We start from the raw sequence: 142,164 nt of genomic DNA, 5'->3' as shown, positions 1-142,164 counted from the left end.
ACCAGCAATAGCTAAGATTATAAAACACCTGAAGCAAAATATTCTAAAGTAACTTCTAACATAAGTAGAAGACCCCTGTAGCATTGTGTCAGATGTTTCATCAACCTTGTTTGCAAGAACCAGGTGAGCGGTTAGAGAAATGAGTGTATGAATAAAGATGAAAGCAATTCCGTGCACTTTATAGCTGCTTTTCTGATTAATTAGCACGTAAGTAAAAATACAGAAAGGAACCTTACTTTTATGAAGGTTACTCTTCATAAAATCCCATATTCTGCACCAAAACTATAGCAATTAGCTTCTTCAAGATGCTCTATCAGTGTCACTTGTGAACAAATGAGCAATATCAGTGGGAATAACTTGAGTGTGCTCAGAGAAGAAACATGTACTTGTCTATAAGGACATAAAACATATGGCTAGACAAAATTTCAAAGGAAAATTGTGCAATGCTCTCTCCCAGCTTTTGTCTAGGAAACCAGTTAAAACCATGTTATTTCAATACTCATTCTGTCCATGTTTACTGTGCCCAGTGCCTCTTGTATATTTAATTTTTGTATTTGGTGGACCTTGTTTTATGTTGTATGTCAGTTGTGTCATTTACAAATATAAAGCCATCATAAAAGATGGTTATTTTGCATATTAAACATTAAACTAAAATTTAAAAGTGTTGAGAATATAAATGAGAGACAGTTTAGTCTAGTGGTTAATGTGGTGGGCTAAAAACCAGGAGACTGTGTTCTAATTTCACTTAGGTGTGAAAGCCAGCTGGGTCACTTTGGGCCAGTCCCTCTCTCTCAGCCCAACTCACATCACAGAGTTGTTGTTGTGGGGAAAATGGGAGGAGGAAAAAAATATTAGTTTGGTTGCTTTGAGTTATTAATAAAAATAATAAGGCATAAAAAAATAAAATAGAAAAAATGGATCAATTATACAGAAAGTTATTTGTTTATTCTAAACAGTAAAATTTCTCTACATATTTATTGTTTTTTTGTTTTTCTATGCATTCAAAATAGTTTTGGCTTTTAAAAGGTTAATTTTCTTCGGAATTTTTAAATCTTTGAGATATTGACAGGTTCAACTACCTGATTATGTGCTGTGGAAGGAAAACAAAGCTTTTCTCCAACACACACACATACACACAGAGAGAGACAGACAGACATACAGACAGATAGACAAAGACAGAGAGAGAGAGAGAGAGAGAGAGAGAGAGAGAGAGAGAGAGAGAGAGAGAGAGAGAGAGAGAGAGAGAGAGAGAGAGAGAGAATATATTCCAGGCACTTCTGAAGACAAACAAAAGAATTTACTGCAATTTTCAAATAAGATACAGAGAAAGAAGTATAAAATTGAATTTAGGTTCTGTTGGGTTTTTTAAAATTGCCTTTCTCTGAGGTTGTAGAGCAGCGGATTTAAATGGCTATCGGAGCATTTAATCTAATCCATCTAATCTTGTATGGCACATCTGTAAACAAGTACAATTACTGTTATATAGAATAAGACTGAAGCCATTTCCTTCCAGAGGAAGCAGAATAAAACACCTCTAGATTTCTGTCCTAAAGCTTAGCAAAGTGTTATAACATTGCTATTGAAAAATGGCATGAAAACAACATAATGCTATTGACACTAATGTGGAACATTGGAGCAATAAATATAGTTAATATTATTATTAATATATACTTTTATTATTACACACAAAGAGAAATACAAGTCATTCTGTATCCTTGGTGTGATTCTTTCAAGAGTGGACAGAGCTAGTGTTCATTGTTGTGGATAACCTTGTCTGGATAACCTTGAAAACTAAAATAGGAGGTTATCAGTAAACATCATGACTAAAATAGGAGGTCATGAAGGGTTTTAGCAAGTGGAATTGTTGTGGTTATGAAATTTTCCATCCTTTCCCTGCAGCGAAGTGGTCCATCCCCATCATGAGTCTGAAAGTTCAAAAGAATAAATCTCTGGTCCCAGTGAGTGTAGTATTCAGATTGAATACTATAGAATTCTTTCAGACTGAACCACAAAGGAGGTATTTTCTCCACCTTATTGAATTATACAAAACTAAATGCATGAATTAAATGTAGCTCAATGTATAAATGTAGCTGCGATAAGGGAGGCGAGGTCTAACCACTTCGCTACCCTTATCGCGTCCGCAGATAATCGCCCGGCCGCCCTATTTAGGGTGACTCGCTCCCTCCTGAATCAAGAGGTGAGGGAAGAACCCTTGCAGGGTCGTGCCGAGGAGTTTAACCAACATCTGTCGGACAAAATCGCTCAGATTCGGACCGGTCTGGACTCTGACTGGGCAGAGTCTGACGATCAGGACACGAGCGGTCTTGTCGATATTACCTGGGAGGAGTTTGATTCTGTGACTCCGGAGGAAGTGGACAGGATTATGGGGAGGCTGAGCTCCACCACATGTTTATTGGACCCGTGCCCTTCCTGGCTGGTTTATGCAGCCCGGGAGAGGACGCGCAGCTGGTTCCAGGCAGTTATATCGGCTTCTTTGAGTGAGGGTATCTTCCCTGCCGTCTTGAAAGAGGCGGTGGTGAGGCCTCTCCTCAAGAAGCCTGCCTTGGACCCAGCTGTATTGAACAACTTTCGTCCGGTCTCCAACCTTCGCTTCCTTGCGAAGGTTGTTGAGAGTGTGGTGGCGCATCAGCTCCCTCTGGTCCTGGATGAAGCGGATTATCTAGACCCGTACCAATCGGGTTTCAGGCCCGGGTACAGCACGGAGACGGCATTGGTCGCGCTGGTGAATGATCTCTGGAGGGCTCGGGACAGGGGACATTCCTCTGTTCTAGTCCTATTAGACCTCTCAGCGGCTTTCGATACCATCGACCATGGTATCTTGCTGCGGCGTCTCAGGGGATTGGGAGTGGGAGGCACGGTTTTACAGTGGTTCTCCTCCTATCTCCAGGGACGTTCGCAGTCGGTGTTGACAGGAGGGCAGAGGTCGACCGCGAGGTCTCTCATTTGTGGAGTTCCTCAGGGGTCGGTCCTCTCGCCTTTCCTGTTCAACATCTATATGAAACCGCTGGGTGAGATCATTCGTGGTTTTGGAGTTGGGTATCATCAGTATGCTGATGATACCCAGCTTTTTCTTTCTACCCCAAACCACCCCAGTGATGCCCTCAACGTGATGGCCCATTGCCTGGAGGCGGTTCGGGTCTGGATGGGGAGGAACAGACTTCAACTCAACCCTGACAAGACTGAGTGGCTTTGCATACCATCATCCCGGGTCTATTTGGATATTCCATCTCTTTCTATGGGGGGTGAATTATTACCCCCTGTAGATAGGGCTCGCAACTTGGGAGTCCTCCTAGATTCACGGCTCACCTTGGAAGACCACATAGTGGCTGTGACTAGGGGGGCTTTCGCCCAGGTTTGCCTGGTGCACCAGTTGCGGCCCTATCTAAGCCGGGATGATTTATGCACGGTCACTCATGCGCTCGTGACCTCTCGTCTAGATTACTGCAACACTCTCTACATGGGGCTGCCCTTGAGGACCACCTGGAGGCTCCAACTGGTACAGAATGCAGCCGCGAGAGTTGTGCTGGGAGTCTCCCGATACTCCCATGTTACACCTCTGCTCTGTGAGCTGCATTGGTTACCAGTTGTCTTCCGGGTGAGATTCAAGGTACTAGTAATGGTGTTTAAAGCCCTACATGGCAGGGGTCCGGAGTACCTCAGGGAACACCTGCTGCCGGCATCAATCTCCCTGCACCCTGTGCGTTCCCACAGAGAGGGTCTCCTCAGGGTGCCACCGATCAGAGAATGTCGATTGGTGGCCCCCAGGGGGAGATCCTTCTCTGTGGGAGCTCCGGAACTATGGAATCAGTTACCGGTAGAGCTCCGGATGGCGCCCGATCTTCGCTCCTTTCGCCGCGATCTGAAGACGTTTTTGTTCGAACAAGCCGGCCTGGCCTGATGGGGGATTGGTGGGGGTTTTATTTTTGTATTTTTATTGTTGTATTTTGGGGTTTTTTATAAATGTAGTGTATTAATTGTTTTAATGGGCAACTATTTAATCTTCTTTTAATATTTGTAACTTTGTATTTTATTCTTGCCCTGTGCACCGCCCTGAGTCCTTCGGGAGAAGGGCGGTATAGAAATATTAATAAAATAAATAAAAAATAAGAAAAAATGCCCTAAGACAAGTTAAAAACATTTGAATAGAATAGAGCTGGAAGGGGCCTTGGAGGCCTTCTAGTCCATCCCCCTGCTCAATCAGGAGAACCTATACCATTTCAGACAAGTGACTGTCTAGTCTCTTCTTAAAAATCTCCAGTGATGGAACGCCCACAATTTCTGGACGCAAGCTGTTCCACTGGTTAATTCCAGATTGCTTTTTTCTTTGATTAGTTTCCAACCATTGTTTCTTGTCCTGCCCTCTGCTGCTTTGGTGAATAACATGATCCCCTCTTCTAGGAGGCAGCCCCTCAAATACTGGAACACTGCTATCATGTCTCCCCTATTTCTTCTTTTCTTTAGACTAGCCATTCTTTGTATGTTTTAGTCTCCAGGCTTTGGATCATCTTAGTTGCTCTTCTCTGAATTTTTTCCAAACTCTCAACATCTTTTTTGTGTGGACTTACTAGGGTTTAATAATTTATTTCTGAAAACATAGTATGGAAAAACTCTACTGCAACTTGGGAGGAAGGAAGGGAAGGAAGGAAGGAAGGAAGGAAGGAAGGAAGGAAGGAAGGAAGGAAGGAAGGAAGGAAGGAAGGAGATAAAACTCATTTTACTATGAAAAATCCGAGTTACAGTTCATAAGATTTTTAATCCTATCTGTCACATTTTATCACAGTAAATGTATGAATCAGTTTATCAGTGCAGGTATCTCTCTGTGTTACACTGAATATCTGTTTTGGCGGGGAAAGGACAAATGTTTATAGGTAATTTTCACTGTCTGATTGACAGTTCCTATAATAATCTTCCCAATCCACAACTGTCTATTCTGTCCCTAGATATGTAGGATGATGAAGCTTATGAGCATACTGACATCCTGAAATTGGCACAGATTTGAAATTCTCACTCTTAGATCCCAATTCCAAACATCTGCTGAAATGGATTCTAGTCCATAAAAGCTGTACTTTAATAAATGTTGGATCTTAAGTTACCTCCATTCTCTTACTGCATATGAAAAGGTTTTCTTCTAAAAAAATATTGCATTAATATTCAGGATAGAAAGCAAAATTATTCCTAGAAATGTATGCTAGCAAAAATTAAACAGAAAAAAATGATTGAGAACTTTGTGAATGCCTCTTTTTTGTTCCTGTTGCCAATTATAACAGATTTCTACAAAAACATTGTACACTGCCAGCAATGTAAAGGCTCTAATCCAGACATGTCAAACACAAGGCCCGGGGGCCGAATCCGGCCCGCGAAGTGGTTTCATGTGGCCCGCGAAGCCATCCTGGAAACAGTGAGGGAACGGCCCCCACTGCCTTGGCCCTGGCCCAGAGACCCTCCTTCTGCCAGAGACCCTCAGATCTGTCCCACTCCTGCCCAGGCCCCCATAGGCACCCTTGATGCAAAGATGTAGAGCTGGCCACGCCCACCCAGTAGGCCATACGCACTCTAGCCACACCCACCCAGTAGGCCACGCCCACCCAGGTCACACCCACCCGGCCCCCTGAGGGCAACCGCAATGCTGATGCGGCCCTCAATGAAATTGAGTTTGACACCCCTGCTCTAATCCATGCACATCTTTTCTACCACACTGTGAAAAGTATTTGAAAAATGTTAATGTCAAGTCTCAGTTTTTTATTTGACCTTAAGCAGGATATACCAAGCTCATTTTTATTTAAGCAGATAGTTTAAAAAATAAAACCAAAAGAAGATAAATATTTAGCAGGTTTTTTTTAAAAAAAAGAAAGATAGAAGACAGTATTTCTCCCTCTTCAATGTCACTTCTAAGGCTTCCATTTATTTTTAGAATTGTTCAAGCATTTTAATTAGTAGTATTTTAAACACTGATATTTTTTTATTTATCCACATTATTATTATTTGCATTTTGTAATTAATTTAAACACTTTTCTTATTGTTTTGCTTTTAATTTGCACCAGGTTTTTGAAGGGCAGAGTAAACTGCTTTACATAAATTTAAAAAAATTGGCCAATGCTAATTCTAGTAAAACAAAACTGTAAAAATGCTACTGTAAAATAAAACTATTTCATTGTTGTAGAAAAACTGAGAGTGACTTATAACAAGGATACTCAGTGAGTTTCCATGGCTGAAGGTGGACATAGACATTGAGTCCCTCTGATTGAAGTCCAGCATATTAACTACTATGCTCTCCTTCATTTGTTTCATGGTAAAAATGTCACCTATGTTAGCATTTAATCAGTGCTTGGCATGAGTATATCTGAAGTCTTAAGTTACTATAACAGTGGTTTCCTTTGGAACTGCATCTATTTATTCTTTAATATCAGAATACAGATAGTCCTCAACTTACAATCATAATTGTGATTGGTATTTCAGTCATTGAGTAAAGCAATCATTAAATGAGATGCCACCTGACTGCATCATTCAATGTCCTCAGTCTCAACACTCCACATGGAATTGAAATCTTCCTAGCCCTTTTACTATCAAACATTCCTGGAATCCACCAAGGATTTCAGTTCACTTGCATGCATGGAAGGAAAATCCTTTATGAGACTGCAGGAATTTAGCTGAATTTTTTAGGTTTTTAACTTCATTCCTGCAATCAATCAAAAGTTTCCCTTCCTCTTATTACATGGGGGTAAAATCGTGGAGTTGCAGGTTAGGGTTTCATCTTGTTCCTAAATGATTTCTGTTCCACTCCATCCCTACTGCTTGCCCCACCCCTGCCAGCTATTCTGCTGAACTTTCGATGGAAACTGACAGAGAAATTTGCAAATGATAATCCCATAATCACTTGGCTCTTGGCAACTCATCAGGATGTTATCTGGTTTTTAACATAATATTAAAGCAGAGTTTAGCTTTGACTGTAATTTCTCAAGATACATAGACCAGAAACTTATAAACAAGGAAGCCAGCTTTAAACCCCAATTCAAATCCTGATTTGCAAAGATTTAATCATCCTTGATAGTTTTGACTTCACTTACCAAGATACTTGGGGAACACACACAAACATTTTGAAGCTGATGTGGCTGATCACAGAGTCACTGTACTGGCTTTGGGAACTGGTTGTATCCTAAGTGCTTGTTACTTTTTACACCCTTTCAGAGAATCCCTATGTTTCTTAATCCAACCATTGCGATGCTGTTCCTAATTAGAAAAGTCAAAGCCAATTTCGCTCATACATACAAAGACTGTTTCAGTAAAAGAAGGAAACAGCTGCATTTCTCCTCTTTCTCCACCCAACTTCTAACGGAACACACAGCGTCTAGGGGGAGGAGGGTGACATGAGGAATTAGCCAGCAGAGTTCACAGGGCTGAATTCCAAATGGCATTCAAGCACCACAAAAAGGAATGGGAGAAGGCAGCTCCTTTGCTTACATTTACTGTGACCCAAACTTCCTCTTTGACCTTAACGTTGAAAAGAAGGGCAGCAGCTGTGGTATGTCAGTTTGCTTTCAGATGGTATACTTTCCAGACCCAAGCAGGCCCACCTTCTAAGAAGGTGTACATTTTGTATGAAAATTCAGTATATCACCAGTGTAAAATGGTTGTGTATGCCTGCAGCAGTATGAAGCCGAAATGTGGGTAAGGTCCTTGCAAAATGATCTGGCTTCCTTGCAAAAAAAACACAAACAGCTGTGAATTAAAAGGATCTTTAACTGCTTTGAAGTCCACATGTAACGTGGATAGACAGGATCACATTTTTGCATGAATGCTGTGAATTCTGTTTTCAAGAGAACTGATGAGTGAGTGGCAATTTGTCACTTCAGGAGCACATATATATGGAAATATCTTGGTGACTAAAAAGAGGGCTTGTTTCAAAAAGATATGCATTGAAGAACTGTTACTAACCACTTGAATTAGCGGTCTCATATGTATTCTTTCATTAAAAAGGTAGAAGAAGTGGGAAATTATAAATATAATTCTTTTTTTCTCTGGGTTAGATGGGAGAAATAAAAATTGGTAAGAGAGTAAAAAATTGTGTAAGGGGTTTAATAAGTAGGAATAGAAATTACCCTGTCTTGTTTATCACATGATGACAGAAATGAAACTTTTCTATGACAAATCTAGTATTTGGTTTTACTGTCTTTACATAAATAATTCTTTAAGTTTTGTGCCAGGATAGTTCTTTTGCACATATATACAATGAAATCAGCAAACAGAATGTGCAAAACAGAGATTCACAACCAAAACTATGGAAAGAAAAAAAAATCATACCAAAACTTTATTTTTAAGATCAATGGCATTTAGCACAGCTAATGAGTGACTAGTTTAACCATTCTGAAGCTTGTGGGAGTATTTTGGAAAGACATACCGAACAACCTGTAGATTATTCTTTTGGAGTGATTTCCTCATTTGACTATGGTGCTCATCTCTGTTTCAAAGCCGAAGAGCCAGCGCTTGTCCAAAGACGTCTCCATGGTCATGTGGCCGGCATGACTAGACACCAAAGGTGCACAGAACACTGTTACCTTCCCACCGTAGTGGTCCCTATTTTTCTACTTGCATTTTTATGTGCTTTCGAACTGCTAGGTTGGCAGAAGCTGGGACAAGTAACAGGTGCTCACTCTGTTACGCGGCACTCGGGATTCAACCTGCCAAACTGCCGACCTTCTGATCAACAAGCTCAGCATCCTAACCCACTGAGCCACCGCATCCCTACATATATATATATATATATATATATATATATATATATATATATATATATATATATATATATATATATATATATATATATATATATATATATATATATATATATATATATATATATATATATATATATATATATATATATATATATATATATATATATATATATATATATATATATATATATATATATATATATATATATATATATATATATATATATATATATATATATATATATATATATATATATATATATATATATATATATATAATATGGGAATTAAAAGCAGACATTTTTGACTATTTTATATTTGCAAGATAAAACTCTGAACTCAGACATTGATGAACAAAGCAGAAGAATGATATAAGATGCTGGCTTCAAGCAATACAGGAAGTTTCAGAAATTGGAATTTGGGGAGAAAAGATACAAGGGGTTTGGTCAGGATACAGGCAAATTCAAAAGTATGTCAAGGTAATTTGGAACAGATTGGCATGCACCTAAAGCAGAGGAAAAGCTCTAATTCACCCGTTTTCAATTCAAAACTATTTGCAAATGTTCAGAGCTCTGACAAGCTGAAAAACAAAATGCCATTATGACTGAACTGTGATACAGGGAAGAGGAATAGATTAACTGACAGGCCTTTTCTCTTCTGATCGGATCAGTCATCTCAACCAGAATTATCATTGCAATACAACATTTTGAATGGGTGGTGATATCAAAGTGAAAATGTCCCTTAGACACTGATTGGGCAAAACTGTACTAACCAGAAAGATTGAGGAAGCCCAAGAAAAGAGTGAGACTATCCCAAATTGAAAGTGCAATTTCTGTGGTTTGGGAAATGCATTAGAAGTGGTCTGAAATACACCCCTCTCCTCCTCCAAATGAGACGTCTATTGTTTCAGTTGAAGTCAGTAAATACAATTCAAGGCATCACTGTGCAAAAGTCATCTTTCTTAGAGAGAGGAAGTATAACAAAATTATTTGAATTTTTTTATCATTGAATTATCATTTTGCTCTAATCTAAGAGCTACATTAAGGTAAAGGCCCTGAGATAGTATGATTGTAATTGAAATCTATTACAAATCTGTCTAAATCATGCCACATAGCTTCAAATAATCATAGACATTCAAAGGCTTGATACATCAGCTTTCTAAAGTTTTCAGTTTATTACTTAACCCAATCTATGCATTTCACAGAGAATGGAGAATATCCATTTGAAATTTCCAAACTAAACATATAATACATGTTTTTACAAAATTCCAACTGGTGTCGTTCAAGTTTAAAGTATGAAGGAAATAATTTATTTTTATCTCTGACAAAATTTTTAACAAAGTCAAGACTTCTCTTATTGGGAACTATGGAAGTTGCCTTTAGCAATAATTTTCCCAACTCTGTATAAAAAATGTCTTTCTTCTCTAGAACATATTTGCTTATATTTGTTTAGTAATATCCCTAAAGTATTCTAAAGAATCTTGTTATGGAAAAACACTCAGCTGAATGAATTTAAGACTTCCTAAAAGAAAGTGAAACTTAAATCCTCCCCCTGTAACTAAAATGCAACAATGCTCTTAAAAAAAAGGCATTGTTGCTAAAGTACATTTAATATGTTCTTTAATGTAGGAAAATTACAGCAAGTTCAACATTACCTTTCTTCTAACAAAAAAGACTACTCATTAAAACTTTGACTAGAAAATGAAATGTCTATATATTTAAATTTCATATAGACTATGAAGCAGTCTATACACATATATTTCTTATAAGAAATTAACTATAAAAATGCATAAATAATGTTCTTTTATCTGAAATAAATTGTTACTTTAGGACACGGGTGTCAAACTCACCACATCATGTGACGTATCACGATGTATCACAACTTTTTTTGCATTGCCGGAGCTCGGGTGGGCGTGGCATCCGTATGATGCAACCGGCCTGCGGGCTGGCAGTTTGACACCCTATTTAGGATTTCAATTAAAAGCTTCAAATTATCATTTTTATTGCTAATTATCAGGGATGATAAAAGGAAATATGATCATTATTCTAGCAAGGTTAGTTATTTCAGGCTTTAAATTTTTATACTACCGTACTTTCTGATAGTTTTTTTATTTAAAAAGTCTGGATTATAAATTCTGATTGACATTTATTCTTTTAATTGTACTGCAGTCCCCCCACATATATAGTGCTGAGTCTCTGAGCTAATAATCTGCAGCATGAGAAAACAAGAGTTTCAGTTTACTTTAATTTGACATTTATTATGCTTGACTGTTACTTGTCCCAGCTTCTGCCAACCTAGCAGTTCGAAAGCACGTAAAAATGCAAGTAGGAAAATAGGGACCACTCCGGTGGGAAGGTAACAGCGTTCCGTGCGCCTTTGGCGTCTAATCATGCCGGCCACATGACCACGGAGATGTCCTCGGACAAGCGCTGGCTCTTCGGCTTTGAAACGGAGATGAGCACCGGCCCCTAGAGTCGGAAACGACTAGCACGCATGTGCGGGGGAACCTTTACCTTTACCTTTATGCTTGACTACAGTGACATTGCAAATAAGATTTCTTGATTAACTTGAAACAAAACTATTGCATCTTTTAAAATTAAATATTCATGTAGAGCTCTCAGGGGAAAAAGCCTTTGGAAGCTGGATGTTCACTACAAATTACTTTAATATCTGCATTTTAAAATGCTCTTAAATTAGGAAGAGGCAAATTATTGAAAAATTATACAACTCTTTTATCTCTTAGAAACACATAAAACTCATCAGAAAAAGACCTAGTGGTCCATTGGATCTGCCCTTTCCTTCTTTCCTTTCTTCCTTTCTTCCTTCGTTCCTTTCTTCTTTCTTTTCTGTTTTCTTATTCTAAATTATTTTTATTTTATTTTACTTTTTTCTCAAATGATGGACATGAGTTTATTCAAAGCATGTTTAAACTCAATTACTGAGTTACTCAGGTATCAACATTTGGCCTTTTTTTAAACCTCAAAATGAAAAGCTTGAAATACTATGGCTATATTTGCAAAGTCTGTTCTTTTCATTAAATGTATTCTCAAATTTGTATTGATGGAAACTTTTCTTTCAGTGGATCCTGGCAAAATCGTAAGTGTTAAATGGAACCAAAGAATTCTTTCTCAAAGGAAAACATATTGTATGAATTGAACAAAGACGTTGGTTTGTTTCTGTTTAGAGATGGAATCCCTGACTGGTGCTCTAGGTGTAAGTTATTCATTGTGATATCACAACACATATTCCATTCCTGAAAAGCACAGGAGTCCAAGTCCTCATGAAATTCTCTCCCTTCTCTGTGTCTGAAGCAAAGAGACTAATCAAGGTCCATCTGAAATGGAGAAGCCATTGGAAAATTCCTGGATACTCGATCCTTTCTTTGGGGAACATTCTTCACAAGTGAATCTTTTACTCCTATGGTGGACTTTCTATGCAGTACATACTTGTATAGTTTGTACAGAGCCAGAAAGCAGCAGGACTCGTGTTCTATATATGTATATTGTAAGTAAACAATGCAATGCAAAATCAGGACCAGCTAAAAAGTTACAATATGGATGTGCCAATATCCCTTAGGACCTCACTAATATAAGATAGTATGCAAGTGATTCTAGTGCTCTCCATTAGTTGGGGTAACATGTCTCAGAGATTATGGGAAAGGTCCTTGCATCTGTTCTGTACCAGCCTGCTACCGGCCCTGCAAAAAAGTCAGGGACAACCCCTTTACAAACGGCAAGAGGCTGGAATTAAGCCTGCCAAATTTATTAAGATAAAACAGAGCAAAACAAGACACCATGAAACAGGAGCTATGAAACAGGAACTATTAAAGCGGTTGCCTTCAGCAAACCAGCCCTCCCACGCATTCCCCCTTAAATACAGTTCAGGGCGTGGCTTCTCTCTGCCTCCTTCCGAGGAGCCCCATTGCCTTCCTCTGTTTACTCCTGATTGACTGCCTCCTGCGTTGGGTGTCCTTGAACAGGGCCAGCTGTGGGTCATCTTCATCCACGCTGTCAGGCTCACACAGCTGGGTCTGCGTGGTGACCAGATGAGAGGGGCCAGGCTGAGGGCTCTCATCAAGCTGTCCAACCCCCTCAGCAAGCTCTTCAACACCCCCCTCCTCCTCCTCCTCTGAGTCGTCCAACCCAACTGCCGAACCCACAGGCTGACCCTGAATCACAACAGCATCTGAAGTCCAAACTTTGCCAACTTACATTTTTCTCTCCTCAGCCAGGTGTTTCAGCATTAAGTACGTGGAGTTTCACTTTCTCTCTGTATCTCAATTCAGCAATCAAAGGGCTACTTCTTCCAGATCTGATTACCCTTGATATGTAATAAAAAATATAAAGGGAAATATAAATGTGCTTGTCACCCTTCTCATGGATTTCTCTGTCTTTGCTCTTGGTACAGTACAGCCTAGGGATGCTTCTTCAAATATTGTTAGTGCAACCGATACATTTCTGTGTTCAGCTTCTACTGAAGTGTACTGGATATACTGAGAGAAGTATATGGGTGAATAATTTAGACAATATTTATAATGGTGGAAAACCAATTTAAACTCAAGTATTTTTGTACAGTAAAGGAAATTAAGAGTTACCATATCAGGAAGTGTTTTTAGGATTACTACTATGTGGTTATGGTTAATTCTATGCAATTGGACAATTTAGTCAAAAACTGTGCATTAGGAATTCCATTAACTAATGCACCAAATGGAACTGCAAATTCATAATAAAATGTTTTATTAAAATCTGCAAAATGTTCTGCAATATTTAATAACCAAACTAGCATGCATGTTTTATATTAATCAGGGTGTTATAGCAGACAGGGCTTAAGCCAAAATAGAATGATTTGCATTGCTACAACTTACAGATGTTTCCTATGAACTACTAAATTTTGTTACTAAAAAAATCTTGTTGAGTTAAAAAAAGCTTTTCTGAAAGACTCACCCAAACTAGTTCAAAAAAATAATTGCATTGTTTATACAAAGGAGCTATGCCTCACAAACCTTGATTCTCCATAGACTTTGCAAAATTTTCTGCAGCTGTTTCATTCTACAGTATGGCAATAATTACAATTATCAGTATGAGTAGACATACTCACATTACAACTTTATCTGATGCATTAACTATTCTTACTTTTGCAGGCCTAAAAGTATCATGTATACAAAGCTGTTTAATATTAGTTTTATATTCTGAAACAGTCAGTATATTACAGGCCTGCAAACCATGCTAAATGTAAATTTCCTCAGAGAGTTGGGGAGGGGAAAGAAGGGAAAATATGTGTGCATATCAAAAACAGACCAGACAGGAGTTTTAGTAAAATGACATTTGCTAAACTTCAAAACTTTAATAGTGCGTCCATTATTGATTTATTAGAAAATGTATTTTGTTAAAAAGACCAGCAACATAGGCTCTAATTTGCCACCTTAAACCTTTTGAAAAACCTCTAAAACATTTTGATAGCTAGATATAATTGTTTTTAATCCTAGAAAAAAGTTTATAATAATTTTTGAGACCTTGTATAAGAATAACGTCTCTGCTTTTTATAGTGCAAGCTCAAAACAGGTGTGGCTATTCTAAGAAGTCACTTCATTGAAGTTAATGCACTATGAAAGCAGCTGGAACATATATACACACACACATACAAACACATATACATACATACTCTTTCACATATCCAGGAATACACAAAACATGAAAAAGAGAAGAACAGTCTATTCAGGTGTATCTGCTTACACATAGGTGAGACATTAAATTTTGATTTACACAATTTATTAAAGTCAGCTGTTTTTAGGCACAAAATATCTCATCATTCCATCATTCTAGTTTGTCACTACAGAAATATATTTTTATTTGGAGTGCACTTAATGTAGTAGGATATGGACTTACTTTTCTGCCAAACAACAACCCTGATCCTAATTCAGTACATTAATTAAGCCACAATGGCTTTCATTTTGAAACACACATCTAATGAAAATCACACATATTTTATGAATGTGGCCAGTCAGGCTTTAATAAACAATAGCAAAATTAAGAAAAATTGAGCCTGACGTTTTTTGTACAGTGAGGACACAGCAGATTACCATAACTTGGACAATAGTGAAATAAAACTCAAATGTAACAAAACTGTTATAGTGGATATACCTAAATAAGTCAATCTCTATTATTATTATTATTACTGAATTCTTGATCTTTATTTTAAGGAGCAGCAGTACAAGTACTCTTCAACTTAATGACCAAAGTGAGACCAGAATTTCTAAGCAAGATGATTATTGACCTTTACTGACCAATTTTATGACCTATTTTGCTATGGTTGTTAAGCAAATCACTGTATTGTTAAGTGAATTGTGTGGTTGTTAAATGAATCATGTGATCATTAATTGAATCTGGCTTCCGCCATTGATTTTGTTTGTAGGAAATCAGTTGAGAAGTTTGCAAATAGTGATCATGTGACTCCCATATTGTAACTGTTGTAAATGCTTGGATTTTTATCATGTGACCAAAATAATGTGTGATGCTGCGAGAATTATAAATGTGAGAAGCAGTTGTGACTCATTTTTTCCCAGTGCCATTTATTACTGTCATTAAACAAATGAAGGTAATTTGAGGACTATCTCTTATGTGTTGCAAAACAAACTATTTTTCATACCCTCTATTATGATCGGTAGGGATGCAGTGGCTCAGTGGGTTAGACGCTGAGCTTGTCGATCGGCAGTTTGGCAGGTCGAATCCCAAGTGCTGCGTAGCAGAGTGAGCACCTGTTACTCGTCCCAGCTTCTGCCAACCTAGCAGTTCGAAAGCACGTAAAAATGCAAGTAGAAAAATAAGGACCACTACGGTGGGAAGGTAACAGCATTCCGTGCGCCTTTGGCATCTAGTCATGCCGGCCACATGACTACGGAGACATCCTCGGACAAGCGCTGGCTCTTCGGCTTTGAAACAGAGATGAGCACCGGCCCCTAGAGTCAGAAACGACTAGCACGCATGTGTGAGGGAACCTTTACCTTTACCTTTTATTATGATCGGTGAGATAATGTGATAGGTAGATTAGGGCTCACAAGGAGGCACTTCACACTTTTGTGAGGGTATATTTAGAGCTAGTCACTTCGTTGGTGAAATGGAGGCATATAAATTTAAAGTGATCACCCTTTGTGACTTGTTGACAAGCAGTCAATGGGGAAGTCAGATTGAGTTAACTTGAGTGATTTGACAACTGTGATTCACTTAACAACTGTGGCAAGAAAGTTCATAAATGGGAAAAACTCACTTAACAATTATCTTGCTTAGAACAGAAATTTAGGGTTGTAAGTCTTAATTGAGATTGTTGGTCAAGAACTACCTGTAGATCACCACAACTGCAAAAAAATATCTTACTATGTAAAAAGTTATTAAAACTGAATGAAAAAGTGGATTGAGATAATCCAACAGCTGCAAATTGACAAGAATCTGATAATCACAGAACTAAGTATGTAAAAGTAAATTTTCCTGAAAAAATGGGATGTTTTCAAGGGATTTTTACATTCTTTAGAATCTATTCAATTTATCAGTAGAATTAACAGGAAGATATCAGTCAAGAAGACAAAAGGACTTCTGATTTTTATAGATGTTTTAAAGAATATCTGGAAACATGAAACAAATGAGGAAGCTAATTGCTTTCCACTCTATATTTCCCTACTGCTTATTCAAACTATTTTTAACCTACATTGTCATTAAAAGGTAGCCAATAAGGTTAACTTCAGACAAACTTCAAACACATATAAAATCATCCAAACAAATACCAGGAAATATTGAAAATACAAGATTGCAAATGGACCATTCTCATTCTAATATACCATTAAAACATTAAAAAGAGTTCATTTACTATTTTATTTATTTAATTTATAACCCACCTTCATTATTTTTACAAATAACTCAAGGCAGCGAACATATGCAACCCACCTTCCTCCTTCTATTTTCCCTTCTAATTTCCTGTGAAGAAGTTGGGCAAAGAGATAGTGACCGACCCAGCCAGCTTTCAAGATTAAGGTGGGACTTGAGCTCACAGTCTCCCATTTTGTATCCTTGTACCTTAACCCCTACACCAAACTGGTTTTGGTGAATAAAATCAAAAGCCCAGTTAGTCCAGCATTGTGTATCACACAATTGCCAACCAAAGCTATTCAGAAAGCTGATAAACATGAACAGAAGGACAACTGCCACCTATTCAGCAGCTGCTTTTTAAGGTATGCATTCTGGAGACAGCAAACTGATCTCAAGCTTGGTCTCCATCAATAGCTATTGGAAAGGTCTTATTCGATCTCACTATTTGTGCCACTAATAACCACTTCAATATAAGGTCATTGTGATGATGTGAATATTGTACGGTCACCAAGCAGTGTAGCTGGAATTTGGGCCCACCAAACTTTAAAGTTGGAAGATAGTGCAAAACATGACTTAAATTCTGAGACCATTCTGGGCTGTTCCTCCTTGTTTTAAAGATTTGAGCCTTGAACACATGCAGGACCTGCTGAAATAGAGCCAATAAATAAAAAGTTACCAAATGTAAAGAGAATGGGCAACAGACATAAAAAAAAGTAGGCTGAATTTCCATCACACCCTTGAAGTCGCCATCTGGACTTATTTTACCATACCCTGCAGACACTCCTGGATCTGATCTATCTTGATTAGTTCTTTTCCTTTCAAGCAGCTGATTATATAACAGCTACCCTCAGCTCTGTGGCTTTAACTCCTAGGAGCAGATGTTTTTCTAGAACAGTAATGAATATCATTTTGCCCATCACTGATGTAAGACACTTAAAAGCACAAGAATAGTTTTTCCTTATTTCAGGAAGAAAGAAAGAAAGAAAGAAAGAAAGAAAGAGAGAGAGAGAGAGAGAGAGAGAGAGAGAGGGGGGGGAGAGAGAGAGAGAGAGAGAGAGAGAGAGAGAGAGAGAGAGAGAGAGAGAGAGAGAGAGAGGGAGGGAGGGAGGGAGGGAGGGAGGGAGGGAGGGAGGAGAGAGAGAGAGAGAGAGAGAGAGAGAGAGAGAGAGAGAAAAGAAGGAAGGAAGGAAGGAAGGAAGGAAGGAAGGAAGGAAGGAAGGAAGGAAAAAAAGAAAGAAAGAAAGAAAGAAAGAAAGAAAGAAAGAAAGAAAGAAAGAAAGAAAGAAAGAAAGAAAGAAAGAAAGAAAGAAAGAAAGAAAGAAAGAAAGAAAGAAAGAGGAAAAATCAATTTATATATAGAGAGAGTGTTTATATTTGTATACACAATTGGGCACTGTTCAATTGCCATTTCATTTTTAACTTTGAAATTATGAAATTTAATAGGCTCAAATTGAAGAAAACTTGGTAATTGATCAGCACTAAAACAAAGTTTCTTAGGTTGCAATAATACAGCCCTCTTCACTATTCATTGCAAGCATCTCTGTACAGCCTACGTCTCTCATGTTTTTCTTCTCACATATCCTAACTGAACACCAATTTTCTCAAATTTAGCAACTTGATGCGTGGATTTCAACTCCCAGAATTCTAAGACATGAAACCCACACATCTTAAAGTTTCCAAGTTTAAAAACCAATCTGTGCACTAACACTTGCACTCAGTACTACAATTTAGACGAGGAGCAGAAATGGATTGTGTTATGTTGAAACAGTCACTTTTCTTGATGTTTCTAAATATCTGATCAATTAGGAATTTGCATCTAGTAGTAGACATTTTTATTATTTTCTGCTTTTAAAGACAAATATAATTTGTCTAGTATGATTTAGTTGTAATTTTTACAATTGCAATATTTATCTATTTAGATGCACAGCATTTTCAGCTCTGAAAACACCTAATCCTCAACAAATGATATTTAAATTGTATGACATATGCAAATTAACCCTTAGAGACTTTTTATACAATTATGTTGGGGATAAATCAATCTGCAAATGGCTGCATGGAATAAAGAAATTGAGGTACCTATTTTGCTTAGACAATAGAAAGATGTCCTAGCATTATTGCCAAAACTTAACTTGAATAGATCTTAGATTAAAAGCAAAAAAAAAGAGGGGGGGGGAGAACCTGTGCAAAAAAACTAATTCACAACTCATGGATAGATTCAAATATAGTTTCAACTGGGAAACTGTGAGCATCCTAGACCAAGCTTAATCCAGAAATTCTAGTGAATTCTTAGAAACCTTGACTTATCAGCCATCACTGGACACATAGAGATAAACCACATTTACACACCATTCAACAGAAACAATAAAAAAGCAAAAAAGGAAACAAAAAGACCAGGGCACATGCTCTCCAGCGTTCTATACCAAGATAAGTAAAGGCTAAACAAGCAGACAACAATACCCTATTCAAGAGATAATTAGGATATAATGAATCAAGCAGACAATATTCTAATCAAGAAACTTGTTGTTGTTAGTTGCGAAGTCGTGTCCGACCCATCGCGACCCTATGGACAATGTTCCTCCAGGCCTTCCTGTCCTCTACCAAATCAAGAAACTACTTAGGAGAAAACCACCACTCCCATTAATACTGGCAGGGCAAGCAGAATCAAATCTCTTGCCCACCAGCATTGATATTATCTACTCAGATAATAAAATGTCTGCAACCAAAATCATTAAGCATCAAAGACTCCCACTATAGTAATAGAATATTTGTAGCTCAGGGTTGAACTGTGGGATTCTTGGTGCTTTCTGAGTTTGTTTTCTTGCAGATGTTTCATTACCATACTAAGTAACATCATCAGTGTTAATAAGGAGCTTATTATAAACTTGCTCTCATTTTATATACTATTTCATTATATGTATGATTCAGAGACCAGTCAACGCAGGGTGTCCCAAATATGTCTGTCTGCCTATGCAGAGTTTATTGCATTTATACAGTTTAACAAGCAGGAAACCATGCACAGCAAAAGCATTGTTTATTGGTGTACTCCCTAGTCAATCTTAGAGAACATCCGAATCATCCAAGCCAGGGCAGAGTCTCTCTTATCTAGCTGGTTCTTGGCAGTGCTTGGCAAGGCTAATTGGAATGAGCTCATGACATGTGAATAACAAGATACTAAAGCAGGCAGTTTTCTGCGCACGGTCCCTTCATATCCTTGACCTCCATATCAACAATTATATACTACTTTATATACTAGTACAAGGGCCAAATCCCTTCTCCATGTGCAAAACTGAGACTGTTATGGAGAGCCAAATCAATAGGGCCTTGTGGCGCCAGCTGTAGCTCCTGCCCCATGGCAGGCCCTGCTCTAATCTGTAGAGCTTGTTGATCTGTCTGTTTATGGCCAATTTGTCTGAATGCCAGACTTCCAGGAATTCTGTAGTATTATTGGACTTGGCTTGATCTAGGATACTCACAATTTCTAGTTGAAACTATGTTATGTCTATCCATGTTGTGTTGTAAAATTTCATCATCTCTTCTGACTGCTAGATGATGTTCATGGATGTGCTCTACAGACACCAAGCTGGCAGGAATAGCCAACACTACAGCCAACAAAACGAAATTCAGTGGCAAAAAAATAAGGTTCTGCATTTAGGCAAGAAAACCCAAATGCACAGGTACAGTATAGGTGGTACCTTGCTCAATAGTAGTAAATGTGAGAGGGATCTCGGAGTTCTAGTGCACAATCACTTAAATATGAGCCAACAGTGTGCTGCAGCTACCGAAAAAGCCAACACAGTACTAGGCTGCATTAACAGAGGGATAGAATCAAGATCACGTGAAGTGTTAATACCACTTTTTAAAACCTTGGCAAGACCACACTTGGAATACTGCATCCAATTTTGGTCACCATTATGTAAAAAAAAGATGTTGAGACTCTAGAAAGAGTACAGAGAAGGACAACAAAGATGATTAGGGGACTGGAAGCTAAAACATATAAGGAACGGTTGCTGGAATTGGGTATGTTAGTTTAATGAAGAAAAGGACTAGGGGAAACATGACAGCAGTGTTCCAATATCTCAGGGGCTGCCACAAAGAGAAAGTCAAGCTATTCTCCAAAGCAAGACAAGAAATAATGGATGGAAACTAATCAAAGAGAAAAGCAACCTAGAACTAAGGAGAAACTTCCTGACAGTTAGAACAATTAATCAGTGGAACAACCTGCCTCCAGAAACTGTGAATGCTCCAACATTGAAAGTTTTTAAGAAGAGACTGGACAATCATTTGTCTGAAATGATATACAGTAGGGTTTCATGGTTGTTGTATACATTGTTAGATGGCTCCTATTTTTTCTTCTGAGGCTGCTAGGTCTTTTGGTTTACTTAAAATATTTTGATTTTGACGGGCTTCAGTTGGTTTATGTGCTACAGTGAATACCATGTGATTGTCTTTTTGAAATGTTTTGATCTATGGCAGTGTTATCCTCTTCACCATTTGTGTTGGTTGTGCTTTATTAGGTTGAGTCATTAAGTAGTTTTTTGGAAGTTGCGTGGATATCTGTTTTGTTAAAGGATGTTGTAAGGATGGTCTGTTTCCCTTTTCTGATGTCCAAAGTTGCTGCAGTGTTTGTGCTCATCTAAATACTGTTTTTTCACAAACTCTTGTGAGAGGTTGAATTATTAGTTTGGTAGTGGAGTACCAAATGCGGCGGCTCAGGGACGCGGTGGCTCAGTGGGTTAGGACGCTGAGCTTGTCGATCGGAATGTCGGCAGTTTGGCGGGTCAAATCCCGAGTGCCGCGTAACAGAGTGAGCGCCTGTTACTTGTCCCAGCTTCTGCCAACCTAGCAGTTCAAAAGCACGTAAAAAATGCAAGTAGAAAAATAGAAAAATAGAAAAATACGGTGGGAAGGTAACAGAGTTCCGTGCACCTTTGGCGTCTAGTCATGTTGGCCTCATGACTACGGAGACGTCCTCGGACAAGCACTGGCTCTTCAGCTTTGAAACGGAGATGAGCACCAGCCCCTAGAGTCAGAAATGACTAGCACGCATGTGCGGGGGAACCTTTACCTTTACCTTTAGTGGAGTACTTGGTTAGTGTGGGTAAAACTACTATTTTTACAATAGACATGTTTCTAATTTGCCATCACTACCTCTGCTAATGAGGATATTCAAGAGGGGTACTGTGTTGCTTTCTTCTTCCTTAGTGATTTTATTCCTTTGAACATGTTGATGGTTTTATATATATTCTGTAGTTGGTGTGTGTTGGTGATATGTCTTCTCTAGTTCTCCAACTACATAAAATATACAAAACCTTCAACAGCATCTTCAAAGAAATAAAATTCACTACGGAAGTAGAAAACAACATGATTTAATATTTTCAAATGTTCATATTCATTTGAAGAGGAATTTGGTAACACTTTCTAACAAATTATATATGTCTAATGAAGTAAACTGACAGCTCACAAAACTGATGCCATTTTAATAAAATAGGTTGGTAGAAAAATGTATTATGAGATTCCTCTTGAGTTTTTGCAAGCATAGATTATTGCGGGTCTCCTACAGTGTCCAGATTTTATCCATATTTAAACCATGATGGTCCAGAAATTAATACTGTGGAAAAATAGAGCAACAAGTTTCAGATAATAGATCAAATGAAGTATGAAAAGCACAAATACATACAGTAAATATAGTAAGATATTTCAGTCAGCAGAGCTAACATTTACCCCTAGCAGATTACAGGGTTATTGGTTTCTACATGTACAAGGCATAAGTGAAATGAGTGTTCCTTCACCAAATGTTTTTCCAAGTAATTCTAAAGGATTTTTTTTTTTGGGGGGGGGTCTTGACAGAGAAATAAAGATGGAATCTACAAAGAACAACCAGTGATAAAAGCAGCTATAACGTCTCTTGAATTACAATATATGAACATGTGTTAGCAGTCAATATCAAAGCATATTTTGCTTGAGAAGTTCTAAGAAACTGTTAGCAACTGGATTTTATTTAAAATAGCCATTTCTTTAAATAAACATCGTTAGTAGGAAATTATGGACAACACTTTCTGCCAAATTAAGTGCTAAGAGTATCAATCAGAAAATGGACTTTGGACTGAGAAATAAGGAAAGAAAAACTGTCAGGGAATGCGAGCACCCCCTGATGGAAGTTTAATGTATTTAATTATACATTCTTTTAAGGTAAACATTATTAAAGAGAATCTAAGGTTTTTATAATAGCAGTTGCTTCTAACTTGAGCAGGGTCTGATAAGGGTAACTGAAAACCTTTTTAAAGCCTGTTTGCTTAAGGATTACAAAAGAAATATTTATTAAGTGTATTCAGTCAACAAAACCCACTGTCCTTTGGGTGAATTTTTATTTTTATCTTTGCACTAAATTTGCTGCATCCAAATTATGAAGGTCAGTATGTGTCCCAGAGTCACTGGGAGTCAGGAAGTATATAAATTTTATATATATATATATATATATATATATATATATATATATATATATATATATATATATATATATATATATATATATATATATATATATATATATATATATATATATATATATATATATATATATATATATATATATATATATATATATATATATATATATAGGGACGCGGTGGCTCAGTGGGTTAGGACGCTGAGCTTGTCGATCGGAAGGTCGGCAGTTTGGCGGGTCGAATCCCGAGTGCCGCGTAACAGAGTGAGTGCCTGTTACTCGTCCCAGCTTCTGCCAACCTAGCAGTTCGAAAGCACGTAAAAAATGCAAGTAGAAAAATAGGGACCACTCCGGTGGGAAGGTAACAGCGTTCCGTGCGCCTTTGGTGTCTAGTCATGCCGGCCACATGACCACGGAGACGTCCTCGGACAAGCGCTGGCTCTTCGGCTTTGAAACGGAGATGAGCACCGGCCCCTAAAGCCAGATATTTAGACTGGGTTTGGCATTTTGATCCACCTATCCTGTCCTAGGACTTGGAATAGGCAGATGTTGTTTGATGGTGTTAAAGATATTGCTGTAAGCTGTTCCAAGTAAAACTGCCTTTTGCAGTTGATTAGTGGTGATTTTCTCAATGCCTGTAGAGCAGGTGTCCCCAACCTCCGGTCTGTGGACCAGTACCGGGCCGTGACATGTCAGCAACCAATCCACACAAACAAGAAAAGCCCCATCTATGGGATGCAGGCAGCACACAAAACCACACACCCTACAGTCTGCGGAAAAACCTCTCTCCATGGAAGCAGTCCTTGGTGCCCAAAAGGTTGGGGACCTCTGCTGTAAAGTTTATGTGGTTCACCAGATGTTTTGGGATTGCATACAAGGACCATATTACTATTGGTATTATCTTTGTTTTGTTTTGCCTCAGTCGTTCTATTTTCTGTGTTTTTTTCCAGTTTTTTTCCTATTCTATTCTGCCATCTTCAGATACTACTACATCTACTATTGTTTTGTCTTAAGTAAAGGTAAAGGTTCCCCCGCACATGTGTGCTAGTCATTTCCAACTCTAGGGGCCGGTGCTCATCTCCGTTTCAGAGCCGAAGAGCCAGCGCTTGTCCGAGGACGTCTCCGTGGTCATGTGGCCGGCATGACTAGACGCCAAAGGCGCACGGAATGCTGTTACCTTCCCACTGTAGTGGTCCCTATTTTTCTACTTGCATTTTTACGTGCTTTCGAACTGCTAGGTTGGCAGAAGCTGGGACGAGTAACAGGCGCTCACTCTGCTACCCGGCACTCGGGATTTGACCCTCCAAACTGCCGATCTTCTGATCGACAAGCTCAGGGTCCTAACCCACTGAGCCACCATGTCCCTTTTTTTGTCTTAAGTATTGACAATTGTTAGGTCTGGGGTGTTATGTGGTAGTTGCTTATCTGTTTGAGTTCTAACCCAGAGCAGTTTATTAATTTTCTATTACTTTGTCTACTTGGGTCCCATCTGTTATTACTTGCACTCAATCGTGCAACAGCTAACTTAGTAGTCCACTATTTCTTCAGTTTCTGTGCAAATACAGCATTTCTTAAGAGTTGATCTTGTACAGCCAGAATTAGGCCCTTTCTTTTTTCAACTTTCTTGTTTTTAACTATTACCAAGTCTTCTTATTATTTACTTTGCACATTTTTTAAAGTGTCCTGGCCATGTAATACTTTGCCTTGCCGTATCTCTTTTCTATTTTCTATTTGGTCTTTCCAGCAGGGCAGTTTGGTGTCTCCAGCCCTCAGTAACCCTTCCTGGTATGATAACTTCAGTGCATCTTCTTCATTGTTCTTCAGATATCCTTCCAATGGTATTTCCCCCTTCAACTGTCTGGCATATTTGCAACCTTCCATGCCCATCTGTTTTCTCTGTTAAGTAGATGAAGTGGGGGGAAATGCTATTGGACTCGTGACAATATTAAAAATGGACATGTATATCAAAGAAGAATAAACCTTTACAGTATATCAGCTAGGGGGAAACCCTTCTTCAGATTATGGGGCGAGGGGAGTACAGAATCAAAAAATCAAATCAAATCAAACATAATTAACATAAGGTTGACTCATCCTTCCATCCTTCCGAGGTAGGTAAAATGAGGACCCAGATTGTTGGGGGCAATAAGCTGACTTTGTAATAATGCCGCTTGTGGGGGGGCGAAAGCCCTAATAAGCAGGCATATACATAGAATGAAGGCTATTGCTAAGCACATTTGATTTGTGCTTAGATTGTAAGCCGCCCTGAGTCTTCGGAGAAGGGCGGGATATAAATGGGATTAAAATAAAATAAATAAAATAAATAATTATTTGCCTTGTGTCCAATAATTTCCACCTTCAGTCATTAACAATTCCTGTTGCAACTAAATGCAGTTGGCTATTCTGCTGATAAATCTACCAGACGAGGAATTACCATGTATCTCATGGTAAAAAGAAAAATGTTGCACAGAAATGTGAAATATATTAAGGTGTTTCTTAAAGTGTAAGTTGGACCCAGGATTCAAAAAAGTTGATGGCAGTCACAACTATGCAAACAATGCTATGCCCTTTTACATGGGCACCTCACACAGAAACGATATAAAAAGGAGAAACTACCAACTTAATATTTTGCCACACTGATATGGATCTTATTTGAAGGAGATGGGTAATTCAGAAATACAAAGAATAAACAAAAAAATCAATAAACCACAAATGCTGAAGAAAGGCCAACATTTTGAGTGAGACATCATGTAAAAGTAAAGCTAAAGGTTCCCCCGCACATGCGTGCTAGTCGTTTCCAACTCTAGGGGCCAGTGCCCATCTCCATTTCAAAGCCGAAGAGCCAGCGCTTGTCCGAGGACGTCTCCGTGGTCATGTGGCCGGCATGACTAGACGCCAAAGGCGCACGGAACACTGTTACCTTCCCACCGTAGTGGTCGCTATTTTTCTACTTGCATTTTTACGTGCTTTCAAACTGCTAGGTTGGCAGAAGCTGGGACGAGTAACAGGCACTCACTCTGTTACGCGGCACTTGAGATTTGACCCGCCAAAGTGCCGACATCATGACACATGTACAAAAGGGACAGATCTTGTGTCACAACGACTTTTCATTACTTGCACTGCCTTGACATTGACACACACACACACTAGATGCCTCAGATTGGTAGGTAAGAGTTTGGTGGTTCAGTTTGAAAATTATTAAACAACATAATTCCAGACAAGTTTTATAATATAATTGGAATTGACCTGCCTCCCTCACAGAATTTGTTTCCCCTTGCAATAAGTCTGTTCCTTTGTATCAATCCTTTTTATCTTTTTCTATCCTTTCAAAGGATTCTATTAAGAAAAGAAAAGGTTCATGTAGAAAGTCTGGATTATGAGGGCTAAATTACTCTCCTAGCTGAATTTGTTAAATCTGAATGTGAATTGGTGTTCGGTATAAAGACTGTATCTGCCCAATTCAGTCAAAGATATGCCTTACTAAAATTGTCCATCTTTATTGTAGCATTCAAATTTTAAATGAAAAGAAGAAATTGCAAAATTACTTTGCTGGAAGATATGTAAATAAGCACGAAGATGGATCATCGGATCACATAGTTACTACCTTTCTTTTATTGCTAGATTTATAGTCAACCTTCCATGAGTTCATTCGGTATTTCATTCAGTTCAGACAGAACACATATAACAGTTCTTGTTCATGTAGAAGTATGCCTTCTACAGTTTAGTAAGAAATACTTCCCAGGAAGTTTACATAATTGCTCTAGCAATTCATTAATTGGAAGAAAAATCCACTGGTTTTGGTGCTATTCAATTGCTGATAAATTCTTTTTAAAAAGTTATTTGTTCTTTTGTCCCATCTTCATAAAATTGAATTAAAATTATATTATGTATTTATAGACTTTTAACTTTACATTAGCACCAAATGTTTGAATAAAATAACAGCTCAACAATCTCAATGTGAAAGCAGTGTTTCTTGTTTCAGCTTGTGCTGGAAATCAATTCTAAAGGTTCTGTTGTATGTCTCCAAGGCAGAATATAATTTTTTACCTTTTTCTGTCATTCCCTTAAGAGTCACATGCAGATAAAAGGCTCACATTTGAAGCAAAATACAACAATAAAAAAATCCATGGTGACACAACTGCACCACTTTGACCCACCACACCCTCCATGGTTGCTACTTGTTATCATGCCCATTATTTCACTAAACAAAAAAGTTGGAAATGGCTATAAGGATTATCTACTTTGGGTTACTGATATTCAGGACAAAAAAACAGAGCAACAGAGACAGAGATGTGTGACATTTATTTTGAGAACAAAACATTCAAGTTAGATGAATAGCTTAATTACAGATTAAAACAGATTTTCCAAAGGGGGAAAAAAGCCCCAATAATATTTCATCAGTTCCTCTGATCAATACTGATCAATCAATCTCTTGAGAACTTTCCAAAAGATTTCAACTATCAGGTTTTATTTTCCGTATCCGCTTTGTTTCCATCCTTTTCCCATGATAAATCTATACATCATATCCAAAGCCCTTTCTGGTTGGTCATAAGGCAAGATGTGTCCTCCTCCTCGAACAATGACCTATGAAATCACATATAAAAAACAAATTAGAGATATCCCAAAGGAATGGGTGGAAAAATGCACCTGGACACGTTAAATAGCATTATCAATTGGAACTCTGTTCTAAAATCTTAGTCACTACTTATTATCTGATCCTTAAATAATAACTTGTTCATACAAAGCAGATACACAAACAACCACCTACAAATCTCACCATTTATGTTAGAAACATACCCATAATAAGCTTCAAGGGCTGCCCTTGAAGAGCTCTGGAAACTTCAGATGATACAGAATACAGTTGAACAGGCTGTCAATAGTGTGACTATTCGGCACATGTAACACTGTTGCTTCATGAGCTGCATGGGTTGCCAGTGTATTTTTAAATTAAATTCAAGGTACTAGTTGTCACTTTTAAAGCTCTCTGTGACTTTGGAAAGGGTTAACCGAGGGACCATAGAATCCCAGTTGATTCTACCTGTCCAATTGGGTCTAACATGATAGGCAGGCTATGGGTCCCATCAGCCAAGGAATGTCAACTTAAGGAGAGATGTGTCCTTTCTGCCATATTTCTTGTCCTGTGGAATGTTTTCCTGAGATTACAATAGCCATACTACTTTTGAAAGGCCTTGAAAACTTAGATATGTGCCTGGCTTGTATGTAAAGAACTCTTCTTTCCTGGCTGCATCGACACCAAAAGATTATATGGCTATTTTTTGCATTGGATTTTAACTGTTTTATTTTCATGATCATTGTCCGAAGTTACTGGTTTGCAGTGGGCAACTATACAAATTAAACAAATGCAGGGAAGATGGGCAGCATAAAAATTTAATGAATGAATGAATGAATAAATGAGCTACAAAGCTATTCTTAGTTGCATTAGTAATTGCCTGGTTCAATATATAATATAAAGCCATAAACCACAGTTTAATAAATTTAATAAATAATAATAATAATAAATATTAATACAGGATCAGTGTTTTGTTACACACACTGTTCCATAACCAGACAAATTAAGATATGGCCTATTCTAATGTGTGATTCCAGTGATACTTCAAGTTTATTTCCTCTTTTCAATTAACATTGCATAACCATACATAACCATATCAAATTAAAATGAAATTAGCCTAAGGGAAAATGAAGACAATGAAAATGAACATTTCACAAGGAAGAAAACCTCAGGCCTCACACACAATCATTCATTCACTCATTCAGTAAGACAACACGTATCTACTCTACACAAGTTCAAATCACCAGGACCAGATGAACTACATCCCAGGGTTATGAAGGAACTGGCAGACGTAATCTCAAAACCATCATATCACTGATCCTGCAGCACTGGGGAAGTACTGGAGAACAGAAAAAAAAGAGTTGACACAGTTCCTATCTTCAAAAAAGGTAAAAACATGGATCCAGGAAATTACCAATCAGCCTGACGTGGAAAGATTCTAGGAAGGATAATCAAGCAACAAATCTGCAAACACTAGAGGCAAGAAAAGTTATAACCAGAAGCTAACATGGGTTTGTCAAAAACAAATCATGCCAGACAAATCTTATTTCATTCTTTGACAATGTGACTAAATTAGTGGACCAGAGAAATGCTAGGGACATAATTTATTTGGGCTTCAGTAAATCAGTAGACAAAATAGACCACAACCTACTTCATGGTAAGCTAAAAAAATGTAGGATGGACAGCATCACCATCAGATGGAATTATAATTGGCTGACCAACCGCACTCAACGTATAGTCCTTAATGGAAAGAAATATGCAGTGGGTTCCCCAAGATTCTGTCTTAGGCCCAGGACTCTTCAACATCTTTGTAATTGATTTAGATGAGGGGATAGAAGGGTAAACCTATCAAATTCGCCAATGACACCAACCTGGTAGAGACGGCCAACACTTTAGAAGATAGGTTTAAGATCCAGAAGGATCTTGACAGACACTGGGCTGTAAACAACGAAATGAAATTCAATGATAATAAAAGCAAAGTTTTATACTTGGACAAGAAAAACTAAATGCACAAGTATAGAATAGGTAGTACCTGGCTCAATAGCAGTAACTGTGAGAGGGATCTGGGATTCCTAGTGGAGAATCACTTAAATATGTGTCAGCAGTATGCTGCAGCCATCAAAAAAGCCAATGCAGTTCTAGGCTACATTAACAGAGAATAGAATCAAAATCATGTGAAGTATTAATACCACTTTTATTCTGCTTTGGTAAGACCTGGCTTGCTCAGGAATTCTGAGAGTTGAAGTCCACGAGTCATAAAAGAGCCATGGTTGCCTACCCCTGGTCTAGTGTAACAAAGAGCATGATAACAGTATTCCAAGATCTCAGGGGCTGCCTCAAAAAAGAGGAAGCCAATCTATTCTCCAAAGCACTGAAGTCAAGAAGCTATGAATGAAAACTTATGAAGGAGAGATGCAACTTAGAAATAAGGAGAAATTTCCTGACATATAATAATAATAATAATAATAATAATAATAATAATAATAATAATAATAATAATAAGAACAACAACAACAACAACAACAATAATAATAATAAGAAGAGAAGTAGTAGTAGTAGTAGTAGTAGTAGTAGTAGTAGTAGCAGTAGTAGTTTGAAGAGACCTTGAAGGTTATCTAGCCCAACCCCCTGCTCAGGCAGGAAACCCTATACCATTTCGGACAAATGGCTGTCCAATCTTTTCTTAAAAACTTCCAGTGTTGGAGCATTCACCGCTTCTGGAGGCAGGTTGCTCCACTGGTTAATTGTTCTAACTGTCAGGACGTTTCTCCTTAGTTCTAGGTTGCTTCTCTCCTTGACTAGTTTCCATCCATTGCTTCTTGTCCTGCTTTAAGGTGCTTTGGAGAATAGCTTGACTTCCTCTTCTTTGTGGCAGCCCCTGAGATATTGGAACACTGCTATCATGTCTCCACCCCCTTGTCGTTCTCTTCATTAAACTAGACATACCCAATTCCAGCAGCCATTCCTAATATGTTTTAGCCTCCAGTCTCATAATCATCTTTGTTGCTCTTCTCTGTACTCTTTCTAGAGTTTCGACATCTTTTTTACATCATGGTGACCAAAACTGGATGCAGTATTCCAAGTGTGGCCTTACCAAGGCATTGTAAAGTGGTATTAATACTTCATGTGATCTTGATTCTATCCCTCTGTTAATGCAGCCTAGCACTGTGTTGGCTTTTTTGGCACCTGCAGCACACTGCTGGCTCCTACTTAAGTGATTGACACTGCTTCCAGAAGTTGTGGATGCTTCATTGCAGGAGGTTTTTAATAAGAAATTAGACAACCATTTGTTTGAAATGGTATAGGGTCTCTTGCTTGAGCTGGGACTTGAACTAGAAGACCACCAAGGTTATTCTATTATTCTGCCTTTCTGTGTACTGCCAAATCAATGTATCCTCACTATCTTTACAACAATCCATTCAAAACTCACATAAATAGGTGAAGCTGTCCCTTCACTTGAACCAGATTTTGAAACATATACTTAGTTATTTAAAATTGCAGTGATCAAACTCACTTGAAATCATTTTGACCACTATTCTAATGCTTCAAGACTTTCCTAGAAGAATGGGTGTTTAAAGTTTCGAATCTTGCAGAAATGTCTAAGATTTCTGCTTATCTGAAGGATCATTCACAGGAAAGATATATTTCAGTTTGGAGGAGATGGATAAATTATATTCAAAACAAATATGGGACTAAAAAGTACCATTTAGCTTATGAGTAGGTTATTGGTACGTTGTTTGTAGTTATGTTAAAAGAGAGTTAAAGCGCATTATGAATTTGGTTAATTGTATATTATGCATAATTTTTATTTAGAATATGATTATTGTAACTATAATCCTGTATTTAGCTCTGGGAAGTGGGGGGGGGAAGTGGGGGGGTTTGGGGTGGGAGGGATTTGGGGATATATTGTAAAATTTTGTTTTTGTAAAACTCTTTAATAAAAAAAAAGACTTTCCTTCTATTCTGCAATCCATGGACAACTATGAGGAGATAATGCTAAACATCTTTAAAAATGCCAGCAATGTCATTCAGGCTTGATAGTATATGTACATATACTTTCTTGGAGAAAAAAAAGAAAGACTGACAGTCTCTCTCTATCCAGAATTGGAAGAAAGAGTAGAAAAAGAAAAAAACTAACAGGATTCAATTCCAAATGATATTCATACGCAAACAGAAAGTAACACTAGAACTTAGAGCCTTTGCTTATATTTACCCAATTCCTCTCTGACCCTTGTGTTTAAAGAAAAAGAAGGCAACAGCTGTAACATTTCAGGATGCTTCCAAAAAACAAAGGTCTTTGAATGTCAGTGTTTTAAGAGCCTGAATCTTTTTGTCATATGTCCCTATATCCTGAACCTAACCCTACTTACCGATTTGGATAAAAGGCAGATCATAAGCAAACTCCTTTCCAGACTTGTCCTAGAAAAACTATCTCCCCCCTCCATATATTTTCATTAAAAGTGTGGGAAGTCAGCCCCCCCCCCCGAGAAAGAAATACGTTTGGAAATATTTAAAAGGCAGAATATATTTCCCTTGTTGTTGTTGTTGTTGTTAGTTGCGAAGTCGTGTCCAACCCATCGCAACCCTATGGACAATGTTCCTCCAGGCCTTCCTGTCCTCTACCATATTTCCCTAAAGGATTTTAAAAGCAGAAATCAACCCCACCCCCAAGTCTCTCTGTCCCAAACAGAAACCAAGTCTGCAGAATTGCAGATGTGATAATCTGCAATAGTCTCCAGAAAGACTGGAGTCAGGAAACTGGGATTAGGAAGAAAGATCCCTAAAATCAACAGCCCCTCACACCAAAAATCTAAGAGTCATCAGCCACAGCCACAGGGAAGCAGGATTGACTTTTGGGAGATAATAGGATTAACCCACCACCATCAGAATACCAGAAAGGCACACTCAGACTCAGGTAAAAGTTCATGCCACAGGAACAACTTCAAACAAAAGGCTCAAGAAGGTATAAAAACCCGCTCCCTTCATGTGCTCGCTCTCTTTTCTTCCAGAGACATCTTTCTGTCTTCTGTCTGGCTCTCCTCTTCAATAAACTGCAACCTTCTTTCTAAAGCAATCACTATGTTGTTTATTCCCAGCTTGGACTGAACCATGATGAAGACTTTTCCTTCAACAAAAGATTGTATTGAGCATATACCATTTTTATTCTCTCTCTCACACACACACACACACACACACGCAGCACCACCATCATCATCGTCATCCTAACTGTGAAATTATTAAATGAAACAGCAATGTATGTTGTAAGGACCTGAATTTCTATGAGAGTTCTCATACAAACAGAAAAATATCATGAGACTGCTGAACTTGACAACTGGAAGAAGGAAGGAAAAACTAAGAGGCACATAAGAAGAGAGAAAACATGCTGAACAGGCACTTTTACTTTACTAAATTCACAACTATACTTTTATCAATGAATCAGGAATTATTTTAAAGCAAACTCCAATTGGATTTGGATTGTTCACTTGGCTTGCTTAACGAAGTAAGTTATTTGAAATCATGACCTAGTTACGAATTGTCTGAAACAGAATGGTATCGTGGATTATTCCTTTTTCCAAATGCACAGAAGGAGAAACTAAAAAGCATATAAAAAGCCTCTCCATCCCAAAGTTACTTCTTCTTGGATCAAAATGCTATTTTCTTCTACCATTCCACTATTTAATTTTTTTTAAAAAAATAACACTTTACTGTTCAATATAATTTTGCATAGACTCCATGCAAAAGGCTTGGTCACATATGTGCATTTAAATTAAATAGTGGAAAGGTAGGAGAAAATAGCATTTTAATCCAAGAAGAAGTAACTTTGAGATGGAGAGGTTTTTTATATGCTTTTTAGTTATCATAGGTGTATTTTATTAACTACCAGCCTCAGGCTAACATTAACTTCTATTTTGTGATCTTTTATAATATTAAATAAATTTGATTTTAAGTAGAGTTTTGACTGCTGCTTTAATGCATTCACTTTGGCTAACTCAATAAACTAAATTATTTCATTGTACTATAATTGAACACATCCTTATTTATTTTATATAGAACCAAAGTAAACTAGCACATTTTTTATATTAAGGTCATGTGGCAGGAATTTTTTTTCAAAGCTTAAGATCCTTAGTATAAATTAATAGTAAATGTTTCCTTATGAAACAGCAAAGACTTGTCTTAAGTTGATTAGAATCTTCTGCAGTTGTTTTGATATTAAGAGTGCATTAGCCATACTTAAGTGTCTGAAGAATACCAGTCAGAATCCCAAAACAGCAAAATGTATTTATGAGAATTTGTGTTGCTGATTGAGAATGTAATTTTTTGTGACAAGCCAATGCAGAATAATAGCCTGTCAAAGGCATATCATTTTTTTTTGTCTAGAGTTAACAGTAGTAATTCTGATCAATTGTCCACCCTGAGGGAATAAAAATAGAAAGAAGATTTGGTAAAATAAATTCTTGCTACTTCTCACATCATTAACCAGAATGGGACAGAGAAGACTGAATATATGAGTCAGTTTGGTCTAGTGTTTAAGGAATCAGAAGAGAAAGCTAGAGACCATGAGTTCAAGTCTTGCCTTAGCCATGAAAGCAAGTTGAATGGCTTTGGGCCAGTCACTTTCTCTCAGCCCAACCCACCTCACAGAGTTTTTGTGGGGAAAATAAGAGATGTGTGTCGGATATGTTTAGATGTGCTGCTTTGAGTTATCTGTAAAAATAATGAAGGCAGCCTACAAACAAATAAATAAAATAAACTATCTACTCTAAAATTCTTTTCTCAGTGCTTGTAATTTTAATAAATGCATGGTCCAGGGAGTGGAGGAAATTAAATTAGATTCTAATTAGATTAGAGTCAATCACATGCAATGAAAGAATTGGCACAGTACTTCACTTTGGCACGCTTACAAGTAGTCCTCATTTAGTAACTATTCACAGTTATGACTAATGAAAATAACTTGGCAAACAGGTCTGCAAAGCAAAGGAAAGCTGAAGTAACAGCATAAGCACAATTGCAGTGATTTACTTAGTGATTGCTTTGTTTAGTGACCAAGTTGCCAGTCCCATTTGAAGTTGCTAAACAAGGACCTTTTCTTCACTTCATTTTAGAGAAATTCCTGGGACTAGAATAACTTGTTGATATGTCTATGACAGGATAAATAACCAAGAGGTAAATTATCTTCAGGAACACCTACTGAGGTCATATGCTGATTATAGACTGAAGAAGCTATCTTTTATTTTTCTTATTCTCTTCTGATATTTTGATATTTTTATTCTTGACATGTATTTTTATATCAACATGGAACAAACTTCCGACTCACTAGCACTGATAATGTTATCTAGTTGAGTAATGAAACATCTGCAAGCAAACAACCAAACTCAAGAGAACACCAAGGACTTGACAGTTTAACCATGACTTCCTTCCTTCCTTCCTTCCTTCCTTCCTTCCTTCCTTCCTTCCTTCCTTCCTTCCTTCCTTCCATCCTTCCCTTTCCCACAAGTTGTCAGATAAATGGGCATACAATCAGAAAATCTTATGCCTTTTAGTTTAAAAAGATTCTACCAGACTTCTGAACTTTTGCTACCATAGACTAAAATGGCTCTCCTTCTGCTGTGTCATATTTAACCTATGTTTTATTTTTCTTAGAAAAATCTCACCTGATAGAATTCACCCACTTGGCGTACATAGCCAGCAACTTCAGGATCTTTATCGTGTATTCGCCATACAATTCTCTCAGCATTTTTGTATTCTTTCACTTTGCCCCATGGCACGGTAGGCAGAAATCGTTCTGTAAGTGGAGCTGCCACAATGATATCAAGTTGCCCATTGTATAAGAGAACCTGGAAGTCAAATGTAAATACAAAAACAAGCAAAGCTCAAAACAATATTTTCAATTTGTTTTATTGATTTTTATCAACCCCAAGCATTATTTTAATTATGATTGTTGTTCTTACTCTTGATTTTATGCTGTTATGTTTTTATTACTTTATTTTGATTTCTATGTATTTTTAGTCATTTGTATAGTAAAAAAGAATATTTCGACGGTCAATAACTGATAAATATAAATCATTTATATCATAAATTTGATATTAAAGGAGCAAAAACTGTTGCAGAATGAGATCAGCCTAAAAAGGGGCATCTTGAGATCTAGCACAGAGAGTTCAGAGACACAAAACAAAAAAGCAGAAGCCTACAAAATACGGTGGTTTCTGAGATGCATCTTTTCTGATTCTGAATTTGACAAAACACTAGCAGTTCCTGACAAGTTACAGAAAAGGCTCACTTTGCAGGAATCAGGTCCTTAGGTAAAGGTAAAGGTTCCGCCGCACATGCGTGCTAGTCGTTTCCGACTCTAGGGGCCGGTGCTCATCTCTGTTTCAAAGCCGAAGAGCCAGCGCTTGTCCGAGGACGTCTCCATGGTCATGTGGCCAGCATGACTAGACGCCAAAGGCGCACGGAACGCTGTTACTTTCCCACTGTAGTGGTCCCTATTTTTCTACTTGCATTTTTACGTGCTTTCGAACTGCTAGGTTGGCAGAAGCTGGGACGAGTAACAGGCGCTCACTCTGTTACGCGGCACTCGGGATTCGACCCGCCAAACTGCTGACCATCTGATCGACAAGCTCAGCGTCCTAACCCACTGAGCCACCGCGTCCCTTTTAATCAGGTCCTTAAGTGGGGGAAAAACCTGCCCTCACTAGGTATTGGCAGCAGCTCACATTCTTTTAACCATAATATGCATTTCAAGCCCTTGTCACCTTATTAATTCTAGAATACTATTATTTTTAAAATGTTTTACCCATAGAGATCACAATGGCAAATCTTGTCATATACTATTATATTTACAGAGGCTGGAATCAACAGCCTTAACTGCATTAAAAATGACAAAATATTGTTCAGGAAATGAATAAGGATCTAAAAGTCTAATGTTTCTATTGCCTACAAGGGATTAAGCAAACTTTGTTTTAAATTTAAAATACAGAGATGGTATTCGAACATTTGGGAAGAAGTTTAAAACGCATAGATGGAAAGTTCAAAACGTTTAGCTTTATTTCTTAGTAGAGCAGGACAGAAATGCAAAAAATGTCACCAACATTATTACATGATCAGAAAGTATCTTTCCAGTACAAGCAAGATTAATGTATGCACAAAGATGGAAACATTCGGCAGTACCCACAATGAAAGAATGGTTGGTGAAGATGATGGAACTTGCTGAAATAACAAAATTGAGTTTTTTAGTCAGAGAAAGGACAGTATCTACATGTATTGCTGACTGGAAATCCCTTATGGACTTTTTGCATAAAACAGAATAAAAGCTTATGATTTATGGTTTAGATCAGACATGTCAAACACAAGGCCCGCGGGCCGGATCCGGCCCGCGAAGTGGTTTCATGTGGCCCGCAAAGCCATCCTGGAAACAGTGAGGGAACGGCCCCCACTGCCTTGGCCCTGGCCCAGAGACCCTCCTTCTGCCAGAGACCCTCAGATCTGTCCCACTCCTGCCCAGGCCCCCGTAGGCACCCTTGATGCGAACGATGTAGAGCTGGCCATGCCCACCCAGTAGGCCATACGCACTCTAGCCACGCCCACCCAGTAGGCCACGCCCACCCAGGTCACACCCACCCGGCCCCCTGAGGGCAACCGCAATGCTGATGCGGCCCTCAATGAAATTGAGTTTGACACCCCTGGTTTAGATTATTAGACAAGATAAAATATAGAAAGAGTGTTAAGCTGCACCTATAAATTGGGAAATTTATAATTATACCTATAATTGCTGTAATGAATGTATCCTTTCCCTTTTCTACCTTTTACTTTTTCCCTCTTTCTTGCATTTTTAGTTTTATTTCTTTTTCTTACTTTGTATTAGTTTCTTCCTTCTTGAAAATCTTTCATAAAAATATGTGTATGTGTATTTATACATAAATATACTCTCTTTTCTCTCTCTCTACTTATCTAGATATAGTATCACAGCTGAAATCTATTCACTGCAGTTTATACACTTTATACAGAATTAAGCAGGAGAAGCAAAACATTAAGGCCATTAGCTATCTAAATGGAAAGAAAGATTGAGAACAGATGTGATCAGTTCAGGAACATATGCAGAGGAGGAATCAAAACCTCAAGATGGCAGTTGTGACTGAAGCCCTGTCCTTCCCACTTCCTTTTTTAAACAAATAAAAAAGAGATAAGCCTTCAGTCACATGGTTAGCTGCCATCTTGCCTTTTTTCTTTCCTCATTCCTAGGGAACCAGGTTTGGCCTAAAAATTCAGAATCATAGGCATTTCCCTTAAATCCTTGGATGCTGCCCCACTGAACATTATTCAGTATCCAGAGACTAACGTTAATTTAATTTAATTTTTTTTTAATTTTAATCCCATTTATATCCCGCCCTTCTCCAAAGACTCAGGACGGCTTACAATCTAAGCACAAATCAATGTGCTTAGCAATAGCCTTCATTCTATGTATATGCCTGCTTATTAGGGCTTTCGGGGGGCCCCAAGCGGCATTATTACAAAGTCAGCTTATTGCCCCCAACAATCTGGGTCCTCATTTTGAAATGATACTCATTTCAAAAAATATTAGTTTAAATATTGTTTTTACTATGTTATTATTTTGGCTCATCTTTTTTCACATGCAACATTTTTCATGCCACCTCAAAGTGCAAATGCAGCACTTGATTGGAAAATACTGCGAATTTTCAATTCAGAATTAAGATATTCGAGTGTACATCATTTCAAAAAGGAGGAGATTTTATTAATACCAGAACATACTTCGTTCTACAAAGGTATCTTAACTTTCCCTTTACATCTTATTAGACACTTCTGTGACACATTGGCCCATTCTTTGACAGAAAAGTAGCGTAATTTAATGTGACAAAATTTAGCATGATCATATTTTTTAGCCAAATGTTGCATGTTTCTATGCCCATTTTAAAAAGTATATATCATATTTATAAAGAGAACTGTAGTGGCACATGTATTTCAGTAACAAGTCTTGATCTTCCATGACCTCAGTAAAAACATTACGCTTAATAATATGTTATTATAATTATCCTTATAAGGGTAGAAATAGCTTTACTAGCCTATATGCCATACAGTCCGCATTGTTTAATAATACTCTGTGAAGAATGTAGGAGCAGAAGTGAGGGATATTTATTTTTTCTATTTACATTTCAACTGAGAAATTGAGATGATTTGTAGAGCCCCCCTAATTGTATCTGTCTCAAAAAAGTCTTAGTAGATAGATGAGATTAAGAGAGAATGATTGATCCAAATTTAGTCAGTGAGCTGTATGGCCAATGAGATTAGGTCTCCTCCAACCTAATTGCAATGTACTAACAGTAGCTTGGGGGTAAATAGATTCTATTAATATATTTTATGTTTTAATTTTTTATTTAATATTTCATTTCTCCCCCCATCCTTGACAAGGTGACTATCATGTGTAAACTTACAAATGAGCATGGCTGCAGTCATTTTCCTTCTCATTCTAGGTTGCCACATAGAACAGAGGGAGGGTGGTTGCCCAAGTGCTTTGTTAGTCAAAATAACCTTGGGAACCAAGGTCATTGGCTGCTCCCAAGACTAGGAACAGGGCGTTGCATAAAAAGTCCGCCAAATAATCATATTGGGGAACGTAGTTGTTTGCATAGTTTTATGGGTAGGACATTTGAATTTGTATTGGGAAATTGTTATTTGTGTATCCAGACTTGGTTTCACTCTTGACCATGCCGATACTTTGTAACTAATAAACATGTTCTTTGAGGAATTTGCAATTAATTGTCTTTGCAAAACACACAACACACACACTCTTTCTCTCTTTTAAAATAGTACACTTGTCTTCCATAAAAATACAATATCAGTCATGATAATGTTAAACATTCAGGTTCTAAAACTGATAAGTAAGAAACTCAACCTGGCATCTTACTTACTCTGTAATGATCCATTAAAACAGCCAACCAAGGTTTTATTGTCTTCATTATATCTTCAATCAAATACTCCTCAACCACAGAACCATCATGGAAGGTCAAATTTCCAACATGAATAGATTTTCTTATGTTTGGCAGTGATAATAGCTTTCCAAAATATTTCTGATCTTCAGGGTCCTGTTATTAAAATAATAAAGAGAAAGAACACATATAAAATTATTTTATCAAAGCAAGAAAGCAAATTCATTCAACTACATTTTAGATGATTCTGCTTTTCTTCTTATAGCAGCCAAGTGTACTTATCACTGTATTTGTGAGAACTGAAACAATTGACCTTGCAGGTTCATGTTCAAGTTTGAAATGATGAAACAATTTAGTATTCATCACTATTGCAAACAATTTAGTATGCTCATATCAATTAACTTTATAAGAAGAAAAAAGCCACCAGTTTGTAAAAAGATATGGTATTGAGTAATAAAAATGCAAGTTGTTTTTAATTGATTAATATAAATACACTAAATCAATTCTGATGCTGAAATAATACTTCACTAGTTGCTCTTTTATAAGAGAGGAAAAAAGTCTGCTGGACCAGATCCAAAAGCCCAACTCATTTGCATGCTGGCAATAGGATTTTATACCATTTGCCCTCATTATCTTGTACAAAGGTTTACAATATGAAAAAAATCTATGTAGGCAACCTAGCCAATAGTTTTAGACCAAAAGTCTGGAAGAAAATAAATTCTTTCTTCCTTAAGAAGAATGCACTTCTGCAGATCAAAACAGAATGAATTACAGGGAGTGCAGAATTATTAGGCAAGTTGTATTTTTGAGGATTAATTTTATTATTGAACAACAACCATGTTCTCAATGAACCCAAAAAACTCATTAATATCAAAGCTGAATATTTTTGGAAGTAGTTTTTAGTTTGTTTTTAGTTATAGCTATTTTAGGGGGATATCTGTGTGTGCAGGTGACTATTACTGTGCATAATTATTAGGCAACTTAACAAAAAACAAATATATACCCATTTCAATTATTTATTTTTACCAGTGAAACCAATATAACATCTCAACATTCACAAATATACATTTCTGACATTCAAAAACATAACAAAAACAAATCAGTGACCAATATAGCCACCTTTCTTTGCAAGGACACTCAAAAGCCTGCCATCCATGGATTCTGTCAGTGTTTTGATCTGTTCACCATCAACATTGCGTGCAGCAGCAACCACAGCCTCCCAGACACTGTTCAGAGAGGTGTACTGTTTTCCCTCCTTGTAAATCTCACATTTGATGATGGACCACAGGTTCTCAATGGGGTTCAGATCAGGTGAACAAGGAGGCCATGTCATTAGATTTCCTTCTTTTATACCCTTTCTTGCCAGCCACGCTGTGGAGTACTTGGACGCATGTGATGGAGCATTGTCCTGCATGAAAATCATGTTTTTCTTGAAGGATGCAGACTTCTTCCTGTACCACTGCTTGAAGAAGGTGTCTTCCAGAAACTGGCAGTAGGACTGGGAGTTGAGCTTGACTCCATCCTCAACCCGAAAAGGCCCCACAAGCTCATCTTTGATGATACCAGCCCAAACCAGTACTCCACCTCCATCTTGCTGGCGTCTGAGTCGGACTGGAGCTCTCTGCCCTTTACCAATCCAGCCACGGGCCCATCCATCTGGCCCATCAAGACTCACTCTCATTTCATCAGTCCATAAAACCTTAGAAAAATCAGTCTTGAGATATTTCTTGGCCCAGTCTTGATGTTTCAGCTTGTGTGTCTTGTTCAGTGGTGGTCGTCTTTCAGCCTTTCTTACCTTGGCCATGTCTCTGAGTATTGCACACCTTGTGCTTTTGGGCACTCCAGTGATGTTGCAGCTCTGAAATATGGCCAAACTGGTGGCAAGTGGCATCTTGGCAGCTGCACGCTTGACTTTTCTCAGTTCATGGGCAGTTATTTTGCGCCTTGGTTTCTCCACACGCTTCTTGCGACCCTGTTGACTATTTTGAATGAAACGCTTGATTGTTCGATGATCACGCTTCAGAAGCTTTGCAATTTTAAGAGTGCTGCATCCCTCTGCAAGATATCTCACTATTTTTGACTTTTCTGAGCCTGTCAAGTCCTTCTTTTGACCCATTTTGCCAAAGGAAAGGAAGTTGCCTAATAATTATGCACACCTGATACAGGGTGTTGATGTCATTAGACCACACCCCTTCTCATTACAGAGATGCACATCACCTAATATGCTTAATTGGTAGTAGGCTTTCGAGCCTATACAGCTTGGAGTAAGACAACATGCATAAAGAGGATGATGTGGTCAAAATACTCATTTGCCTAATAATTCTGCACTCCCTGTAGGATGCTGATGAAGAGAAAGATACCTATGTTACTGTAGCTATAACATTGTCTTCACTGACTTCTTGACCTAGTAAAACACATATCTGGCTGTGAGGTCTTATTTATTTATTTATTTAATACTATTTCTATACCGCCCTTCTCCCGAAGGACTCAGGGCGGTGAACAGGGCAAGAATAAAAATACAGATTACAAAAGTTAAAACAAGATTAAATAAATGCCCACATACTAAAATACATCTTTAAAACCCAATAAAATAACCATAACAAACCCCCCCCAATCCCTTCATCCGGCCAGGCCAGCTTGTTCAAAAAAGTATGTTTTTAGCTCGCGGCGAAAGGAGCGAAGGTCGGGCGCCGTCCGGAGCTCAACCGGTAGCTGATTCCATAGCTCCGGGGCGCCCACAGAGAAGGATCTCCCCCTGGGGGCCACCAGTCGACATTCTCTGACCGGTGGCACCCTGAGGAGGCCCTCTCTGTGGGAACGTACAGGGCGGAGGGAAGTCGATGCCGGCAGCAGGTGTTCCCTCAGGTACTCCGGACCCCTGCCATGTAGGGCTTTGAATACCATTACTAGTACCTTGAATCTCACCCGGAAGGCAACCGGTAACCAATGCAGCTCGCGGAGCAGAGGTGTAACGTGGGAGTATCGGGAGACTCCCAACACAACTCTCGCGGCTGCATTCTGTACCAGTTGGAGCTTCCGGGTGGTCCTCAAGGGCAGCCCCATGTAGAGAGCGTTGCAGTAGTCTAGTCGAGAGGTCACGAGCGCATGAGTGACCGTGCATAGATCATCCCGGCTTAGATAGGGCCGCAACTGGCGCACCAGGCGAACCTGGGCAAAAGCCCCCCTAGTCACAGCTCCTATGTGGTCTTCCAGGGTGAGCCGTGAATCTAGGAGGACTCCCAAGTTGCGAGCCCTATCTACGGGGGGTAATAGTTCGCCCCCCATAGCGAGAGGTGGAATGTCCGAATAAACCCGGGATGAAGGTATGCAAAGCCACTCGGTCTTGTCGGGGTTGAGTTGAAGTCTGTTCCTCCCCATCCAGACCCGCACCGCCTCCAGGCAACGGGACATCACGTTGAGGGCATCACTGGGGTGGTTTGGGGTCGAAAGAAAAAGCTGGGTATCATCAGCATACTGATGATACCCAACTCCAAAACCACGAATGATCTCACCCAGCGGTTTCATAACCACCAAGCTCTTCACAATTCAACCCTGAGTTACAAATATTCTATTGGTACTACAATTCTGGCCTTAAGAAAAAGAAGGGATCTTTCCTGCAAGCCTTCAAAGACAAAGTAAATCTGTCTTATTCATCTGATCTAATTTTTGCAGAATGTCATTATATCACTATCATTCTTTTGGGTCTATAGACCAATTGTGTATATATAAAGTGCATTCAGAAAGTATTCAGACCCCCTTCACTTTTGTCAATTTTGATATGCGGCAGACCGATTCTATAGTTGTTGAAATTCATTTTTTTATCATTAATCTACATACAGAACCCATAATGACAAAGAGAAAACAGAACCATGCTTCACTATTGGGATGATACTGGGCAGGTGATAAGTGGTGCCTGGTTTCCTCCAGACACTTCAATTTAGAATTGAGGCCAAACCATTCAATCTTGGTTTAATCAGACCAGAGAAATTTGTTCCTCAGTCCTTCAGGGGCTTTTTTTTTTTTTTTTTGCAAAATCCAAGTAAACTTTCATGTATTTTGCACTGAGGAGAGGCTTCTGTATAGCCACTCTGCCATAAAACCCAGATCGGTGGAGGGCTGCAGAGGTTGTCCCTCTGCAACTCTGTCCCATGTCCACACAGGATCTCTGGAGCTCAGTCAGAGTGACCATCAGATTCTTGGTCACCTCTTTTACTAAAGCTCTTCTCCCTCGATTGCTCAGTTTGACCAGGTAACCAGATCTTGGAAGAGTCCTGTTTGTGCCAAACCTCTTCCATTTGAGAGTTATGGAGGCCACTGTGCTCTTAGGAACCTTCAGTGTAGCAGAAATTTTACTGTAGCCTTCCCCAGATCTGTGCCTTGTAATAATCCTGTCTCTGAGCTCTGCAGGCAGTTCCTTTGACCTCATGGCTTTTGCTCTGCTACCATATGCATTGTCAGATGAGGCCTCCTGTAGAGAGGTTTGTGCCTTTCCAAATCATTTCCAATTAATTTATCACAGGTGGACTCAAGTCAAGGTCTAGAACAGGGGTAGGCAACCTCGGCTCTTTTATGACTCATGGACTTCAACTCCCAGAAATCCTGAGCCAGCTGGCTCAGGAATTCTGGGAGTTGAAGTCCATGAGTCATAAAAGAGCCGAGGTTGCCTACCCCTGTTCTAGAAACATATCAGCAACACTCAAGAGAAACAGGAGGCACCTGAGCTAAATTTCAAGTGTTGCAAAGGGTCTGAATACTTATACCAATGTGATATTTGAATTTTTATTTTTAATAAATTTAAAGACATTTCTAAAATTCTCTTTTCACTTTGTCACTATGGAGTACTGAGTGTAAATTAATGAGAAAAAAATGAATTTCAGTAATTATAGAATCAGGCTGCAGCATAACAAAATTAACAGAAGTGAAGGGGGTCTGAATAAATTCTGAATGCACTGTACATTTTCAATATGTCTGCATTTTCTCATGAGTACTAACCTGGCACTGCAAGAAATTGAAATAGTTGCTACATCCTGAAACAGTCTCAATATAAGGAGGACTTCCAGTTTTATCACCATTCAACAGAATGTCAAATACCTGAGGAAGAAAATCATGTAAGTTTAACATGTTCATTTTCATTCTTGAGTACGTCAATTGTTTACTTTTCTACAGTTCCCACAGCTAGTAAAAAAAAAGTTGGTAAAATATATTTGCACTAAGAAATACTAAAAGGAAAAGCCCTCCTTGCATCAAGATCCATCTGAATACCACATCTCAAATCATAAAAGAAAAATGTCCCAATCAAATGTCGCCAAAATAAGTTGAGAGGAAATGTCATTTTGTTCCTTGGAAAAAGTACGGGCTGCATGAGCTGGGCCACTTAGTCTGACCCAGCAAACATTTTTCCTGTCCTTATTTAAGGTACTGCAGTTAACATTCCAGAGATTAAACTAGCTTGGCATGATATCAACTAAAATTATTGTAACAGAAATTTTTAAGTTTTTTTTTTGTTCTCTTCTATTTAAAAATGATTTTGTAAAATGTGGAAGATTCATTAGATCAGGGGTGTCAAACTCAATTTCATTGAGGGCCGCATCAGCATTGCGGTTGCCCTCAAGGGGCCAGGTGGGTGTGGCCAGGGTGGGCGTGGCCTACTGGGTGGGTGTGGCTAGAGTGCGTATGGCCTACTGGGTGGGCGTGGCCAGCTCTACATCGTTCGCCTCAAGGGTGCCTATGGGGGCCTGGGCAGGAGTGGGACAGATCTGAGGGTCTCTGGCAGAAGGAGGGTCTCTGGGCCAGGGCCAAGGCAGTGGGGGCCGTTCCCTCACTGTTTCCAGGATGGCTTCACGGGCCGCATGAAACCACTTCGCGGGCCACATCTGGCCCCCGGGCCTTGTGTTTGACATGTCTGCATTAGATTGCTGGACACTAAAAAGTGTCTCGTATCAGTTAATGGTGTATGGTAACCACTTCATTTTTTTTTAAATTGACTGAAAAAAAATAGAATACTTATTTGTGGATATAAAAGGTATGATAAATATGTCCAAGCATCCTCACAACTTCCAAGATTACTTTTCTTTCAGTTTCTATAGGTAAGTAAAAGCTTTAGGACATTCGGGAATTAACATTAAGAAATTAAAGCAATTCACAAAAGAGATGCCTATGTAAATGCCCACTCAAGTGCTCAAGTTTGAAGGGAGTCCAATGTAAACTTTAGGAGAACATTGGAGAATGACTTCTCTCCCTTTTAGGCTGATATTTTATTTTATTTTTTTGCTGCTGCTGCTGCTGCAATCAAGTTTGTGACCTCCATTTGATTTCCTTCTGACCCCTTACTGTGATCAGATGCTTTTAATTGCGGAAGGTCATCATGTGGGCCTCTATGACTTACTTCAAAGGCTTCTTTCCATTTCTTCTGCTGGATATATTGTTGTCCCAGATCAGACTGATTCTGGACATATATCCTCTGCTTCTCATCTACCAAGCCAATTTGATATAAGAAATCTGCATAGCCTCCCAGCATCTGATCAGGAAAATGAACTATATTAACCACAAATGTTTTCATTTTAAAAAGTCATTAAAAAGATGGAAAAGAACATAACAAAATCAATACACTAGAACAAGCTAATGCTATACACTGACACTGTAATAAAATTTCAATGGCTTTTAAGCAGCCATCTTGCTAGGGTTGCATCTAATTTGCAATCATATATTTAAGGTTAAAAGCATTTGCACTGGCTGGATATCAATCAGGATAATGTTCTTTTGGGGCCTGCAATTTCAGAATATAAAAAATATAGAAATCATACCACTTCAGGGTCACAAAGACCGTCCCCAATGGCAACACCTTTGAAGTTGATCTTTATCTTTGCTGTAGGATTATTGCTATGAATATAATATCCAATGGCTGGCACATATTTTCCTGCATAAGACTAAAGATAATACATTGGTTGACATTAATATAGAGGGGGTACTTATACATTTTCCAACTTTGATTAGAGTTTCTTATATTGTGTCTAAAGGCTGATACCCTTAGTTAACCCCAATCAAGAGCTTCAGATGTGTGCTAATTTCAATATCCAGACAATATCTGAGCAGCATCAAATTAGGGAAGACTGTTACATTTGCTTACCACAGTGTCTTAAGGGTTCACATGTTTTTTTGGAAATAAAAACAGAAAATGATAATGTTCTGAGTTAAGTAATCAGTTTATGTCTTCTTAGTTAATTGGCATCAACAGAAAATTATATATTTGCTTAAATAAAAAACAGAAACAGAAATTCTATTTATTTAATTTGATTTGATTCACACCAAGCCATTATTTGCTCAAAGGAGCATAGAGAATGCTTCCTCCTCCTATTCTCCCTATTTGGAAGAAAGCAAATGATTTGAGCCAGATTATCAGAGCAGTTTGATACATAAAGGAGGATTAGAATTCATAGTTTCCCAGTTTCTAGCCCAGCATCTTAATAATTAACCCGACTAGACTTCCGGTGGCTGCGCGGCGCCGGAGACAGCCTTCCCGGGCTGCCCGCGGCTCAGCTGAGTGATTTTCGCCCGAAAAAGCGCCGATCAGCTGTTCGGGCGAATTTGAAGCCCCCTCCTCGGGAGAAGAGGAGGGGGTGAGGCCCCAGGTAGGGGTTGAGTTCTCCGGGGCCGCCTGAGCTTGTAGCTTGGGCGGCTGAAGGATTGAACTCCCCCGTAGCCTGGGTGGCTCCCAGCTGGTCAGCGTCTCTGCTCCGGACTTCATGGAGCAGAGCCAGGCGTCTGCGACCACCCCTGCCTGAAGGAAGGACTATGGAATAAAAGGAGCAGGCAGAGCGGTACAAGAGGAAAAGGTGAAGAGGATTATTATATTCTACTCTCTAGCTTGATGGACTTTTTAAACTTAAAGTGAAAGTGCGTCACAAGTGAAAAAGATGGCGGCTAAACCTCCCTCAAAAACTCTTCGGAGTGCTGGAACTTCTCCGGTACAACAATCATCATTGCAGGCGTTGCACCTTCCTGATGTATTGACATCGAAGGATTTACAAGATGCTCTTGAAAAACATGCCCAGGTAATTTTGGAATCAATGGGTGATAAATTTGCACAGATGGAGGCGAAATTGGAGAAATTGGAGGAGAGAATGGAAGAGAGGATGGAACAGAAGTTCAAGGTGATGAAGGTAGACATTTTGTCCTCAGTGTATAAAGTGGCTGAATGTGTGGAAGAATTGGAGGAAAAAGTGGAAGATTTGACTCAAAAGAATGCCATATTAGAAGCAAAAGTACTGGAGAATGAAGATTTAAGAGACAAAATGGACAGAGAATTGAGTCTTGCTCAATATTACCAGATGCAGTTTGCTGTTAGAATTAGAGGTTTAAAAGAGAATATTAAGGAAGATCTAAAGCAGCTGATTTCTGAGGCTCTGGAAGTGGTATTGAATCAGCCAGCATCTGAAATAAAGGGAGGCATGGATAAAGTGTTTCGTGTGAATTCATGGATTGCAAGACAGAGAAAGCTGCCTAGAGATGTGGTGGTTTATTTTACTAAGAGGGAAATTAGAGATGAAGTTATACAAGTTGCCTATGATTCTAAAGTGGTGATTGCTGATCAAGAAGTTTTGGTTTTAAAAGAAATTCCTCCAAAGATTTTAAGGAGAAGGAAGGATTTCATATTCCTCGTGCAAGAGCTCAAGCAACGAGATATAAGGTTCAGATGGGAGATTCCAGTTGGGTTGATGGTGATGTATGAAGGTAAAAGGTACCGTCTGATTACTGTGATGCAGGCGCGAGATTTTTATAATAACGTTTTAAAAGCAACCTCATTATCACTTTTGGAAGCTGCAAAGGGATCTGGAGAAGGAGAACATCAAGAGACTGAGGATGGACAGATAGAGGAGAATGGTGCTGGAGGAGATCAAGCTGCAATTTCTTTGGATGATCCTGGAGAGCGGAGGGTGACGCGTGCTGCTTTAAAACGATCAAAAAGAAAATAATAAAAGAGCAAGACCAGCAGAAGTCTATGGAACTTCCACAACGAACATCTAGGAAGTTATCGCAATGGACACGTGGGAAAAGATTTGGGTTAGGAACATAAAGAGAGAACTTTTATAAAATGCTTTATAGATGGCATTTAGATCCTAAAAAGTTTGCAAGTATGTATCTGGACTATCAGCCAAAATGTTGGAGATGTGGAGATCAAGGCTTTTTGGATAAAAATTTGGTGGAATATGTAGAAGATTTTTAAGCAAAGGATAAAGTTTTCTTCGCAAATTTTTTGTTTTTGTTTTTTTTTTCTTTGTTGGGGATAATTGCGGACGTTACGGTTGTGGACGCTAATTATGTGAAATTTAATTACGGCAGCAAGATGTCAAGCCCTTCGGGCTCGACATCACAGAGGGGATCGGGGGAGCACAAACGGCAGTTCCCGCCCTGCCCAGCCGCGCCCGAATTCACCAGCTGTCCGGCGGGCGAACGCTGAACCGGTAGCCGCGCCAGCAGCTGAGAGGCGGCTAGAACTCAATAGAAACAGCCGAGAGAAGCCCGCGCCGGCAAGACCAGCTGGGAGGCGGCCGGAATACACTGAGCAAAGCCGCGAGGAGGCTGCGCCGACAAAATCAGCTGAGGGGCGGCCGGCATTGACTACGGGTAGCCGCAGGGAGCCCGTGCCGGCGCAAACAGCTGAGAGGTTTTCACAGCGGTCAGCTGTGTGGCGGCTGAGATCGAACGTCGTTAGCCGCGCGGGGATTACGGAGCTTCAGCTGCCTCCACCGGCGATGGCGCAGGGTGTTCCACGGTTACGCTCAGACGGCGGGGCTTGCCAAGGGGCTGCAGGAACAGCACGGGACGCTGGGATGGTGGAGGGGGGCACACCGGGGATTTTCGGTTATGGGGGAGGGGGGTGCTGGGATTGTACCGTCCTTCGAGTTGTGTGGTCTACAGCAGCAGGGGAAGAGGCAGGGCGTGGGGCGACGGGATAGGGGCGGGGTATTTACGCAGCTCAGGCGGATGATGGCCTGCGCGGGGAGTGGGAGGGGGTAATGGGTGGAGCTGTTGGCCAATTATCGGCAAAGTATAAAAGGCGCGTTGGGGGTGAGTAACTCCCAACGCTGACTTTGTTAATGCTTGGAGTTCCTGACATTAAAGGTGCTCTCTGCAGTCATCCGTACTTCGTCGTGGTTTTTCCTGAGTGCTTGTTTTTCCCGGCGGAGACGAGGGTTTGACAGTAAGTCAGCGTTCAAACAGCACAGCGCTCTTATTGCTGGGCTCTGGTTTTTGCCTGCCACCATGGCTGAGGGGACCCAGGGTGGTGTGCCCGTGGCAGGAGGGGAGGAACCAGCTGGGGTTGCTGTGCCCCTTGAGGTGGGGGAATTGGCAGAGGCCCCACCAGTGGTTCGGCCTAAGGTCCGGGACCTTGGACCATCACCAAAGGGAGCTGAGGCTTCAGAACCGACTGTTCAGGAGAAGCCTGGAGAATGGTGGCTCAGTCCTGTTTTGAGCCAGCCAGTGGCTGGACAAAACCAACCATCTAGAGGGAAGGGGTCCCTCTGGGAGTGGAGAGAGCGTCGTGCCACCGATGAGGGCGGAGAGGAGTGGAGCTACACCACGGCTCCTGGAAGTTATACCATGGACGTCCTGAGGGACCATTTTGGAGAACCCCGGCCGTGGACCCCTACTGATGCCGACCTGGAGACTGGTAGATGGACACGACCCAGGACCGACCCGGAGTGTAGGAGTCAAACCCGGTTCCGTTTGGCAAGTCCCCGTTTCCGGGCCCCGCAGGCCCCTGGTACCCCGCAGGTCCCAGGCCTTCCATCGGCGGGACCGGCGGCTGCTCCCGACTTGGGCCTCGCAGGACCTGGTGGAACAAGGCCGGGGGGTGCTGTGCCAGCCGGGGGGCTGGGGTGGCAACAACCAGGGGTTGCACAGAGGCCGGGAGGCCCGGCGGGTCCTTGGGGAGGGCCTGCGGTTTGGGGCCCACCACCGCTGCCTGTGACCTTTGACGGCAACCCCGATCGTTTGGCCCTGTTCCTCGGACAAGCCATCCACCATCTGGACCAGTACGGTCCTTTGTATACTTCCCAGTGGGGAATGGTGATGGCTGTCACAACGGCTTTACAAGGGGAGGTAGCGGCCTGGGTGGCGAACCTTTACGGTGACCGTGCCCGTGAACTGGGGGATGTGGGCCTTCTCCTTGAAGCGCTGCGTACACGATTCGAGGATGTGACGCGCACGCACCGAGCGGAGGCTGAGATCGTTGGCTTGCGGCAGAACGGGCGTCCAGTTACAGCCTATGTGCAGGACTTTCGTGAAGTGGCCGGCAGGCTCAGTTCCTGGCCAGAGAGAATGCTGGTTCACCATTTCCGGGCCGGACTGGACGATTCTCTCCTACGAGCTTGTATCGTCCGGGGGATCCCTCCTAGGCTCCAAGAGTGGCTGCGGGTCGCGGTCGAGCTGGATGTGGCCTTACGGGTTTGTCAACGGCGTGTGCGGCCTGTAGGAGACTCCCGTCAGGTCCTGCCAAGATCGCAGGGCCAAGTGCAGAAGCCGCTACCATCGACGCTGGGCCCTGCCATCCAGCCACCACGGTCCGTTCTGCGTTGCTTCAGGTGCGATCAGCCAGGGCACCGCGTGGCCGCCTGCCCTATACCTGCATCCCGGGTGGTTGCGGCAGCAACTCCAGCAAGGAGCACAACCCCCGGGCGCTTTGCAGAGCGTTCCCGGGCTTCTTGGCAAGCTGTGGAGTCAACACCAGGGGGAAGCGGCCAGACGGAGGGGGACAGCGCCACCGATGTAAACGTGGAGTATTACGAGCATGGTGATAGGCCAGAGGAGGACCCCATGGTAAGTGCTCCGGTTAGCCCATTTTCAGTTCCGGTTACGTTAACCAACCCTGCCACGGGGAAGGTGATGGGGTTTAGGGCTTTAATTGATTCGGGTAGCACGAGGTGTCTCATTAGCCGGAAGGTGGTGGCCACACTGGGTGTTGGGGTGGTACGGCTGGGGAGTCCAATACGTTTCCAGCAGGTGGATGGGTCTCTTTTGGGGGGGCGCCTATCACCCATGTCACAGAACTTGTGCGGCTGGATATGGGGGAGCACTGGGAGCGGTTGCGGTTCATCGTGGTGCCCTCCATGACGGAGGAGGTGATCTTGGGGCTAACGTGGCTGGACAGGTGGGGGCCGACCATTTGGTGGGAGGGGGGTTGTCGTCACCTGCGCCTAGGGATTGGGCCACAGCCCCCTGATCATGAGCGGCCAAGCACATCTGGCCCGCCGGGGAAGCCGGAGGAGAGTTGCAGGGCTGGGGCAGAGGTACACGTGCCACCAGAATATACCGAATTCCTCGAGGTGTTTAGTGAGCAGGAATGCGATCTCCTGCCACCCCATCGACCGACGGACTGCGCGATTGAGTTAGAGCCGGGGGTCAAGCTTCCTAAGCCTCGGATGTATGCCATGGCCCCACGGGAGATGACAGAACTCCGAAATTATATTGATAAGAATCTTGCACGGGGGTTCATACAACCAGCTCGCTCGCGGATGGCAGCACCAGTTCTTTTTAGGGAAAAGAAAGATGGGGGCCTGCGTCTTTGTGTAGACTACCGGGGGGTCAATGCAGTGTGTGTTGAACATTTGTATCCACTGCCTTTGATGAAAGACATGTTGGCCCACCTGGCTAAGGGGAGGGTGTTTACCTGCTTGGACTTACGCGAGGCCTATTACCGGGTGCGCATCAAGAAAGGAGATGAATGGAAGACGGCGTTTAACTGCCCATTAGGCAGCTATCAATTTCGTGTAATGCCATTTGGACTCCAGGGGGCCCCCGCCGTGTTCATGCAACTAATAAATCAGGTTTTGCATGAACATTTATATAGGGGGGTGCTCGTGTATCTTGACGACATCCTTATATATACGGAGACAATGGACCAGCACATTGCCCTTGTACGCCAGGTTTTGCGAAAACTCCTTGACGCACGGTTGTACGTGAAATTATCAAAATGTGAATTTCACGCGTCTCGACTGGACTACTTGGGCTATCGGGTCTCAGCAGCCGGGATTGCAATGGATCCCAAGAAAGTGGAGGCTATATTGCAGTGGCAAGCCCCGGGGACCAGACGACAGCTACAGAGCTTCCTGGGGTTTGCCAATTTTTACCGCCAATTCATACCATCGTTTGCTGCAGTAGCTCTTCCATTAACAGACTTGCTCAAAACTAAGAAGCTAGCGGTGAAACCACGGCCAGGGTTGCGTGTAACGTGGACCATAGAGTGTCAACGGGCCTTCGAGACCTTGAAAGCTTTATTCACCCAAGAGCCCATACTGTTGCATCCCAATCCAGCAGCACCATACGTTGTGCAAGCAGATGCTAGCGACGTGGCAGTCGGAGCTGTTCTATTACAACACAACAATAAAGGCGCATTGCAACCTTGTGCTTATGCGTCCAAAAAACTGTCGACCACCGAACGCGCCTGGGCTATCTGGGAAAAGGAGGCCTACGCCGTTCGGTGGGCGTTGGAGACTTGGCGGCATCTCCTAGAGGGGGCAGAGAAGCCCTTCGAAGTGTGGACGGACCACAGGAATTTAGAAGCCCTACAGTCCCCACGTAAGTTGGCCCCTAAGCATGTGCGGTGGGCCCTGTATTTCAGGCGGTTCAGGTTTACCCTGAAATACATTCCGGGGGGGAAGAATTTCCTGGCGGATGCCCTCTCGCGGCTTCCGCAGTATGACAGCCAGCGGGAGGAGGTGGTGCAGGCTCTTATCCCTCCTCTCGCCCCAGAGATGGTACGGGCTGTACAGAACAAGGTTGTGGAGGACCTTGTACAGCAGCTGAAAAAAGCTCTGGTGGGAGATGACTGGCTACAGCAACACCCGCGACTCCTAACCCGACGGGATGACCTGGCCTGCTATGGGAGTAAGGTGTACATACCGCAAACCTTGCGAGAGACTGTGCTTTATAGGTGCCATGACGCCAAGCAGGCCGGACACCTTGGATTCCTGAAAACCCTGCACCTTGCTAGACGTCAGTTCTGGTGGCCAGGAATGAGGCGGCAGGTCAAAGATTATGTCCAGCGTTGCCACACGTGTGCTATGGCCAAACCCCAGCCCGGGAAGCCAGCGGGGCTTTTACAGAGGGTGGCAGACCCTAGCCGGCCATGGCAGGACATCGGGATGGATTTCATCGTGGACCTACCAGAGAGCCGGGGGTTCACTGTTATCTGGACCGTGGTTGACCTGTTTTCTAAACAGGCCCATTTTATCCCGTTGAGGGGTTTGCCCTCGGCCCGGCGTTTGGCCTGGCTTTTCATAGCCCATGTGTACCGCTTACACGGGGCGCCTAGACGCATTATATCGGACCGGGGAGTGCAGTTTACCGCCAGGTTTTGGCGTGAATTCCTCCAGTTCATCGGGTCATCTCAGGGACTAAGCTCGGGGTACCATCCCTGCACGAACGGTGCTGCTGAACGGGCCAACGCAGCAGTGGAGCAATACCTGCGCAGCTATGTCCCGTATCAACAGGCAGATTGGGCTGATCTACTGGCGTTTGCAGAAATCGCGCACAACAACGCTGTGCACAGTAGCACTGGTCTCCCACCGTACACGGTGGTGTCTGGCTACGATTTCCCTCCCGTACCCGAGTGCGACCAAGGTTCGACCTCCCCCTGTCAACCCCAGGAGTGGATGCTGCAAATCAGAAAGGCCTGGGCAGCAACCAAGGAGGCCTTGACCAAACAAGCCAGTATCGTAAAGGCCCAAGCAGACAAGAAGCGTCAACCGTTCTACACCCCAGGGGTTGGGGATTGGGTGTACTTATCTACAAAATACTTGAGGTTGCAAATACCTAGTAAGAAGCTGGGCCCTAAGTACATAGGCCCTTTCCAGGTCACCCACGTCATCAATCCGGTCACGGTGCGCCTCCGGTTGCCTAAGTTCCTGGGCAAGGTGCATCCCGTGTTCCACGGCAGCTTGCTAAAACCAGCTCCCGTTCCTGTCCGGGGGAAGTCAGTGGGCCCGGGGCCCGTGGGTGATAATCGATATGAGATACAGGAGATTCTAGATTCTAGAATACGGAGAGGGCGACTGCAATACCTGGTGCATTGGAAGGGATACCCGGTTACTGAAGCATCCTGGGTGGCGGAACAGAATGTCCAGGCCCCTAGGTTAGTTAAGGGGAGCACAAACGGCAGTTCCCGCCCTGCCCAGCCGCGCCCGAACTCACCAGCTGTCCGGCGGGCGAACGCTGAACCGGTAGCCGCGCCAGCAGCTGAGAGGCGGCTAGAACTCAATAGAAACAGCCGAGAGAAGCCCGCGCCGGCAAGACCAGCTGGGAGGCGGCCGGAATACACTGAGCAAAGCCGCGAGGAGGCTGCGCCGACAAAATCAGCTGAGGGGCGGCCGGCATTGACTACGGGTAGCCGCAGGGAGCCCGTGCCGGCGCAAACAGCTGAGAGGTTTTCACAGCGGTCAGCTGTGTGGCGGCTGAGATCGAACGTCGTTAGCCGCGCGGGGATTACGGAGCTTCAGCTGCCTCCACCGGCGATGGCGCAGGGTGTTCCACGGTTACGCTCAGATGGCAGGGCTTGCCAAGGGGCTGCAGGAACAGCACGGGACGCTGGGATGGTGGAGGGGGGCACACCGGGGATTTTCGGTTATGGGGGAGGGGGGTGCTGGGATTGTACCATCCTTCGAGTTGTGTGGTCTACAGCAGCAGGGGAAGAGGCAGGGCGTGGGGCGACGGGATAGGGGCGGGGTATTTACGCAGCTCAGGCGGATGATGGCCTGCGCGGGGAGTGGGAGGGGGTAATGGGTGGAGCTGTTGGCCAATTATCGGCAAAGTATAAAAGGCGCGTTGGGGGTGAGTAACTCCCAACGCTGACTTTGTTAATGCTTGGAGTTCCTGACATTAAAGGTGCTCTCTGCAGTCATCCGTACTTCGTCGTGGTTTTTCCTGAGTGCTTGTTTTTCCCGGCGGAGACGAGGGTTTGACACAAGACTTTTGATAGCTCAGTAATGGAAGAAAGAGGAACTGCCGATTATAGGAGAGTGACTTCAAAGATTTTTGACCTGGCAGAGATGGTGTAGATTTTGGCCTAAGATTTTTCGCAAGAATGTTATATTATGGAATGGAGAAAATGGATTTATAGGGTTAAGAAGTTTCATGTAGCATTTGAATAAGTCTTCTTTCTTTTCTTCTTCTTTTTTCCTATTTTTGTTTTTCTATATATATTTAATATATATATATATATTATCCTATATAAGCTAGAGAGTGATGGATTTTAGAGTTTATGGATGTTAGTATATGGTTGTTTATGATTGTTTTTTTTTATATACCTTGTACTTAGCTCTGGGAAGTCGGGGGGGGGAGGGGGGGAGGGGGGAGAGGTAGGGGGGGAGGGAGAAGGGAGGGGGAGGGGGGATTTTTAAAGGAAAAATTGTATGTTAAAACTTTTTAATAAAAAAAAAAATTAACCCGACTAGTATTTTGTTTCACAAACACTATTCTGTTTATAACAAGTCTGCAAAATGGGTGAGAAAACATGTATATAACTGAACTATTTAGTAGTCATTTGAAACAACTTTTTAATTTTTTAGAAATGAAAACAACAGGATTTTTGGTCACTAAAGGCAAAAGGCATAAAGGAAATTCATGTTATTTACATGTCCATCCTCTGTAAGTGTTGCTGTTGGCAAAATTTAATTTAAAAAAAAACCCTTCCAAGACAAAATCTGTATAGTCAGAGAAACAAATACCCAGTGAAAACAGTATCTCTTGACTATAAAACATCACTTGTGTTAGCAATCACTAGCAACATTAAACTGCTGAAAAAAATGTATTGTTAGACCTATTATATCCAATATATATTGGGTACAATATGTTGCTCCAAATGTTATCTCAGATGTGGGAAAGTTTTCTTAAAAAGATAAATATTAGTAGAGCTATCTACAATACCAAAAAAAATTATATTTCTCTGGTGAATAGATAATCAAATGCAAAAACTACTGGAGAAAGCTGGTAAAACAACATAGTTGCAAAACTGAATTTAAATTCTTTATGTTGAGACCAATGCTACAAGTTAAATTCAGAGGTCAAAATTAACCTCGCTGAAAGATCTGGGGGAAAAAAGAAAGAAAATAACTTTGTTTTCAGCCCTTGGTTTGTAAAACAAGAAACAGGACAACTTACAATTCACTTGCTTGATGTTTTTTATGGAGTTACCTGTATTATTTTACAAAGTTTAAATGTGACTTCGTGTGTTCACATGCATATAATCTCCACAACTTGCATTGTTAACAATAAGAGTAACTGGAAAAATTACTGCCTTTCTTCTATTTGTTCTGAGCGTGGTGGTGCAGTGGTTAGAATGTAATATTGCAGGCTAATTCTGCTGACTGCCAACTGCCAGAAATTCGGCAGTTCGAATCTCATCAACTCAAGGTTCACTCAGCTTTCCATCCTTCCAAGATCAGTAAAATGAGGACCCAGATTGTTGGCAGCAAATATGCTGACTCTGTAAATCGCTTAAAGAGGGCTGTAAAGCATTGTGAAGCGGTATATAAGTCTAGGTGCTATTTACCTTTCTTGCAACAGAATTGATTATCCACCCAAAAAATATTCTTAGGTTTCAATGAAACTTCCAATATTAAAGCAACTTAGATCAGAGCTGATAAATCAGTGCCATTCAATAAAAGAGTTTAATTATTTTGCTATGCAAGTACAATTGATTATATACCCTTTATCAATTCTGCTTGCCTGATTACATAATAATATAACATTTTCAATTAGAACCAAAGACTTTGAAAATTTTGCTAAGTGATCAAATTACCTGTCTAGAACTCTTGCTGGTAACTGCCTATCAACAATTCTATTCATTAATAGAAGTTTTATTTCTTCTTTAATATTTATACAGACATTTAACATACAATAGAACAGGGGTGTTAAACTCGCAATGTCACATGATATGTCACGACATATCGTGACTTTTTTTCCATTGCTGGCAATGGGGTGGACACGGTTTCAGCATGACACATCTGGCCCGTGGGCCAGCAGTTTAACACCCCTGCAATAGAATATGGTTTGTAAGTAAAATAGAAATTTACACTCTCAAATTGACAAATGTTTAAGCAAACTTACTTCTCCTGTTGCATAGAAGTCATTTTTCTGATACTGAGGAAAAAGCTGGAAAAACTGAACAATCGCACTGAAATGCAGATATAGTATCAGTTAATATACACACTGAGAAACTGTAGTAGAAACTCAGAGCTCACTTTAATGTGAAATCTCATTTATTTAATCAATGGCTGCACTTTTAAAGACACAGTCTGACATCTATCTTTACAGCACTGAAAAAAGTGACTTGGGATTATTCCAGGCATTCATGATCACTGCAATCTCCCCATGGTCATGTCAAAATTTTGGCATTTGGCATCCATCACATATTTACAATGGTTACAGCATCCTCAGGCATGTAATCATCATCTGTGACCTTCCCAGCCAACTTTAGACAGTAAAGTCAATGGAGGAAGCCAGATTTGCTTAATAACTACATGGTTCACTTAACATCTGCACTGGTTCACTTTATAGCTATGATGAAAAGTTGGACATGACTCACTTAACAACCACCCATGTTAGTAATCAATATTCTGGTCCTGATTTTTGTCATAAGTGAGGACTACCTATAAATATTAGAGTTATGCAACTCATTTAAAGAGATCCTTCACAATGTGTTAGCATAAGCAAAGCACCATTTCCTGAAGTATTAAAGCCAGCCCTAATCCTATGGAAGTGTTGAATGACTGCTTTGAAAGCTGTCCTTGGTTATCTGTGTATTTAACAGTGAGATAATCCATGCATAGATGCTCCATCAGATGCACACATGCATACATGGACAAGCAGGGATACACGGATGCCTGGAAGCTGCTTTAATACTATGCTTTGCACAGCTCTAGTAAATTTTCTAAATCTCTACAGAAGGACTTACTTTTATGAAAAAAGAAAACATTCAGCTTTAACTTACCTATACAAATCTCTTCCTACATCATCTTCATTCTTTGCATATCCTTTCGGATCATCTGTAAAACTGAAGCCAGTTCCAACCTGATAGTTAAGGAGAACCAGGACATTGAGGAACAAAGAATTTTAGTTTGTTGCTGATGTTTTTCACATCAAATAAAATTTAATTAACTATATAGTTTCATCTACAGCTATATCGAATTTTAATCTGGTTTTGCACTTAGTCTATATTCATGTCTATTTAGACGTCAATTTCATCAATTTCATTAATTTCATCAATGGGCAAATTTCTAAGCTAGTAAATTGGACATTTATATATTTTTACTATATTGTAAACTGCTCAGTTGCCTTGAAGTGTGAGATAGACAGCAAATAAATTTAAGGATAAGAGTAGGAGTGGGAGGAAGGAGGAAGAAGGAGGAGGAGGAGGTAGTGGAGGAGGTAATTTCAGGTTAGAAAATCTGGATTCCCATTTTTCTTGTTTTTCAGGCATAACTTATGTCTTTTTTCTTATGTGGTAGTAATAAACTTTAGTTGTTGATTGGAGTGTTGATGGCTGGCTATTAAGTTGTTGGCTGTTGTTTCCTTGTGCTGCCAAGTCTTCAGCTCCTAAGTACCTGATAAGCTGTTGGTAAATCAGCACTACTGTTGCTGATAGAAACACTGGCCTAAGGGTACTATAATTTGGGGATGCTTACCACTACCATGAGGCTATTCCTACTATAAAGAACTGATGTTCAAGTTTATATTTTAAATAGAACATTATTCGTTCTTAACTTACTGGATTGTCAATATACAGCATGGAGAACTTAGAGGTCCAAGGAAACTTTCGTTCAGTCACTGTTAAAGCAAGCAAACCAAAATAAGGTTTCAACTATCATTAATGTACCAAACTGTGGAAATCTGAGGTGAATTCGACATAGTAAAGGTAAAGGTTCCCCCGCACATGCGTGCTAGTCGTTTCCAACTCTAGGGGCCGGTGCTCATCTCCGTTTCAAAGCCGAAGACACAGCGCTTGTCCAAGGACGTCTCCGTGGTCATGTGGTCGGCATGACTAGACGCCAAAGGTGCACGGAACGCTGTTACCTTCCCACCGTAGTGGTCCCTATTTTTCTACTTGCATTTTTACATGCTTTCAAATTGCTAGGTTGGCAGAAGCTGGGACGAGTAACAGGCACTCACTCTGTTACGCGGCACTCGGGATTTGACCCGCCAAACTGCCAACCTTCTGATTGACAAGCTCAGCGTCCTAACCCACTGAGCCACCGCGTCCCTTGAATTCGGCATACCAAAATACATTTTGGATATGTCACCCCCACTCACAAAATAAAACTTCAATGTGTGAATAATAATAATTCTGAGTGTTATAGGATCTGGGCTCTGGATCCCGGTCCAATGCTTTTATCAATGATGCTAATATAAAATAACATATGATCAATTGTTTGATATGTTAGCCTAAATTAACATTTCTAATCTAATCTATAGTATTGTTGCAGTTAAGGATATATGGAAAATGCACTGCAGGTAGTCCTCAAATAACTGGCCTGGGGACCAATGTGAATATGGCATTCTGGAGGTGGATGATGGATTAGAAAACACCCCACCTCCTCCCTATGTGCACATTGCTCCCTTCTTCCCCATCTTAGCTAATTTGACTTTATCTTAATTTTAAAGATCTCTATTATGGTTTCAACGTTTTACATGCCATTTTTACTGAATGATATGGGCAGCATATAAGTTTAATAAATAAATGAATTAAAGTTATGACCATAATTGAGCCTGCAATTTTGGTTACAAGTCAGGACGGTTGTAAAATGGGTTACCGTGTGGTGGGGCCTGATTATACAACCATTTTTTGGAGCAGTCATTAAGCAACACAGTGGTTATATAAACCAAACAAATTGTTCGCTTTGGGGTATGATTTGCTGGAAACTGGAAGGAAACACAGGCTTCTGACAAAAAAACATGTCATCAATCATGGTCACATGGCTGCAGAATTCTGCAAATGGCCATAAATCTGGGCTGTTTGCCAAGCATCCAAAATGTGGTCATGTGACTATATGGTGAGGTTTGGATGTTGGAACTGTGAAACAAACTAAAGACTGTCACATTGGATCAGTTTTCACTACTAATTCTATTTTAGTCCATGATAGTAGATTAACTAACTTTCAAGTTATTTTTATTTCAGAATAATGTAACATGTTAAGAATAACATTTAATTTCAATTAGTCTGTATGTATACAATATCTTCAACTATGTATTAATACCATAGTCCATGCATCTAGGATTTTAAATATAATTTTGCTGTATTTTATAACATTTTACTTCATGGGGCTCTTTATTTCTTGCCACTAAAAAACAGAGACCTAGTAACATCTAGCAAATAAATAGGAAGCATGACACTGTCATTTGTGCTTATAAATTTAAAAGATATTATTTTCACACTGACAGACTCCGAGTTTTGTAAAGTGAGTTTTAGCCATATTTCATCTCAAACATAAGTACTAACTTTGCATTAGCAAGTATCCACTTCCTTACTTACACTTGTTCAGAATAGGAAATCTATATTTTGCTATTAAATACATTTCACTCAAAAATAGAATTACAATTAAAATTTGGCAAAAAATGAATATTCAAAAGTAAAAAAATGTGCTTATATTCCCATATACTACACTAGAAACAAAACAAATACTTGCAAGAAAGATTCTTCTGAACAACATATGGTCCATGTTCAACGAAGAGGCCAAACATAGATGTTCCTCCAGGTCCCCCTTGGAGCCAAAGTAGGACAGGAGTCTTTTCTGGCTGAACCTGAAACCATAAGAACAAAAAAAACCTGGAACTATTCTTGAAATACTGTATTTATTTTAACAGATTGTAAAAAACTGTCTCAGTTTTATTTTGCTTTATCTGGTTTTCCATATGGTTGTTATCAAACTGAATATGAGGGTTTTGGGCTACCATTCTGAAATAAATATCGACCTTGCTGTCAAGCAAAATCAAGCTTTTAATAATGAGTAGATCACTTGTTAAGAAGATAATCAAGTGCACTAATCAAGTAGGTAGGGGAACTCAGGTACTACACAGGTTATGTAGAAAATAAACACAGGGTCAGTCATAAAGGACTCAAAGTTTATAAACTAATGCACAGAGTACGAGTAATAAACAGAGCAAATTAGAAATTCAGGTAAATGTGGGCAGATATAACACTATTGCCATTCCAGAAAAGCATAAATGGAACATACAGCTAGAGGGATTTAAATTATTTATCTATCTAACAAAATTAAATTCAGTGGTGAAAAAAGTAAAGTTCTACATATAGGCAAGAAAAACCAAATGCACAGGTACAGTATAGGGGGTACCTTGCTCAATAGTAGTAACCGTGAGAGGGATCTTGGAGTCCTAGTGGACAATCACTTAAATATGAGCCAGCAGTGTGCTGCAGCTGCCAAAAAAGCCAACACAGTGCTAGGCTGCATTAACAGAGGGATAGAATCAAGATCATGTAAGTGTTAATACCACTTTATAATGCCTTGGTAAGGCCACATTTGGTATACTGCATCCAGTTTTGGTTACTACAATGTAAAAATGATGTTGTGACTCTAGAAAGAGTACAGAGTAGAGCAACAAAGATAATTAGGGGACTGGAGGCTAAAACATATAAGAAACGGTTGCTGGAATTGGTTATGTCTAGTTTAATGAAGAGAAGGACTAGGTGTGACATGATAGTAGCACCTGAAGTCAGGATAAAAAACAACGGATGGAAACTGATGAAAACAACCTAGGACTGAGGAGAAATTTCCAGACAGTTAGAACAATTAATCAGTGGAACAACCTGCCGCCTAAAGTTGTGAATGCTCAAACACTAGTTTTTAAGTTTTTAAGAAGAGACTGGACAACTATTTGTCTGAAATGGGTTTCCTGCCTGAGCAGGGGGTTAAATTAGAAGATCTCCAAGGACCTTTCCAACATCATCATCATCACCATCACCATGTTTAGTGTGATGAATATCAATCTATTTTTATTATGGTCATAAACAGCATTCAAATAAAATCCATTAAAACAATATAATAGTAAAAAATAAAAATAAAAGACAAAATAATATATTACAATTGGTGTTGGATTATCAGTAAGCAATCAGAATCTGTTTAATTTAAGATACAACATAACATAACAACACATTCAAAGAAACTACTTTATACTGATCTGATAACAGTAGTTGTATGTAAAACATCAGTATTTCCTGGATATTTTATTAGGTGAGATGTTATAAATTGAGTCCATGAGTCCTTATAGAAAATGCAGTATAGGAGGATACGTATAAGCTGCAGTTTCAATGGCCCCTTGTCCACAGGGGTAGAGTCTCAGCAAGTATGCTTTTTTTTATCAGCTGCCGAGTGCTGTGGAAATTGCATTGCAGCATGCTAAAGTTAATGTCCTTCAGATTTTTGGGACAGTTATTTGATATAAACATCTCACTACTTTAAAAGGAGAAGTCTGACTGCTCACTAAAACATTTCTAGGAAGAGTAATGTCCTGAATATTTTCCCAATAATAGATACAATAATGTCTGAACCAGGAACTCCTATTATCTATTAAGTGATACAGATCTCCAAATGAAGCTATGTTGCCTGGCATATTCTTTTAAACTAAGGTTCTTATAATTCTACATTAGCTAAGTAATATCACTTACCTTTCAAAAATCCTCTAAAAAAAGCAACTGTTACCAAAAAAAGGACTTTGCAAAAGTTCTATTTCCTTGAATGAGTATAAAGAAAAATCCTTGTTATCTTCTTAAAAAGTGATCTAGTCACTAATTATGACAAACAAACCAACTTCTTATCAAATGTTTGTGTATGCTTATGCCCAGAGGCAGAAATACCTCAATACAATGCTCTGTCTGTGTTAATTGTTCTTTCATATAATTCTCAATGGAAACAGTTGGTCTGTATTTATCTACTTTTAAGTAGGCTGTAAATCCTGCTTTGTTTAGGCTAGTCTTTGATGGGTTTTGAGGTAGTATCCTACTCTCTAAATGTTTCAACATGAATTGCCCTGTTCTTAATTTGATTGTTTTGATAAGGGAATGTTTTTACAGCTGCACAAAGCCAGGAGGAACCTTTTGGGCAGAAGGGAGATTTATAAATATTTAAACAAATCAAACACCTGCACAGTCTTTAACTGTTTATATTCAGAGAAAACAAAGTTGCAGATTTTATAGTGAGAGAAAAGAAACAGAAAACTATAAATTGATGTTCTTAAATAACATGATCAGGTGGAACAGAACTTGATTATCTGCACCAAATTGTAGACTAGCAAAATCTGCTCACAGGTAAATTAGCATAATAGAATGCAGTGTAATTCCAAAACAATGTGTCCTCCAGAATTTCTATGCACTGCAGTCTGAAGATAAAAATAATAAAACCCTAAGCAATTTCAGGGATACTAATTTCATTATTCTTTTTTCACGGGCATGTGAGTAAGCCCTGTGGAAAAGCATTCAGATTCTCCTCTAAATAAAACATTATTATTGCCAATCCTTTTTTTCCCCTTTCTCATATCCATTATATCAAATGGGCTATAAATGGAATAAACTCAGGAATATTGCCACCATCATCATACCACCTGAGATTACAACTGCATTGTTAACAGAACAATGCATGTTTTAACTTTAACTTGTACTGGTATTCTTGTTCAAAATTATATTTTTACATATCCTGAGGAGCCTTAAAATTTGCAGCATGCTAATATGCCTTTAAGAAATGTAAATCAAAGGACTTACTAGCGTAAGCTCACAGTAATTCATGCCCTTTTGAAAATAGTCCTCAATAGCTGGGTTCACACATGGTATCAAAGTATATGATGGCTTATTTGATTATGTCTTAGCAATCTATGTGAACCTCAGCTACCATGGTTTTTTAAACATAGCTTATAAATTAGCACAATAATCAGATATTTGCAGTATTTATTATTTGTATCTTTGAATATATACATATCTCTCACTACCATTTTTTGTTTCAAACATCCATAATTAAACAACAGATTGTCATTAAGCAGGCATATACATAGAATGAAGGCTACTGCTAAGCTTGTAAGCCGCCCTGAGTCTTCGGAGAAGGGCGGGATATAAATGTAATAAAAATAAAAAAAATAAATAAATAAATAAAATTTAATCATAAACAATTTCAAGATATTTTATAATCGCATCTTTCCAATATACACGGGGGTGGGGAGGGGAGCTCAATAACATCACCCTTTCAGTTAAAAAATTATAAAAGTATATCTGAGGCTGTCTTTTAAATTATCCCAATGTTACATTCAAGTTTTATTTTGTCTGCATCATGAGTGCATGTATGTATCAAAATAATTGAATGTGCTTTATTTTCCCAGTCTTTTAACATATTAACATATTATATAATATAGGATGTTATTGACTGTAGTAGCCCAGGACTTACTTTCTGATATAAATCTATTCATAGCAACATAGAGCTACAGTAATACAGAGATAATCATTTATCCAAAAAATGATAACAAGAGAATCATTGATCTAAAAATGATAAATGATGATATAGTATTCCTTTTTAGCACTTCTATGGGCTTAAGGTTCCTTTAAATATCAGAGGTACCTCACGTTATATACAGCAATTGCCTTTTTAATGAATACTTTTCTAATCCTATCTTCTAGTTTCAAAAGTTGAAAAATATACTGTACTCACCTGAGCAGGAAAGAACCAGAAGAAAAGGTTGCTATTGTGAGTTTTGTTGACTGTCAGATAGCCTGAATAACTCTTCACATAGGGTCCTGGGAGATGTTCCACTAGGCTTAATTGCCTTCCTTTGAAAGAATGATAAATCACTGTCATTGTCTAAATGAAAGATTGGACAAGAATGCAAGAATCTGGATATATACAATATATCTGACTTGTATTTACAAAGTTTAACATTTTTACCCATCCAATCATTCTAATGCACGGTTGTTTGGCTTGTCTAGATCACACTGAGTGAAGAAGAATCGTCTTGGGCCATGTATAAAACATATAATGTAGTTAATGTATATAAATAACAAGCTTCCTTTATCTTTTTACATTTTTTTATTATCTTGTGGAGCCACATTACCAGCTGTCCAGGGCCACATAAGGCTTGCAGGATGTGGGTTGGACATGACTACTTAATGTTTTCACAACTATCCAGAAAAAAATAATTTAAAATAAATAAATAAATATTTTATTTTTTATTATTACTTAATGTTTGTACCACTTTTTTAAATTAAGGAGCAACAGTGAAAAACTGGGATAAACATATTGAGGTAGTCTGCTTCATTTAAGTATTACGATCTGAGTTGTTTATAAATATACTTTCTCTTGTTGTAATGGTGAATTTCAAAAAAAATGCTTTAGGTCCCAAGAAAGACAAAATGAATGAAAAAGCCCACTCTTGGTAATTTGCCGATAAGTAGAGTGGCTTAGATTGATATGACAACAATAAGAAAGTTTACATCCTCCTTCCCATGGGAAGTCACAATTACACCTATCACACAAAGCTGGCTTTGCATTCTTAATTTAAAGCTTTAAAATGAGAAAATTTCACTTAAAAGTTGGAACAATAGTAAGTTTGCACCAGTCCCCTCCACTAAAGAGAAGTGAGAAAGGATTCCAATTCTTCTGATTTCCTATAAAACAGTAGCATAGCTTGGAACACAATACATTCAAAAGTTTTTGTTTTCTTCAACTTGTACCCAGATATCCAGACTGTAACATGACCTGTGGCAAATGTTAAAAAAAACAACTGGAAATCTGTCTGCATTTTTACTCTATGGACCTGACAGAATGATGATAGAAAGAGAATAAAGGTAAGATAAAGGTAAAGGTAAATGTAAAGGTTCCCCTGCACATGCGTGCTAGTCGTTTCCGACTCTAGGGGCCGGTGCTCATCTCCGTTTCAAAGCCGAAGAGCCAGCATTTGTCCGAGGACATCTCCGTGGTCATGTGGCCGGCATGACTAGACGCCAAAGGCGCACGGAACGCTGTTACCTTCCCACCGTAGTGGTCCCTATTTTTCTACTTGCATTTTGACGTGCTTTCGAACTGCTAGGTTGGCAGAAGCTGGGACGAGTAACAGGTGCTCACTCTGTTACGCGGCACTCGGGATTCGACCCGCCAAACTGCCGACCTCCTGATCGACAAGCTCAGCGTCCTAACCCACTGAGCCACCGCGTCCCAAATGTAAGATACATTCCTCCAATTCAACTGCATTTATATAAAATTCCAGTAAAACATAATGCAAAGTTTAAAATATCTTCTAAACTCTTACTATTGTAATCACTGGATTTTAACAGGGATAAGTATAAACAATAGAAAAGATATAGTGATTATACATATACTTTTATGCAGGCACAACTGGGAACAGCTCCTACAAAAGGATGGAACTTGCAAAAGACACAGCTGCTTGAACAATCCAGTAAAAAGTGTATTCTACAAAACCTCTCTTGGGAATCATTTGCAGAGTCTTATTATGTGCAGACACTGCAGAAAAGCTGGAGACACTGGAAATATTATTTTTCTGCATGATTTAAGTTTAAAAAATGTCATGTTTATAAACCAATTTTACCTTCTTCAATTTTACCACTTTCAATGTAAGGTGTTAGAAACAGTGGTTGTCCAGGATCTCCTTGTGATGGCAAAGCACACTTTAGTCTTCTAAAAATACTTCCCATGGCACCCCGTCGTACATGGCAGCTGCTTAGTTCTAAGAAGAAACTCAGGCTTAGCAAACCCAGTAAAGCCGTTGTTATCTTGCACATCTTTTCAACTTGGTTACCTTAAAAGAAATCATATAAATCACTAATTAAAAATGAAAATTGGCTACAGTAGTTTTGTCAAAACAATCCAGATCCCAATCATGCCAAAAATATTCCAACAAGTTGGTATCAAGGTTCCGACTAATGAAACCAAATAAAGCAGAACTCCAAGGTTTGAAACACGTTTATTGGATACATAATATTGGCATGGTCAAAAGTGAAACCAACTCGAATTTTTCCCCTAAAGATTCAATGTAACTAAATGTAACACTACCCTCCCCTCTGTTATGCTATAAATCATGCTACCCAATGAAAGTAATTGGTGGGGACTTCTGATTTTGCGCCGTAGCGCATGGCCGATGAATTGCACAGCTCCACACCCCACAGCTAGTTTCACCGTGGGTCTAAAGTCACCCCGGAAAGGCAACGAAAAAAAAGGAGCACCCCGATGATTGCAGAATGACAGTGGTCGCCCCATTTGATCCGGGGGAAGCTCTCTAATCCGACAGGAGAAGTCCAAGGACACCAACCAGAACAACGGTGAACAGCATGCTTGAAACCGGGTGAGGAATTCAATCTTCTCTCTCTGATTTCCTGGAAAAGATCCCCAAGAAGCAAAATTCTCCCAAAGTGAGAAAGGAGAGAACTACACCCCTACCCTCCTATAGACAGAAGCTGTGAATTAAATTCTTATGGGAAACAAAAATATATTGAAATGAGGCTAAAATACTAGTCTGGACAAATTTGAAAACTAAGAAAACTGTTCAAATTCCATACCTGAAAAAGTATTGATGAAATTATAAAAATAATAATAACTCTTTGTTTTAAAAGTTGGAAAATGAACAGCTATTGACACCTAGTGGAGGACTAGAGAAAACTACAGCTGCCTTGGGATATCTAATACAGAGTAAAATTATATAAGTTTAGAAACTGTTGATCTTCTGGGATTATAAACACACTGAGCTGCATTTTTAAGTTTAAGAACTGTTTGCAGAAAAAGAAAAACCTTGGCCTTTGGCTAATCCTAAAGGGGAAGTCACTGGAAAGATTTCAGGTGGTTAAACACTTTGGACTGAAATCTTGGCTGGCTGATAATTGTAAGATCCCTGGGGGAAAAAAGAACTGTTACAAAACACTGTTTTTAGTGGTGCTTTGATAATTGGAACATATTGGATTACAAAAACTATATATAAAGATAAGAACTACACATGATTTGGTTGTTTGGATTTTAAGATGGGCTGGTTTCATAAAGCTAAGTAAAGAGACTATGGCACCGGTGAAAGACTACCTTGTGGAGGGAGACAAAATGGATGTGGTATATTTACCTAAAAGCAACAGAAAACTACACCTAACACCTCCTCCTGAAGACCCCAGCATGGAACATCAGAGGAACAATGACTCAAGACAAAGCAATACATTCCAGGAGAAAATATATGCAATGATGTGACAGATTCAAATGACAATTGTCTTAAACCATGAGATTAAAAACATCTTTGATAACATAAATGAACATATCTCTAACCTAAACTCACAATTAAACAAGGCTCAAAAAATGACAATAAAGAATGAACAAATAAATTATAATCAAATAGATAATATGTGTAACCAGAATATCAGACTTTGGTATGAAAAGGGAAAATGGGAGAAGTTGAGATAAGGAAAACTTTTGCTTGCCTAAACATAAAATACTTGAAAATCATAAATAATAGTGTTACTTTGAATATTGATGGGAAATTAAAGCCTGGGAGGGGAAAAAGCAATAACAGGACATTGATTGTATACAAGGATTAAGTACAAATGCAATTAAGATATGTATAAGCTAAAAATTATTCATAATGGTAACAAAGATGTTTTTACTTAGTTGATAACAATAAGATTGTATTAGTCCAACATGAGATAACAGATATTAATGGAAAAGGAGAGGAAATATTTGATCTTGTAACATGAGATTTATCAAAATATTTATGTACATTATTGAACTATTAACCCAGTCATCACATTGCTTTTTAAATATTCAATTGTAAAATGAGAAAATCAATAAAATATTATTTAAAAAATGAACAAATAAATCAGATAAAAGAACACAAATCAGAAGAAAATGACTTAAATATGAAAGCTACAAATGAAGAGAACTACAACTTAATACAAAAAAAGAAAATCTGCAAAATTTTGCTACAACAAAGGAAATAAAAAAGATATTTTATCTTCCAGGACTTCAAAACAAACATGAGGACAAAAAAGACTTAATAAAATGGATTAAAGAGCTTTCAGAAGAATCATTAAAGCCTGGGAGACAAAAAATGAATATTCTACTCAATTTGTCTTTTTTATCCCCAACAGTATCTACAAAAATACAACCTGGCAAGGTAAATCTACTGATTTGGAAAGCAACCTGGCAAAAGAAGATGATTAGAACTAGATCTGTGATTCAACATCCCAGATGGAATACTATATGACTGAACACGTTTGAATATGGTTAAAAATATAACATTTGGATATAAAGAGGCCCTATAGTAAGATTGCTAGATGGTGTGTTATATGATTAAATATGTGTTTGAACACAGTCAAAAGAATAGATAAAGCTTGGACAAAAAGGGATCCAACAGTAAGAGGGAGATGTATAAGTATTATAATATTTTTATAATATATGAAATGTAACAATATTGAGACAGCGTATTTCAATGAAAAGTTTGGATATTCAAAGGTAACGAATTCTGAGAAAATTATGACTGATAAGAGTGGTTTCAATACTAAGGGGAAATAAAGCTTAAATAAGAATCTTGAAAACAGAACATATAATAACTTAATAAGATGACTTCTATAAATACAATTGAAACATAAGCTGATTAGGAAAGATGTTAATCATAATCATAATAGTAAAGTTGAAAGGTACCTTGGAGGTCATCTAGTCCAACCCCCTGCTCAGACAGGAAACCCTATACCATTTCAGACAAATGGCTGTCCAGTCTCTTCTTAAAAACTTCCAGTGTTGGAGCATTCACAGCTTCTGGAGGCAGGTTGTTCCACTGGTTAATTGTTCAAACTGTCAGGAAGTTTCTCCTTAGTTCTAGGTTGCTTCTCTCCTTGATTAGTTTCCATCAGTTGCTTCTTGTCCTGCTTTCAGGTGCTTTGGAGAATAGCTTGACTCCCTCTTCTTTGGGGCAGCCCCTGAGATATTGGAACGCTATCATGTACCCCTAGTCCTTCTCTTCATTAAACTAGACACACCCAATTCCAGCACCCGTTCCTTATATGTTTTAGCCTCCAGTTCCCTAATCATCTTTGTTGCTCTTCTCTGTACTCTTTCCAAAGTCTCAACATCTTTTTTACATCGTGATGATGTAAAACTGGATGCAGTATTCCAAGTGTGGCCTTACCAAGGCATTGTAAAGAGGTATTAATACTTTACGTGATCTTTATTCTATCCCTCTGTTAATGCAGCCTAGCACTGTGTTGGCTTTTTTGGCAGCTGCAGCACACTGGCTCATATTTAAGTGATTGTCCACTAGGACTCCGAGATCCCTCTCACAGTTACTACTATTGAGCAACGTACCCCCTATACTATACCTGTAGATTTGGCTTTTCTTGCCTAAATGTAGAACCTTACTTTTTTCACCATTGAATTTCATTTTGTTAGATAGCGCCCAGTGTTCAAGTATGTCCAGATCCTCCTTTATCTTAAGCCTGTCATCTGGAGTGTTGGCTATTCCTGCCAGCTTGGTGTCATCTGCAAATTTGATGAATTCCCCATCTATCTCTTCGTCCAAATTGTTGATGAAGATGTTGAAGAGCACTGGGACCAGAACAGAGCCCTGGGGCACCCCACTACACACTTCCTTCCATGTAGATATGGTTCCATTGAGGACCACACGCTGAGTACGGCCTGTCAGCCAGCTACGAATCCATCTGGTGGTGATGCTATCTAACCCACATTTTTCTATCTTATCAAGTAGTAGGTTGTGATCTACTTTATCAAATGCCTTACTGAGGTCCAAGTAAATTATATCCACAGCATTCCTTTGGTTCACTAATTTTGTCACTTGGTCAAAGAATGCAATAAGATTTATCTGGCATGATCTGTTTTTGACAAACCCATGTTGGCTTTTAGCAATGATTTTGTTTGTCTCTAGATGCTCACTGATTCATTGTTTGATTATCTTTTCCAGAGTCTTCCCAGGTATTGAGGTCAGGCTGATAGGTCTGTAATTTCCTGGATCCATTTTTCCCCCTTTTTTGAAGATGGGAACTACATCAGCTCTTTTCCAGTCCTCTGGTAGGTCCCCAGTACTCCAGGATCTTTGAAAAATATAGTTCAGTGGTTCTAAGATCACATCCGCCAGTTTCTTGAGAACCTTGGGGTGTAATCCATCTGGGCCTGGTGATTTGAACTCATCTAGGCTGGACAGGTGCTCACTTATCATTTTCTTGCCTATCTTAACTTGTGTTTTTATTCTGTTTTTTATGGCACTATTTTTGATAGGTTGGTCTGTTTTTTCCCTTTGTGTAAAGAAATGCAAAAAACGAGTTAGAGTTCTGCTTTCTCTCTGTTGCTTGTCACCTTCTTGCCACTTTCACCCACTAATGGACCAATCATTTCCTTCACTTTTTTCTTGTTTTTTACATGTTGAAAGAAGCTTTTTTGTTATTTTTGACTTTGGTCACAAGCGTTAGTTCATTTTGAGCTTTAGCTTTCCTCACTTCATCTTTGCAGACTCGGGCTATTTGCTGATATTCTGACTTAGTTATGTGCCCCTCTTTCCACTTTCTATATTTGCCCTTTTTATCTTTCAATTTATCAGAGTTCTCTATGCAGCCATGCTGATTTCTTTTGAGAGCTGTTATTTTTCCTCTTTGTTGGTATTGTGCTAGACTGGGCTTTTATTATCTCACTTTTCAAAATTTCCCAAGCTTCTTGAGTTGTTTTCCCCTTGAGGATTCTCATCCATGGAATCCTTCCCAAGCTCTCTCTAAGTTTATTGAAATTAGCTCTCTTAAAGTCCAAGACTCTAGTTTGACTGTATTCTATTGCTTGTGCTTCCATAATGTTGAATTCCAATATTGCATGATCACTTCCTCCCAAGGTTCCTGTGGCTTCAACACCTTCTATCACTTCATCTCTGTTAGTGAGAATTAGATCCAAAATGGCTAATCCCCTAGTTCCCTTTACTTTTTGGGTGACAAAGTTGTCTGCTAGATTTGTCAGGAATCTGTTTGATCTTCTACTTGGTACAGTTTGTCTCCCAGTTGATGTCAGGGTAGTTAAAATCCCCTATTTACTATTGAGATGTGCTTCCTACATACCATAGTTAGCTGTTGATGTTATATGTTGATGTTATTGTTATATGTATAAAAACTAGAAAAATATTTAGATCCAACTCTGTATGTATTGAAAGTATTAAGAACTGTATTCCTTTAATGTAGACAAAAGAAGAATATTGCTGGAAGAAGAGAGGATCAAGGAAATATATTATTAACTAACATATTGATCAACTATAGAAATTAATTATTATTATTTAAATATATGAACCCAAACAACACATTGTTCACTAAGCACTAAAGATTGTTATTGTAAAAAATTAATTATATTTTTTTTAAAAAAAGAAGTAATTTGTGGGCTCTGCAACTTGTCTTTGCTCCTCCTTCCAGCACCTGTGGGAATGACCTTGGTTCCCCATGGGACTGCTTCGTGTTTAGTCTAACATATTTTCATTTTCTTTGCCCTTTCTCCTCCCAAACCCATGTAGCAACTTAGAACAACAAAGATAGCTTCAGCCAGACTTGTTTCAGAAGTTGACAGTTGGAATGTGATATTTACCACAGACTTACTTCCCTTTCTTCTACAAATACTCACTTAACAATGGTAATTGGGACTGACAACTTTGTTGCTAAGCAACATGATCATAATGGGCAATTCGACAATACAGCACTGACTTATGATGGCAATCTCAGTTAACAATTGTTAGACTATTCCCACACAATTAGAGTATCTTGTGATCATCATTTGCGACCTGCTGAATTTCGCATTGACATTGGTTATAGAAATCAGCAGTGAATGTTGCCAAATATTGATAAAGCAATCACAGGATATTGCAACATCATAATTGTGAGTCAGTTGCTAAGCATCTGAATGGCAGTCACATGAATAATAACAACAACAATAAAAATAATAATTGGAAGGTACCTTGGAGGTCATCTAGTCCAACCCCCTGCTCAGGCAGGAAACCTTATACCATTTCAGACAAATGGCTGTCCAGTCTCTTAAAAACTTCCAGTGTTGGAGCATTCACAGCTTCTGGAGGCAGGTTGTTCCACTGATTAATTGTTCTAACTGTCTGGAAATTTCTCCTTAATCCTAGGTTGCTTCTATCTTTGATTAGTTTCCATCCGTTGCTTCTTGTCCTGCCTTCAAGTGCTTTGGAGAATAGCCCCTGAGACTGTGGGACAACTATGAGAAGCTGTCATAAGTCCCCCTCATTCAATGCCATTATAACTTTGAATGGTTGCTGAATGAGGGGTCATTTACTGTATCAGTAACACTCAAGGTGCCTATAGTATTGACATAATCCGGCACTTAAGTTATGGTTACTATATTAGTACAGCCACCATGAAAATTATCAAACATTATCTAGTCAAAAATAGTTCAAGGAACTATTGCAATTATATTATGACTGTCATTTGTCTCCCTATCCATTTCTGTGCCAAATTTAAATATAATGGTAGTACTGTGAAGCCTAAACAGTTCAGCTTTTCTGTTCTCACTCCACATGCACAAGCATCTGCCCCATTCTGTAGATCAGGGGTCCGCAGCATGCCACACAAACAAGCACAGCTCCATCCTCGGTATACAGGCAGTATTCAAAACCGCACCCCCTCTAGTCTGTGGAAAAACCCAAAAGGTTGGGGACCTCTGCTGTAGATAATTTTCAAGGCCTTGTTAGTGATTCCACAAAATCAGAAAAGACAGAGAGCTTTCCTATGGTCTTGAAAACTACTACTTTAAGATTCGATATTATATTTCAGCCCCTGCTGTCTGGTTTCAATTATGGATGCATTACTCAGAGGTATTGTTAAGGATGGTACAAAAGTGCTCTTCAGTAAATGCAGTAAGACAGCATGTTCTCTTGCTTTTGTATGAAACTCTTCAGAACTATTGTACTGACAGGAATTTTTTTGGCTCCCAATATAGATCATCAGCATATCTCAAACAAAACAAATCTCCCCAAAAGAAAACATGACAAACAACCTACTTCCAAGGAAATTACATAGCCATGTCTACAAACTCTCTAGCAGTCCAACTCTAAGGAGACTTTATAGTTTAAATTATTTCACGTTTTGAGTCCAGAGGTACTCATTGGAATATTCATTGAGGACAATTTTGAGTTTTATCATTCAAACTTCAAATAAGGGCTCAACTAGCTTGATGTACTTCTATACAAAAAAAAAGTTAAAATCATAATTCTTAAATATAAATTTACATGAGAATGCTAGCTTTTATGTACTGTATAGAGATTTATGTTTGTAACTATATAAGTAACCAGTAATAAGCAGCATATGAGATATAAAATATCAGGATAACATCTTGCTTTGAAAATTAATCAGGTCTTGGAGAGAGAGCAAACAACTAAGCAGCTTGAACAATTAGCTGAGATCACAGCAGCAATGAGCAAAATCATAAGGAAGGAGATGGGTACAGATATGAAGTCTTGTATGTTTGGGTTTAGTGAGTTCATGATCTAAGTCATGTAGTTGGTAAACCATAACTGAGGATACCATTTAGTATTAACCCAATAATGTATGGCTTATTCAATAAACCATGAGTAAGGAAACCATGATTACACAGAATGTGTGAATTCAAATGTTAGTTCAATAAATGAGATATTAATTATGTCCTCATTCTCATGGATAGATATGTCTTATTTTGTTATTGTTCAAAAATAAGGGACGAGTTAGCTGCAATTGCAGGGCAACCTTGATAAAACACTTGCTGAAGGGAGCAGTGATACTTAAAGCTATTGTTTGTAATAAACATAAGGATAAGGGGTTTAGATAGAAAATGATCTTTGCATAGCATCACTTAACTCACAGGTGTTAAATTTGCCACATCATGTGATGTGTCGTGATGTATCGCGACTCTTTTTGCATTTCCAGCAATTGGGTAGGCATGGCTTCAGTATGATGAAACCAGCAGTTTAACACCCCTGACTTAACTAAAATTACAAAATGTGCATCATGATGTCATAATACAAGCTCCACACTTTCATATTTGCATTGCTATGTCAACACAAGCTTGTAACCATAGAGGTAAGCATCACAGCACAGATTTTGTCACATGATACTCTTCCACCCACCCTGACTATGACTTCGTGTCACTGACCCAATAGCATTCCATTGTACCACCTAAACCTCTTTTGTCATATCTGGCAGATGAGTAAAAATAGTAATTTTAGAAATTTTTTGATTCAATTTCAAGTACTACCTAACTCCAACTTCTTTCTTTTATTGTCTTTAGTATATTTCTGTATACAATTGTTTATAACTGTATACAACTGCACCATTGGAGTAAATTGGTACAGAAATAGAAGTATTAGTCCCAAAGAGGCATGCATTTCAAATTCCCCTTAGAGTTTTGAAATATTATAGATAATTCAAGTGGTATTGATTTGCCAAATATTATGGTTATATGCTCTCTTATTTCACTTGGTATAGTAGAATATCCAGTCAAAGAATGAGATACAGTGCTAATAGTATATTAAGACATTAATTCCAGTTATCTAAAATCAATTATCAGGCATATTGGTAATGTATTAAAATAATTCCTGACTGGTTGTGATAGAAAAGGCAATGAGCGCAATTTCTGAGTTGGGACTAGAAAACAGCTAATTTTTCTGGAATCATCTGTTAGGCTAGACAGATATTTCATGCCCTTTCAAGGTTTTCACTTGTAGGATCTCCTTGATATAGCCTGCACCGAAAAACTCAATAGATTTCAATTCCTACAATTCAATTCAGTTCAGTTCTACAGAGAACAATCAAGCAATTAAACAATATAGATCACTTTTAAATGTAATAGTGGATAGTGCTGATGCTTTCTCCAGCTGCCAGTGTTTCTATTTTGTTTTACTATTTTATTATTTTTGTTGGCTTCTGAAGAAGTGATGCAAACCTGAAATTCTATTATATTCTTTGTCTAATAAAGTCTGAAAACATCTGTTGCAGCCCATTTATGTATAATCAAGGAAAGCTCACCAAATGGATTCATTGTGACAAGCTCTCAAAGTACCCAGTGTGTATGTGTAACAAAGAGAAAAATATTTTTATGATAAAGAAACTAAAGAAGGAGACAGTTTTCATCACAGTTGTTCAAGACTGTTTAAAATTGCATCTTGCTTGGTGCTGATCTAGACTAATCTTTCAACCAAATATAAAAATGTTTCATATTTGCTGGTGGGAGGAAGAAGAAATTATGAAAGTGAATAAAATGTAAGAAGCATGCTTTTTTCATGCTGCAGTAAAAAAAAACATCATTAGCAAGCAGATGCATTATAACTCTTTCAGTTTTAGACACAAAACTGATAACATTTTAAAATTGCACAATTATTTGATGTTTGTGTTCCAGCCTGGCCTTTAGATTAATTCACATGTGCTAAATTATCAAAACAAATATATAGCATTTTTTTTCTCAAACTGGTGCTTGCCAGATGTGCTAATTACTGAATAGATCATGGAAAACAATTGTAGGGTACTCCATTGGGAAAGGCTAATGTAAGAGAAATACACACCTATCAACCAGTTTGATCAATTTGCTTTTTTTCCATCCCAGTGAAGCATAGGGCTACCCAAATAAACTGAATGAACCTTTGGCTAATATATAAAAACTATCATGGAAAGAAGTGTAAGTTCTGATCATATTGTAAATCAGTGGTACTCCCCCTAGTGGCTGATATCTATTCAGCATTTTTATTTTTATTTTTTTTTAATCCCATTTATATCCCGCCCTTCTCAGAAGACTCAGGGTGGCTTACAATCTAAGCACAAATCAATGTGCTTAGCAATAGCCTTCATTCTATGTATATGCCTGCTTATTAGGGCTTTCGCCCCCCCCCCCCAAGCGGCATTATTACAAAGTCAAATTATTGCCCCCAACAATCTGGGTCCTCATTTTACCTACCTCGGAAGGATGGAAGGCTGAGTCAACCTTGAGCCTGGTGGGATGCGAACCTGCGCTAATTGCAGGCAGCTGGTGTTACTTAAGGAGGCATTAGCCCACTCCTCCACCAAGGCTTGTCAAAACAGGTTTTTTTCCTTGTCAAACAGGTTTTTGCATTTTGTAATCATGCTACTTCAGTTGTGATATAATCAATCAATGGCAGGAAACCTTGTGATAGTTTGAACAATACGTATGGTCATCTATCCTCATAGTCAAATTCAGAGAAGAACAACTAAGATGATCAAAGGTCCAGAGCAAGGGTATCAAACTGCCAGCCTGCAGGTAGGATGCGTCATGGCAAAACCGCGCCCACCCCATTGCCAGCAATGGAAAAAAGTCGCGATATGTCGCGACACATCATGGCCTAGAGACTAAAACATATGAAGAACAGCTGCAGGTCTTGGGTTTGGCTACTCTAAAGAAAAGAAATAGAGGAGACATGATAGCAGTATTCCAGTATTTGAGGGACTGCAACCAAGAAGAGGTGTCCCTCCCCACGAGCGACATTGAGGTGACCACACCCACCTTGGCCACACCCACCCAATGTTCCATGACTGCCACTGCCACACCCACCTGGCACCCAGTGATAAATAAGTGGGTTTTGGGTTGCAGTCTGGGCACTAGGTCTCTAAAAGGTTCGCCATCACTGGTATAGGTTTTTCTGCTTGAGCAGGAGGATGGACTAGAAGGCCTCCAAGGTCCCTTCCAGCTCTATTCTATTCTCCTCTTCCCATACACTGTTGCTTTCCTTTCCCCTCTATTTTTTCTCTTTTTCACTATCTATCCATTTTTGTTCCTGATTAAGCATCTTTTGGTTTCTAAAAGTATCTTTAAGCCCAAATATTTGATAATTGTAGCTAAACAGGAAGGTTTAAGCCTTACTAATTATTTTATTTTATTTTATTTTTTATTTTAATTCCATTTATATCCCGCCCTTCTCTGAAGACTCAGGGCGGCTTACAAGCTTAGCAGGGCAAAGAAATGTTCTTTTTTTGCAAGAATGCCATTATGGCAACATTCTGATTTTTTCTTATTCCTGATTCAATATCATCCCTTAGAGGTTTTATCCCAAAATTCCATATGTCCTTAACACTACATATTAAACCATGGTGTAAAAAATTTAATAAGTCACAACTGACTTTGCCCGAACCACATAAACTATAGCATGGTTTAGAATTGTATATGAATTCTATATTTTCCCAGCCAGGCAATATTCTAAAGCACTCCTCTGCATTTTTTCCAATTCAAACCAATCCATCTAATTTTGGGGGAACATTCTAAAGAACTTCATATTCTTTTTCATGGAACAAAAGTTTATAGTACCTGCTTCCTATCCCTGCTTTTCACTCTTTATAGTCTCCCTCTTAAATTTTCTTTTATTAGGAAACCCCAGTCATCAACTTGAAAACTTCCCTCATCACCAAAAGCCAGTCAACTTTATTTTGGGCAGAAGCTTTTTATTTGAACTTCCAAATATATTTAATATCTTTAACCTCTAAATACAGATAGTCCTCGACTTACAATCACAATTGAGTCCAAAATTCTCATTCCCACTGTTAAGTGAATTTTGCTCCATTTTATGAACCTTCTTACCACAGTTGTTAAATGAATCGCTGCAGTTAAGTTAGTAACATGGTTGTTAAGTGAATTTGGCTTCCTCATTGACTTTGCTTATCAGGTAACTGCAAAAGTTGACCACACGACCCCAGGACACAATAACTGTCATAAATATGAGTCAGTTGCCAAGCATCTGAATTTTGATCACATGACCAGAGGGATGCTATAATGATTGTGTGAAAAACTGTCATAAGTCACTTCTTTCAGTCCCATTTTAACTTTGAATGGTCACTAAATGAACTGTTGTAAGTCAAGGACTATTTGTATATTACTTTCATGAGAATCAGTTTAACATAACAGTTCTCACTTTAAAATCAGAAAGTTGACCCAATACAGACATTTATTTCAATATATAGCAATCCATTCTGTTTGTAACAAAAAAATTGAGTAAAATGTTATAGAAGGCTCTGAAATGCACATATAAAAACAGAATTGTTTTCATCTAAAGGGATTTTGAAATGGTGCATACACTTGTGCAAGAATAGACAAGGAAAAGTACGGTACTTGAGATCAGCCACAAATGCTCCAAATAACTGCTCTTTGTAAGGAGACCACAGTCTCTGGCAGGTTAAGACCTCTGGAAAAGCCTATTGCTCAAATAGCCTAATGTCCAAAACCTGATAAGCAGTTTTAAGGAAACTGAATTTGCTTCCTTTTCTAATCACTTTCAGAAATTGCTTTTCAGCTATTAGGAATCTTTGGATACATATGTTTACAGCACCTGGTGAGTTTCCTACAATCCTTAGGAAACAAAGTTTTAACTACAAATTTAGAAATAATTTTTTTAATAAACAGCAAAAGGTTAAATCAAACTCTGATTTTAGAGAGTTACAAAGAGACAAACCATTAGATAAATTTGAAATAAGATTTTGGAATTAATTATAAAAATCTTTCCTATGGAAAATACTTTTCTTTTGAATTATTTAAAAAAAACTAAGGTAAGACTTTATAAATTGGAAACTAGAGGAAACTAGAAGGAATTAAAAGCTATGGAGAACACTCAAACTCAACTTACTAAAAGACAAAATTAAGCAAAATATTTTAACACTGGACATATTGAAGGACATTGCAAGTTCTATCAAGCTTTAGGCATGAAAGCTGCTGGATGATTTGGGGCCAATCATTTTCTCTCAGCCCAATCTACCTCACAGGATTTTTGTGGAAAATAAAAGGAGCAAGGAGTATTAGATATATATACACTATACTGAGTTACTTATAAAGTAACAAAGGCAAGATAAAAATATAATAAATAATTTGAAAGATCAAGACTGTTATAAGTAAAGGAAGAAATAAAAAGTTGGTTTATTTGGGCTAAAAATAGATGTTATCTTAGATAACTCTTAATGGACTTTTGCTGTTTTTGTTTATAGATAAGAAATGGCATAGGAGAAAGAGAGATAATTTATTGTATTTTAAGAGAAGTAATCAGTAAAATTGTATTTCTTGTGAAGGAGAAAAATTACTACTTTATATATTTATTTTTCTTTACTTATTAAAATAGGTCGATCAATTTAAGCTAGTATTTAATAAACCAGCTATACAAGGAGGCCTTTCAATCTTGCATAACTTCTGCAAATCTTGCTTCTTGCCACAAAGGCCATTAAAGCATAGCCACTCCTAAATTTATTGCAAACTACAGTATTTATTTGGAAATCCTCACTCATCTCAATAGAATCTGAGTAGAATAATATGCTCATCGTGGTCAATGTCGAATACATTTATTCTGAATAAATCGAATAATGTTTTCTCTTATTTGATCCGGGCCTCTTTTAGGGCCCTCTCAGGGTTTTCCCCACAGGAAGAAAAAAAGAGTTACAAAGCTGGGGTTTTTCCCCCCTCGTTATTCCATAATTAAACCCAAGTCTGCGAAAGTAATTGCTAACTTGGGAACGCCTTTCCAATCAGATTGGAAGACCTAGGTAAACCGGAGCAGCGTTCCTTTTATAAATTAACCACGATAATTCCGCATATCTTGCATCAGGTTTTCCCTAGCCGTTCGGTATAGATCTGGGCAAGTTAGCAGAAGTGGAGCGGATCCAATCAGCATCTGCAATCCAAGCAGAGTCTACCGTTCCCTCCCTTCCCGGGTATTATTCCATCCCGGTTGTTCTCCCATAACAGCTGGCTGCCCTAATTTACAAGAGTCTGAACTCATTGCTATAATTCTAATGTACTAATCTATCGACTTCACTCACCAGCTTCAAATGATCTGAAATTCTGGAAAAAGCTAACAGCAGCTCCTTTAACCTATCATAGCTCCACCGCTGAAAGGAAAGGCGGGCGGAAAACAATCAGCCTGCCCATTTTTTAAGCCGTGGCGTACGCCCTTCCTTAAAGTGAAACGGGCTTCCCGACGCCGAAATAGGTTTCAAATCTTCAACTTCTCGTTAATAATTCGTGTCGTTTTTGTGCAGGGGTCACTAGATCTGAGTTGCCATCAGAAGATAGCAAGCTGTACAGAAAATTGTAACATGATTTGGATTTTTGCTGCTCAGATCTGGAACAGCAAAACTAAACCAAAATTAAAGCCTGGCTGAGGAATTCTGGGAGTTAAAGTAGATTTTATCCCCTCCTATCGGATCATAAAGCCCCAAGCCTAAGTGCCCCTTTGGCTATCAGAGTGACCAGACTTTCCCACAGCAAGGGATTTTTGTGTCATTGACCACTTTTTGCAACCTTATGACAAGCAAAGTCAGTGGGGAAACCTGTTCCACTTAACAACTGTATTACTAACTTAACAATTGCAATGGTTCAGTTATCAGCTGTGGCAAGAAAGGTTGTAAAATGGGGCTCAGTTGTTGTAAATCAAGAACTACTTGTATTCTGAAACTGAAATGGATTATGATAACCAGAAGAACCCTAAATACTGTTTATGTTTACCTTACTCTGTCATTCTTTCAGGGTTATATCCAGGGCTTTTTTTCTCATAGAACACTCAGAACGGAGTTCTGGCACCTTTTTTGGATGGAACCTTGTAGGGTAGGCAAGGCGGGTTGTTTGACATGTGTGAGCTCCGGCACCTTTTTCTTTTACAAAAAAAGCACTTGGTTATATCCTATGCTATCTCAAAACTAAAAAAATATCAGGAAAGTACATAAAGTATGTTTGTTATCACTTGTCTTGAATTTTAAGACTGAAGATTATAGCACCTTTGCAGTAATATACAGGTAGACCTTACTTAATAACTGCACTGTTTAGTGACTGTTCTAAGACTGATCCCAACATGCAAGGAAATTTTTTTAAAATCTTTTTAAATTGTCATTTCAAAGTTACCCTGTTTTTTTAAAAAAATCTTACTTTTATTTTGGAGAGCATGATGACGCACATCAAAGTCTTTTCTCATTTTGTTATGCTGACGTTGTAATATAAATTGGATTGGGAGATTGTTATCCACAGACTGGATAAAAAATCTTAAAGGGCCACTAGATAGCAGCAAAGTTAGCCAAAAAATATTATTATTATAATAACTATCTAGCAAACTTCCAGATTGTTACAACTTAAGTCTGTAGCACTATCATGAAAAACTATAAATGAATACAGACTGAATGTCTCTTATCACCATCTAACACCACACCTTGCAAGCTCCAAAATAACTATTTGCACTATATGTAACAATAATAGAATATATCCAATCCCTGAAGTAGTCTATCATTTTTTATCTAATGTTATGTACAATTTGGGCCAGGAAGTAAATATCAAGAAATTCAATTTTTGTACAGTACTCTAAGCTCCCAGAGTCGTAGATTGAGATGGTGGCTATAGAAATTGAACAAATAAACAAATACACACACATCACGAACACCATTTAAACAGCATGAAACTATACCTACCTTCCTGTAATTAAGCTTCGCTGAACCCAGATTCTAAGTGCATGGTATGAAAGTTATGCTATCTTATTTTCCCTAACTGCACATACACTAAATGGAAGAATTAATTTTCTGTACACTTTTTTTGGTGCCATCTAGTGGTCTCTAGATTCTTTCAGACAAATATGGTCTGTATTACACTGTAAGCATATTCATTCAAAAATGATAAAATTACTTTCTGTATAATAGGTGCAGCTTGGAATGTTCTTAGATTGTGACAATAATTCTTGCTTTGTTAAGTATAACAAACATATGTAGCCAGTTTAAAATGAATAACAATGTCATGTATATGCAGTTATTCATTAAGTATAACAAGTTGGTGATTATCTAGAAAAGTGCTATATAATTTTTCTTAAGGCTATTGAACTGCAACTATTCTATTCTTTTCTTTCTCAGATCAATATTTTACTCCTGGTACTTTTCCATGTGTAAGTCAGCAATTTTCTTATTCGCTTGAGAGTTTTCTCTCCTTTCAGCTTAAACAAGTCATTGCTTCCTGTTATTCATTTACCTTCTAATTGTTTTTCCTATCTTTTCATATTCATTATCATTTTTAGAACTCAAAAAACCCCTCTGGAACATAATTTCAGCTTTGCTAAGATATTGTTATGTACTGGGCTTTTGGAATATCACCGCGTGCGTTGCTGGAGAACTAACGGTTCTCCAGCAACTCAGACAGGACATCTCCAGTCCTGCAATTGGTCAACTTTGGGCAGCAAACATGGGTTCAATCCGATTGGTTGCTACCAGAGGGTCTGGCTATATATTGAGGCAGGGTGACTCCAATTCCTCAGTACAGTTTCTGCTAAATAAAGAATGAGTTTCTCTGTATTCATCTGCGTGTCTTTGTTCCTGCTTATCAGAGCCCACGACATATTGATCATGCCTAGATTTTCTGAAACTCTGTTTTGTTAAACTTTTATTGCCTAATCATAACTATGTTAGAAGTCAGTCTCACTAAAATCCAAAACCTATTTCCAAGTCGCATATTGAGCAACAGAGCTAAGGCCTGTTCATATTATCCTCTATGAACTAATTCTTGTTTGTATTAGTTGGGTTCTCATAATTCATTATGCAATTGGAGATTCATATGTGGCCCTTGAAAACACACACCCTTTAGAAAGCTTTAAAGTTGTGACCAAATTGCAACTTTTAAACTTAAGCAGAAGTCAATATTAAAAATACAATTGAAGCAAAGTTGTATTGCCCATATTTATTTTTAAATAAAGGTAAAAAATGCAAACTGGGTCAACAATGTCTAAATGGCAAGATGACCTGATGATCAAACCCTGCCCCTTCTTAATATGTGTTGTACACATCAAACACATATTTTGATTGCCATTTGTTCCCACTATTTTTATATCACTGACCCCTTCCTTTCACCCTACCACAGTGTTCCTGGATTCAAAATCAAATTAGTTTTTAATTTTAGCCTTCAGCGTGTTGCTCAAAATTAAGAAAAAGTTTGGACTCAAAAATAGTAGTGCAAGGTCAAAATATGATTTTGCAGTCAGGGTGTTGGGAAATGTAGACCAACATAGCTACTAAATCTGCAGTAGTTACCTGACATTCCCATATTCAGATGAAGAAACTAGCAATAGAAGGTTTGTGTTAAACTAGGCCAGGGCCAAGGTTGCCTACCCCTGAGCTAGGCAACCCTTGGATGCAAAGACAGAAGGTTATGGCAGTCATAAATAAATTATCCTTGCTTACCTGTTTCAGTTTTGTTTTGCCTTATGTTGGTTATTTTTTGCACACATACTTGAACAGGTGTGGAGATAATGCACGGACTGAAATGTGATTGTTATTGCCACCACAAATTTTGGGGAGTTAGAAAAAAACTAGCCAAAAAGAAATAACTCCAATGAGATTCTTTTATTCATCTGGCATAGTTCACTGGATATGGTAAGGCTTGAATAGCACTGAATAGGGTGAGGCTTGCTACATTAAAATGATCTTGGCCTAAATCTGGAGATAATTATCTTTATATCCCAATATAACCATGATATTTTTTAAATGTTGCCATGCATCTGAGAGTTTGTTCCTGCTTCTGATTCATTAGCCAAGCAAATGGAAGATTATAGTCATGCCCTCCTTAAGTAACACCAGCTGCCTGCAATTAGTGCAGGTTCGAATCCCACCAGGCTCAAGGTTGACTCAGCCTTCCATCCTTCCGAGGTAGGTAAAATGAGGACCCAGATTGTTGGGGGCAATAAGCTGACTTTGTAATAATGCCGCTTGGGGTGTGTGTGAAAGCCCTAACAAGCAGGCATATACATAGAATGAAGGCTACTGCTAAGCTTGTAAGCCACCCTGAGTCTTCGGAGAAGGGCAGGATATAAATGTAATAAAAATAAAATAAAATAAAAATAATCCTATGCACTCTTGTGCTTTTTAGTTGGTAGTGTAGTGTGATAAGCAAGCTGGTATAGTTAGTGTGATATGCAAATAATAAAACTGAACCATGGTTCAACATCCCAGGCAAACAGCTATACACTGTTCATTTAGTTAGGGTTCAGCACATTAATGAATGAAGCTATGGTTAAATCATATAATCCAAAGAACAGAAAAAAAGACCCAGATGAGCCTTATTTTATCTTGTTCTGTTGTTTGAGTTCATGTAATATTGAAATGTGAACTAGCCAGACAGTTTGGATTAAAATAATTCACCAAGCCACAAATAACCTATTCACCAAGTTTGGCATGTTGTGTAAATGCCCCATTATTTATAAACTAACACTGGAATAACTTGTTAAGCCATATTGTCAACCATAATAATTATGCTTTGTTCTAAAGTTGGCACTTCAGCTATGGTGGAGTATTTATGAAACTGGCCTAGGAGTTAGTTTATGGTTCAATAGCCATTAATCTTGCAGGAAAATTTATTCCATATTTGTTTTTCTCTTTATTTTGAAAACAAAGGGAATGAAAGATACCCTTATCCAGCATTTTAGTGAAAGCTTTTTGTTGTTGTCTTCAAAATCAAACTAAAAAAATAATACGATAACCTCAAAGATTGTTGGGACATTTACAAAAGAGGAAGGGAACTGGCAATCTGGGGCTGAGTTTTTACTGCTGTCTCAAATACTTTTTCTGGAAAACTATCATTATTGATTTATTGGATTTATATAGCTGCCCATTTCACTTGTATATGACCCTGAGCAATGTACATATTTAAAGCAAAAATAAAAAAATAAACATAATCAATTAAAACAAATTTTAAACTTTAATAACAAAAAGACAAGATAGAAGGGCTACCATGACAACAACATTTAGATTGTTGTTTGAATACAAACATTGGTTAGGCCTAAGACATAATTTGATGCATTTTTGGTTTAGTGGGATAGGTATAATTTATTGACCAAATTAAGTTTAAAATATTATAATATATAAATAATGTAGATAAGGAAATGACTTCCTTGCCAAGTAGAAATATGAATAGCTATTTTTTTCTGACCAGGTACATGAACTGCAGAAAAGTAGTGCTTAATACCTAGCAAAAAATATTTGCTTCCCCTTATACACATTTTTTTCTACATTAGGCAATTACTAATAGCACAGGCAACCTGCTAGAAAAAAAATCCAAATGATCAGTCAAAATCTGCTAGTAGTCTTGGGCTGGAATCCACAAAATTGTACAACTCTAATCCTTGTATCTGAATGGTGTTTTAAGTTATGTTTTTCAAACAATATTTTTAAAAGAAGAGTTAAGGTTGATACATTCTAAAATATGAAATCCTTTATTTGAAGACATTTATTTCATTTTGTAACAGGAAGACTGTTGTGTAATTTTGTGTTATTTATTTAATGATATGAATCTCTTTTATCTGTTAAGAGATTATTAAATGCAGCAAATAGTCCTTTTGATTTTCCAAAGGCAATATCTCCAGTTGTTGGATATATTTCATAATGAAATTACTATATTCACAAAGTCTTTCCTTCTTGCCAGATCTTCAGGGAAAAAGAGATAAATATAATTTCCACAGGTTTCATAGTTAAAACCAAGGCTATTATGCAGTAGAATTTCCATCACATTATTCTCCAATCAAAATGTATACAACAGACGTACAGTTCCCACATCTATTTCCAAACATTATAGCAGCAGCCACACATCTGTATTCCATGGCTTAATAAGCTACTTAGAAGATAGGTAAATTAGTGATGGTCTCCAAGGATTATCTAAATCAGACATGTCAAACACAAGGCCTGGGGGCCAGATCCGGCCCGTGAAGTGGTTTCATGCGGCCCGCAAAGCCATCCTGGAAACAGTGAGGGAACGGCCCCCACTGCCTTGGCCCTGGCCCAGAGACCCTCCTCCTGCCAGAGACCCTCAGCTCTGTCCCACTTCTGCCCAGGCCCCCATAGGTACCCTTGATGCGAACGATGTAGAGCTGGCCATGCCCACCCAGTAGGCCATACACAGTCTAGCCACGCCCACCCAGTTGGCCACACCCACCCGGCCCCCTGAGGGCAACCGCAATGCTGATGCGGCCCTCAATGAAATTGAGTTTGACACCCCTGGTCTAAATTAACAGAAAAGTATATATTTCCTTTGTATAAAGTTAGATTGTAAAGCTTCAGCTAGATTATGTATAGAAGTTGCAGCTAGCCAGAAAATTGTTCAGTTAGTAGGATATCATATGGCAGATTACATTTATAATGGATGGTAATATTAATACTCATGACTCCAAATCCTAGGTATATATTTTTGAAATACCCTCTGGTGAATTTTTCTAAGAAGCTTCTGCCCTTAATGCAAAGTGAAAGATAAACATAGGCAAATCACTATAAATAAAATCTGCTGTCCCATGACAATCCATTCTTATAATATAAAATGTATTCTGGCAGCTCCAAGCATTCTGTATTCCTAAGCACAATGCTTTCCCCACATTGAATAGATATTTAATTCTTTCGCTACCCTTGTTTTTGTAAAAGTTCATTTAGCTTTTCAGTTTGATAGGACAGAATAGATCTGTCTGGACAATCTAGGCACAGAAGACAAAATTAGTCATGTTTCCTTTATACAGATTGAAAAAAAATATGTTATGATATTAATTTAGCTATGAACTACCTAATCATGATGAGAAAAAAATTAAAGAGTTCAACTCCAGATACCTGAAGAGTATCTGATTGGGAAAACTGAGTTTTATCCGAGATAAGCAAAACAGCTTTTTAAAGTTATCTTGGACAACAAATTCTATAGTTCCTGACAAATGAACATGTTTATTGAAGTTGCTTTATTTGTTAAAAATATCTGAAGGGCATCATGGTGTCTATCCCTGATTTAATTAATAATTGAGACGGAACATAATTTTGGTTTCCAAATGGAAGAAGAGAACATCACTGCATTATGGTTTAGGGCAGGGGTAGGCAACCTCGGCTCTTTTATGACTCATGGACTTCAACTCCCAGAATTCCTGAGCCAGCTTGGGTCATAAAAGAGCCGAGGTTGCCTACCCCTGGTATAGGGGGTAAGATATGGATTTAGGTTCAGTACCACCTTCCACTATGAAAACTGTCAATGTAGTTATATAAAAAGAGGGCATGCCAGTAAATAAATAGAAGCACAACAATTTTATGTGGTGTGCAATGCCCTGTGTCTCTTCGCAATCCCAGCCCTTAGTCTGCTTTCTCTAGCCATATTTACCCTCCACTTTGCTCACTGCTGGTTTCCCAACTCATTGTTTACCAGGTCTCCAGCTTTTCATATGCCTTACCTGAGGTTTCCCTTGGTTCCCATTGCCTGTCTTGTTTCACATTATCACAACATTCTCTATTCACTGGCTGCCTTGTTAGCCTTCTTCTCCATCTTTGTAATTTATGAAAGACTTGAAACAAGATTAATGTGAAGGATATTTTTGTACTGTCAAGCACTTTTTTAAAAAGACAAAGATTGATGTAAATTTTCACTACATTTACACTTGTTACTTTATATACATTGATGCTAACTTTAGAAAACATAAGTGCAGTTTAAATTGATATGTGGTTCATCATAGTGGGAAAGACTTTATATAACTGCATAGTCTTCCGTCCAGGACTAACTTTTAATGGGGACTCTCAAATATCTCTTTATATTTATTTAAACTGTGCCTGGACTGAAGAGCTCTTCAAACAGAGGATACTATTAAGTGAAGAACTTTCTATAAAGAAAAGAATATGGCCACCTTTGCAAGACCTTGAAGAGAGGTCTTCCAATTTTGACTGAAATAAAAGAATTTTAAAAAAATTAGACAAACTTGAGTAATGAGCTAAAATAATAGAATTTATCAGGGAGAAATGTAAAGTTCTGCCTCTGAGTAGAAAAAAGATAAGACATGTACATAATGGAGCTATAGTATTTATGAAAATGTTCTGTGTAACCTTGCCAACCACAAGTTAAACATCAACTAACACTGTGATAAGGCTGTAAAAAAGATAAATACTATGTTGAAGAAGATTAATAAGAACATAGTGTCTGGATCACAGAAAGTAATTGTCCTGCTGAACTCTACCATGCTCCATATGGAGTATTATCTCCAGGTCTAGGCAGCATAGTTTAAAAAAAATTGACAGTGATAAATTGGAAGAGGTTCAGAAAACAGGTAGGTTAAAATCACAAAGAAGGAGATCCAGACTCAATATGAGAATAAACTTTCAGATGGTGGATCTTGCTATGGCATGAAAATTAAATATCTTCAAATAGAGGTTGGAAGGTATGTACGGTATCTGCAGTGGCGTAGCTTGGGGGGTGCAGGGGGGGCCGGCCGCACCGGGCGCAACATCTGGGGGGGCGCGCTCGCACTGAGCTGCTCAGGGAGCCCCAAGGGCTGCACAGAGTCGGCTTGGCTCCGCTCTCGAGCTGCTCTTTCTTGCAAAGCGAAACGAGTCCGGCAGGTGAGATGGGCGGCCACATAAACTGAATAAAATAAATAGAAGCGCCCAACTCTCCGCCCAGGCTCAGGCCAACCGCAAGCGCCCCGCAGGCGCCCCGGCAGGCTTGGCCGAGCGAAGACGGACCCGCCGGCCGGCTGGCCTAGCTTCATGCGCATGCGTGGCTTTATTTAGCGGGGCTCACGTGCGAGCTTGAATGCAGCGGCTCTTGCAGGTCGGAGCCCCGCCCAGCCGCCCTCGAGAGGGACCCGGAAGCATCCCGCATGCGCGCGACTCTTCTTGGAAAGTCTACGCCGCTGCGGGGCGCGTCTTTTCAGCGGTGCCATGACGTCACCGGGTTAGGGGGCGCAAATTGCCCCGGGTGCTGACAACCCACGCTACGCCACTGGGTATCTGTGATGATATGTGGGAATAATCTTGGGAGACAGGGCAAAGAGACAGAACACAATTATAGCTGGAAGAGAACAGCCATCTTCATCCTATCTGGTATAAGCAAGCACAACAAAATGACATCAATTTTGATGGGTTTCATTGACAGCCAATTTGCTTCTGGACTCAATTCAATTGCCTATACAGCCCTTTTTGGCTCTGGCTTTTGAGATAATATTCTCCATGCCAAAATCTACATTCTGAATACACGCAAGGGGAGGGGCACTGGAAAATCACTTTGGCCTAGCTTAAACTGTGAAGTATGAATGCTTCCTACCTTAGAAAGGTAGTAGATTATTTCTCGCATAACTTTTTGAAGTATGATATATCTACTGCTTAGCATTGAATGTTGGGAGGAGTTGGTTTGTCCAACCCAAAGTGCTATGACAATTGTTGTTTATTGGGATCATTGATGTTTTTGCTACTTCAGAATTGTAAGCTGAATTGTACTAGTTTGAGTATGTAGCATGCATATAAATAAATAAAAACGTGAATGAATCTTGACTCTTTAAGTTTATATTTCATTGCAAGCAGGAAGATTGCTACAAAATATCTGCCTTCTTGATCTGTTTTAGTTAACTTCAAGCTATGCTATTTTCTAGACTTTAAATCTTCTCAAAATAATATTGAGGTTTCTCAGCAAAACGTGAGAAATGTTTCTTCAGCTTAATGTTTCATTGGTTAATCTACCACCATAAGTGATACTTTCTGGAGTAGAATTAATTCATCACTATGCCAAGTTAATTCCATTGCTAAATAACTGCCTGAACAAGAATATATTTTTAGTGCTTAGTCCTTAATCTTGCTTATTGTGGAAGAACATTTTTCTTTTTTTTCACTTATATTTCTATTGTAGTCTGTTGCTTCATCCTCTCATCTTCGTATTTCCATTTCTTATTGGCAAATGTATCTATTATGAAAGGGACGTGGTGGCTCAGTGGGTTAGGACGCTGAGCTTGTCGATCAGAAGATCGGCAGTTTGGCGGGTCGAATCCCGAGTGCCGCATAACAGAGTGAGTGCCTGTTACTCGTCCCAGCTTCTGCCAACCTAGCAGTTCAAAAGCACGTAAAAATGCAAGCAGAAAAATAGGGACCACTACAGTGGGAAGGTAACAGCGTTCCGTGCGCCTTTGGCGTCTAGTCATGCCGGCCACATGACCACCGAGACGTCCTCGGACAAGTGCTGGCTCTTCGGCTTTGAAACGGAGATGAGCACCGGCCCCTAGAGTTGGAAATGACTAGCACGCATGTGCGGGGGAACCTTTACCTTTACCTATCTATTATGAACCTTAGGACATGTCATGTTACCTCTTATCCAATGACTACCACAATGCCTCATTGGCAATCAAATTATAGTTACTTATGGAATATATGTCCTGGCTTTTGTTACTTGGCAGACAGTTTTACGTTATACCAGTGGCAACTTTCAAAACTGTAACATTTTTAGTTGAAGGCTAGTTTGTCAACAAACTCACCTTAGATTTTTTAAAAAATGCATTAACCATAATTGTGTCAATTTTCATTTGGAGAGACAGAGAGAGTTCTCAGATGAAGTATCACACAAATCAATCTAGAGTTCTCTCTAGAAGCATAAATTTCAGGGTCAAATTATTTTATTTCAGATACATAACATAAAATCTAGTTCTCTGGAGAAGTCTATAATTCTGGGAAACAGGAAAAAAAAGATAAAAAGAAAAGAATCACCATCAGCAAGATGGTTGGAGTCAGTTGCAAGAATGAAGGTATCACATTGCTGTAGTCACTAAGAGTTGACATTAACTTTTGGCACCTAATCATATCAATCAGTCAGTCAGTCAGTCAGTCAGTCAGTCAGTCAGTCAATCAATCAATAATTACTTAATTATAAAAAAAGGAAGAGTAAGATGCCTCTAGAAGATGTTTGTACCATTCTAGTGTGCTGTGACATTCTTGTTGAGAATCAGTGTTTCAAAACTTTCTTCTCTGCTGCAACTGGGCAATATATTATTTCTATTATTCGAGTCTCATCAATCAGCATTGTTATGGTTTTCCATCAATAGATCTACGTGCAATAGATCAAGCGGTTCTGTCTACTAAGCTGAATCAATTGATTGTGCTTAAAAAGAAAACATATATTGCTGACTGCCAAAGAGCATGTGGAGCTGCTGAGCAATACAAAGAAATCTAATAAAGATATAGTATTTGCCATAAAACCTTAGTTTTGGAAAGAAGCAGAAACTTCCCGGAAGAAGCTAACTATACACAGAAGTGGAAACAGTATACATACAATAGCCTAAAAATTACCCTGTGGTAATGTGGGAGCGAGGGACGAGGTGGCTCAGTGGGTTAGGACGCTGAACTTGTCGATCGGAAGGTCGGCAGTTTGGCGGGTCAAATCCCGAGTGCCGCGTAGCAGAGTGAGCGCCTGTTACTCGTCCCAGCTTCTGCCAACCTAGCAGTTCGAAAGCATGTAAAAATGCAAGTAGAAAAATAGGGACCACTACAGTGGGAAGGTAACAGCGTTCCGTGCGCCTTTGGCGTCTAGTCATGCCGGCCACATGACCATGGAGACGTCCTCGGACAAGCGCTGGCTCTTCGGCTTTGAAACGGAGATGAGCACCGGCCCCTAGAGTCGGAAACGACTAGCACGCATGTGCGGGGGAACCTTTACCTTTACCTTTAATGTGGGAGCCAATAAATTCAGTAAAGTCACTTATATTCTAGTAGCTTGCCCTGTCACTGTTGGTGGGGATGGTCTTGGAGGTTCTTTGGTTGGGCTGTTTATTGTTGGCAGTTCCTTGATTGGGGTATTGTTTATTTGATCATTCATCTGATATTAACCTTGGAGCGTGTATTATCATGTCACTGAATTTAATCTCTTTAATCTCTCTAACTCTAACCCTTGATTAGCAACCCTAATTGTAACTGGAAACTCTGTCATTAAATGACACTGTTACATGTTAAAGAAGCACAGAACTATATTGCGTAGTCTGGCAGTCCCAGCTACCTTCAACTGCACAGAGGGAACAGGAAAGTTCATAAATTGCAATCATATGACTAAGGCCAAAAGTACAAGGACTGATTGTAATTATCACTTGTTCAGCATTGTTGTAAAGTTTGAAGGTATCTGAACAAGAGGGTGTTAAATGAGGACTACCTGTATTATCTGAATAAAACTCCCGTACCAATAACCAGTTCTGCCCATGAAGCATTGGGGTTAAATTGACATGCCAAGCCATTCTCATCACTGCCTGAGCCTGCATTCTGAATCAGCTGAGCCTTTTGAATGAACTTTGAGGACGACATCATGTAGAGTGTTGATGACGTTGTTCACCAGTTTAATAACCATAGGATCACAATCCAGTTTCTCTTGCAAAGCATAGCATCATCTACATTAACATACTTAATACCTCTATACAATTATTTATTGGAAGATCCCCAGAAAGAATTTTTCAGTGATTAGTGATTAGTAGTAATATATTGGCCAACTATGCATACTAGCTGCTCGTCCATTGTCTATTGCCTTTTGCTACTAATTTGAGCAACTAAAGCAAAGACCTCCTTATTAGCACTACCCAGCTCTATGTCTTGGGTGAAACTGAAAAACTGAATTAACAACAAAACCAGGATTAAAGCATCAAGAACTCCAACAGAATATCTTGTTCACAAATACATTTATTTTGCAGTTTGCCAATAAAGTTATCTAAAACAACCATCATATACAGAATTCATGTCTCTTGTGACTTGGCAAAGAACTTTCTATCTCTGATATTTAGGGCTGGATAAATGCCACAAATAAAATATTTGCACTACTCAAGTTCCAATTTTGTCATAATTTTGGCACAATTTTGTGCTCTGTGATATTATTGATGCAGACATCACATGCACATTTTCTTAGACATCTTTTGAAAAAACAAATAGCTAGAAGCATGTAAATTGCTGAAGACTAGAACATTTTGGAGCTTCAGATGCAAGAAGTAATTGATTATGTCTCTCAGTTCATTGTATACTGTATGATTTTTTCAATACTGCTTTAATAGTTTTTATACGTATGCTTTTATGTATTTAATATTATTTAATCTTAATAGTATTTAATAATATTTCTTCCTTGTTTTTCTTTCCCCAAAGCAAGAATACCTTGCATTCAAAGAACTGTCTTCTGTACCTGTGGATACAATTTATTGATTAGAAGAAAAAGAAGAAATATATGCTAAAATGAGAAGTGGGTTTGTAGATTTGTACAGAAATTGCATATGCTGATACAGATAGACAGATACATTCATAAATATTATAACTTAAATAAAAATATATTTCTGCTTAAGAAAGATGGAATCATAGTTGCTTGTTCAGTTAATTGCTCAGATGATAACTATGGAAAACTTCAATTGTTCTCCTTTCTGAATGTGTTTCAGATTTTTAACTCAGATTAAGACTGGATATCTTTTTAAACAGAAGATTTGGGTATTTTATTTTCAGCAATATATTGCAAATTAATTGCTATCCTATTTACTGTTTGTATATTATATCTAATCTAATTAGAGGGCATAATAAATCTTGTCTAAGATCTATTCTATAGAGAAGGTTTTACAAATTTGTTTAACCCTTACTTAAATAAAGAGCCTTGGTGGAGCAGTGGGCTAATGCCTCCTTAAGTAACACCAGCTGCCTGCAATTAGTGCAGGTTCGCATCCCACCAGGCTCAAGGTTGACTCAGCCTTCCATCCTTCCGAGGTAGGTAAAATGAGGACCCAGATTGTTGGGGGCAATTAAGCTGACTTTGTAATAATGCCGCTTGGGGTGTGTGTGAAAGCCCTAATAAGCAGGCATATACATAGAATGAAGGCTACTGCTAAGCTTGTAAGCTGCCCTGAGTCTTCGGAGAAGGGCAGGATATACCGTAAATGGAATTAAAAAAATTTAATTTGGGTAACTAACTTGTGCTGCGTACCAACAGTACAGAAATAAAATCTAGTTGTACAGAGTCCTAGCTTTTTTCATGGCAGAATACTCAAAGTTAAAACCAAACAAGCCATATGATAACTTAGTGCAATGTTGACTGCTACGTATTGAAGCAAATTATATGGGCCGTTATAATTGAATAACGGCTACGTTGTCTGAAAATTAATTGTCTGTCTGCAAATTTGCAAGCTTGTATATTTGGGCGGGAGAATTGCTTAAATTTCCTTGGTCACCGCCTATCGGCGGTCCATATAAATATATGTCAAGGCAGCTGTTAGAGCTGCTTCTGTGTCAACCTAATAAACGTTCTGTTATTTTCACCTTCGCCTCGTCAATGCCTCCAAAAGATCCCAGTATTTAATACTGACAATGGCTGTGATCACAAATATACAGAACATAAATACGCCAATTACATTTTAGCCTAGTATATTGGTCAGACTGAGACTATACCGTTACATTATGGTTATAGTGTAGTGCAGTAGTACAGATAGTCCTTGACTTACAGTAGCTCATTTAGTGACCATTCAAAGTTACAAAGGCACTGAAAAAAGGGGCCATTGCAGCATCCCTTGGCCTCATGATCAAAATTTAGACACTTGGCAACTGGCAGGTATTTATACAACCTTCTGACAAGCAAAGTCAGTGGGGAAGCCAACTGTGTCACTAATTTAAAAACTTGCAGTGATTCACTTAACAATGGGGCAAAATTCACTTAACAAATGACTCACTTATCAATAAAAAATTTGGGCTTTATTCTGGTGATAAATCGAGGACTACCTGTATTTTCATAAAGCTGTGTCAATTGAATAAATTGTGGTTCAGACAGGCATTTTATGAAGAGAGTGTGTTTTTTTAAAGACCAGTTGAGAAAGCATATCTGAATACAAAAAAAATTGATATGGAAGATTCATATAATATCAAATAGTTCTTGCTTATGACAGGAATTCCAAAAATAAAGTTCCTTTAAGATTGCTTGTCAGTCAGTGTCAAGAAAACCTATAGGACAGAATCCTCTCAGGAGATGGCCCAAATTACTCAGCAGCCTGAGGCAAAGGACAAAATGGCCCTCCCTGATCCAGAAATTAATCACTCTAGCACAGGGGTGTCAAACTCAATTTCATTGCGGGCCGCATCAGCATTGCGGTTGCCCTTAGGGGGCCGGGTGGGTATGGCCAGGGTGGGCGTGGCCTACTGGGTGGGTGTGGCTAGAGTGCGTATGGCCTACTGGGTGGGCATGGCCAGCTGTACATCGCATCAAGGGTGCCTACGGGGGCCTGGGCAGGAGTGGGACAGATCTGAGGGTCTCTGGGCCAGGGCCAAGGCAGTGGGGGCCGTTCCCTCACTGTTTCCAGGACGGCTTCGCGGGCCACATGAAACCACTTTGCGGGCCGGATCCGGCCCCCGGGCCTTGTGTTTGACATGTCTGCTCTTGTTGTTAGTTGCGAAGTCGTGTCCGACCCATCGCGACCCTATGGACAATGTTCCTCCAGGCTTTCCTGTCCTCTACCATCTTCTGGAGTTCATCTAAGCTCACACCTACTGCTTCAGTGACTCCATCCAGCCACCTCATTCTCTGTCGTCCCCTTCTTCTATTGCCCTCAATCTTTCCCAGCATTAGGCTCTTCTCCAGTGAGTCCTTCCTCCTCATTAGGTGGCCAAAGTATTTGAGTTTTAGCTTCAGGATCTGGCCTTCTAAAGAGCAGTCAGGGTTGATCTCCTCTAGGACTGACCGGTTTGATTGCCTTGCAGTCCAAGGGACTCGCAGGAGTCTTCTCCAGCACCAGAGTTCAAAGGCCTCAATTCTTTTGCGCTCAGCCTTTCTTATGGTCCAACTTTCACTGCCATACATTGCAACTGGGAAGACCATAGCCTTGACTATACGCACTTTTGTTGACAGGGTGATGTCTCTGCTTTTTAGTGTGCTGTCTAGATTTGCCATGGCTTTCCTCCCGAGGAGCAAGCGTCTTTTAATTTCTTGACTACAGTCCCCATCTGCAGTGATCTTGGAGCCCAGGAAAATAAAATCTGTCACTACCTCCATTTCTTCCCCATCTATTTGCCAGGAATTGAGAGGGCCGGATGCCATGATCTTGGTTTTCTTGATGTTTAGTTTCAACCCAACTTTTGCACTCTCCTTCTTCACTCGCAACAAGAGACTCTTCAGTTCCTCTTCACTTTCTGCCATTAGAGTGGTATCATCTGCATATCTTAGGTTGTTGATATTTCTTCCAGCAATCTTAATTCCAACTTTTGATTCATCTAGCCCTGCCTTTCTCATGATGTGCTCTGCATATAAGTTAAATAGGCAAGGCGACAGTATACAGCCTTGCTGGACTCCTTTCCCAATTTGGAACCAATCAGTGGTTCCGTGTCCAGTTCTCACTGTTGCTTCTTGGCCCGCATATAGGTTTCTCAAGAGACAAATAAGATGTTCTGGTACTCCCATCTCTTTAAGAACTTGCCACAGTTTGTTATGATCCACACAATCAAAGGCTTTAGCATAGTCAATGAAGCAGAAGTAGATGTTTTTCTGGAACTCTCTAGCTTTCTCCATGATCCAGTGTATGTTGGCTATTTGATCTCTAGTTCCTCTGCCTCTTCGAAATCCTGCCTGTACTTCTGGTAGTTCTCGATCCACATACTGCTGGAGTCTAGCTTGTAGGATTTTAAGCATAACTTTACTAGCATGAGAAATGAGTGCAATGGTGCGATAGTTTGAACATTCTTTGGCACTGCCTTTCTTTGGAATTGGAATGTAAACTGATCTTTTCCAATCCTGTGGCCACTGTTGAGTTTTCCAAATTTGCTGGCAAATTGAGTGTAGCACTTTTACTGCATCGTCTTTTAAGATTTTGAATAGCTCAGCTGGAATACTGTCACCTCCACTAGCTTTGTTGTTGCTCAGCTTTTCTAAGGCCCACTTCACTTCACATTCTAGGATGTCTGGCTCGAGGTCAGTGACCACCTCATTGTGATTATCAGGGACGTTAAGCTCATTCTTGTATAGTTCTTCTGTGTAATTTTGCCATCTCTTCTTAATCTCTTCTGCCTCTGTTAGGTCCCTGCCATTTTGGTCCTTTATCATGCCCATTTTTGCATTGAACGTTCCCTTCATCTCTCCAATTTTCTTGAAAAGATCTCTGGTCCTCCCTATTCTATTGTTTTCTTCTATTTCTTTGCACTGTTCATTTAGGAAGGCATTCTTATCTCTTCTAGCTATTCTCTGGAATTCTGCATTCAATTGGGCGTATCTTTCTTTTTCTCCCTTGCCTTTTGCTTCCCTCCTTTCCTCAGCTATTTGGAAAGCTTCCTCAGACAGCCATTTTGCTTTCTTGCATTTCTTTTTCTTTGGGATGGTTTTGGTTGCTACCTCTTGTACAATGTTGCGAACCTCTGTCCATAGTTCTTCAGGCACCCTGTCTATCAGATCTAATTCCTTAAATCTATTTGTCACCTCTACTGTATATTCAACGGGGATATGATTTAATTCATACCTGACTGGCCTGGTGCTTTTCCCTACTTTCTTCAGTTTAAGCCTAAACTTTGCAACAAGAAGCTCATGGTCTGAGCCACAGTCAGCTCCTGGTCTTGTTTTTACTGACTGTATAGAGCTTCTCCATCTTTGGCTGCAGAGCATATAGTCAATCTGATTTCTGTGTTGACCGTCTGGTGATGTCCATGTGTAGAGCCGTCTCTTGGGTTGTTGGAAAAGAGTGTTTGCTATGACCATCGTATTCTCTTGACAAAATTCTATCAGCCTGTGCCCTGCTTCATTTTGTACTCCAAGGCCAAACTTGCCTGTTATTCCGGTTATCTTTTGGCTTCCTACTTTAGCATTCCAATCCCCCATGATGATAAGGACATCATTTTTTGGTGTTAGTTCTATAAGGTGCTGTAGGGCTTCATAGAACCGATCAATTTCATCCTCTTCAGCACCGGTGGTTGGGGCATAGACCTGGACTACTGTGATATTGAATGGTTTGCCTTGGATTCGAACTGAGATCATTCTGTCATTTTGAGGATTGTATCCCAGTATTGCTTTTCCTACTCTTTTATTGACTATGAAGACTACTCCATTTCTTCTGAGGGATTCTTGCCCGCAGTAGTATACCTGATGGTCATCTGAATTAAATTCACCCATTCCTGTCCATTTTAGTTCGCTGATGCCTAAGATGTCGATGTTCAGTCTTGTCATCTCTTGTTTGACCACGTCCAGCTTGCCTTGATTCATGGATCTTACATTCCAGGTTCCTATGGAGAAAAAAATCTTTACAGCATCGGACTTTCCTTTCACCACCAGACATATCCACAGCTGAGCGTCCTTTCGGCTTTGGCCCAGTCGCTTCATTCTTTCTGGCGCTACTAGTACTAGCCCTCTGCTCTTCCCCAGTAGCATATTGGACGCCTTCCGACCTGAGGGGCTCATCTTCCAGCGTCATATCGTTTTGCCTTTTGGTACTGTCCATAGCAGACACCAATTTAAAGAGGTGCAAGACCCTCCTAGAAGGACGGATGAAGAAGCACTGAAAGGGTGAGCCACAGCTCCAATAGTTGTAGGAGCTGTTCTTAATCTGCTTTCCACCACCTTCATAGAGCCAGTTTCATAGAAATTGACAGAAACCTCGAACAGGTGATCTGGTAAACGAGCGTTAGGACAACTGAGATTAAGGGGAGGCGACACATTTCTTAAAAGGTTCTCCTGTTTTAAGAGAAGGTGACGGGGAGAGGGTGAGACCAAATCAGACTGGCATACCTGGCCCGGCGTTTTTCACCGGGGAGCCGGAAAACGCAACAGGCACCGAGCGAGCCCTAAGACAGCCGCTGTGGATCCGCCTTCTCGCTGTTGCCTCCCCGCTTCTCCCCACCCCTAGAAGGCGGTGCGACCTGCCTCCACTTCCCAATGTTGGACCAGCCTTGGCACATGGAAGGAGCGGGAGCTCTCCTGATGCCAGCCAGAGGAGAGAGCAGCGGCCACAGCATCAGGCTCCGGCTGGACGCTCTCGGCGCCTCTTTCGCTTCTCGCGCAGGACTCCATCGGTGCCTGAAACCTGGGCTGTCCCCTCCTCTGTCCCAGGGACTGCAGCCTATCTTTTTCTCCGCTTCCTTTGTGTGCGTGAGGGAGACATAGGCGGTGGCGGCGGAGGAGGTGGAGTCGCTAGCTACTTCGCTTGTCAAGGCTTAGCCGTTTAGGCGAAGGGAGGGGAAAAGGCGAGGGGGAAAAACTGCTGGGGCGGCTCTAGTCATCGGGAAGCTTTTTTATTTCTCGGGCAGAGAGAAAGCGCTGTACACAGCTCGGCACCTTTCCTTGGCTAGCTTCTCCTCCTTGCTAAGCCTCAAAAGGACCCAAACAAACCAGTTACAACAGCACGTTATTCGGACAAGGAGCGAGCAAAGCCCAGGCATCGCTTGCTGTTGCAGCTTTGCTCGACGCGGCTCCCGCACTTTGAAATGGGTCGGGAGTGGCGGAGGCAACCGAACAGCAGCAGAACCGCCTGGACTAGTCACTAAGGAGGCCGAAGGGAAGAGGATGGCCACTTCCAGCAACTCTAGTTTGTCTGGCTCCTCTGTTTCCTCGGGTGAGTTTACAATAACTGCTTTTCTTTCGCTGGCAAGGTTTACCTATCTCCTATCTTACTCTTCTGGTCCTCATAGGCTTAAATACTGTTTATTTGTAGCGAGTTTGAGAGAGGAACCTGATTGTAATTCCCTGTGTCCCACTAAGTTGCTCTTTTGCCCTTTCTGTAGTAGCAACACCTGGGTATGGATGCAGCTGCGTTTCTTCCCTTTGCAGGGAAAAAGGGGGAACTATTTCTAGGAAAGGAAGGTGGAATCTTTTCCCTGGATGCTAAGTTGAGAGAAAATAAATATAATGATCTAGCATTTTTCAATCTTATGGCCCTTCTCTCCACTGATAATCAAAGATTTTTTAAAACTCATTATATACATTAGTATATACTAATATACATTAGTATACTGCTCAAAAAAATAAAGGGAACACAAGATAAGACATCCTACTATTAAATACAGTACATTGTGTTGTTTAAGTGTTCCCTTTATTTTTTTTTTGAGCAGTATATATTAGTATATTATATATACACTACATTAGTATATAATCCACAAGTAAAAATAACATTCCTGATATCCAGATGATATGCACCTTAGGTCAAACAAAAATATGCATTAGTTTCTGTTCATTACTATTCAAGATAATTCCAGAACCAGCAATCTCCAAAAATACATGAGCTTAGCTGAGCAGTTTATTCTCAGTGTGTGATTACACCTGTTCAGATGCTGAGACACATGATGTAAGCAGTGGAATATTAAAGAGACCAATTTCCCCTTCTCTTAGTTTCTTACCTAGACAGGATAAGCACATATCACATTTTATACTGAGATGAGTCATTCTCACAGCTCAGGAGAGGCAATTCTTGATTATATCACCAGGGTGGTGACTAGCATCAAACAACTTTTAAGATATCAGAATTCTCAAATACAGAGGAAAATAAATTTTAATAAAGTTCTTCCATTCTTTGCTGTAACTTCTGGGTATCTTTGAAGACATCTGAAAGATAAGTTAAGTCATTGAAAGGGTTGCCAATATTTTTTCAAAGGGTAACAGTGGACCACCAAGACTATTTTGGTTAACTTTATGATATTCAGGCTAAAGAATTTGGAGTGCACATCATACTGTATATAGTATGCATGTGAAATGTTGCCTGACTTAAAGAATTTGTTTTATTTTATTCCATTAGCTGTTTACTGTTTAATAAAGACTTATTTAACTGTTTGGGGTTTAGTTTAGTTTATTGAATTAGTTAAAAGCAAGAAGACCTTTATTTACATTCATAAAATGTAATGCTAATTAAAAATTTCAATATGTGAGTAGAATGGTACTCATGAGGGCTTGTACTCATGTGTTTTTGCAGATTTGAAGATACAAATAGTACCTGAGCATAGTCTGATTAATTCTGTACTGTAATTTTATTATATTTGCTGATGTTTTATTTGCACTTCAGCAACTGGAACATTTATTTATTTAGAAATATATTAGGCTGTTCACCTCCTTAACACCTCTGGCTATCTTACAAAGCTATAATGAAAACAATTAACATGATTAAAATTAATAAAAATATGAAAAATTAAAACAATGCTTAATATTGCAATATTAAAATTTTGAAAGGTCTAAATAAACATATTTTGAACCTTACTTAAACTGTAATAAACTAAGGAAATACATTTCATTTCCAGTGCAAATTGATTCCATAACATGAGTTTCCTAGTAGAGAAAATAGAATTAGTCATTTACCGTATTTCAAATGTGTATGTGGGGGGCCTTGCAACAGTGTTTTGTTAATTACTTAAATGTTTGAAAAAAATGGATCAAAGCATTTAAGGTTCTATATACATTGAATAGGACCTTGAAGGTAACTCACAACCAAGGGACAGTTTTTATTGATACAAGGAATCTTCAAGTGACATAATTACTTATAGTAAACACTATTTTCAAGGTTTACTCTATCAAAAGCAAATTACAATAAGCCAGCGCTGAAGTTATTATTGCATGAATTATTGAAGGTGTGTCCTCCTCCAAATAAACATGTATATAGTTTATCAGCCAAAGCTGATAAAAAGACTCTCCAGTGTTATTTGATTGTCTAACCTGTACCAACGTTGCATCTGGAATGACCTCAAATGAGAATACAGAACTGACATACCTTTCCAAGTCTGTACCTCAAAATGAGTAATAATTTATCCAAGTTTAGGCTCAGCGATGCTAATCTTTATACAACGTGGAAATAATCAAAGATTTTGGAGCCAGAATTTATATTATGTTGAAAGTTTTGACTCTGTCATCTTTTTGTCAAAGCCGTTGATTAACCTACATAATTTTGTATCTCTGTGTATATTTATTCTCAGCCATGGGTAACTGGAGAAAACTGTAAATGACAAAAGCAGCATTGCTTTATTTTGATGCAAGTTTTGCCTCTTTGGTACAAATTTAGCAACTCCCTATAAAATAGGGGAAACTGGGTGTATTATATGCTCCAGTCATCATTTTGGTGAAACCAGGAGATTCTGCAGGTGTCTCTGCTCTACTTGACCTAATATCCTAGATACAGTGTCCTGAGGTGATGCATTGATATAATGTAGCACTACATACTCATTATAGTGTATAAGATTATTATTCAGATTAATAATGTTCTTACTAAGTAAAAATAAAAGAACACCAGTGAAACAGAAAGAGAGAATTATTTATGGGAAATTGAGCATCTGAGGAAAAGACTCTAAAGTTGCAAACTGCCAGAAAGCTGTTGCTTAATGACCTGATTCATGCTATGCTCTAAATTATGCTTTAATAAATCATAGCTTATGGAATAAATCATACTTGGTTGTGCTTGAACAACATTCTGAGCCATAACTTTAATTTATAAACCACAGTAGTTGTGGTCACAGATTCTGCTTAGTAAACCAATGTCTAAGAAATAATATTATAATTTAGCCTATTTTTGTGAAATAGCCATATTAAAATAAAATGGGACAAAATTAATAGAACAAAGGAAAAGCAGGAGAGGGATGAATCTTCTGCATTTTAAAGTAGATAAAGCATGATCTCTTCACAAGAAAAAGATAAGTAATTAGATATCCTAAATAAATTGTACTATCATGTTTACCATATAGCAAAAGATATTTGGGTAAAATAGCCCAACTGTATCATCTATACACTAGTGGACTTTGGACTGGTGGAACTGAGAACCACTCTGTAAAATTGGAGTAGATAGATCAATTAATTTTATGTTGAGGTTTATTGAGGAAGGAATTAAAAACTTGCCTTTTTATATCAATACCTGTTGTGAATTTTAATTGTAAGAGTTTCAAGTCAGGTAAAATAAGTATTTCATGGTGCATGATTATATGATGGAATACACAACTGCAAGATGTAGGATAATTTTAAAAAGCCCTCAGAATTAGTGGCTATCCCAAGTGTGCCTTCATCAAATCCCAAAAAAGACCCAGCAGGAGCTCCTCCATAACAGACAAAGAAGAAAACAATAAATGAATCAATGTAGCTGTTCTGTACATTGCAGGAATATCAGAAAAACTCAGGAGGATCTTCAGCCAACATAACATACAGGCACACTTCAAACCCACTAATGCACTAAGTCAGAAGCTTGTCTACCCCAAGGATACAACACCCAGACAAAAACTGAGCAACGTGGTATATATAGTACAATGCAGTGAGGCATGTGCATATCTGTACATTGGGGAAACAAAACAACCACTTCACTAATGCGTGGGACAACATAGGAGAACAAACCCATCAGGACTATCTGCATTTAAAAGACAAAAACCACTTGTTTGAAGACAGCAAAGTCTACATTTTGGACAGAGAGGACCACTGGTTTGAAAGAAGGGTCAAATAGGCCATCTATGTCAAAATTGAACAGCCCTCGCCCAACAGAGGGGGAGGGATTCGACATCATCTATCTACGGTCTACAACACAGTCCTTTCAACAGTTTCAAAAAAGCTCCATACCCATTTGCACTAGTCAGATGACCCTGGCGACACAGATAAACCTCCAGGTGGCATCAATGACTCTAAAAGAATGCAAATGACTAGCTGTCTACAGGGAGTATAAATCCTTCCATTCCCCCACCATCCAGTTAGAGCTGAAGAAGCTTTTTGGGTGAGAAGTGAAACGTCTTCAACGAAAAACAAGAAACTCCAGTTGCCTCGTGGGTTTAAAAAGGAATTAGCCAGATTCATGGGCAAATATATCTATATTAAAGACTAACTTCAGGACTCCACTTGCTGTGAACTTAGATGGGGAAGTATTTTTGTGCTCATGTCCTGAGGAAGGGCCCCCCATAGATTTCTGATCAGCTACTAGGGATTAGAATTTTGGATTAGCTAGGCCTCTGTTTGCTGTGCTTGAGCATGATTAGGTCTCTGTTAAAAATGTTCCATATATAAGATTCGCCTAGATTAATTTAAGGATTTGCCTAATTTAGAACACAAAATTTACTAAGTGTCGTCAGTGCACTAAGCAAAAAGGCTTGTTTTTGATACGTATATATTTTAAAATATGAGAATGCTTTTTAAAGTTCTCTTCAATAAGAAACATTTCTCTGTCTTTGTGTGAAGTTCTTAAACTTGTCAATCATGCTTTCAACTGACTGTTCTTTTTTATTTAAAAAAAACTGCAGGGAAAATTAGGACCATGGTATGTCATTTTTTCCCCTCCTTGCAAAAATGTTTTCAAATACTGCAGTGACTCCAGAATATTTGACTCAATGCAACCACATTTTGACTGGTTGTGGTTTTTGTTTCTCAGAGCTCAGCAAGTTTTTCACCATTTTCTAATGGCCTGTAGTCGCTGAAGCCAGCTTTTAAAGATGAACAGCATACCATGTGCGGGTTTAAAAAACAGGTTTTGAAAATGATATATAATTATTTCTATTCATTTGACTTTCCATTGCAAGATTTTCTGTTTTCATAAGGATGAAAACACGAGACCAAGTTGAGAATCTAAAGTACCACTTTATAACTTTGCTAAATAGGTCAGTATAATAATTTGTCAAAGCATAGGATTAAGAATCAGTGTGGAACATTGAGATAAACTGGTGTAGAATGTCCCTCTGTGGGTTTAAAGTATGGCTCAAAGGCCACATCATATGTTAATAATTGCAATAAACAGAAATCATATAGAAACCTCTCTAGACAAAAGTTGAAATATTTAGATACAGGGCTTTTTTCCTCATAGAACGCTCAGAACAGAGTTCCGGCATCTTTTTTGGATGGAACCTTGTGGGGTAGGCAAGGTGGGTTGTATGACATGTGTGAGTTCCGGCACCTTTTTCTTTTACGAAAAAAGCACTGCTTAGATATGATGGTTGAATAGTCAGGTCTGATAGCTAGGCAGTGAGAAGTGCACCCCTGCGATTTCTCTTTGATTCTTACAGCAACCAAGGAGGGCAATCTACTTTGAAATGTTAGGAGAGGAGAACACTTAAGGATTGGGATTTTTGCTGTTCAAAGCAATAACGTGTGTGTGGTTTTGTATTGACTCATTTTAGAAAAGTTAGAGGAGAAAAATTTGTCTGTTAGAAATAAACTATTCCTACCTTATCCCTTATTTTATACTAACACCCGTATATGCACTCTGAAACATAACATTTGTCTGCAGAAAAATAAATTCCTAAATTTGTTGAATTTAGAATGTGAAAAGTAGCATGTAAGAAAAGTAAGGACTCTTGAAGTTGTTCAAACCAGTTTAGTAGCTTTTATTAGATGACTGGTATAAAGAAATGGGCTAGCTAATGTAGCTGGTTTCTCTGCCATTACTTGATTTTGCTACACTTGGAGTTGATAGCCATGAAGATACCAGTTAAACAGTTGCTGTGAAGTTAATTATCACATGCTAGAGTAGTTTTGCCATTTTGGTGTATCCCAGAAGCATAACAATTTATTGAGTGGCAATTACAAAAAAAAAACAGCTTTAACCTGCATGAATTTAATTAAATACTTTAATTGAAATATAATATATAGCCATTATCTTTATTTTCACTTATAATTGTAGGTGACATTTTAAATAAAATTTAATCAGTTTCTGAATTAATATATGCTGAGTATTTGGTAGTAAGTAAACTCTAGTGAGAAAATGAATGGAACTATCCCTTATGTTGTCTATTTGTCAGTTATCACCTGGACTTTATTTTCATCATACTAAGCAACATGAATACATTTAATTTTCTCTTGATGTAGTCATAGCTAGTGTTTGTGCTTTAGATGAAAGATCAAAGTGGTTATGTGAAAAATTGTGTGTTTCTTGATGTGATTTGAGTTTGAAATGTTTGCTACTATAAATACAGAAATAATTCAATTTTCTGCCCTGATGCTACAAACTGCTCAGTAGAAAATAACTTTTACAAAAAAGGATTCATTATTTATTTATTTAATTGGATTTGTATACCGCCCTTTCCCGAAGGACTCAGGGCGGTTTACAGGGAATTAAAACAAGAAATACAAAAATTAAAAACAATTAAAAAGATTATAATAGTCCCTGAGAGAATAAAAACCCCAATTAAAATTAAAATTAAAATTAAAGTTAAAATTCTCAGCCTGGGCCAGAGAGCTCGAAGAGCCAGGTCTTCAGGTCCCGGTGGAATGAACGGAGGTTGGGGGCAGTCCTCAACTTTACGGGCAGCTGGTTCCAGAGGGCAGGCGCACACACTGAGAAGGCCCTCCCCCTGGGCGTTACCCGCCGGCAATCTTTTACTGGCGGCACCCTGAGAAGACCCTCCCTGTGGGAGCGCACTGGACGAAGGGAACTTGATGCTGGCAGCAGGTGTTCCCTCAGATATCCCGGACCCAAGCCATTTAGGGCTTTATAGGTCATTACCAGCACCTTGAATCTCACCCAGAGGGCAACCGGAAGCCAATGCAGCTCGCGGAGTAGAGGTGTTACATGGGAGTATCGGGAAACCCCCATCACAACTCGTGCGGCTGCATTCTGCACCAGCTGAAGCCTCCGAGTGGTCCTCAAGGGCAGCCCCATGTAGAGAGCGTTGCAGTAGTCTAAACGGGAGGTCACGAGCGCATGAGTGACTGTGCGTAGGGCATCTCGGTCCAGGTAGGGTTGCAACTGGTGCACCAGGCAAACCTGGGCAAAAGCCCCCCTGGTCACGGCTCCTATATGGTCTTCAAAATTGAGCCGGGAGTCAAGGAGGATGCCCACGTTGCGAGCCCTATCAACGGGGGGTAACACCTCACCCCCCCATCGTTAAAGGTCAAATAGTCTGGTTAAACCGAGATGCCGATATGCACAGCCACTCAGTCTTGGCAGGCTTGAGACGAAGCCTGTTTCTCCCCATCCAGACCTGGACCGCCTCCAGGCAACGGGACATCACGGCGATGGCATCACTGGGTTGGTCCGGGGTGGAAATAAAAAGTTGGGTATCATCAGTGTACTGATGATACCCCACCCCGAAACCACGAATGATATCACTTTTCCCAGATAATATTCAGAACTTGGTGTGGGTTTTTGTATTTAGGTTATAAATTAAGAACATTTCTAGTAAAAAAATGATTGTGGAATAGTAACTTTTGTGACAAATTTGCAAAGCCAAGAATTTTTGAGCAGAGCTCTGTCAGATAGAGAATGATGTAGTACAGTGTTTATGTTGGAATTGCAGGTCCTAGGGAATCAATTTTGCAAGTAGCAGCAAAATATGAATATTGTAATACATTATTGGGAGAGTATATTCAGAAAATATATATTTCAGATACAAGATGTTGTGATGCTGTGTAGGCTCTCTTCATCAAATGACTTCAATGCTATGGAAAACCAGAATCTCTCCTGAGTTTAAAATATGCAGAAAAATTAATGTTACCTATTATATTCAATTTGTAAGTTAGTTAATAAAACTGCACAAAAGATTTGCATATTATAATATGCCATAAAAGGAGAAAAGGAACCATTATTTAAACTATATCTGATAAAGGGATATTTCTCCTGACATAATGATAAATTTGTTTGCAGTGGTGCTTTAACTGTGACTTCCACAATATAGGGCAGGGGTGTCAAACTCAATTTCATTGAGGGCTGCATCAGCATTGTGGTTGCCCTCAGGGGGCCAGGTGGGTGTGGCCTGGGTGGGCGTGGCCTACTGGGTGGGCATGGCTAGAGTGCGTATGGCCTACAGGGTGAGCATGGCCAGTTATACATTGTTCGCATCAAGGGTGCCTATGGGGGCCTGGGCAGGAGTGGGACAGATCTGAGGGTCTCTGGCAGAAGGAGGGTCTCTGGGCCAGGGCCAAGGCAGTGGGAGCCGTTCCCTCACTGTTTCCAGGATGGCTTCACGGGCCACATGAAACCACTTCGCGGGCCAGATCCGGCCCCTGGGCCTTGTGTTTGACATGTCTGCCCTATCAGATGGAGTATTACACGAGTAAACACTTGTTTGAATATGGTTAAAAGGATAGAGAACTTTGAACATAAAGGGGCCCTATAACAAGAGGGATAAGAGATTTAAGTAATGTAGTATGTTACGATATATGAAATATAAAAATATTGGGATGATGTAACTTTTATAAATATAAGTGAAATATAAACTGATCAGAGAGGATGTTATACCCAGATATTGTAAGATAGACAAGAACCACAGTATTTTTATAATACATGAAATATGAAAATATTGGGATGGTGTACCTAAATGGAAAAATTTGGATATTTAGATGCTTAACATTAAGAAAATCTTATCTTGACAGATAAGAATAGATTGAATAAAAGGCGAAATTAAGCTTAAACAAAAATTACAAAAATAGGATGCATGATGAACTAATAATATGGTTATAAGAATAATATAAGATGATAAAATGTATTATACATAGATGTTATCACTATTTGTATAAATATGAAAAAATGTCTATAATCATTTATATTTTGAAAATATTAAGAATTATATTTTGGTTAAGGTTGAAAAAGGAGAATATAAATGGGAGAAGGGAAGATCAAGGAAATTTATTATTTAATATACTAATTATGGAATTATCAAATTTGATCATTATTTACTGTTTATTATTGCCTTTTTTTCTTTTTTTCTTTTTTTTTCAAATATATAAACCAAGACAACACATTGCACAGCAGGCACTGGAGATTGTTATTGATAAAAACCAATAAAATATTTACAAAAAAAAGTATCAGTGGAATCAATTTAGTAATTCTATATTAACTGCTAAAAAAAAAACCTATCCTACTTTTGTGTTTGATTCAGGGACCATTCTGCTAGACAAGAATTAGAACTAACAATGTGACATTTATTCCAGAAAGATATTTAACAGTAATCTAGATATATTTACTTAATTTTCAGCGAAATGTCTTTTATTACAAATTTCATTGAACTATTATTGTTAAGTAAAGAGTACCTGAAAGTGGCAGATTAACATCATGGTTGTACCATAAAACATGACTGCAATGCTTGCGTTTTAATTTTATTTATACACTGAAGTAAATTGGTTTAGGAGTGATTGTTAATCTGCTTTCTAAGGTAGTGGAGATAAGACCATGGCACTTGGGTCATGGGTACAAAATTATAATGGGTACAAAGTTATTGAATAAATAGAAGAAACTATAAATTCTACATTATGTATATGGGTGTACGGTTCAGTCCGTTTCAAGTTTTAAAAATCAGTAGTAGGCAATGAAAAAAGGTTTCTGTGAGAAATCCTGGAAAACTGCTTCTTGTCGGAGGAGATAATATTACACTAGATTGAAATAAAATGAAAAACTTGCATAGAGATTTTGAATTAAATTAAAAATGTCTCCTTGGACTTATTAAAAATCTAGCTATAATGGGAATATAGCAAACTGATTCTACTGAACACAATAATCAGAGCTGGTATTATAAATAGAATAAAACAGGCAATTAACTCAGATGTGTAAACGTTCAGAATGTCATAAAAACACACTTTCCCTCCCCCCCCCCAAATATAACTATTTAATTAGATATACATCTGGGTCTACAGCCTTACTAGAAGACTGAGTATACAGGTAATTTTCTGGCTGTCCACTCTCACTGGCATAAAATATCTGCGAGGATATATGGTATTATTCCCCTCAGCCTCCCAAGATTCTCTGTATCTTCTTAATGTACTGATGACGTCAGTATCTTTCTAAACAAAAATATCTCTCTGCCTACCTCCTAAACCAAAGATGATTCCAAAATAAGAATGCCACCTCCCAAATTATTTTAAATTAAAATAATTTTAAAAGTTATTTTACTAGTTAGAATTATGTCCTGAATTTCTTGCAAGAGCTCAAGCTGCTTTGCGTGAGAATCTCCTTTCAATTTCTCCCCATTGAAAACTTTAAGGGAGGTTGACCTGAAAAGAGTATGCAGCTAGCCGAAAATCCCCCAATTAACTTTCATGGCTAAGAGTACACTTGTTAATGGGTTTACCCTGTATAACATCAAAACAATTACATACCATAGTGGGGCTCAACAAAAATGATAAAGTTAGCGGAACATGAAGGCTATGGATGGATTTGTTTGTGTAGCATTTAGATATAATAGAAAGCTACAATAAATAGTTTGTGCTGTTCAGCATGGAAAAGAATAAGAGTTGTCTTAGCCTGAAACATAAATCTGTAGAACTGTTGGAGGTTTATGACCCCACCTTTTTAATCTGTATTATTCTAAATCCTTCTGCTTCAGGTCCTACTCTCTAACAATCAAGAGTGTTATCCAGGCAAAAGTGAGAGCTGTTTGTAAAACACCATGAGTTTCAGATTGTTATGACTAGGCAGTAGGGTGTTGCATCTCAAAATAAGACGAAATACCCGACATGCATGGTTTATCTTTTGTATTCAGTGTGAACTCAGGAATTTCCTTTCCAAACAATGAAACAAATTATTCTAACATTTTGTTAGATGTTCAGAAGGGCTTTTTAGGTTTTAATAACGTTTGTCTGCCTTTTATTTGTAAATGTATGTTCTGCATACATTTTGCCATGTTTTCATTTCTGTATTGATACAGTGTTGATAATCAAGTTAATTATTAGCAATTATGATAAAAATGAAATAAATGATTCTATAGTTATAACAGAGATGTAAACCTGAAATTTATATCTAGAATGGATGTGACATAAGCATAGAAGTAGAGATATTGTAATTATTAGTTTTAAAATAATTATTAGAATTTAAATATTTTGGTATACACAATATATTTCTATAAGTCATATAATTAATATTAGTAATTCATCTTTTATTGAACCTCTTAGAAAACAAGCTTTCTTCAGACGATAAGGCGTGTCTATTCATCTGGCCCATGGGTTTATAACTCTGAGTGAAATTACATAAAATCATAGTTTAGCAGTTGAAATTATTCTGATTTACATAGGAAATGTGACTTAGCTTAAGTACTATAGTTTACTATAGGCTGACATGTTTGGCTATCAGACTTCAAAATCTTTTAAAAGTAATTAAGTGTAATTAAGTCTTTTTATATGTTGTACCATACAAAGGATTTAGAATAACATAAGTCCTTGTTAAGAACAAAACATTTATAATCTGCTTGCTATGGTCTTTTATTCAAAAGAAAGTTCCATTTAGAGAACTTTTTAAGTAATTGTATTCAGAACTACAAATTACCGTATATACTTGAGTATAAGCCGACTCGAGTATAAGCCGAGACCCCCAATTTCACCCCCAAAAACTGGAAAAAGTTATTGACTCGAGTATAAGCCGATCCGCCGTTCTGCAAGCCTCCGCCGCCGGCGGAGGCTGGATCCGCGCTCTGCAAGCCTCTGCCGCCAGCAGAGGCTCGATCCGCCATTTTGCAAGCCTGAATACACAGGAATACCCTGTGTGGCCGCGGCTCTCGGGGAAGCCCTGGCTGTCCGCTTCCTCGCTCCACGCTGCCATTCGGGGCCCGCACGTTCCCTGGGCAAATCGCGGCGCCCAGCAGGCGAGGAAACACGCCTGCTCCAGTCGCCCCCCCTTCCCTCAGGAGACGCGAAGCAAGTGACCGCCCGGAGCTTACCGAGGACTTGCGCGCAGCCGAGGCTTCGGTGCTTCCAGGATCGCGTGCACCTCTCCCAAGCCGCCGCCGTCCGGAGACCTGCCGAAGTTTGGGGAGTTTTGGGGAGGTGCGCGCCTCCCCAAACCTCCCCAAACTTCGGCAGGTCTCCGGACGGCGGTGGCTTGGGAGAGGTGCGCGCGATCCCGGAAGCACCAAAGCCTCGGCCGCGCACAAGTCCTCGGTAAGTTTTTTTGTTAACTGGAGTATAAGCCGAAGTCAAATTTTTCAGCCCAAAAAGTGGGCTGAAAAATTCGGCTTATACTCAAGTATATACGGTAGTTGTTTTACAAAACAGTATATTCATTTATATGTAATTAGTTTTGTTTTAGCTCATTGTGTTGGTACTTTATAATATTCTAAAAATATTGTAGTTAAAATTATGTAAATTGTAGAAACTCAAATTGTTAATCATATTCAAATTTCATTGTCGATATCATTGTCTGAGAGTTATAGGTGAGTTTATTATTATCCTGGAATGAAAGATTGTCCCCAGGCCAATGCATTATTTTTTTTCTCTAAGAATTCAGCCCTCTAATAGTCAAGGATTCAGCTTGAGAAATTTTGCTACATATTTGAAGGACCATCATTATGAAGAAAACTAGCTTTTACAAATATGAAGAATCTAGGTCCATGTATATATAACATCTCCTAAATCCTGAATTTAAATTCTGAGCTTCCTTCCTTTTCTTTTCTTGTAATTTGTTTCTCATACTGGCTGGCTGGTTGCACCTGGCCTATATCTGGACCTAAGATCCTAATTTTCTGCCTTGACAGCCCTGCCCTTAGTTGCATCATACTAATATGAACTATTGCTGGTAAATAGTGAATGCACATGGTAAAAAGTGTTCAGATCTAATCTAGGGAGAGTCGTTCCCTCAATTATCATATAAGTCTGTCAAGTGTTAATTGACCAATCCTCTAGAGCAGAGGTCTGCAACCTTTTGGGCTCCAGGGACTGGTTTTGTGGAGAGAGGTTTTTCCATGGACCAGAGGGTATGTGGTTTTGTATGCTGCCTGCATCCCACTGAATGTGCTTTGCTTGTTTGTGCGGACCAGTTGCTGGCATGCCGTGGTCCGGTACCGGTCCATGGACCAGGGGTTGGGGATCCGTGCTCTAGACTAAGTTTAAATATATTTACAAGATTAGAAATCAGTACAGTACTTGCCTATTTGCAAAGTCTTCACTTAAATCTTCATTTAAATATCCACTTTCAGTTTCATCCGGAATGACTCTTCATTTTTACAAATGACTTTTTAAAAAATTAGGCATTTAAACATTTTAATTAATTTATTATACCTCTATTTTTTAAGATTAACTTAAAGTTTGTCTGGACCTTAAGTTAATTTTCAAATAATCTTTTCCTGGTACCATTTTGCTTCTATAAATCTTCTATCTCTTCTTTTTCAGAGAGATTATTTTGTCATGTGCATGTAAAGACCAAGATTTACTTTATGAGTCCAAAGTCTGGTTCCATAAATAGCATAAAAAGAAGAAAAAACCTATGAGTAACATTTCCAGTTTTGATGCTTTCAGAAACTTTTGTCTTACGCATGTATCACTGACTTGAAGCCAACAAATTTAATAATCAAGCATACAGTTTAGAAGAGTTGGGGCAAGTATTCATTAAGATTAATGTAAGATCTTACACACCTATTATTTCTAGTATGTTGTGCAAGAGTCAAAGCTCATTTAATCCTGACATGTCTAAATCGGCCAGACAACCACTGAATTCAATACTGAACTAGTTGAGTAAATAATCTGATTCAGCATGAAGTAGTTCTTTACATCACCTTAGTATCTGATAAAATACAGTTAAGTATAATGTTTTTGAATATGACAAGCTTTAAGTATATTATCACTCTTGGATTTTCATATAAATTATATTTTCTTTAAGTAATCCACTAGCTCTTAACATTATGATTTCAAATTGTGAGCCTATGGTACATAGAAGCAGTGATTATAATAGTGTTGATAATTCTAAATTCTTCCACATTCAAAGATACACATATTTGATTCAAAATTTATTCAATTAATATTTATCTTCATAATATTTGCAATCTGCTATAATCCTAATGTATTTTGTGAAAAAAGCTTTACTATTATACATAAATAATACCAATCAAGAATTTTAAATAACTCTATATTAAAGGTAGCATTCTCCTAAGCTAAAGGCCAAAATCAACTGGAAAAAGGTTGCTTTGGCCTATTATCAAAATGCCAGGAGACTATGGGCAATCTGTTCTTCTCCAGGAGAATGTTCCATAATAAGCTGCTACTATTGAGAAAATATTTAATTACTACACGCATTCCACTTTAGTGCTCAGCACAAGATTTTGCATTATTGTGCAATTTTAAATTGTACAAGCTGAGACTGTAATTTAAAAACACAAAAGAAACAAAATGTGAAACAGCTTCATGCATTAAAGGACCCATGGGAAAATCAGGTACTGGGTGTGCCTTGGACCTATTGTGTTCTCACCAGAGGAACAGGCAGATTATGTTTTAAGAATTAGTTGAAAAGAGTTGCTTGCTATTCCCTGACAAATTTTAACGAATTCAAAAAACAGGCAGTCTCTAAATAAAGATAAAAGTAACTGTTTTTTGGCATAATTCTGTTACACATTACACAATGGACAGCATTCTTGAAAAATATATATTATTTGGGAACAGTTGGGTAAATAACTCAGGAATAGGTAATATTACAATGAAAGATAATGATCTATTGAGTATTTGTTTTATATATTTGATAGAGTACTGAAGTTTCATAGCAATTTACAGAACTTTAAAATGGAAACAGTAGAAACAGGTAAAATAGAAATTAAAAAACTAGATTGAATAGTTAATAGTTAAAATCAACATTGAAAGCCTATGCAAATAGGTATATTTTAAGGAGTCTTGTAAAAGTTAATAAAGATCTTACACACTACAAGAAGTGTCTCCTAAAGACCTGGAGCAAGAATAGAGGAAGCTGTCTTGAGTTACTGCCAAATGAGCTCTTGGCAATTATGGGTAAATCTCCTCAGTTGCTCTCAGTCAGCATTAAGGTTCATAGATCAAGTAACATGGTCCTAAGTCATGTTCAACTTTAAAAGTAATGATTCTTTGTACTTTGTCCAGAAATAAATTGGTGGCCATTGCAGTGCTTGAAGCACTCACATATGATTTCTTCACATTCTTTTGGAGGGTGGCTGCTAGGTTTGTACCAGCTAAAGTTAATGGATTTACACAATAGCAACCCCATGTGGAATGCATTACTCTAGGCTTGGAAACTCTAGATACATGTACCACTTTGTTTGGTGAAGATGATATATTCTTTTAATTCTTTTTCTAAAATGAGAATCTGTTATATGCAAAGCATTAGTAATTAGCATCAATTTTTTATGAGAAAGCTTTTGGATTTTATATACAATCTATAGAATGCTGCTTAGTTGCTTATGTGGAAAACTAACTCAGATTGGGATACTAGAGAGCATCCAGACATGCAGAGATACCTGAAGAGGGAAAACTCATCAGTTTTCCTGTTCATGGTACAATGCTAGCAGTTAAATACTTAGGGGAAGTTAATAGTAGAGTTATAAATAGGTTTTCATAGAAAACAAGCCAAATTGTAGAATTCAGAGCCACAGGTGTGCAACTGAAATGCATCTCAGCTGCTAATATGTGGCTCTGAAATTCTTCAAGACAGGAGGTACTGTGGAAGATTTTTGACATTTTATGTACAATCAAATTAAAATCAACTCTTAGCAACCACTTACATAGATCTCAGTCTGGATTTCAAGTCTACCAACAGAATACACATTGCTAATATAATTCAGACCCATTCACCATGTTGTTTAGTTATCCCTTATCTCTTTCTTCCACATTTTCCAACATTATGGACTTATCAAATATAAGAATTATATTATTGACTTATTAAATACGAATTCTGGATTTATTTGTTTTGTAGTCTATTTGCTTGTTTGTTAGTCTCTTCTAGTTTCATGATTTACTCAGGAATTTTCACCAAACACCAAAGTTATCAATATTTTTAATATTCTGATTCCTTATAGTTTTCATATGGATGTGTCACAGGATGTGTCATAGCTTTCCCTGCATGATTCTGTTGTTTGTACATGCAGATACATAATGGCATATGAATATCTTTTTCAAAAACGTTTTTGTTACCCTATACCACAGGTCTGCAACCCGCGGCTCCGGAGCCACATGCGGCTCTTTCAGCCGTCTCCTGTGGCTCCCGGTCCTCTGCCATGTGCAGTCCAAAAAAAAAAAAAGTGGGAATAAAAAAGTTCAACCAATCAATTCAAATATGCAGGGTAGGTGCATATCTCGCCTTGGCTCCACTCTTCAGTCAAACCCTGTTGCACGCATGTACGCGCATGCGCACATATTTTTTGCGGCTCCCAGGTTTTCCTTTTCTGAGGGAACCGGTTCCGAGTGGCTCTTTCACTGTTTCAGGTTGCTGACCCCTGCCCTATACAATAGTGCTATGAGGTCTTCACTGCTGGTTCTTTTACAGCTAATAGTTGATCCTTAAAAGGCAGAAAATATCCACCTGTTCAGTGCCTTTATTATCATTTCTTAGGCTGTTTGTTGAACATGTTGTCATTAGCTTGATCACTGTAGGAGTCGATCAGGCTGAACTTGAGGGAGGTGGTCAAATATATCATCAATCATGAGTAATTTTGCCTACAAAACATCAAAATCCATCCCACCTTGAATTCCTTCTTAACTCCCACTAATTTTCTTTGACTGTTAATAGTTCAGATTCTTGCAATAAATCTTTATACTCATTTGAACTGTCTGAATCTCCTGATTTCCCTGGTGCTTGACAACAACAACAACAACAACAGAGTTGGAAGAGACCTTGGAGATCTTCTAGTCCAATCCCCTGTTCCTTATATGTTGCCTCCAGTCCCCTTTGTTGCTCTTCTCTCTACTCTTTCTAAAGTCTCAATATCTTTTTTACATTGTGGTGACCAAAACTGGATGCAGTATTCCAAGTGTGGCCTTACCAAGGAATTGTAAAGTGGTATTAACAGTTCACATGATCTTGATTCTATCCTCTGTTAAGCACTGTGTTGGCTTTTTTGGCAGCTGCAGCACACTGCTGGCTCATATTTAAGTGATTGTCCACTAGGACTCCGTTACTACTATTGAGCAAGGTACCACCTATATCACACGTATCAAACTCGCCACGTCACTTGACGTGTCATGACGTATGATGACTTTTTTTGCATTGCTGGAGCTGGGGTGGGTACAGCCTCCGTATGATGCAACTGACCTGCGGGCCGGTAGTTTGACACCCCTAATTTATACTGTACCTGTACATTTGGGGTTTTTTTTGCCTAAATGTAGAATGTTACTTTTTTCATCACCAAATTCCATTTTGTTAGATAGCACCCAATGTTCAAGTCTGTCAAGATCCTTCTATATCTTAAGCCTATCTTCTGGAGTGTTGGCTATTCCTGCTAGCTTGGTGTCATCTGCAGATTTGATGAGTCCCCCATCTATCCCCTCATCCACATCATTGATGAAGATGTTGAAAAGCATCGGGCCCAGAACAGAGCCCTGGGGCACCACACTACACACTTTCCTCCATGTAGATGCAGTTCCATTGAGGACCACATGCTGAATACAGCTGGCCAGCCAGCTTCAAATCCATCTGGCAGTGATGCTATCTAACCCATATTTTTCTACTTACCAAGTAGTAGATTGTAGCAAGTTGATTTAAATACAATTTTAAAATAAAAACAGATATGTGCTCAGTTCAAAACAAATGTTCTACATTCATATAGGCCAGCTTGTTCTTGGGATAGTCGTAGAATGTTTTTTTTGGGGGGGAAACTAGCTTGTGCTCATTGTATTTTGAGTTCATTTTGCATATCATTGTTGTTCCACCTTTATTATTTGCATACATAAAAATATTTGATCCCAAATACATTTCCTAATGAAATTTTTTCTAGGTTCTCTTCCAGTTTATTCAACTTAAACCATACATAGTTTGAGATCGCTTATATGGTGGCTTTTGAAATAGTTAAATCAATTTTAAAAATAGAACTATTTTTAGCAACTGTTATGTGTTGTGCTGTAATGAATTATATTACATACTTGATAACCTGTGATTTGTTGGATCATCCTTTTGGAGATATTTCCTTAACTGAACAAAAGTGTGATCTTGATCTCTCAGGCACATGAACTTTGATTGTAAATGGGCATATTGATCAGAAAATGATTTTTATTGCCATCATATTTGCAAATGATCATCAACCAAAGTAGTTATTATATCAGGAATGTGTGTATTAAAAAAGCTTCAGGTTTTGACTTTTTATTGGAAATACTAGATACACATACCTCAGTTCACAGATGTTAGGATGAAACTGCAGAGTAAACTGCTTCCATGTACTCTGGGAGAAAACTTTAGAGGCTGTATATGAAAAGATTTTTCATCTATAGGTTATATGCATGTGCAAAAGCACAATTTAGCCATCATTTTCAGATATTTAATACTAGGCACACTGAATATTGTCTACTGGCAACATAAAAGTAGCAACTGAGATTCCAAGAGTGGGACAAAAGAATCCAGCAATCAGGCCAAAGAACTAACATAGCAAAGAAACTGATCAAAAATGAAACTACTTAGCCAGCAAAGTTATAATTGTTATAGAATTTCCTGTCACAAGATGTAGTGACCATTTGATTAGAGAACTCAGTGGAAACTATTCAGATTCACAGAACAGTATTTCTTAGATATTTTGCTCTCTTCACACTTTTAAAAGTTTAGAGAAGACCCAAAAGAGCTTTTATCTATCAATACGTGAAACATATAAAAATAATAATCTTAAACCCATTGCATATTAAGATAAATGAAGTATTCTTCACCCTATTTTTAACAAAACAAAAAAAAGAGTAACAGTGTTTTACATTTTTGCAAATATCTTCAATATTCGGCAAATAATTTTGTTTGCAGACCTCTGAAAGTGTCTTGGTGGACCCTCAGGCTCCTTTGACCATACTTTAAAAAACACTTTTATAGAGGATACTCGGCCCCCCACTATTACCCATGAAGTTTACAAAATCTCCAAGTTGCACAGCAGATCTTGGAACATAGTTTATAAGAACACAATAAGAGAGTCAAGTTGTCTTTACATACTATACTTGTAGACATCTGAAAAGCACTTGGTTTGATGAGTAATGACCAGCTGAACCTTTCCCCATCCAGTCTTTACCTCACAGTCAACTTTGAGAACAGGTAAGTTTCCATGAGAGTGGTAAGCATTTATTTCACTGAAAAGATTTTGAAAGCTTTCAGATATTTATGGGTTGAAAAGATAAAGTACAACTATACCTGCAAAATGTATTACCTGGTTGTGAAGTATTAGCTATGAAATATTGTGCATTAATGTTTACCCTCATATCATCCTCTTGGCAAAAGTTTTGTAACTTTATTATAATAAGAAGAATCCGGTTGTTTTTTCAAGAGGCAAAAAGAAAATCGTCAAGCAACAGGAGCCATCTTTTTTTTTTTTGGAAAATAAATATTTCTTCCATTTTGCCATTTGTTTCTGATAATTATCAGATTATATAGTTGGCTTTACTGAATATGTGAGTCAAACATGAAATAAGGATTTATATTATGAGTAAAGCATACAGCTATTAGCTTTTTTCTTCTAGAAATAAGCTATAAACATGTAATTCTTTAGCTCATAGGTTCCTACAAATTCTATTAGATGGAAAAGCCTGCACCATATGTTATAAATGCCATTGAAATGAGGTGCAAATATGCCTGTATGTAAATGATCTACATATGCTTCAGAACAGGATTTATTGTTTCTAACCAAATCTAAGTAAGGTTTGTGTATGTTGCACCTTTTCAGTCATACAAAAAAAGTTGTTTGTCAGCACTAGCTATATAACTAGACCTGTTGCAATATTTGAGCAGTTTTTAAGGGTGGGCAATTTTAAATGAGAGATAATTTCCCCAAGAAATCTTTGTTCCATTTATTCATCCAAGTACATTTCAAGTAATTCCATCCCTAGTTGGTTTTTCAGAGATAGGCAACAATTTTAGTATATTTTTGAAAATCTCCCTTAGCTTGAGTATTGCTTATGTGTTTCTATATGTATCACTTAGAGAATTGAATATAATTTTCTCTGTGTGTGTATATTTACAAATATAAACCTATGCAACTAGTATACGTGCACATAAAGAGGAAAAAATATATAATTGTTTTTTTTCTCTTGACTCTTGCTACAACACTTTATCTTTGGGTCAAAATACACCAAATATTATCTATTTGTTAATGGAATTAAAGTATATTGTATTTCATTTATTAGATTATAGCTCATTGTTTTTTTAACCAATTATTTCAATTGGATGAAATGAACTTTGCCAGAAAATACATTTTTCCTATCTTTGAAATAATTGTTAAATCAATGTGAGTTCATGATACTTTATTTCCTTAGAGTCTGAGACATAATCTTATTTCCAATTTATTACTAGAGAGCTGGAGTGGTATTTTTGTTGGTATAACTATTCATCAATGCAAGAATTATTCTTGTCTTTTTGGCGAGTGACAAACAACACTACAGAGAATCAAGACATTGGTTTAAGAAATAACATCCAAACATAATAATAAAACATTCAGGAAAGACAATGAAACAATAATAACTCAATAAACATAAGTGCCATCATCATTGTACTTAGCATTAATAAGTATGTTGTGTAGTGGGTTCTGGAGAGCAGGAAGGACGCCGAGACGATGAGTACAACATAACAGCTCTTTATTAGATGGAAGTGACTGTACTGGGGAATAGGGGCTACCTGCACTCTTACATATACCTGGCCAGTACCTGGCCAGGTACTCAACCAACCAATCGGTTTGAACCTCTGTTTCCCGCCAAAATGCTTCCCGCCAAAACAGTTACAGTTCAATGCCTCCTGGTGGTGACTCTTATACACAGCTTTAGGTGTTGCAGTAAAGCTTAATATATAACAAAGTACATCTGTGAAGGCCCTATAAGAATATTGATGGCTTTGCAGAATGATGTCAAGGTGGATGCCAATTTAGCCTCTGGAAGGAGGCTATTCTACATGCCAGACAACAGTGTATCATAATAGGGGAAAAATAAAGTACCAGGAATAAAAAATGAAATGAAAGATAGTGCATCCAGGTCAAGGTGCCAAATGTGGAAACTGCAGATTAAGCAGCATGTTTGAGAAATTCTCACTTATTCATTCCACAATTTATATTTCATTCCATTCCTGGAGAGTCTGAGCAATTTATCATACCTATATGAAAAGATTAAAAGTCAATATCTGACTAACATAAACCAAGTGTTATGATTTTATGTGACCCCAAATCTGAAGATTCAACCTTTTACACTTTTTAACAATACAGTATGGTAAGAAAGGAATAGTTTGTCTATCCAACAGCAATCTGTTACAAAAGATATATAACCTAGAAACATTTATATCTAAGCAAATCAAATCAGGAGGATTTGGAGGACAGTTTGGAGTAAGTATGCTAGCACTTTGAGAAAGCAATACTATTTTTTCCCCTCATACTAGAATCTGAATAATATCTAATAATGCATTAGTGCATACCCTAAACTATTTCCAATTAACAAGTCATGTTAATGCTCTTATATTTGCATGAAGTCATCTGATAATAGTTCTTGTCAATCAGAAGGTCGGCAGTTTGGCGGGTCAAATCCCGAGTGCCGCGTAACAGAGTGAGCGCCTGTTACTCATCCCAGCTTCTGCCAACCTAGCAGTTCAAAAGCACGTAAAAAGGCAAGTAGAAAAATAGGGACCACTCCGGTGGGAAGGTAACAGCGTTCCGTGCGCCTTTGGCATCTAGTCATGCCGGCCACATGACCACAGAGACGTCCTCGGACAAGCGCTGGCTCTTCGGCTTTGAAACGGAGATGAGCACCGGCCCCTAGAGTCGGAAACGACTAGCACGCATGTGCGAGGGAACCTTTACCTTTACCTTTATCTTAAATATTATTTCTTGGTATTTCTTGGAAATTTAAGCCTTAATAATTAAAATTTACAGGTGTTTATATGTTTGGTAAAGAATTAAAATATTTGATAATTTCTGAAAGTTTTGTCAAAATTTGGTTAAATTTTAAAGTCTTAAAGTCTTACTGATAAAGCTTATATTGTAGCTTCAGTTATTATTCCATAGGAGACTGTCATGAATTTTGAATTTTATTTCCCTATGTATACTGTATGGATAGTGGGTGACATTTTATCTTTAGTTAGTTAATTTTCTGTAGCCTCCAATCCCATACATGTGGCTTTTGCCTGGTAGGCAAAATTAAGAAAACACAAACAGTACAAAAAATAGCCCTCCAAAATAATATCAAAAATCATTAAAAATATTAAAACAGTAGAAATCATTTAAAACCATAAAAAACTAACTTGTGGGAGAGTACACTCAATGTCACCAGTTTGCACTATATTACATAATTCCTAAGCCTGGTGGGAAAGCTATTTTTTTTTCTTCCCCAAAGCCAGCCAGGTTGGTGCCAATCAGAGCGGGGGGGGGGGGAAGGGGGGTAATGATGTCCAAAAGAGCAGGTGCCACAACAGAAAAGCTTCTTCTCCTATGATATTCCTTCATAGAGGGACCCTAGCATGCTTCCTCCCAGGCCTGACCACCTGTTTGGGAAGAGGTGGTCTTTGCTCATTATAATAGCACCTGAGGTTCTGCTGGCTCATTCATAACCGCAGTGCACAAATAAATGTTTAGATTGTATTCTTTGATATAGCTATTTGATTACTTCCTGACATTTTGCCAGTAGCATATACTGGTACATTTGTTGTTTTTGTTTGTATTTTATGTTATATGGCATCGGCTGTGACAGCTGATAGATATACAGACAAACTAACAGATGTGCTCTGCTTTTGTTCTGGTGATAGAAGCAAGAGATCAAAGATGCTGAGAACACATAAGTCTTCCTTGTGAGGGCTGCAGAGACCTTTCACAGCCATTTGTCTCTAACTCTCTGTGTAGTCAGACCTACAGAGTATTGAAGGAGATGTGAACCAGATGATTGGGCACCTAATAATTTAATACTACAAAATGTACCATAAAGAAAGAAAGAAAACATATCATACAGCATTCTTTAATTATGTACAATATTTACATTTCATTCTTCTGTATTTTTGAAAGTGTCTCTTTGATCCGGATGTTATCACTAGTTGTTAAATGTTAGTTTTTTTCTTTTTTCTTCAAAATATATGTACTTTTCAGAATGTTACAGAAGGACACAAAATGAAAAAAAAATAAAAAAACTGTCAAGATATTCTGGCCCTGGATTTCCAACCACGAAAAAGAATATTGAAGCTGTAATGCTGTATATCTATGTGTTGCTTTCCTAGCATGGAAGCCTAACCCTACTGTATAGGATATGACAAACCTGTTATTACAGGAACGTTAGACTGGTCCTTTTTTGTCTGAATCATGATGACCCAATAGTTCTGGTAATATGGCAGTTTCTGGGAAGATTTTTTTTTTCCAGAATAGGAAATAGTTTGCAATGTTCCGGAATACTTTGGCCACAGAATGGCTGCTTTTTTTTCTGTTGAATATTTGGTATAATGAACATTTCGTCTGCATGGCTCCTATGCTGCAGAATGCTGCTGCTGCTGCTGCTGTTGTTGTTGTTGTTGTTGTTGTTGTTTTTCTTCTTCTTCTTCTTCTTCTTCTTCTTCTTCTTCTTCTTCTTCTTCTTCTTCTTCTTCTTCTTCTTCTTCTTCTTCTTCTTCTTCTTCTTCTTCTTCTTCTTCTTCTCCTCCTCCTCCTCCTCTTCCTCTTCCTCTTCCTCCTTCTCCTTCTCCTTGTGGTCCTCCTCCTCCCCCTGCCCCTCCTCTTGTTATCTTTGATTTAGTGGTTTAGAATTAGGGAAACAATAGATAAAGTGAGAACTGTGTAATTAGGAAGACAGTGAAAATACAGATTAATACTGAAACAAAAGTATAGAAGAATTTTAAGGCATCTACTATCAGTAGCAGAGCATAACAAAAAAATATATCATTAATACTATAGGTAGTCCTTGATTACCAAAATGAAAATTTTGGTCATTAGTTTCTGTTACTTAATAGTTGTTAAGTGCAGTTGCCCAGTTTATGATCTTCTAGTCACATTTGTGAAGTGAATTTGTTTCCTGTTGATTTTGCTTATCAAAAGGTTGCAAAAGGTGATCACATGACCCCAGGATACTGCAAAGATTATAAATACATGCCAGTTGCCAAGCATACAAATTTTGGTCATGTGACTACAGAAATACTTTTTCTCCTAAGTTCTGTCTTACGCCCCTGAGTAAACTTGGACCAGTAACCCTAGGAAACAGGCAGGGGCAAAACTTGCCAAGAAAACTCCAGGGTAGTCCAGGCAATCATTAGGAGTCAAAAACTGACTTTGAAAGAACATAAATGCAATGCAGGTTAATTAAATTATAGATGCAGGCTAGAACCATACGTTATACAATCTGTTACCAAGAGTTTTAAAAACATTAGCTCAAAATTATAAAATATAGTAAGAGTGCTTAATTCTACTTCAGAAACATTGAATATTTAATGATAAGGTTTTATGATTTTAGAATGAAATTGAATAACCTAACAGAAATCTTGAAATTCTAAAAAGTTGGACACACTATGTCCTTTTGTTCTTACATTTGCAATTCCAAACTTTAAGATGTCAAGAAATAGCAGAGTTCACTCCCATATCACTTAAGGTTCCTTTTCACTTCAAGACTACATTTTCATCCTGCTTTTTAAACAAATAGGTAATCATTAAACATATTTTACATATGTTTAGGACCTTTGTACAAAGCCCTACTGCCCTTTGAGGAATCAGTGTTTAGGTTATATTTTCTTCCCTTTTAAATTTCCTAATTCATGTGTAGCTTCCCCCTGCTCAAAGACATGATAAAAAAAAACCTGGACTTTCTTACACTAGATATACACTTTCACACAAACACACTTCAAAAAGCATGTTTCTTTTGACCTACGTCTACCAAAGGTTTACAAATAGTTTTCAAGGGCCCAAAGCAGGATTTTTATTTTGGGGGGGAGGGGGGGATGCTGAAGCAATGCTTCTTTTATCAACCTGCCATTGATTAATTGATACATAAAATCTACTGGGGATAAGATTTTAGTTGGATAATTGAGTTTTGAAATTGCCATCTTTAAAAGAGTATAACTACAATTAGTTAGTACTTTCTCATGTTTTTTTAAAACTGTCTCGTTCTCTAATTTTCCTGCTCTTAGCCATTGCTATATCTTGTTATCTGCTGTGTCTCCTTTTTTTTAATGTACTGGCCTGCACAGTTTAGGAAAGCCAGGCTATATTCCTTAATATCTTCCTATATGAACTTAATATACCTGACCATAGAGTTGATATGTTTGGTGAAGGCTTCCACTTCCTGTATTTTTTAATCTTGACCCGAATATTGTCCACATACCTATACCAGTGAGTGGGTGGAATTCTTGTGAAGGAGTTTAGGGCTTTGATTTCTACCTCTTCCATGTACAGATTGACCACAATGGGAGACACACTAGCCCAGCTGGCTTTCTGGACTGTGCAATACACATTAAGAAAGACAAAAATCTTAACCTTGAAGTTTACAGAAACATACACATACAGAGAGATCAGTATTTACATTTTGATCTCACCACCTACAGTGGCACACAAAATGGATTTTTCATTATGAGGTAGGTTTTCCCAGCTGTTAGTTCACCTCCTTTTTGTATGTTGTTAAACTGTTTGGCAACAAGAGGGTGTACAATAGCTACTGTCAGGGATTTTTTTCCTCATAGAACGCTCAGAACGGAGTTCCGGCACCTTTTTTGGATGGAACCTTGTAGGGTAGGCAAGGCGGGTTGTATGAGATGTGTGAGTTCCGGCACCTTTTTCTTTTACAAAAAAAGCACTGGCTACTGTAGATGTTTCTACCAAAAATCATGCATTCATCTTAACCGGGTGCTGTCAGAATCTTGATTTTCTTTTCCATCTTTTCCATAGCTGCATCCAGAATCTACTGTTTCTTCTTTGTCAAGTGTAGATTGGTTTACTGAAGTCTCTCTCCACTGATGGATTGCTAGATAAGTTTTTATTTGACTGAAATTGGAGATTTCTACTTATAGTATGCAGTTCAAGGTTCATACCTGATGAACTTCTTAGCTACAGCTGTTATTTGCTGCTTTAGTATTTCTAGGGCTTCCTTAATCTTCCTTGTTTCTAGATAATATTTCTTGATCAGGTATTCATTGATCATCTTGGAGCCTTGGTGGAGCAGTGGGCTAATGCCTCCTTAAGTAACACCAGCTGCCTGCAATTAGTGCAGGTTCGCATCCCACCAGGCTCAAGGTTGACTCAGCCTTCCATCCTTCCGAGGTAGGTAAAATGAGGACCCAGATTGTTGGGGGGCAATTAAGCTGACTTTGTAATAATGCCGCTTGGGGGGGGCGAAAGCCCTAATAAGCAGGCATATACATAGAATGAAGGCTACTGCTAAGCTTGTAAGCCGCCCTGAGTCTTCGGAGAAGGGCGGGATATAAATGGAATTAAAATAAAAAAATAAAAATAAATCTTGTTTTTCATCTTTTTTTCTTTTATCTATTGTAGTTTGCTTGCATCTGATCTTAAATTGTAGGTTTTATTTTCCAACCTGATCTTCCGTCTTGGTGGTGCACTATTTAGTGTTTTTTTCTTCTCTTTTCAAGAGATGCAGATTTCACTTTTACTTTTTTTGTTACCTAGGTGAAATTAATATTAAAAATTTAACTTATAATTAAGAGTTGCAATTGTATTACATTGCTCTGTTTATGAGAGAGAGATTACATATCCTAATGTGTACTTTTCAAAACTCTTTTTTAGAATCATGAGAGAAAACTATTCAAACCAGAAAAAAGACTGATCATAGCATGGGTAACAAACTATGTGATTTTTATCAACTTACCAAACACAAATCCAAGAAGCAGGCAAATTGCATTAAAAGAGAATGGCAAGCTATATGCATATCCAATAAAAAAATTGTACTATTGCTGTGTCCTTTTCCATTTTTGAGTCCTTCAAATCAGTTATTACAAAGGGTGTAGGGCAGGGGTGTCAAACTCAATTTCATTGAGGGCCGCATCAGCATTGCGGTTGCCCTCAAGGGGCTGGGTGGGTATGGCCAGGGTGGGCGTGGCCTACTGGGTGGGCGTGGCTAGACTGCGTATGGCTTACTGGGTGGGCATGGCCAGCTCTACATCGTTCGCATCAAGGGTGCCTATGGGGGCCTGGGCAGGAGTGAGAGAGATCTGAGGGTCTCTGGCAGAAGGGGGGGTCTCTGGGCCAGGGCCAAGGCAGTGGGGGCCGTTCCCTCACTGTTTCCAAGATGGCTTTGTGGGCCACATGAAACCACTTTGCGGGCCGGATCTGGCCCCCGGGCCTTGTGTTTGACATGTCTGGTGTAGGGCATCAAATTAAATTCTGATTGCAAAATTGTAATGAATGAAGAAGAGTTTAACTAAAATGTACATAATTTATAGATGAAAAACACCTGTTTATATAAAGTATAGTAATCTGAACATTACTCAGTAGAATACATGATGATGGCAACTTTATTTCACTTTTAACGTATTTTCATTGAATACATACATTTAGTCACCACACTTCTAAAAGATTATTGCGTCTGGGGAAAAAATGTAGAAAAGAGACTAGAAATTTTAGTAGTAGTTAACTTTTCCTACAAGGAAAAGTTGTGGAATATCTAATAGATCTTGGAAAAACAAAGGAAGGAGCATGACAGAAAAGGAATTACAGTCCTTACAGAAGAAAATCCTGATCCCTGGTAAGGGCAGAAGCGTGAGTAAAAGATTCAAAATATCTCCACCTTATAAATTGAGCTGAACAATTGATTTGACAGAATTCAGAGATCTTACTTGAGGGCTACCAAGAAATCCAAGTGGTTTGAGTTTATCAATCATGAAGCTCTGTAGCTCAGAGCAAAAGTAAGCAAGGGGAAATATAATAGATGATAGTACCATAGCTGACCTATACTGTAATTTTATTTTCAGATCCCTTGCTATCAGTTGCTAAAATAAAATTTACCTTTTAACTTGTTTAGCTAATTACTATAACTCCAAGATCTTTTCCTGATCAGTTATTGCCATTTCATTATGTGTATATGAAAGATTTTGAAGGTTTTTGCACCTTCACGCTTTATATTAAACCACCTTGCCGATTTAAGAGCTCATGAATTCAGTGTGAACAAATCTTGCTGGGTTCTTTTCAACCTAGTTTTTAATTTGTTACATTGTAATTATCAATAAAACTACAGTATAGCTCATTTTTCATTTCTAACTGCAGGTTATTTATTAACAAGTGAAATGTACTCCATTGCAATATAATCCTCACAGGATGCCATTAAGCATATATTCCAATATGAAAATTATCCATCTGTTCTCACTCCCTGCCAATATTTACCCAATTAATAATTCATGAGAGCAGAAACCCTATCAATTTTTTTTCAGTTTTTATTCTCATGTTTTATAATACTTCCCACCCTATTGGAATGGAAGTTAACTGACTTTAAGTTTTAATATTCCCCCCACAATCCTTTTTTAAAAAAAATGTAATTACATTACTACAGTAATCAGTCATTTGATTACTGTAGTTTGATTTGATGGGATAGGATAGCAAATGAATATGTTCTTATTAAAATATCAGCAAGCTATTTTAAGAATCCCTGAGAACCCTCAGTTAAATCATGCTTTAATAAATGTTTGGATTACTTTTAATTTATCGGTGAGACATATAATTTCATAACTTTTCCCTTTTTATTTAGTTCATATGATTTCCTTCTTGGAAAAAAAAGTTTGATAAGAGTTTCTTTGCTACACCTTCAGCACTGAGAACAGATGCATAGAATTCATTGGGTTTCTGTATCTTTTTTTGTCCTTAGTAAGTAATTACTTAGTTTCAAACAGGTCAAAAGCTTTCTCAGTAAGTAAAAACATAATATTTTTTCTTTATTAAATGATTTTAAAGCTTTTATTGTTGGCACCCAAATTTGTCCTCATTTCTTTTTAAGAAAGTCAACTTACTATTTATTAGATATTCTGATGCCCACGTGGACATCACTACTTTTTTTAATCTGCTCATTTAGACTGAGATTAGTTTATTCTATTCCTATAGTACACAACGTAGATATAATTAAGTAGAGTTAGTCCTCTACTTAATTGAGTCCAAAAATTCTGTTTCACATTTTTCCCCATTTTATGACCTTTCTTGCCACAGTTGTTAAGTTAGTAACACAGTTGTTAAGTAAATCTGGCTTCCCCATTCACTTTAAATAAATAAATAAATAAATAAAATGCTGTTTCACATTTTTCCCCATTTTATGACCTTTCTTGCCACAGTTGTCAAGTTAGTAACACAGTTAAGTAAATCTGGCTTCCCCATTGACAATAAATAAATAAATAAATAAATAAATAAATAAATAAATAAATAAATAAATAAATAAATAAATAAATAAATAAATAAATAAATAAATAAATAAATAAATAATAAAATAGGCTGACAAAAAATATCCAAATATTTACAAGATTAAGTTAATTAATTTAATGGTTGTCAACTTGCAGATAGATCTCCTGTACTTGGTCTTTAGTAAATTCACATTTATACAAAGGTAGATTTGATTTCCAAATAATAAAGCTTGAACCCAATTTTTTTTTCTTCTATTAGAAGAGCTCTTGAAATCCTTGAGTAAAACTAAACTGATTGTAAAGTTATTCAATATGTTTAATATGACTTTGTTTGGATATGCTTGGCAATTAGCACATAGCAGGAAAATGGTATGTTTCTAGCTAAGGAAATGCTTATAATTTTAAGATAAAATTACTAAATGTAAAGAACTTTCAAAAATAGAAGAGAATCTATACATACCAACAATTTTCCCGTTAAAGGCAGAGTTGGATATAGTTCCAAGATCACTTGCCATTGTGCCTATGGCAATTGTTATTTATTGCATTTCCTAAACTGCTAAATCTCCTGGGAATGCAAGGCAGATGGCTCAAGGTTCCTCTGCATTTTCAAAGCAGAATTTCCTTAGCAAATAGTTGGACAATAATTTCTTTCTTAAACAGTAAAACAGGTCACACTTTTTATAACAATGACAAGGATTAAACATCATTAGGATTTTGAGTTATGATTGGGGGGACTTCTCCTCTAGGACAATGGGAGACAAAATTATTGCTTCCTTCCATGGGAGGGAGCTTCCTTCTCCAAGCCTGAGTGTTTCCTGCCTCTGATCCAGAGGTTTGGTCTTCATCTTTTATTCAGGGTTATGTAGCTTGATTTTGTTGCTATTAAATATCTTTGCTGCAGGTGAAATTTTACTTGTCCTGTCTTTCTCACTGCTGAAAGCAAGCCTAGAATAGTCATCAGAAATTATACTTCAACACATTCTGGTGAGAGAGAAGTTCCCTCAGGATGGGCTCTAGCACAAGTCTGAAAGCTCAGAAGATTAAAACTCTGTGTCATGGTTCTGACGGATGAAACTCTTCAAAAGAACTTCGAGGCATTGTTTACCTTAAAGAATCTTTTATTCGAGAAACAAAGTATCAGCACTACATAGTTGAAACCAAAAACTAAATTCCCCTCCCCTGGATACAAAGTAACAAAGTACAATTCCCTCCTCCAATAAAAAGTCATAAATCACATCAATTACCGTATATACTTGAGTATAAGCCGACTCGAGTATAAGCCGAGACCCCCAATTTCACCCCCCAAAACTGGAAAAAGTTATTGACTCGAGTATAAGCCGATCCGCCGTTCTGCAAGCCTCTGCCACCAGCAGAGGCTCGATCCGCCATTTTGCAAGCCTGAATACACAGGAATACCCTGTGTGGCCGCGGCTCTCGGGGAAGCCCTGGCTGTCCGCTTCCTCGCTCCACGCTGCCATTCGGGGCCCGCGCGTTCCCCGGGCAAATTGCGGCGCCCAGCAGGCGAGGAAACACGCCCGCTCCAGTCGCCCCCCCTTCCCTCAGGAGACGCGAAGCAAGTGACCGCCCGGAGCTTACCGAGGACTTGCGCGCGGCCGAGGCTTCGGTGCTTCCAGGATCGTGCGCACCTCCCCAAACCTCCCCAAACGTCGGCAGGTCTCCGTTCCTCCTGCCGACCTTTGGGGAGGTTTGGGCGCCTCCCCAAACCTCGGCAGGTCTCCGTTCCTCCTGCCGACCTTTGGGGAGGTTTGGGCGCCTCCCCAAACCTCGGCAGGTCTCCGTTCCTCCTGCCGACCTTTGGGGAGGTTTGGGCGCCTCCCCAAACCTCCCCAAACCTCGGCAGGTCTCCGTTCCTCCTGCCGACCTTTGGGGAGGTTTGGGCGCTTCCCCAAACCTCTGCAGGTCTCCGTTCCTCCGCGCAGACCTGCCGACCTTTGGGGAGGTTTGGGCGCCTCCCCAAACCTCGGCAGGTCTCCGTTCCTCCGCGCAGACCTGCCGACCTTTGGGGAGGTTTGGGCGCCTCCCCAAACCTCGGCAGGTCTCCGTTCCTCCGCACAGACCTGCCGACCTTTGGGGAGGTTTGGGCGCCTCCCCAAACCTCGGCAGGTCTCCGTTCCTCCTGCCGACCTTTGGGGAGGTTTGGGCGCCTCCCCAAACCTCCCCAAACCTCGGCAGGTCTCCGTTCCTCCTGCCGACCTTTGGGGAGGTTTGGGCGCCTCCCCAAACCTCCCCAAACCTCGGCAGGTCTCCGTTCCTCCTGCCGACCTTTGGGGAGGTTTGGGCGCCTCCCCAAACCTCCCCAAACCTCGGCAGGTCTCCGTTCCTCCTGCCGACCTTTGGGGAGGTTTGGGCGCCTCCCCAAACCTCTGCAGGTCTCCGTTCCTCCGCGCAGACCTGCCGACCTTTGGGGAGGTTTGGGCGCCTCCCCAAACCTCGGCAGGTCTCCGTTCCTCCTGCCGACCTTTGGGGAGGTTTGGGCGCCTCCCCAAACCTCCCCAAACCTCGGCAGGTCTCCGTTCCTCCTGCCGACCTTTGGGGAGGTTTGGGCGCCTCCCCAAACCTCCCCAAACCTCGGCAGGTCTCCGTTCCTCCTGCCGACCTTTGGGGAGGTTTGGGCGCCTCCCCAAACCTCCCCAAACCTCGGCAGGTCTCCGTTCCTCCTGCCGACCTTTGGGGAGGTTTGGGCGCCTCCCCAAACCTCCCCAAACCTCGGCAGGTCTCCGTTCCTCCGCGCAGACCTGCCAACGTTTGGGGAGGTTTGGGCGCCTCCCAAAACCTCCCCAAACCTCGGCAGGTCTCCGTTCCTCCGCGCAGACCTGCCAACGTTTGGGGAGGTTTGGGCGCCTCCCCAAACCTCCCCAAACCTCGGCAGGTCTCCGTTCCTGTTTGGGGAGGTTTGGGCGCCTCCCCAAACCTCCCCAAACCTCGGCAGGTCTCCGTTCCTCCGCGCAGACCTGCCGACGTTTGGGGAGGCGCCCAAACCTCCCCAAAGGTCGGCAGGAGGAACGGAGACCTGCCGAGGTTTGGGGAGGTTTGGGGAGGCGCCCAAACCTCCCCAAAGGTCGGCAGGAAGAACGGAGACCTGCCGAGGTTTGGGGAGGTTTGGGGAGGCGCCCAAACCTCCCCAAACGTCGGCAGGTCTGCGCGGAGGAACGGAGACCTGCCGAGGTTTGGGGAGGTTTGGGGAGGCGCCCAAACCTCCCCAAACAGGAACGGAGACCTGCCGAGGTTTGGGGAGGTTTGGGGAGGCGCCCAAACCTCCCCAAACCTCGGCAGGTCTGCGCGGAGGAACGGAGACCTGCCGAGGTTTGGGGAGGTTTGGGGAGGCACCCAAACCTCCCCAAACAGGAACGGAGACCTGCCGAGGTTTGGGGAGGTTTGGGGAGGCGCCCAAACCTCCCCAAACGTCGGCAGGTCTGCGCGGAGGAACGGAGACCTGCTGAGGTTTGGGGAGGTTTGGGGAGGCGCCCAAACCTCCCCAAACAGGAACGGAGACCTGCCGAGGTTTGGGGAGGTTTGGGGAGGCGCCCAAACCTCCCCAAACGTCGGCAGGTCTGCGCGGAGGAACGGAGACCTGCCGAGGTTTGGGGAGGCGCCCAAACCTCCCCAAAGGTCGGCAGGAGGAACGGAGACCTGCCGAGGTTTGGGGAGGTTTGGGGAGGCGCCCAAACCTCCCCAAAGGTCGGCAGGAGGAACGGAGACCTGCCGAGGTTTGGGGAGGCGCCCAAACCTCCCCAAAGGTCGGCAGGAAGAACGGAGACCTGCCGAGGTTTGGGGAGGTTTGGGGAGGCGCCCAAACCTCCCCAAACGTCGGCAGGTCTGCGCGGAGGAACGGAGACCTGCCGAGGTTTGGGGAGGTTTGGGGAGGCGCCCAAACCTCCCCAAACAGGAACGGAGACCTGCCGAGGTTTGGGGAGGTTTGGGGAGGCGCCCAAACCTCCCCAAACGTCGGCAGGTCTGCGCGGAGGAACGGAGACCTGCCGAGGTTTGGGGAGGCGCCCAAACCTCCCCAAACGTCGGCAGGAGGAACGGAGACCTGCCGAGGTTTGGGGAGGTTTGGGGAGGCGCCCAAACCTCCCCAAACGTCGGCAGGTCTGCGCGGAGGAACGGAGACCTGCCGAGGTTTGGGGAGGTTTGGGGAGGCGCCCAAACCTCCCCAAACAGGAACGGAGACCTGCCGAGGTTTGGGGACATTTGGGGAGGCGCCCAAACCTCCCCAAACGTCGGCAGGTCTGCGCGGAGGAACGGAGACCTGCCGAGGTTTGGGGAGGCGCCCAAACCTCCCCAAACGTCGGCAGGAGGAACGGAGACCTGCCGAGGTTTGGGGAGGTTTGGGGAGGTGCCCAAACCTCCCCAAAGGTCGGCAGGAGGAACGGAGACCTGCCGAGGTTTGGGGAGGCGCCCAAACCTCCCCTAAGGTCGGCAGGAGGAACGGAGACCTGCCGAGGTTTGGGGAGGTTTGGGGAGGCGCCCAAACCTCCCCAAAGGTCGGCAGGAAGAACGGAGACCTGCCGAGGTTTGGGGAGGTTTGGGGAGGCGCCCAAACCTCCCCAAACGTCGGCAGGTCTGCGCGGAGGAACGGAGACCTGCCGAGGTTTGGGGAGGTTTGGGGAGGCGCCCAAACCTCCCCAAACAGGAATGGAGACCTGCCGAGGTTTGGGGAGGTTTGGGGAGGCGCCCAAACCTCCCCAAACGTCGGCAGGTCTGCGCGGAGGAACGGAGACCTGCCGAGGTTTGGGGAGGCGCCCAAACCTCCCCAAACGTCGGCAGGAGGAACGGAGACCTGCCGAGGTTTGGGGAGGTTTGGGGAGGCGCCCAAACCTCCCCAAACGTCGGCAGGAGGAACGGAGACCTGCCGAGGTTTGGGGAGGCGCCCAAACCTCCCCAAAGGTCGGCAGGAGGAACGGAGACCTGCCGAGGTTTGGGGAGGTTTGGGGAGGCGCCCAAACCTCCCCAAAGGTCGGCAGGAGGAACGGAGACCTGCCGAGGTTTGGGGAGGTTTGGGGAGGTGCCCAAACCTCCCCAAACGTCGGCAGGTCTGCGCGGAGGAACGGAGACCTGCCGAGGTTTGGGGAGGCGCCCAAACCTCCCCAAACGTCGGCAGGTCTCCGTTCCTCCGCGCCCTGCCTGCCTGCTTCTTTCCGCTGCGGAAAGAAGCAGGCAGGCAAGGCGCGGAGGTCCGGAGACCTGCCGACGTTTGGGGAGGTTTGGGGAGGTGCGCGCGCACCTCCCCAAACCTCCCCAAACTTCGGCAGGTCTCCGGATGGCGGTGGCTTGGGAGAGGTGCGCGCGATCCCGGAAGCACCAAAGCCTCGGCCGCGCACAAGTCCTCGGTAAGTTTTTTTGTTGACTGGAGTATAAGCCGAAGTGGAATTTTTCAGCCCAAAAAGTGGGCTGAAAAATTCGGCTTATACTCAAGTATATACGGTAGCTTGAAATGTGGGCTTTCTCCCCAGCTCTCCAGCCTGCCAAAACACTATTAGCTCTGGGCCCAATGTCCTTGGGTTCCCATGGCTGAGTTATTATTGTTATGACTAGCTGGACTCTCATCCCTATTCCCCCTCCCAGCATCAACTAATTCTAAAAGCAAAAGAGTAAAATGGCTGCATTTCCATCTGTTGTCAAAGCAGGAACATCCAATGTTAGCAGTGTTGACACTCTGGTCCTGATAATCAACCCAGATTGGATTATTATTCCAACATTATCCTAGGACCCATATATTCGCCTTTATTCATGATCCTTCAACTCCCATTCAACTCCACTATTCTGATGGTTGCATAGTTGAAATAAGAGTCAAGGGACCAGTTTGATAGCAGAATCTTGACTGAAGGAGTCATTCAAACTCAATAAGCCAACAAAAGTATTGGAAAACACAGCAGTTATAGTTATGTCCTTTTACCAGTAGCATAATTGCTGGTGAATTAAATCCCCTCTTTGCAGCAATGACAAACTTTATTATGTTCATTGATACAGACATGAAACATATGACAACTAAAATATACATCCATAGCGCTGCTGACTCATTTAAACTTGCGTAAAATGGATAATCTAATGCATTATGACATAATCATTATTTTGCCAGAGCCTGTGAGTTTTTAAAAAATATTTCACTCCCTGCATGGTGTTCTTGGTATTAGTCAGATAAAAGACAACATAAATAAATTTTCCTAGCAGGAACATCTGCTAGTTCATGGGCAAAGAACATATAGACAACTAGCTGTCCACTCCCAGTACTTGCCCGCATGTGTGCATATCCAAAGTAAAATCAGTACAGTCTGCCTGCAAACAAGTTTAAGAACCAGATATTAAAACAGGCTCAAGGAAAGTGTTCTCATTGCGAACAGTGCAGAGATTAGACAGTTTGCTTGATATGATTTCCTACCATTCAGATAATAGGATACCTAGTTCAGGTCATTTTGTTAATTCATATCTCTAACCACTTGACTGCATTAATTTTATGAAACTCTTAGCAATCAAAGAACCTAGAACAAAACCATGTATATCGTTTTTGCTACAGAGGTTCTCTGAATATCTGCTTGCTTGGATGGCTGGACATCCTTAAGAACAAGAACTGAAAGCCTGAGAGATGTTCAAGATGGAGTATTTATATATCATATTTCGTTAAGTGTGTGTGTGTGTGTGTGTAATTTCTTGTTCAGTTGTTCTTCAAGATTGCATGGATTAGTTTTCTTGGGAACCCTAACCCTTGGCTCCTTCCTAGAGCTGAAAGGGAATGAATAGCCCAAGGTGGTCCAACTGGCTTTGTGCTTAAGGTGGAATTAGAAGTCTTGTCTCCTGGTTTCTAGTTTCTGGCTCTCACACTATACACCAAACTGATTCCCTATTTGCATGCATTTGTGACTAACCGTGTTTATTAATTGCACAGAAACTGGACTCCATTGTCCATAGTTCATTTTTGTTCTGAATAGGATGTCTCAGCACAACTGAACAGAAGGGGAAAAAATAATACAAAAAGCTACAGAAACCTTTCTCTCTGCTCAAGAAAGCTGGATCAGGAAGTCATGATGATGCTAGACATAATAGTGAATCTTGATCTTCTCCCATCTTTAGGTCATTTCTATTAAACAAGCATGCCATATCTGAGCTCCATATGTCTAGTAGCCTACTTCTCTATGACCGACAGCTAGATGGAATCAAAGTATATATATAAACTGTTGACTGCCATTTCTGGTCATTTGAATTTTGCAGTGTAAATTTGATATATGTGGTATCAAACAATCTCAAAATGAGCAAATTGAATCAGCTGATCATAGTTTTTGGATTTGCATGTAAATAGTACTCTGTTTGTTTTCTGTAATTATTAATTGTAGTGTTTTCCTTGTTATACCTGAATAAATTTTAGCCTGACTATTTGTAAGGATATTTTATATTGACTTTGTTTGGACACCACCCCACTCCTAATGAACACTGCAGCATTAGGCTACTATTATATAAATAAGTAATATTGAGATGGATCCAAACTTAGATTAGAAATTTGAAATGTTTCTTGTTTCATATTATTTTCACAAGCATCACTTCTAATAGTGAGTACTTGTCTTCATTACACTAATATAATAATGAGTCATTTGCTTATTCAAGAGACATGTTTTAATGTGTTTTTTAAAAGATAACAAATATTCAACTTTAATTAAAATATAAATAATTACTTTGTTTCTTTGAAATTGCATAGCAAGGAAAATTTTTAAAAAACTATAGTAAAAAATGTTTTTCCTCTACAATGTGCCATCATATTTTTCTTTATTAACCCAAACATTATCTAATTACTGATCAAGGCTGAGCTCAAAAAGATAATTTAATAAGCTTTGATACCAAATACTTGAATGGTGGGAGAGGGGGAAAAATGTCATTTCTGGCCTTCAGCTATGACCTTTAAAGAACTGACAAGATTGAATTAGCAAGAAATAGTTTATGTTAATAAGAAGGTATAATAATAATAAATACTAGTTTCACTGAATGATGCATTCAGATGCTACATGTATCATTTATAATATTAATGAAATATAATTAACTCATTAATTTGCAGATTAATATGTTTTTTAAGAAAACATTCTGTACAGGCAGCCCTTGACTTATGATTACAGTTGGGACTGGAATTTCCATCTTATATGGTGAACATTGTAAGTCTCAAGGCACCCATGTGACCAGATCTGATTTTACCACCATTAAGCAAATCACACAATTGTAAATGTGAAGCTATTTTCACAGAAACCAGCAAAGAACATTGGAAATTGTACTGATGTGACTGTAGGATGCTTTAACTAGTACTATATATAAGCCAGGTGCCAAATGCCTGGAATGAGGTCATGTGACTTGGGAAGGAGAGTTGGCACAACATTGTACAATGGCTCAAAATGCTTTATGGGATGAAAAGCACCCTTTCAGAAGCCGTTGTAATCCCAAATAATCATTAAATGACCATTTGAAAGTCAAGGTTGTTAAGGAATTTGTTGTGCAGAGGTCTCCTTGTGCTACCAAAGAGTTGCACAGACAAGGAATGGTACTGAGAGCAGTAAAGTCACACAAGAATACACTGAGTTATAAAAAGCAAAAAGTATTTTACTTTTGAGGTGGTGTAAGAACAAAAAATGCACAGTCAAAAATAAACAGTCCGGGTCATAAACAATAGCAACAGTCCAAGGAGTAATCCAAACTACAAAGTCTTCTTACCGGTCCAGAGGTCAATACACAGTTCAGGTTTACAACAGTAGTAAACCAACAGCAGAGCAAAAACAGTAATAGTAGAGATCAGTGAATTCAGAGAGAGAAAGAAGCTACGTTCCTAGCTTCCTCTTATGGCCATGAGAACACTTACACACCCATTGGCCAATTAACTAATGGCATGGCTAGAATGACATTTCTACGTCATCTATCAAAGAGATTGCTGGTACTACATTGCCTGTTTTTTGTTCTGCAAATAAAGAAGAGTCTAACACTGACCATTATCTGATTTTGGCAAAGGACCGAAAACATGGGTAACTCTGGTCCATCTTTATTTGTCCTGTCCTGTACTAAAGTTTTGCACTCTTACCATTATTGACCAAACTCTACTTATGTCACAAAGTATTAATTATTAATTATTATATTAATACCATAAAGTTGTAGTGGTCTGATATGACAACAACTGAGATATTTGATGAGAAAATAACCATTCAGTGCCATTTTTAATCCTTAATAAAGCCATGTAAATATCTGTTGGACATATATTTTATTACTTTGTAGAATTTTAAAAGATTATTCCTGAATATAAATAGGCAACATGAGTAAAATAGTATCATGTGTAAGAATTAAAATCATTCTGCAGGAAAGGCAGTACTTTTGATATTTTCACTGGATTGCTTGATTAATTAACATTTATTTTATTACTATTCTAGATGCTGAAGAATATCAACCACCAATATGGAAATCATACTGTGAGTATTCAGACTCTAGAAAATGACAATGGGAAGAGGGAATAAAATTAATTTGGAAATGTTGCAGATATCAACACCAAATGTAATTTGGAGATATAACATATGAAAAGAGCCTAGAGAAGAAGTAGAAAAAAACAAGAATTGAAAGATCTAAAGTCAAATGTTTTAAAACTTGAATCAGAGAAAGATTATAAATTAAACTAAACAATGGTTTGGAGAGATTAATGGCTGGATCTGTAGTATATGTAAAAGATTTCCTGGTATAGAATGTTAGCTCTCTGTAATCAAATACAGAGCTGCAATTCTTTAGAGAATTCTCAGAGTTGCAACCTGAAGGCTAATAAGGAAGATAGTAGCTTCTAATAGATATTTTTTACAGAGGTAAATGGTTTTTCCTCAACTTTTAGTTTTCAGGCCATTTATTCATGACAGATAGCATTGATTTGAATGCAGCTTTTGTTTCCTGGAAACTGTCTCACAGATTTCCAAGGGCGTATTGAGTAAAATGTCAGTTATATCTTTTCGTACTGAAGAACAGCCTATATTTAAGGTGGATGCATTTAAAGAATAGAATCTGAAGAATAGATAGATAGGATTTCCAGATGATAGCCACCGTTTGTATCTATTACATGGGTTGCTGGATTTGATCATTTTTATTGTTATCCACACCTCTGTCAGAGCTTTTTCTAGGACCTAGCAATAAATCTCTATCTCTAGAAATCAAGCAGAAGTCAAGAGTTGCCAGAGAAATAGTCATAAGCAAAACTTGAATGCATAATAAGTTGCTATATCAGATGTAAGATGTCTTAACCACAAAAGAAGATAAGCTACAACCCAGTCTTTTATCGAATAGAATAGAATTGTTATCTTTCTCCAGGCCTAATAAGGTATGAGTTTCTGATTGCTTGTTGTGCACAGTGTTTAGATAGTTGTGTCATCTGGTGTCCGGCTCTTTGTCCCTGCCTTGGCAACTTAATCACATCTATTGATCTTTTTCTGTTTTTGGACAAAATGTGTGATCATTTGAAGAGGCCAGATCTAACATATTTATGAATGCCAATGGCCACAGTTTATGGAGCAATGATGTCAATGATGTCAATGATGGATGAAATTATTTTTTTAACGTGGTTTTGGATTTCTGCATCCAATTCTGTTTTCTTAAACTATACATGTGGCATGTATGTTTCCAATATCAAAATAACTATGGTATTAAATAATTGAAAATGAGGATTGGAAGGATTTTCAATGCAGCAGAAAAGGAGAATTCTAAATATTATTTCATAAACACAGCAACATTACAGACATGAAATGTTAATATGGAGAAATTATCTGGACTGGTTTAGTCTCCAATTTGACAGTTCAACCTAGCTATCTTACGTCACACTTTATATTATTGGAAAAAAGGCAAAAAAAATTCTCTTTATTGTGTTTGAAATCACTAATACAGGTAGATGCAAGGAACTGCTGAGAATAAGCTTCCAACATTCAAACATTTATCAATAGAACAAAAAACAATGAGATTTTCACCTAACCCATAAAGCCTACAGATAGCTTAATTACTATTGTTTCATTTTGAAATAGTGTTATTAGTTATTGTATGCAAAAACATGATGTACTAAACTTCTTTCTCAGATTTTACCCAAAGAACTCTTGTTTGTGTATCCTCAGCCCAAAAATTCAAAAGAAACATGGCTCATGATTTTTAAATTGTGAATAGCTTCTCTAGCAGTCACATTCTGTAGGAGCTAAGTGCTATGGAAGTTAAAGCAAATGTATTCAAAGTTATAATGGATACAAGAGAAAATTTTGATAGAGCAAAATCAATTATTGTTTGACTTTTCTAATATTCTAATAGAGCTTTGTCAAATAACTGGGATATTCAGCAAAGATCTTCAGTAAATATTGATCCCTATGCAAATATGAATTTACCTTCCAGCAACAGCAAAAGGAAATCATGAAAAAAGAGGAGGGTTTTTAATCAACCAAATGATTACAGTTTGACTGTGTTATAAAAAGCTACACTTTTCTCACTTATGTACTCCCTGAATACCCACAAGTTGCACAATGCAGTTGCACAATGCTTTTTTTTGCTGACCCAGGTAATGTTCTAATGTATTTAATTTACTTGAATTATTGCTGACCAGCTCATTTACTGACATAGGATCATTAGAGCTCAAATGGAAAATAATTCTGGGAGAGAGAGGGAAAGGAAGCTAAAAGTTAAGTCAAGCATGGAGCCGATATAGAAATTCTGCCTAGTTCACCCCACACCAGCTGCCTGCAATTAGTGCAGGTTCGCATCCCACCAGGCTCAAGGTTGACTCAGCCTTCCATCCTTCCGAGGTAGGTAAAATGAGGACCCAGATTGTTGGGGGCAATAA

The 142,164-nt window shown here is 39.1% G+C and overlaps 2 protein-coding genes across 7 annotated transcripts in view; one reads left to right on the top strand and one right to left on the bottom strand.

Annotated features, from left to right (window-relative positions):
* Nucleotides 1-27,340: 27,340 nt before the first annotated feature.
* On the bottom strand, nucleotides 27,341-83,031 carry CPVL (carboxypeptidase vitellogenic like). Of its 5 annotated transcripts, none has more exons than XM_081345197.1 (13): nucleotides 82,999-83,031; nucleotides 67,155-67,364; nucleotides 65,264-65,382; nucleotides 61,244-61,358; nucleotides 59,329-59,387; nucleotides 58,552-58,631; nucleotides 57,669-57,735; nucleotides 46,367-46,489; nucleotides 45,949-46,080; nucleotides 44,556-44,654; nucleotides 39,546-39,719; nucleotides 35,274-35,456; nucleotides 27,341-27,635 (listed from the first exon to the last, which is right to left on the bottom strand). In XM_081345197.1, the coding sequence occupies exons 2-13, from the start codon at nucleotides 67,345-67,347 to the stop codon at nucleotides 27,519-27,521; spliced, it is 1,461 nt and encodes a 486-aa protein (XP_081201323.1). In that variant the 5' UTR covers nucleotides 67,348-67,364; nucleotides 82,999-83,031; the 3' UTR covers nucleotides 27,341-27,518. The 5 variants fall into 5 exon arrangements, with proteins under 5 accessions (XP_081201323.1, XP_081201321.1, XP_081201322.1 ...); XM_081345195.1 differs by lacking the exon at nucleotides 82,999-83,031 and adding an exon at nucleotides 81,364-81,435; XM_081345196.1 differs by lacking the exon at nucleotides 82,999-83,031 and adding an exon at nucleotides 72,646-72,663.
* A 17,160-nt stretch (nucleotides 83,032-100,191) lies between these two features.
* Nucleotides 100,192-142,164, top strand: part of CHN2 (chimerin 2) — a 151,358-nt gene continuing 109,385 nt past the window's right edge. For both annotated transcript variants that reach the window (XR_014028409.1, XM_081343190.1), the window contains exons 1-2: nucleotides 100,192-100,847; nucleotides 139,745-139,783. Coding sequence is in view for 1 of the 2 variants with exons in the window: in XM_081343190.1 (XP_081199316.1) it covers nucleotides 100,799-100,847; nucleotides 139,745-139,783 (88 nt within the window). In the remaining variant the exon portion in view is untranslated. The remainder of the gene's footprint in view (nucleotides 100,848-139,744; nucleotides 139,784-142,164) is intronic.

The sequence above is a fragment of the Vipera berus genome (genome assembly GCF_964194415.1).
Source record: "Vipera berus genome assembly, chromosome: Z".
Classification (NCBI taxonomy): Eukaryota; Metazoa; Chordata; class Lepidosauria; order Squamata; family Viperidae; genus Vipera; species Vipera berus.
Note: the sequence above shows the minus strand (reverse complement) of the source record. Positions and strands in the feature narration are given on the sequence as shown.

Bases quoted from the DNA above. Each gene is read 5' to 3' on its own strand.
- CPVL (XM_081345194.1), bottom strand. From the start codon at position 67,822: ATGGGGCGACCACTGTCATTCTGCAATCATCGGG. The intron at 65,383-67,154 runs GTAAAATTGGTT...ATTCTTTCAAAG, and splicing joins AAGTGGTAAAATTGAAGAAG to GAAGGCAATTAAGCCTAGTG. The intron at 27,636-35,273 runs GTGAGATTTTTC...GTGATTTCATAG, and splicing joins AAGTGGGTGAATTCTATCAG to GTCATTGTTCGAGGAGGAGG.